The sequence below is a fragment of the Gymnoscopelus microlampas genome, assembly GCF_963454915.1.
Source record: "Gymnoscopelus microlampas genome assembly, chromosome: 2".
Taxonomy (NCBI): domain Eukaryota; kingdom Metazoa; phylum Chordata; class Actinopteri; order Myctophiformes; family Myctophidae; genus Gymnoscopelus; species Gymnoscopelus microlampas.
In genome coordinates, this window is record NC_139939.1 from 49,796,074 (window position 1) to 49,939,135 (window position 143,062).

General features: G+C 40.9%; 10 protein-coding genes across 18 annotated transcripts in view; 4 read left to right on the forward strand and 6 right to left on the reverse strand.

The window, feature by feature from the left end:
* LOC311033541 (SWI/SNF-related matrix-associated actin-dependent regulator of chromatin subfamily E member 1-like) overlaps positions 1–7,672 on the reverse strand; it is a 20,175-nt gene extending 12,503 nt beyond the window's left edge. The window contains exons 1-7 of one of the 5 annotated variants that reach the window (XR_014599497.1): positions 7,480–7,672; positions 5,553–5,598; positions 4,927–4,976; positions 4,575–4,679; positions 3,157–3,237; positions 2,682–2,813; positions 2,293–2,464 (exon numbers count right to left, since the gene is read on the reverse strand). Coding sequence is in view for 3 of the 5 variants with exons in the window: in XM_084041103.1 (XP_083897229.1) it covers positions 2,293–2,464; positions 2,682–2,813; positions 3,157–3,237; positions 4,575–4,679; positions 4,927–4,976; positions 5,553–5,559 (547 nt within the window). In the remaining 2 variants the exon portion in view is untranslated. Of the gene's footprint in view, positions 1–2,292; positions 2,465–2,681; positions 2,814–3,156; positions 3,238–4,574; positions 4,680–4,926; positions 4,977–5,552; positions 5,837–7,479 lie in introns of those variants that run through there. The other 4 variants (XR_014599498.1, XM_084041105.1, XM_084041103.1 and 1 more) reach the window with 4 other exon arrangements.
* Positions 7,673–10,473: 2,801 nt separating this feature from the next.
* LOC311053346 (insulin-like growth factor-binding protein 4) lies at positions 10,474–32,524 on the reverse strand. The gene is made up of 4 exons (XM_084068821.1): positions 31,599–32,524; positions 17,312–17,466; positions 16,721–16,846; positions 10,474–15,679 (listed from the first exon to the last, which is right to left on the reverse strand). The coding sequence occupies exons 1-4, from the start codon at positions 31,954–31,956 to the stop codon at positions 15,542–15,544; spliced, it is 777 nt and encodes a 258-aa protein (XP_083924947.1). The 5' UTR covers positions 31,957–32,524; the 3' UTR covers positions 10,474–15,541.
* Positions 32,525–35,860: 3,336 nt separating this feature from the next.
* On the forward strand, positions 35,861–47,454 carry LOC311059348 (zinc finger protein Aiolos-like). Its single transcript, XM_084077207.1, has 8 exons — positions 35,861–35,999; positions 36,763–36,826; positions 36,947–37,138; positions 41,352–41,807; positions 42,375–42,542; positions 43,402–43,518; positions 44,404–44,514; positions 46,487–47,454. Exons 2-8 carry the CDS (start codon positions 36,778–36,780, stop codon positions 47,089–47,091), a joined length of 1,698 nt encoding a protein of 565 aa, XP_083933333.1. The 5' UTR covers positions 35,861–35,999; positions 36,763–36,777; the 3' UTR covers positions 47,092–47,454.
* A 4,709-nt stretch (positions 47,455–52,163) lies between these two features.
* LOC311063281 (protein AF-17-like) lies at positions 52,164–75,723 on the forward strand. Of its 4 annotated transcripts, none has more exons than XM_084082650.1 (20): positions 52,164–52,558; positions 54,191–54,270; positions 54,488–54,542; positions 55,144–55,253; positions 57,730–57,833; positions 58,703–58,796; positions 58,998–59,105; positions 59,395–59,505; positions 60,294–60,441; positions 61,094–61,927; positions 62,938–63,137; positions 64,409–64,526; positions 65,021–65,087; positions 66,116–66,264; positions 68,328–68,522; positions 69,038–69,108; positions 69,518–69,891; positions 70,611–70,704; positions 71,508–71,720; positions 71,835–75,723. In XM_084082650.1, the coding sequence occupies exons 1-20, from the start codon at positions 52,450–52,452 to the stop codon at positions 71,868–71,870; spliced, it is 3,270 nt and encodes a 1,089-aa protein (XP_083938776.1). In that variant the 5' UTR covers positions 52,164–52,449; the 3' UTR covers positions 71,871–75,723. The 4 variants fall into 4 exon arrangements, with proteins under 4 accessions (XP_083938776.1, XP_083938778.1, XP_083938777.1 ...); XM_084082652.1 differs by having other exon boundaries at positions 59,419–59,505; XM_084082651.1 differs by having other exon boundaries at positions 59,001–59,105.
* A 4,941-nt stretch (positions 75,724–80,664) lies between these two features.
* LOC311036731 (polycomb group RING finger protein 2-like) lies at positions 80,665–88,027 on the reverse strand. 2 transcript variants are annotated; one of them, XM_084045639.1, is made up of 9 exons: positions 87,924–88,027; positions 84,920–85,047; positions 84,640–84,736; positions 84,497–84,552; positions 84,211–84,340; positions 83,785–83,824; positions 83,566–83,664; positions 83,133–83,213; positions 80,665–81,982 (listed from the first exon to the last, which is right to left on the reverse strand). In XM_084045639.1, the coding sequence occupies exons 2-9, from the start codon at positions 85,035–85,037 to the stop codon at positions 81,602–81,604; spliced, it is 1,002 nt and encodes a 333-aa protein (XP_083901765.1). In that variant the 5' UTR covers positions 85,038–85,047; positions 87,924–88,027; the 3' UTR covers positions 80,665–81,601. The 2 variants fall into 2 exon arrangements, with proteins under 2 accessions (XP_083901765.1, XP_083901764.1); XM_084045638.1 differs by lacking the exon at positions 87,924–88,027 and adding an exon at positions 86,068–86,184.
* On the forward strand, positions 87,837–102,917 carry LOC311036723 (phosphatidylinositol 5-phosphate 4-kinase type-2 beta-like). The gene is made up of 10 exons (XM_084045627.1): positions 87,837–88,493; positions 92,785–92,882; positions 93,541–93,637; positions 94,003–94,155; positions 96,200–96,346; positions 97,522–97,560; positions 97,756–97,869; positions 98,106–98,367; positions 101,075–101,178; positions 101,782–102,917. The coding sequence occupies exons 1-10, from the start codon at positions 88,350–88,352 to the stop codon at positions 101,860–101,862; spliced, it is 1,239 nt and encodes a 412-aa protein (XP_083901753.1). The 5' UTR covers positions 87,837–88,349; the 3' UTR covers positions 101,863–102,917.
* A 756-nt stretch (positions 102,918–103,673) lies between these two features.
* On the reverse strand, positions 103,674–107,638 carry psmb3 (proteasome 20S subunit beta 3). The gene is made up of 6 exons (XM_084083761.1): positions 107,501–107,638; positions 105,783–105,967; positions 105,572–105,679; positions 105,249–105,426; positions 103,908–104,002; positions 103,674–103,816 (listed from the first exon to the last, which is right to left on the reverse strand). The coding sequence occupies exons 1-6, from the start codon at positions 107,501–107,503 to the stop codon at positions 103,768–103,770; spliced, it is 618 nt and encodes a 205-aa protein (XP_083939887.1). The 5' UTR covers positions 107,504–107,638; the 3' UTR covers positions 103,674–103,767.
* Positions 107,639–109,107: 1,469 nt separating this feature from the next.
* On the reverse strand, positions 109,108–115,640 carry cwc25 (CWC25 spliceosome associated protein homolog). The gene is made up of 9 exons (XM_084081474.1): positions 115,458–115,640; positions 113,433–113,605; positions 112,772–113,008; positions 112,595–112,664; positions 112,173–112,324; positions 111,328–111,400; positions 110,500–110,708; positions 109,730–109,903; positions 109,108–109,549 (listed from the first exon to the last, which is right to left on the reverse strand). Exons 1-9 carry the CDS (start codon positions 115,473–115,475, stop codon positions 109,435–109,437), a joined length of 1,221 nt encoding a protein of 406 aa, XP_083937600.1. The 5' UTR covers positions 115,476–115,640; the 3' UTR covers positions 109,108–109,434.
* A 2,093-nt stretch (positions 115,641–117,733) lies between these two features.
* sp6 (Sp6 transcription factor) lies at positions 117,734–125,873 on the reverse strand. The gene is made up of 2 exons (XM_084081133.1): positions 125,628–125,873; positions 117,734–120,841 (listed from the first exon to the last, which is right to left on the reverse strand). The coding sequence occupies exon 2, from the start codon at positions 120,715–120,717 to the stop codon at positions 119,806–119,808; it is 912 nt and encodes a 303-aa protein (XP_083937259.1). The 5' UTR covers positions 120,718–120,841; positions 125,628–125,873; the 3' UTR covers positions 117,734–119,805.
* A 10,651-nt stretch (positions 125,874–136,524) lies between these two features.
* The window catches only part of scrn2 (secernin 2), a 7,167-nt gene continuing 629 nt past the window's right edge, over positions 136,525–143,062 (forward strand). Inside the window, exons 1-8 of the mRNA XM_084081216.1 lie at positions 136,525–136,571; positions 137,390–137,552; positions 138,738–138,919; positions 139,944–140,143; positions 140,750–140,965; positions 141,220–141,385; positions 142,016–142,196; positions 142,633–142,789. Of these exons, the coding sequence (XP_083937342.1) occupies positions 137,391–137,552; positions 138,738–138,919; positions 139,944–140,143; positions 140,750–140,965; positions 141,220–141,385; positions 142,016–142,196; positions 142,633–142,785 (1,260 nt within the window). The 5' untranslated portion in view covers positions 136,525–136,571; position 137,390 and the 3' untranslated portion in view covers positions 142,786–142,789. The remainder of the gene's footprint in view (positions 136,572–137,389; positions 137,553–138,737; positions 138,920–139,943; positions 140,144–140,749; positions 140,966–141,219; positions 141,386–142,015; positions 142,197–142,632; positions 142,790–143,062) is intronic.

The window sequence follows — 143,062 nt, forward strand, 5'->3', positions numbered from 1 at the left end:
TGGCCGAGACTATGTTTTCGCCCCTGTCCGTCCGTCCGTCCGTTCGCCGTCTGTGTACTGCTAATCTCCGGCACTGTTAGACTGATCTGCATGAAACTGTGCATGCACACTCCCTGGAGGCCAGAGCAGAACCTCCGCTCCACATTTTTCACATCGGCCTGTTATAGCGCCACCAGGAGGCCAATTTTTGCAAAACAATTTTCTTTATATTACTCCTACACATTTTGTCCAAACATCACGCAAATCGGTACACATTATCTCTATAGTCATGTGATCAAGAAGGATCTGTCAGGTCTTTTCATATTCCATCCTGATTGCCTAAGATTGGCTTCCAAAGTTTGCAGGAGTGGCCTGTTTTGAACAAAATGCCTCAAATCATCAATACAGCGTCAGATTGCCGTGCAACTTTGCACATACGTCCCCACTAGGCCAAGGAAGAAAGGCTACCCTACATTTTTTTAAATCGGCCTCATGGTGGCGCTATAACAGGCTGATTCACATTTTGGCCTGTAACTGAACCAATCGGCATGAAACTTTGCACGCACACTATAGAAGCCAAGAAAAAACCTCTGCCCCACATCTTTCATATCGACCTGTTATACCACCACCAAGAGGCCGAACCATTTTTATATATTTGTATATATTTTTTTGTCCAAACAATCTTGCCATTTCTGGCGACAGACACAGTGGACAACATGTGTGTTATCTCTCTCCATTAATTTATTTCATTATTTAATTTAATAATTAAAGGACGTTTCACGTTTGTACCTCCGGTCCATGGTACACTGCTGACGGATTGTGGAAATAAAACAATATAATGAGTGTTCAGCTAGTTAGAAACTATTGAAGGTGCTGCAAAAACTGCCAAACTGAACGTCGTGCAAGGTACTGCCGAAATTTCTTTGCTCTGCAATGACATAATTTTGTTCTTATTGACCTGCCGAAGTCGAAAAAAGTTCAATTTCGTTTAGAGTATGCTGTAGCCTTAAGACTCTGCTGTGTATATTTTTCTCTGTGGGTTGACCAATAGATCTCAAATTGCACTCGGGCATGGACCATTGGCCTCTGCAGGGAGTTAGAAAGCCAATTCGTCACTTTTTCCCAAATGTAAGCTGTTTATTAGCATTTCTGTGAACCTCTCACTTAATAAAGAACTTGCTGTGGGTGGATGGGGAAGGAATCATGGGAGCAGTGCCAGGCTTAATTTATCAGCAGGTGTTTCCAATTGTCTAATTGTACTCTCCTCTTTGTAGTACATGCTGTACCTGGGCTGTACTCAACAACACCAGAGACTGCCAGCGGAAAGAGAGCTGGCTAAACACTGTAAGGGCATTGATGTAAACACATAGCAAGCAGCAGACCCAACAAGGCTGGTCTACACGTAGCCTATATAAACTTGCACCAATATGTGAGTGGTCAATCAAACACAGCTTTCATTTCAAAACTGTGTCATCAGTGTCCGCAACAACACCACAGTTACACTCAGCGTGTTACAGTGACATAACAATGGGGACTTTCATACAGTTGCACATGCATTTTTGTCTTTAGTTCAGTGGGTTGTTATATTGATCTGATACGGATTGAAGCTTATTTTTCATTTATCCAAATTTAAATGGATAGTTCACCCAAACAATGCCTTTTTTTCCTATCGATTAGTCACCCCATTGAGACTTTGTTTTTAGTTTTCGTCGCATTCCTAAGAAAAAAAATAGACTCTTTGCGTCTCCTACCGGAACCGCTGCCGGTCATCAAATTATTGGCTTAGGAATGCAACAAAAACAAAAAAATATCCATGAATTCAAGTCTCCATGGGGTGACTAATGGATAGCAAAAAAGTCATTTTGGGGGTGAACTATCCCTTTAAGAGGTTTATAAGCAAATCCTGTGGCAAACAGGATCTGTAGTGCCGGTTGTGATGCCAAGTCTCAAGTCTGCACATAGTTTGGCGGCACGCAGTTTGGGCATGGATTAGTGATGATGACTGAAGGACAGATGGGCAGATTTGCACAAAACTTGCTGAAAATGATAAGTATGCTACCTTGAGAGTTTGAAAGGTCAATCATACAGAATGGATGGGTGGATTTCATTAAACTTGGTGGGAATGATCAGTAGGCTGCCCTGGAGAGATGCTTACATTTGGGATCGTAAAGGTCAAAAGACGAGGTCACAATCAAAGGCATGGGAAAATTACTCCCTCATATCTAAGGTGGAAATGGCATATCTCAACAGCTGCACAGTGTAGGCAGAGGTGTGCACTCTACTGAGTGCAATAGTTCTAGTTATTATTATTACCATCTGGATCTTCAGCTGGCTGAATACTCATATAAGGCTCGCCCTTGTCAAGCCTGGACTGTCGCTGTCGACTTTCCTCCTCCAGAGCTGCCTCTGCACGGCTCTTTGCATTGACATAGGCCAGGTAGGCAGGGGAGTTGTGATAGGCCTTCATGCTCTCATTATACTCAATCTACAGTGGGAGAGATGACAGGGAAACAGACAGGCAGGGAAAACATAACAGGTGGTCCCTCAGTGCTATTCAACTACGACAAGATAAGGAAAGAGGTTTACTCAGGTTGTTAGTAAAGGAAGAAATGATGACTGGAGGGACCCACACATCTACTGATCATCACCCATCAGCAGTCCCCGACCCGTCAGTACTCAGTACCATTTGTAAAACAACCAACCTTCTCTGCTTCGTAGTCATTCAAATAATCCTGTTTCTCCTCATCAGTGAGGTCCCTCCACATGCCACCGATTATCTTCCCAATTTCCCAAAGCTTCAGTTCGGGATTGGAGGCTTTTACTTGATCCCAAACCTGGTGATGAGAACCAGACATTGATGTGGGCTTGGATGGTTGGAGGGGCTATAAATGGTTATCTCTTTGCAGAGAGGTCACAAACCAGAGGAGGCCATGTGGTTTAAGCTCCATCTCCAAGCTGATAAAAACCACACTATCTGTGATGTGTCCTAGCTTAGTACCTTGTTCTGGCTTGCCTGAATTTCTGGTTTCATACCTACCTTTAATAACTATTACCAGGGCCTGATGCATAATTCATGGCTCATCTACTGTGTGATGATTAATTATCTAAAAGACTGTGGATGTGTGTCTTGTAAAGCACAGCATGGTGCAAAACAATAGCAATTACATTTACACTTACCTTTCTACTATATCTCATATATGGCATCAATGGCTTATCAGGAGGCTTGGGTGGCTTTGGAATATTAATTCCAGAGGAATTCTGGAGAGGAAACAAAGTCATATTAGGACATACACATTATGTGTGTTGAGTCAGGTTTCTATACTATTTGTACATTATGCTAACCTGGGAAGTAGCCTATAAAAACAACATGCATGCACATGGTTGAGTAATTAGACATGATGCCTTCAACAAAGAGGCTTTGAGTCTAATAAAGGGTGCAGTAAAGCAAATCAGTTAAATTAATTTGACTTAATTAAAGACAGTTTGAAGCCAACCAAGAGCCAGGAATCCTGCAGTGTATGACAGAGTAGCACTGTGCTGAAAGAAAATAATACAGAAATCTGACTTAACTGAGATTTGCCCAATGCAAGACATAATGCCATTGTCAGATATGGACCAACCACAGCTTGCATGCAGCGAATGAATTACTCCTTTGCGGTCAAAGCCATGCCGAGCAGTGGGTCTGTGATGCCATGGCAACGCTGATGGCATGGGTTACTTAGCATGGCTGTCAGCAATGCATACTTTAAAGGCAGGCGGTATCTGAATACACACAGATGGACTCTTTAGCCAGTCTGCACCATGATGGAGGTAGCAGAGGGAGTATGGCATGACACACATTTCAGGAAATCTCTGTAATGGAATGAGTAAGGCTAATTGTACTGTCCAGTGTCCACTCTATGGTGCGTGCTCTGTTAACCCATTAAGACTGTGAACGCATCTGTGTGTCATTTTAAGATTTCTTTGGCTATTGTGGGGAAAAATCGTGGGTCTTTGAATGTATATATTTTTAAAGCGAACATTTGTAACTCAAATGTTTGCTTCTGGGGATTCTACAAATGTCTTCTAAATCCTAACAGTTTTTTGAAAAGACTTATGTTGCTATAATATCAGTGGTTCTCAAAAATTATATGTGTTTGGCCATGGGCCCCCATCTCAAATTATTTTGTTCCAGGGACCCCCCAGAAGTTGTAACAGAGTTAAAAGGGTTAAGTAAGAGTGGAAAATGTGCAAATACCACGACTCTCTCCCCTGACAAAAAAGGGTCGGTCTTGTGACTAGGTGTACTGCTACTGATGCTCGTAGAGGTGATGCTACAATGGTTTGCTTTGTCCTAGCAAGTATGATTGTTCAGCACTGTATTAAAGTCACCTGGGTCTCATTTGTTACTTCTTCTTAATGTATTTTAGTTGTTCCTTTTTATTTAGATTGAGAGACAGAAAGTGGAGGGCAAAGAGGGGGAGGACATGCAATGGAAGTCTCCATCTAGAATCAATCAAACCAGGGATGTTGCAATAGTCGGTCGCTGTATTATTTTCTCCAGTTGTTTCTGCCTATAAATTGCAGTCTTTGGTTCTTAAGATTAATATTCATACCGTTACCCGACTGTTGCTGCTTTGGGTCCCTCCCAGTCTGTAGTTGTTGTAGGCCAGATGGCTGTATGGGTTGTACCCCACAAACCCGGGAGTGTTGGGCATTTGCTGATAGAAATAATTGAGACAGAGAAGCAGTGAAAAGCAATGTAAAGAGACTTGCATGCTGGGACTATAAATGTGTCTGGCATGGTGGTGTATTATTCATGTGAATTATATGGGTGTGGCTGAGAAATTATATTGATTTCAATTATTGGCTTCATTTGGCATACACTATTGTGTATATAAACGCACATTATGCAACAACAGTGTTATTTCAAATTACTGAGTAGTAAGTAGTAACAATTATACTTACCGTTGTGGGGGCTGGGGGAGGGGGAGGGGCATATGATGGCCTCTCTCTCTCTGTTATGAATGACAAGGTTGAAATGAAAAATCTGCATTAATCCTATATGAGCATAATAGGTTATTCCCAATCTTTTGGATGAACATGCAACATTTTCAAAGTTTTATTTTTTTTTAACAGTGAACCCAAAATTAGGCTATTTTGATTGAGTTTCTCCTCAATCTATTATTTATGTATTTATTTAGCCAGGTATATTGCACACAATGAGGAATCTGTCTTGGTGAGGTTGGCGCAGTACACTGAAAAGCAACAGTATATAACATACATTTACAAGTTAGTTAACACAGAATAACTAGAATATAAAGATAAGCAGAAGCTATGTGGTATATGACAGAAATCAAGTGTTTTAATTAATGCACATTTGATGGTGTAGTTAGTAGTGTGTGGCATTAGTTCCACTAAGCTATGACAGAGCACATCAGCAGCCATAGGACCACAGTGGAAGCAAGTCCCCAAGACTTTTTTATGTTATCCTTTTTAGCCCAAATGTACATTTCTATCTAATAAAGTATTCAATCAATCAATCAATCAATCAAGTCCAACAAAACGGAATCACATTCTAATAACTTCCTTACTTGACATCTTTGCAGAGAGGAGGTCAGTCTATTCCAGGCATTGGGTCTGTAATAAACACATTGTATTGGTGGACAGCATATAATAAAGTACATGGGAGATTAATGTTCATTCATTAAAAAAAGGACAAAAACACAGGAATGCCAAGCCAACTCGCAGGACCTTGTCGCTCGGCAAAGAAATAACGTATTTTCAGCAGAAAGAAAAAAGTGTCACCGCGACTTCTTTCAGCCGAAATAACGTCTAATTTCTCTTATTTTTTTCCTTCTTTATATCGAGCGACAATGACGTCCTAGTTGTAAACTAGAACCAGGAGACCTGGTACTGCCAGACCCCTTGTGGTTGAAATCTGAATGGCCGGACTTCGCATGACGTGTGTGCAGAGGAAAAGAGGAAAAGAGGGACAGAGGGACAGAAAAGAGGAAAAGAGGGACAGAAAAGAGGGAAAGAGGGACAGACAAAGCCTCATGTAGGCCTCTGGGTCTGGCAATAATAGCTCATATTACTGCAAGTGCAACATACGCAAGACAAGTTTAAACTGGGATGACAAATGAGCCATTTATTGGTATCGTCACAAAACGTTGCGTTGATTATAAGTTAACGTTCTAATGAACCACTTAAAGCCCTGCATAGGTACTGTGGGGCATTGGTTCTCAAAGTGGGGTTCGGTGACCCCCAGGGGTACTTGAGGGGATACCAGGGGGTCCCCAGCTAAATGATTTATAGGAACCAAATTTACCCTTATGAGTCTGTAACTCTGAGAGTGTACACATGGAACCAAATTGTACACTCTCAGAGTTAAATTAACATTGATTTGACAATATGAATTGGGATCCAAGAGATAGAAATGCCAGTAAATGGGGGTCTGTAGCCCTAATGCATGTCAAACTGGGGGGTCCTTAAATTACAATGGTTGAATCACTGCTAGAGTCGTAAAAATCTTCTTTTATGGGGGTCCCTGGCTTATCTTTTCAAATGGGGGTCCGCGGGCTAATAAGTGTCAATTTGGGGGTCCTTGACATGAAAAAGTTTGAGAACCACTGCCGTGGGGAAAGCTTTCGCCGAAAATAGTAGATCGACAAGCTCACAACACAATGTCGCTTTGTGAGTGAGCTTGTCGATCTGCTATTTTCAGCGAAAGCTTTCCCCACAATAACAGAAAACAGAAAATACACTAGTATTGACCCATATGGGGTTTTAAGTGGTTAACATTTTTCATTGCAATAGGGGGGTGAAACTACTAACTTAACAATGATGTTAATGCTAAAGCTGGTTACTGGTTAGTTTAGGGCTGACAGGCAGTGGTTTCTATGCGGTATTAGCCACTGTCCGGTGAACCAGCTGTGGGTACCTGCCTGGTAACTAGCAAGACACAATGCTACAACAAACACACCAAGGATACGACAGTGACGTCGCTAAAAATCGCGGTCTCGCGGTTCCGAGAAGTGAATGAACGAATCTGAAACACTTCCGCATGACGTTGACGTCACCGACGACACCTTGGTTGTGACTTCATTCTACCGACACAATGCTAGTGGTGCTAATAGTAGCAACACTCGTACAGTCATTTGTATATCTCCTGTTTGGTGGCTAACTAGCGAGTAACAATCGAAATGCGCACGCAGCCCGTTTAGACACTGACATGCTGAATGCATTGCCATCGTAATGTGACATGAATCTTTATGTGATCACTGATAATACTGTGATAATAACTGGTCCATCAGCTTAATTTAACAGTAGCTGGTTTTCACTAGCAGGCTGACGTCTAGCAAGCAAACTTAGCTACCACCACAATGACAATAAAAATGGCATCCCTAAGACATCATTAGCATGCAACGTGAAGTCAAATCAACACATCAAGACATGCATGAACAATTCTAAAGCTTGGTTAGGAATACCCATAGCTTCAATGACAGCTAGCAAACTCACCCTAAAAACCCTTTGTCCACACCACAGTAAAGTGTGTGCGTTGTGGCTTTAACAGGGCAGGCTAACCCACCCTAGCTAGCTCAACTAGAGAAACAGTCCCCACAATAAAACGAATGAAATGGGGTCCACTCATAAGATTCCTGTAGAATCTTCTAGAATTGCACCCCCACCCCCCTCTTTCCAGCTGTTCCTGGGCTCACTGCATGACTGCATGCTCTCTGTTACCGTGGCAGCTGCGATTTACACTGCCATCATAACATAAATATTAATGTTCATATTATTATGCTTAATTACATTGTAAGTGATACTTTGAGAGAGAAAAAAGAATGACACTGCAGTCAAATGTTTACAAACATAATTGTTATGATGCATAACCCTCATCATAATTTACAATTGGAAAATTGGCTGTTTATTACTGAGTCACATTGAAGCAGCAACAACACGTCATATGTGTGATATTTAGCTTACAGCTGACCTTTATTCCTAATACTTTGCATAATGAATGACTGCATATTGGGTAACTTGTCATTTGCCAATCAATGTTAATGTGTTATAGCCTATTGTGTTTCTATATTCTCAATGCTATTGCAGTACTACTACTGGACAGAAAATGTTTAATCAGTTAATGTCATCATTGCCCGAGCCGCATTCATTAAGCTTTACAGGCCAGTACCCTGTTGAGAATATCAAGTATTTCAGTTCCAATAACAAGGGTCAGTCAAGGTTGCCCCCTTTACTGCCCCCTTGTTATTAGAACTGAAATACTTTGCATTCTTGTCTACATTGTTTGAGAGCCATACATGTCAACAGTTGTAATGGTGTGATCCCTTATAATAACATTCAAAAGCCTTGAGGACTTAGCCTACACCTGTCCATTCGACCGAAATAGCATTTGTTTTGGATTTGTTAATTGATTGTGTTCCTTGTGTCCCTTTCCTTTATGTTCACCTTGTGCTCTTGTTTGACCTATGCCCTATATATAATATGCAATTAGGCACTGTCCTAATCTAGGGTTGAAATGTGGTGCGGTTCATTTGGTTCTCACACGATAACAGAGATAATGCATTTCTATGAAGTAGACAGACAGGATTCCATACGTGATATATAAATGGGACCTTATTTGGTGGCAAACACCTTTGATGGTGTACATTTGGAGTTGAGGTGGAGGTCACATGCCTCATGGCGCTGGCTTAACACCAACTGGGCCTCCCAGGCACAGCTGTGGGATTCTGGATGCCCAGGGGCAGACGAAGCCAGTGCCATTGAGTCAAGCAAAGGATTCCATGTAAAGCTGTTCTCGTGTCTTCCAATGCAGATTTTCAGGCTCAGTTCTTCTTAAGCCTGCAGAGCTCTCCAAAATAGACTCAGGCAGTGGAAGTAAGCAGCCTTGAAAGTTTACTCTGGTGGTTGACAGTTGATGTATTTTTAGAAACCATCGCAGTAAGATAATTATGATGTATCATTTCCAGAGGTATTCCTTTGGCATGTACAGTATGCCTTGAACATTGTCATGAACTGGTTTGTTTAACCTGTGTTTGACATTTGAAGTGATACATCTTCATTTTGTTTTTCAGATATTAAACCCAGCTAAATGCATGGACAAAAATGTTAAGTGTTCTTTTAAAACAGCAGGGCATTGCAAACTTTAATTTCAAAATGTTAACATGAAGGTTATTTCATAGCAGCATTTACTGGGAAAGATTAACGTGATTGTGACATTAATTCCCTCGTTTGACATGCATGCAGACTTAAAGGGATATTTCACTTTCAAAACATTTTTGGGTCATTTCATCATCTACTCAGGCTTTTGTGAACACCCCAGACAAGTTGCTCGATTCAGTATTTAGATATTTGATATTCATTTTATCAGACACGCCCCCCTCCTATACAAACCCATTGTAACTTCAGACTCCATTTTAACCATGTTAGATTAATCAAAAACACCTGTCCTTGGTTCTGGTGACTTATACTGTCCTCCTAATATGTGAGGGGGGCATGTTTTTTCGATATTTCTTTTCATTTATTTTATTTTATTTTTTTATTGTATTTTATTTTTTTAATTTTCCCAAAAAAGTATTAAAAATACATTTTAAAAGTAATTAAAAAACATGGCCCCCTCACGCATTAGAAGGACAATATCAGTCACCAGAGAACCAAGGACAGGTGTTTCCGATGAATCTAACATGGTTAAAATGGAGTTTGAAGTTACAATAGGTTTGTATAGGAAGGGGGTGTGTCTGATAAAATGATTATCAAATATTTAAATACTGAATTGAGCAACTTAAAAACTGTCCGGGGTGCTCCCAAAAGCCTGAGTAGATTATAAAATGACCCAAACATTTTTTGAAAGTGAAATATCCCTTTAATTGGTTTCATGAAGGCTTAATGTTTTACTTTAGAGTAGAACATTTTAATATCAATTTGACTTAAATAGAGCTTGATAAAGGGCTCTTGTAAAATAAACTTGTGCTATTTGATCGAGGAGATATGGTTCTTTAAAATATCTGAAGTAGCCTTCCAGATACTACCCAAATCAGATACTAAGTGCCTAGAAGTACACAACAAATCTGTGTGATTGGGGGGGGGGGGGGTCTAGGCACTGTCCAGTAGAATCATATAGTTGTCCAACTTGTATTGATAAGGAAGTTGTTTGAAGGAGGTTGATTACGTTTAACGTAAGTTCTCATATGGATCAAAGTTTATTCATATTATAATTTCATAACATGCTGTAATAACATGTACACTCTTTACCAGTTTGAATACTTAGTTTTAAATGCCCCGTATCATGTAATACTCTAAAGTCTATAAGTAAGTAATAAAGTCTAAAGTCTATTGCTGGCATACATGTTTTTGGTTGCTGTATTGAGGTAATTTTGCAAGTAATAATTTGGGTACAAATGATTATTTCTAGCAGTGCTAAAACTATACTACTAACAAGCAGGGAGAGGAATCTGCAACATAAAACAAGACTCTATTTTCTGATGTGTTTTAAATTAATTTATTACAGTGTGTACATTTTTTTTAATCAAGTAAACATTTACAAAGTAACTAAATCATTCCATTAGTTGAAACTCAACTTGTTCAGTGGTCACTTCAATGTTTGAATATCATTGTTTTGTCCGGTTCAGGTGTACAAGATCTTAACCATTTTAAATCCCACGCCATTGTTACACATGCAAAAGTTACTCCGTCTTCTAACATTAAAATTAACAGATAATGTCCAAGGCAAACAGGAATAGTTTATCTCTCATAAAATGCAATTACAGTACAGCACAGCAAAGTCAGAAATCAAGTAACGTACAAGTAGCATAAATATACACAGTTTATGTAACTAGAACACCTGAAGGCTCTGGATCCAATAGGAAAGCCCAAACCATTTACCATCCCTTCTGAAGGTTAACCCTACTACTTTACCAAGAAAGTGTTATTGATTGTAACACGATCAGTTAATTAAATGCAAGACCTCAGGTGGGGTCAGGTAAATTTGACATCTGTAACACATAAGCCACCATAACATTTAAATGAGCATCAGTGCATCCAAATACTTAATCCTATGTTTAGTTTCTTTGGAATTTTTGTAAAGACATTTGGTTCTTGCCACTATAAAGCTGCAGCAGTAATTCAGTAGACTCTCTCCAATTTGTTTAATTTCTTGCATCTCTCTTAAGATTTTGGTGAATAACCTTTGGTTAAATTGTTAGTTACATTGATCAAAAAATTGTTCGTTTGGTGACAGCAGTATTTCCAACATTGGTAAGGTGGACCCTTGGCTTGAATGCTTTGATTAAATGCCTCATATAAGTAGGTGATATATAGGGTAGTAGTGGATGTATATCATGGAATATGACTGTGGAAAGCAATTCCATTCATGTTTGGGCAACTAGCCCAAACAGAATACAAAATGTATTAATCGGTAAATTGTTTAGTGTCAGCATCACTTAATATGATTAAGCACCGTTTAAAGTAATGTTAATAGAATATAAATCTCTTTGCTCAAATGTGGAATTTATTTACATGACGAATAAATATTGTAGCTTCCTCTTTCATTACCAGACCTTATTCCTTATTTTTTCCCTACTTAGACATCTTTAAGGTTTTTGCTAAAGTGAAACATACATGTAGATACAGCACAGAAAGTATATGTCCATGATTACCGTAGAACTAGTTTAGCTATGCTGTCAGGTTAAATTGTAAAAATGTTGGTTGCTTCTGACTTGAATTGAAAAGTAGAGGAGTACCACCGCGCCTCAGCCAAATCAAGGCAGGGTGAGTGCGTCACAGGAGCGGGACAGAACAGTGGAGAAGAAGGAGACAATGGAGTAGCTCGGACATTTGAGCCTCTTTTATAAATGATTAGTAAAGGTGCTAGGATAGGAGTGACTGACGTTTCGATGAGAACTTCATCTTCCTCAGAGTCATGACTCTGAGCTGCTCCAGTGTCTCCTTCTTCTTGGATTGAAAACTGTCAACCCCCCTGGGTTTATGAAAACTATTAAAAATCAAATTTATCCTTTCAAAAATGTGGCAATGAAAATAAATTGCACATTCTTCTCTTATTACCTGTAAAACTTGCTTTGCGAAGAAGATCTATTTTTCTGTTTCATTATACATTTTTATCTAGCATGTCTCCAAGTAACACATTGTTGAGCGCAGCAGGTTGTCTTATTTTCCCACGTTCCATTTAAGGTCATTGTGCTCTGAACTTGAAAAGGTGTGCCCTGCCAAGTACAGCTGCCCAAATACTGCCATGTTAAAAGAGTCTACACAAAAGTTTGACAAATCCTGTTATCTTAAAGACATATTAAATGTTCATTAAAGGGTGTGGCTCCTGAACAGGTACTCTTACCCAATTTCAATTGGCACAACATCCAGGAGTTTGAGGTCAAGTAATCTCATTAGCAATCTTCCAAGACTCTTAGAAAAAAAACACACCAAACCCAAATTAACCTAATACCTAAACTAAGGCATGTGTGACATAATGCCTAAACTCAACGATTTCAATGTTATGTATACGTACTGTAGGTCCATCAGCATCACTCGGCTATGGCTTTCACACAATGCGTCATGGGTATGATACTACCGGTTCAAGAGCCACTACAGTAGGCTACATGTTATTAGGCTACTGTCTACAATTGGAAGAACAACCCTTAACCACTTAAACCCTGTGGTTAGTTGACCGGATTCCCAAGGCCTCTATTCTAGGCCTAATGCTAGTCCCCGTTTTTGCTCTACCTTAAATATCCTCGTCGAAAATAGCCGATCTACAAGCTCAAAAGAGCTTTGAGCTTGTAGATCTGCTATGTTCGCTGAATGTACATCCCAGAATAGGGATGCTGGGTTTTTAAAAGGTCATCTTATTCAAAGTACAATCAGAATATGGAGAGATACAACACAAATGTTAAATGTTTGTGGCCATGGGATGGAATCAATATGATATAACAATAAATGTTGTGAGCCTCTGTCTTGATCATGCGCTCTCTCTCTCTCTCTCTCTCTCTTTTAATCTCCAAGGCATATAAATCTACTAAAACACAATCCACACAAACATTGTTTGTCAATTCAAAGTCTTACTAGCCTACATAGTAGAATCCTCTACTATCCTAGTGTGTTCAATTGGAATCAAGTGGACCTTTAAGGGTCCATTTGGTTAAATTTGTACACTCTGAGAGTTAAAAGAACACTGAGGACTTTAACTATGGATCATGTCTAGAAATGATTCTTCCCAGGTCCTTTTGCCCTCCTCCTTTAATGAACGCCAACTTACAGTAGGTTCTCATTATAGTGATCCACGACACCAATAATAACCATCCCGACTATATTGACCACTTACTTTATTGACAGGAGTCCCCCAGTGGTCTATACTAGGCCCCCTGCTTTTTCCCGCTACACCAAATTTCTTTGCATCAAATAGCCGATCTACAAGCTCACAATGCATCGTGTGTGTTTTAATACACTTCCCAGGACGCGTTGCGACATGTTGTGAGCTTGTAGATCTGCTGTTTTCGTCTAATGTTCACCCCAGAATAGGGACACTCACACTAGGGTTCAAGTGATTAGTCCTGGCTGGAGTCGGTTAGCAACCAAAATGTACCAAAGGAGGATTCCAGGCCATCCATTTTTGAAGATGAATCCAATCTGAACTGCATTCACATGTCAGTGCACCATGTTATACAATCAAATTGCTGTAAGAATATTAACAGTCTTGCTTAGAGAATGTAAAATGTTAGACGAGGAGCTAAAGAGCTTAAAAATAATATAATCAATGATTTGCTACTCAATGGATGATATAAAAACCTGGCAGCTTGGTTTTCCATTGTGATTCAGAAGTGAGGAATTCAAGTCCTCCAAACTACGTTTAATATTAGGTAGCAAGCCAGGAGCTTTATCATTCAAACTTGTTAATCTCTGCTTGCGTGTATTTATGTTTTTTTCCACACATGACTATGCATGTGCATTTTTATTACACTAGTCGGTAAAACAGCTGGGCAGTTAACTACGGTGACACTGCAAAAGATTATGTGATGTGGCTACTTTTTGTTTTGTTGGACACACGTATTTAGGTCATCCTTTTGCTTAACACCGCCACCTTCTGAAAATGTCAATCTTCAGTTCCCATCTAAAACAAAGCTCAAAAGTGCAGAAGCCATTTTCTTCATTTTGTTTTTGGCACAATAAGTATATAGCACCACCAAACTGCACAAATACTGCCAAGCAGTCTGTTGGAGAGTAATCCTGCATGTTGAAGCATATTCATACAAACATGAGAATAGCACTGGCGTCTTAGCACCAGCTGGAGAAACAAGATTATCCTATCAGCAGTATACAGAGTTCTTAGCCCTGCTATGCTGCCAGTCCCTCTGGACCAATAAGCTAAAGAGAGCTCATAGGCAAAGAGAGGGGATGTAGAGGGGGGGTAGGGGGTGGAGGGTGATGAAGCACATCTATTCTGGGCTTTCAGACCTCTCAGAGGTACAGTTTCCCTTTTTCAAAGCAATCTCTTTTCACTCTTGGTTTTCTAAATGTTGTGAAAAAGCTGCAGCTTATCATCAATTTGTAATTCAAAGCAGGGAATTGTTGCTTCCTCCCTCTACCACATTTATTTACTTTTTCATTTTGATCTAATGCTCTCATCCCATCTTTTTGCTGCTGCTTCACTGAACCATGTTCAGGACCAGACCAGGTCAAAGAGTATTTGCAAATACTTTTGATGGGTTGTTTTGGCCTACTTAGGTGACAGATGGCGAGGCTGGGAACTTTGGCCACTTTGCATAGTTAGCTAAGATACTGTAGGTTATTTGAAAGTTAATTTATTACATTGTTATACTTTTCTCTGAATAACATCTTTGATCTCAATCAAGTAGCATGCTACGTGATGTGACATGATATGAATTGTCCTGGTACACTTGTATCCTTCTGCTGCTCCAAGCAGGTTAAAAACGAATTATTTGCAAATACTATTTCAACCACAACTGATGCCAGTGATCTCATTGGATTGAATCGTTTCTTCTTTGTTTGTTTCAAAGATACTACTGAAACAAATTAGACTAGAGTAAACCAAGATCACGTTTAAAACTCTCATCAAAGGATTCTTTTGTCCCACCACCTGTTACTTAAAGCGCATCTGTCTAAAAAGTATCTGTCTATGTTCACATACGGTATTAAAAACAATGCACGAGTGCGCAACAGACCCATACAGATCACATACACACACAGGGAAACAAACAATAGCAAAAGTACACAACTCTACGGTTTCCTTTTTTGTTTAGAAATCTCAAGTACCGTTGGCCTCAGGTGAAGTGAAGCTTTAGGATTAAGTCCTTTCCACACATAGTTATAATAATCAGCACCAGTAGAATTTGGCTGGTCCTGCCCGCACCCCCTCCTCCCCAAAAACACACACACGCACGCACGCACGCACGCACGCACGCACGCACGCACGCACGCACGCACGCACGCACGCACGCACGCACGCACGCACGCACGCACGCACGCACGCACACTCGCACACACACACACACAGACACACTAACCCCGATACAGCCCACCCCACCCCTACTCCTCCTCACTCCCTTAGGGTAGCAGTCATTAACTGGTGGCAGTCCAGATCCCCTCGCAGCTCTAGTGGTCCTGGTAGTCTCATACCCGTCTTCTGGTCTACGCACCAGCACTTTCCCCGTTGCCCATCGCGCGCTGGGTGGCACTGTTGACAAATGGTACAGGGCACACACTGGTTTCAAAGAAGGTTATGACATGGAAGTGATAATAACAGCTATTCGATTTTATGGGAAGTCGTTAAACTGATTGTACAATTATTAACAGGTCAAAGATTGACTTGACCGTCTCATATCGTGGCAGGTTCCTATGTTCCTTTGTTCACCATCGGAGCCATTAGATGCCACCCTTTATTTATACGAAATCTGTCATATTCACTGTGTGTGCTAATATTTGTATTCCACCTCAGGATATGTCTTAAAAAAGTCTGGGTAAGGTAGAAAAAGAAAACGTCTGTACAACCTAAGAACTTCTCTTCTGACATTTCTGTTGTGCCATAAAATGATTCTTGATTGCCCCTTGTGTGCAGGGGTTACAAACGATGCCACCAGAGTTTTACCATAAAGTAATTATAGTTAAACAGTAAACAGATGGGATTTAAGACTACTTCACAACAACGTGCTATCAAGAGCAGACTGGGGTACTTTTAACCCAGACTCTGGAGGACTGGTGCCATTAACAGGGTTCACTTTTTATCACTGACTCTATGTCTGCTCCTTTGATTGCACACATGGCTAACAGAACAGCACACAGCCTTATCTGAGCTTTTATGTGCTCCAATTCTCTTATTCTTATCTACACCATTGCCCAATCCTACAAAAGCAGTATAACAAAAAAAGGTAATCGCATCCAAAAGCTAATAGCAACCATCACTGCAATGAAGTGATTATTGTTCAACAGTTGAAAAGGAACCACTTTACACGCATTCAGTTCAGCTCTTTAGTTTTCAAACTAAATCACTTTTTATGTGCCTTAAGACATTAGGTCTTGGCACAAGTCAGAACTCTCGCACTAGAATCAGCTGCACATTGTGTTTTGACTTATAGAATGATTGCGCAGTTTGCAGGTGACAGGGGTTGGAAGATAAGCATATCCGTATGGGCTAACAATCAGACAGAGGTTAACAGATTAAGTACTAGAAGCAAAACCCTGAGAAATTACCAGTGCTACCTTTAATGAAACCACAAACCTGCTTGGCATGGAAATCTCCATTCTTGTCACAGTTGGGTATTGGGATTGAATATAGATCCTCATGTGTGCGTGTGTTCGATGCCAGCCTGTCCAGTGCTCTCTGAAGCTCGGCACGACATGGAGCCTATGCCGGAAATAATAGATTAAAATCATATCAAAATTAGGTAGGCTATAGATACCTGTGAGGAAACTTCAGTGAGTTAGCCTACTATTATTCCCCCCACATTTCCTTCATTGCACTTTGATATTTATAATATGTAATATTTCCTATATAGTTAATTTAACACATTATAACTTTAATTAGCACATTTTAACATCTGATTGCCTGGATGAAGGAAGTGTTTGCAGACAATCTTGTGTCACCGACAGACTGCATTTTACCTGCTCTGCATCTTACTTATAAATAACACTTATCTGAGAGTTTACTGACTTTAGTTTTTGCATTTTAATTCATGATATTGCTGCTAAAATATGCATAGTTTATAACCTGTTATCAAACATTTACTAGAGGGTTGTGCTTGAAGGGAGAGTCTCTGAAGGTTTTTATTTGGTTTTAAACTGGTAAGAGGTCAAAGGGCATTTTTCTCACCAGCGCAGCCTTTGGGTCTTCCCTGTTGTTCCTCTGATTGGTCTTGGGACCTATGCGGGCCAGGGTTTTCTGTATGCAGCGTTTGTCCTGGGGACTGCACCGGATGTTGCTGTTGTTTGGGTGCTCGGGGATGATCTCGTCCTGCCTGTCCATTGCTTCCAGGTAAAGACAAAAGTCAGCATGAAGTACATAACTTTAAACACAAATGGCGGTAAATATATAGCACTAAAAGTGGTTCTTTGGCTGGTAATCAAAGGGGAATCTCTTTTGGTGCTATTGCAGCACCTATCTTAACATCCTAAAGGAGTAGTTCACCCAAAAATGACTTATTTTCTATCAATTACACACCCAGGAAGCCTTGAATTCATAGAGAATATATTTTTGACACATACCTGAGCCAATAATTTGATGCCCGGGTGTATTTCCGGTAGGAGACTCAAAGAGACTCCTTTGAGTTTCCTACAGGATATATTGTATCTTTCCGCCGGTAATCAAATTATTGGCTTAGGAATGCGACAAAAACAAAACAATCTCCATGAATTCAATGCTTCATGGGGTGTGTAATTGATAGAAAATTTGTCATTTTTTGGGTGAACTACTCCTTTAAGCCCTATATACTTTGTGGTATGGCAAAAAGCAAAAATAGCTGATCTATAAGATATAAGAGGGTTGTGAGCTTGAACAGTTATTTAAGAAATGTTTTTGTTTAAAAAAATCGAAGAATTTTGTAACCCTCCTTCCCCCCCAGCCCCCACGCATATACACACACATGCACACACACGCTCTACACTAAATAGTGTTGCGTGTCGTGTTGGGATACGTTATATAAACTTGTATATCTGCTATTTTTTACCACGTTTGCCAAAAAAAAGGAAACTTTTCTGGATCTGTCTTGAGAGATTAGCTCCAGAATGATGCTATGGGTTTGTGGTTAAAGGTTCACCTTTGTCACATGGTTCTATATAGAACCATTTGCGGTACCTAAACCAAGCTGAAGAGAAACTCGCTCTGAAGTAGTGGTTCTCAAACCTTTTCATGTCAAGGACCCCCAAATGAACATGTATTTGGCCGAGGACCCCCATCTGAAAATACTTTGTGCCAGTGACCCCCATACAAGATTTGTGTTGTTAAGATGTTTCAAAAGGATTCTACATTTGATCAAGATATTTTGAAAATAGCCAATGTACTATATATACGGTTAAAGTGGTTAAAAAGATTTTTATGCTATATTAACACATTTTGCTGGGGACCCCCTGGAACCCCCTTGAGGGCCCCTGGCCTGGGGGTCTTCTGACCCCAATTTGAAAACCACTGCTCTAAATAACCATACAGGGGCTGAACAGGTTCTTTGTATGGCAGCAGTGCTATATAGTACCTCAACCTTCCTAAAGAACCACAGAAGAAACTGCTGGAAGAACCACAATTTATATGTGTGTGTATTTTCAACTGTAATGCAGCGTGATATAGCAGAGTGGCCAGTGGTGGAAAGTAACTAAGTACATTTACTTAAGTACTGTACTTAAGTACAATTTTGAGGTATTTGTACTTTACCCTTGAGTATTTCCAATTTTCAATACTTTTACTTCTACTCCACAACATCTCAGAGGCAAATATTGTACTTTTACTCCAGTACAATTATTTGAAAACTTTAGTTACTAGTTACTTTTCAGATATAAATGATGATATAATGAAACACACATTAACCACTTTAACCCTATTTTATACATAGGCTATTTGAAAATAGCCGATCTACAAGCTCACAACGCGTCGCATCGCGACGCGTTGTAAGCTTGTAGATCTGCTATTTTCAAATATTTAGTACTTTTACTTTTGGTACTTTAAGTACATTTTGATGCCAATACTTTTGTACTTTAACTCAAGTACATTTTTAATTCAGGACTTTTACTTGTAACAGAGTACTTCTACACTGCAGTATTGATACTTTTACTTAAGTAAAACATTTGAGTACTTTTTCCACCACTGAGAGTGGCCCTTACACATACAGTGGCAAGCAACACGTGCCAAGCAAATCAAAACGAGCCCAACACGACCATTTTAGGCCATTAAGCAAAGTCATGAATGGCTTTTTGATTTGATATCGGTGATGACTTGACATCAGATATATGGGGCGAGAGAGCTACTGGGCTACTCCCACTGTCCTTCTGCATAGCCACTGTCATACAGCTGAACATACAGTGGTGGAATGTAGGCTAAAAACGAGGCCAGGTTAACCTCAAGGACATACAGAGTAGCATTCTCACTCTGGGGGGTAAACTGTACCTCGGCTCTTGCCCAGGCCCTTTTCAACTACTGCACCACATCTATCCTACAAGGGCTGGTGCATTTGAAAACGCAGCCCCGCCCCTGCTGCCCTGCCACCCTCGATCCATTGTGGTTTTGTGCCACATTCACCTTTGCATCCCTATAATCCTGCAGTTCTGTGCCCCTGCAGGCAGCCAGCTGCTTCCTGAGGAAACCCCCCCCCCACCCCACCCCCCCACACACACACATACCCACCCACCCACCCACCCCTGCTCTCCCCCATCCCTTCCACAAGAACCTCTCTCTGAGCCAGATGGAGCCTGTTTCAGGGAATTCTGCACTGTCGCCAGTGGGCATGACTGGAGACGTACCTGTGAGTGTGGTGGACAAGGTCGCAAGATGAGCAAGACAAGGGACTGTGTGTGTGTGTGTGTGTGTGTGTGTGTGTGTGTGTGTGTGTGTGTGTGTGTGTGTGTGTGTGTGTGTGTGTGTGTGTGTGTGTGTGTGTGTGTGTGTGTGTGTGTGTGTGTGTGTGTGTGTGTGTGTGTGTGTGTGTGTGTGTGTGTGTGTGTGTGCGCGCACACACTCGTGCATGCATGCACATGTGTTTTTGTGTGTATGTGTTTGAATGGGTGTCTGCGCGTGTGTACGTATCATAGGTCTCTCCCTGCATTTCAACTTTGGCCTTTAACAGTTGGTAACCCCATATTATATGTTTTTACGATTTGTCAGTGACCTATGGCATTTCACGGATTGGCATTCCAATCTAAACCAAACCATTCACAGTGATTAAAACCACAATGGCTTTAGCGTTCTCAAGCTGTTCTTTTTCTCAGATCTCTGCAACAGATCTGAGACCTGGCTCATGTCTCAGGTGACTGCCAGGCCTTGCTGCTATTGGCAATAGCACACTAAAGGTAGTCCAGTATCTTCCTTGATATTCACTCAAGCGGGTCCTTGACCTGTTTTACTGTGAATTAATAGTCGTCCCATGTTCGTGTGTTACAATACTAGATGTGCTGCTCTGTGCTACACATTGGAAGGTGAGGGAGTCTCACTGAACTTCATTGACAAGGTTGTTACTTGGTTTGGCCAAGGGGAAGTGTTTCTTGTCTGTTTGTATTTTTAGTCTTGTTGCCATTAGCCTTGCTCATCAGCACTTTCTCCCACAAGACCCAGCAGGGTTTCAGCTGTTTCCGCAGTCCCAAGCTGTTCTTTCCCCTCTTTTGCCATTTTGCGGTTTTCCGATTCCACGCTCTTTCAGAGTGCCATTTTACACGAGCCTAAGTGATTTAGAAGTGGGTCAGGGGTGCCATGTCCTGTTTGCTACCACTGCTGTTCTCCAGGGAGGAAGCCACCATTTCTCTATGTGGTTTCACCAAGACTGGATCAACAGCTTTCAGCGTAAAACACCAGTCAGGCTTTTTAGCTGATAAGACACTGTGCTGCTGTCACAGGTGGACAGCCAAAGCTACGGTTGAAAAACAAAACAAAACAAAATAAGAAATAACCTAGAAAATGCTCTCAGAGTTAGGAAGAACAAACTGTAATTATTTGGTATTTTAACAAATTATGTTCCAAAAAAAAAGTTGCTTGATTCAGTATTTAGATATTTGATATTCATTTTATCAGACACGCCCCCTTCCTATACAAACCCATTATAACTTCAAACTCCATTTTTAACATGTTAGATTCATCAAAAACACCTGTCATTGGTTCTGGTAACTCATCCTGCCCTCCTAATACGTGAGGGGGCTGTGTTTTTTCGATTACTTTTTACATTTATTTTATTACTTTTTTTTATTGTATTACATTTTTTTCATTTTCCAAAAAAAATATTAAAAATAAATGAAAAAAGCAATTTAAAAAACACGGTCTCCTCACGTATTAGAAGGGCAATATCAGTCACCAGAACCAAGGACCAGAACCAAGGACCATGGTTAAAATGGAGTTACAATGGGTTTGTATAGGAAGGGGGCGTGTCTGATAAAATGAATATCAAATATCTAAATACTGAATCAAGCAACTTCAAAACCGTCCGGGGTGTTCACAAAAGCCCGAGTAGACGATAAAATGACCACATTTTCTTTTTTAAAGTGAAATATTAAAGTGAAAGTCCCAGAAAAACATAAATTCACTCACTATACTTTTATAATAATCTGTCTAAATGAGCAGCCTGCATCAACCAAAAAGTGTGGTCCAAGTAGACAAGCCTTAAATTATTCAGTGGGAAATGGACTGTATTGAATAGTGAGTAATGGTACACACAGGGGAGACAGAAGGAATGACATGCAGCAATGGTCATTATTCAATCCCATAACATAACAAAAGCCTAGTTTGTTACTCCTCAGAGCTACAAGGAGACTCTGGACTGACTGTCCTTCAAAGTCTTTAGGGCGGTCCTTCATATTGGGACAGTGATAGGTTTGTTAGCGGCCGTTCTCACTGCTGTTCTAGGCCAAAAAATACATTTAATTTTGCTGTCCCCCGTCCCCCAGCTCTGTGTTCCCTATATGTTCCCTCATGCTTTAGGCGTCACTTCGCTACTTGGGCAGGTACCTCGCCATTCTAACGCTGAGGGTATCCTTTCACGTACCATGTTGTTAACAACGTAATGCAGACCATGTCGCCTCCATGTGGAAACTAACCATGTGCAATTTCTAAATAGATTATAACTGATTGCCACCATATTGATATGCAACTCATACGGCACTGCAGAGTCCACAGTGCGTCCATCAACCGCTCAGCTAAGGCCTTGCTCGGCTGCTCCTCCCGGAGCTTAAGGCTTCTGTTGGCGCGCCTGCCTTGTTTTCAAAGCCAAAATGTTTTGTGAGTCAACATGGTCCGCAGGGCTGCATTTCTTTGGCATCAACATGGTGAGCATGCAAAAGCTAGAGAGTTGACATGGACCGCAGGTCTATGTTCCTTTTGTGAAATGGTATGCAAAAAAGGCTGTCATTATAGTAACATCGGGAACAGCCTTTTGCATACCATGACACAGAAGGTCTGGAAGTGGCACTGATATGCTGAGGGAACGTAGGACCTAAGCTGACCCCACTGTGGCTATGCCCACAGATCCACGCAACAAATGTTGTTACATTTCATATGATCTATATTAGTTTACCTAAATTCAGCATACAATAAGTGAAATGAGGCGCAATCCTTACATTGGGCTTCTATTCATGTGCTCTTAAACTTGGCAGTGGTACAACGTTTTGCAGCATAACAAAGTTTTACTCTAATTATCAGTTGAAAGTGGCACATTGTCTGTTCATGCGGAAGAGAGGAAAATGTATTCATGTGTATGATAATTAATATTTTTAGACTGATATTGACTTAATGCTGAAGCTTTATGCATTGTAGTTACATTCATAACTTGTCTTGTAGCGTTTATTTGGCATGTAGTCCATTTAAATACACATGCAAACACAGCCTAGTGATGTCATAGGCCCATTGGCTCACACTTTTAAGACCCCTGCTGTAGTTCATTTGATTGGTTCGGGCTAGTCTCATTATAACAGGCAACGCTACTTTTTAGGACAGTTTTGCATGCGATTCATCCAGTCCACTTGCTGGCTGACTGCCAGAAGTAAGTTGAGAAAGAAACTGGCAACAATAAGTATTGTATCACCAACACCAAGATTTAGATGTGAGCTTTCAAATGTGGATGGAAATACATTCATAGGTGCTGAGGGAACATAGGGATGACCTCAAAATATCCACTTGCACACTATAATTGCCGGAAATTTTGCCGAATGCATTCATGCTTCTTGGAGGAAGAGCCCTGACCACTTAAATGGCTCCATGACCATGACCTTACCTGTATAGTGCCAAATTCAAGACAAAATGTCAACTTTGCACACAAGAGTTAAGACATCCCATAATATAAAACAGTGCTACAGGGATCTTTTTGTAGACCAATCGGGAAGATATCACTGATATGGGTTCCCAGTGCAGATTTCCCATGGATTTTTTTCCCAGTGCAGATTTCCCATGGAATTTTTGGATAAATTAAGAAAAATACTACAATGACATAAACAATGACTAAAGCTATTTTGTTTTGTTCAACAAGATAATATACACATATCAACAGTCTTTGCGTGATTTTTGAGGGAATTGTTCTATGTTCAGAAAGCACATAACGGGTGTAGGAGCCAAATGGGGTTTTATATTTGTATGTGTGTGCACTGGATTGGATTATTGACATGCGATAGATGTAGCCACCGCATTGGCACTTTGGTGGGAGTGTCTCTGTGGGTGTGGCCTCCAGCGGTTACAAGTAATGTAGGCTGCACCAGCGCTCCTGTTTTTGGGTATAGAGGGGTGGGTGTATAGAGGCGCGGAGAGATTGCGCCTGATCCCATTGGTTCACCGATCTGTCCGTCAACCCCCGCCCCGTTAACACAACATTACGAGCGACGCCCACTGCACTCTGGTTGGTTGGGGAAACGAAACACTTCCCATACCGGGTACACCGACGCGTTCCTCCAGGCTTTTCTTTTTTTATCAAAACTAAACAATAAAAGCCTGGAGATCGAGGCTACAAGTAATGGTACTCACCTGCTCACCTGAAGCTGGTTTGACAGTGGGGGTAGGATGAGCTGGGAGGGATAAATTCAGTTGACCGCATTTTGGGGAAATGCTCATTGTTTAATTTATTTCTTTGCACAGATGTATGTTATTGGAACTTTTGTAATATTTATTGTGAAATTGAAGAAAAGCATTTTAAACTTGAGCTTTCATTTGGACGTAAGTCCTTTTAGTTTGCGCGTCACATAGGTTTCTATCTCCCAGGCTTAGCCTGCCGGCTGATCAATTTATTGGGGTTTGCCATCAGCCACTACAACGGGTGTAAGGAGCAGCACACCCTCTAGCGGCTGCTAGCAGGGGTTTTAGTCTCATAGTCTTGTTTCCCAGTTTATGATGACTCAATCCAATTAGTGTTACTGCCTCAAACTGTTCCTGTCAGTCAACAAGAGATGCTGTCTGAGTGCTGGACAACAGTGTTTCATGCTCAAGGCTGGAGAATTCTTAGAACCACCAGTGCTGTTGCCAAACAACCGTCCAAGTTTGAGTTTGAGCAATAAAAAAAAGCCCATGAGAACAATTATAACATTGTTACTCTACAGGCTCTGCAGCGACTTCTCTTTCAAGGAGCACATGTGAGCACAAAAGTGAATCATTTATGTGCGCAACACAAGAAAACAGTTTTAAAAATAATTTGAAAAGTGACCATTTAAAAACATAATTAACATAATTAGGAAAACTGTCCCAAAGTGTAATTCGATATATTGATGATGATAATTCAGATGCCTTATCAACCAATAGTCGAAGCTGATTTATGAGCATCATTTACGCCTGATGTCCCCGGCTACAACTGTGGTTGTTGGATTATGTATTTGTGTAGATTTACTGTCAATGTTAATGAATGACATGTCTACTGTTTATATGCTCATACATGATGAGAAGTGAGTCAAGTAGTATGCCTAGCCTACATTACCTGTAGACATCTTCCAGGTGTGGGGTCATCTTCACGTTGAAGTGATCAGTAAGGATGATTGTCACCTGAACATTGTCACCTCCTTCTTAAAAGGAGGTAGATACTTCCAATTCCACACACTGACAAAGGCTGGATTGAGAAATAAAAACTCATGATCTTGTCACTCTGAGTGCGATCCTTCACTTGGCAAACGTTTGTTTTAAGAGGACAACGCATCAGAGGAGTCAGAGCGTGGTGGTAACAAATAGTTCATTCGCAGCACAAGAATGAATTTTAAATCGTTAAAACAAAGAGATTTTGTTAAAAGGTTAAAGCACTATATTCTGAATGTAATCATTGCTGTTATGTGTAGAGTGTTTTGTTCAGTCACAGGGGTCTCCCCGTCTCTCCAGCTCTTTAATAAACAGAACATATATTTTCAGGTGGGTGACAACATTTCAGCCAAGAGAGTCCGCTACCCATTTATTAGCTTCCAATTGTGTCTGCTCATGTCTTTATGTCATCACTTCCAATTTCATTTGTTTGTATCCTGAATCCTGTCTGACTTCTCTATCCTGATTGGCTAGAATGAGTATCCTGACCTGAATATGCATTTTCAGTTTAATATAGAGCTGGAGAGACGGACGGACGGATGGACGACGACGACGGACGGACGGACGGGGGGGGGGTGCGGGGGGGGGGCTCCTGTTACTGAACAAACACTATCTATAGCAATGAGTACATCAGAATATAGAGCTATTTAACACTTATTTTAACCAAATAAAAGCATTTAACCCTACCTTTAAGTAGGGGTATATCTGTGAAAACTTTTTGATCACTTTTTCCCCCCAACATATGTCACCAAATGTGTTGCATTGTAGAGCCCTGCTTTAGAGTTGTGTCATCTTGAGAAGTTGATTTTGAATTGTTTTGAATTATTGAATTATCCTGTATCTGAGATTTACTGTATCTCTACAGTTTTATAACTCATGTACTGTATCTCATTAACAGAGATCAAAAACTGATCTAGTTTCTCTGAGAAAGTGTGGGACAAATCATAAATAAAGGATCCCGTCAGTATGCTGCTGCTGCAATGCTTCCTGTTGGTGTTGATTTTAACGAGATAGATGAACAGTTTACTCCAGAGGAGTAATCTAAGAATTCATACTGAAATGTTTAACTGTGTGTTCAAAATCAAGAAGAACATTACTGCCAACTCCTTGTTAAAAGAGCTTTTGTTGTGGCAGATTTTATTTTTATTTGTCAAGCTTGGGAGAGAAGACAGAACACTCTGTATAATTCTGATATGTAATTGAATGTATTATGTGAATATACTGTAAACATGCTGTAAGCGTCTTATAAACCCATGAGGGTTGGGCACTTTGTGTGCAGGACACGAAAATAAAATTATCTAACTGCAATGTGCCTTGTCATGCCTTCAGATTTGTCAGGCAGAGTTCCATTTCTACAGAATAACCCCAAAAAAACAAAAACAAATGCCTTTGTCTAATTACACCCACGGTCAGTGGAGTGGGTGTGTTGTAATGGCCCCAGTCTGAATGTATGTCTGTCACAGCGATAACTCTCTGTTTTAATCTGATTTGGATCAAACTTTTGCGGGTATATCAGGACGGATACCAGAAGAGTGGGCTCAATGTTACTGAATGTTGAATGTTGCAATGTTTGCTGAATGTTTTTTCGTCAAAATGTGAAATAATAAATAGTACTGTATGTGAAAAAAAGTATTTACAACGTGTGCTGTCTCTAAAATGATCAAGTGTAAAGCTAGGTGTAGCCGGGGGGTTCCTTCCATTCCGACATCTCGCCACTCCGACTAGTTGCGTCCGCGTGCGGTTAGGGTTAGGGTTAGGGTTAGGTATAGGGTTCGTAACGTTAACGTCGGAAAGGCGACATGTCGGAAAGGCGACATGTCGGAAAGGCGAAATGCACCCGGTGTAGCCTATACTCTGTAGTATGGCGGTCGCGTTGTGACACGTTGTGAGCTTATAGATATCTCCTTAGTGCACCATAATATTTTAGATATAAAGTCTGAACATCCAAATGGTCCCTTAAGGTTCCATTTGGTACCTGAGGTGGCCAGTCTTCTGGGGGGGAATGGTGCCAACTCTTCCAGTTATACCGTCAGGAGTGGGACCTGCACTACTGACATTTTTTTTTATTGAGCAAAGGTCAAGGCCACAGATTAAGGTCTAGGTTTTGCCCCATGCTTATACATGGGTCAGTGTGGGGGAGGGGCCATGGGGTGATGCCTGAAGCAGCAAGATACCCAACACCTGTGACTAACGAGCTGATTGGCTGGCTGCCAACAGTCAGCCACTCAGTTTTCTCTGTGTGTTTAGTGAGAGGGGGCCTCACCGCATGTGGTGCAGGTGTGGCATTTCTAGGTAGAAATTAATTAATGTCAGACATCCAGCTTGTGGTTTCACATTAAAAAAATGTACACAACTGTATCCTTAACTTGGTTGCTTAGTTAATAGCTATATTTGCTCACAGATCTTTTAATAAATAATAGCAGATTGAATTGCAGTAATGCTGAGTATTTATCACTTGTTGATGGCCTATACATGTGATGGCTAGCCATGAATACAGAGAATCTTGTCCTACAATAGAGTTTAATTAGGTCAAACTGTTGGGCTGTATAATTAAGATTATTATGAAATTATTTATCATGCTTTAGGGTATTGAATCAGGGTTTTGTGAATCTTATCCTGCCAGTGGATTAATTTACAGTGATTGAGGACTGTTCTGATGGAAATGTATTTGTTCTCCAGCGAATGTGTGACAGCAAATCACTGCTGAATTGTTGTAATAAACAAAATCTTGTTTTGCGTTTACAAAAGGTATGAATGAACATTAATGGACACGGGCCAGATGTTGTCAGTATTGATGTAGATTCAATGTTCCTGGCAGGTTTGAGCAAGGCTGCTTTAATGTGTTCACATGACATAGGCCTATGAAATCAGAGCACTTTGGGATTGTGATTTCACCATCCTCTCCAGATTGGGTATATTTCATGGCCAAGACCACATTAGATTGTTTGTGTATCTCTTCCTCCACAGCTCAAACAACAGAAGGGGGCTGCTCTCCCGTGGAGAAGGGCAATTAGCTAATCATATTTACTCCTGCATAGAAGTCCCAGCTGTATGAATGTGCAACATAACCCATAGCAAGCAAATATACAACATCAGGGGACATCTGCTGAGGGGGATTTGATAGAATTCTCCTTTGGCACCAGAAGGTACTCCTACAGTGCATACATCCTTAATGAGCCCAAATTGGGGCGTTTCCATGCAAAAACATGGACAGTGAAGAATTGAGGTTATCACATTGGCTGTAAAAGGACAATAAGTCAAACTGGGTCGAATTAGGTTGAGGTTCAACTAGCAAAATACTTGACAGCTTCGTTCATTCATTGGCGCCTGTAGGCATTGGGTTGTTTCATATCTGACATCTGTATCTGTTTGTAAATAATACCCATTTCACAGTTAGCTGGAGGCATTTGAATATGACACCAGGGGAGACTTGGCTGGAATGTTGGAACGGATGCCAGCACATGCATAATGATTTATTCTAAGTATTAAGATAGAGAGGGTTTCTAAGAATTGTATATCAAGAAGCACTGAGGAAGTGCCTTGGTCTTGGATGTGAGATGCAGAATAGTGGTTGCCGTTGCTATGGAAATTGAATTTTAGAACAACCTTAGTCCTGATAAATGTTTGAGAACAGTATTCAGGCTACACAGTTTTAAACCAAGGGAAATAATGGGATCCTATAACATGCATATTCTTGTTTTAAATAGCCTTTGCATTAATACTAAGAAATTGTGCTTGAAACCTGATACAATTATCAAACAAGACTTAATACAAACAGTATGACACTGTCCTGCAAGTATTTGCCAGCACACCTAAATTCACTTCAATGGCCTGTCAGCATCTTTTTCTATCACAGGGTGTTCCTTTTTTATGAATCCTATTTCTTTTCTAAAAAACCCTCATCTATTTTTATCTGGCATGTTCACTGTTGCTAGGAGTGGAGCAGTGCGGGACGTGTATTCAAGTGATGCACCCCCTGGTTTAATAATGCATAAGTGCGGCGAATGCACCACAAAGGACTTCTCCTGGTACTTGTGACTACACAGCAAAATCCTCAGTGTTAGTTGAATTCTGAGAGCGTAACATTTTTCATAGTCAGAGTAAAATCAACACCAAGGATTTTGCAGTGTAGAGTTACTGTCCTCAGCCTCTCTCCGATGCCAGGGTTTACATTGAGCATTCTTATACAGGAGGTTCTGAGACACTGCCGAGGAGTATTGATGTACATTGAGATTTATTGAGCAGAGCCTCCCTGCTTTGTTATGACAAACTCCAGGGGTGAGAAGGAGTGGGGATTAAAACAGAACTTGGCACACAGATTCCAGAAGACTGAAAACAAAAACTTCTAAACTTTCCAAAATGTTCCGTGTGTCGCTGCCCCACCCCGGAGAGAATGGAACAGATAACCCAGTTCTGTCTCGGCAGATCGGACTACAGAACATCAAAGCCATTCGGTAAACAATGTTTAGGAAAAACATTCTCAAAGATTAAGCAGTGTGGTTGGACGGAGCCGGGCCAAGCTGAGACTGCCCTCCTTTTTATCATGCTCTAAACAGCTTTCCTCTTCTTTCTGATTCCGTTTAGTCACGCTATGTGCCGGCCTAACCTATGTTGGCCCCGCACAGGGAGCAGAAGGCTCTCATTTCGGCTCTGGCAGCTAGAGTGCCGATGAGCTCATCTTTGTAGAAGAGCTGGACACGGTGGGCGATGTGCTTGAAGGCTTGAGAGGGGAGAGAGGTGGGGAGGGAGGGTTGGGGGGGGGGGGCTCAGAGAGGGCCGGGGGAAACAGATGCAGCAATAGAGAATTGCTGGGAGTTTAATGTTTGGTTAAGTTCAAAAGTTTTCTGTTCTGGCAGTAACAGATAGCCTGTTGCCACCAGTGATAACCCTCTGGGAAGCAAGGCTTTGAAAAAAAGCAGCTCTGGGCCAATTAGCAGGCGATCTGGAACAAATGAGAGAAATGCATTGTTCGCAGCACGCTTTTAACGACCACCTCCCCGAAACTCGCATGCCATAATGGAAATTAGATTCAGACAACTGCACTGATCCCAAAAAGGACAATTCACCCGCCGTGACAACCCGCGCTAGTCTTTGTAGAGACGAGGGAGAAAAATGGGAGAGAGCGTTCCATCAGTAACATGGGGACAAGACAACATCCTCAAGCAGGCACAGGAAAGAAGAAGGTACGATAAGATATGCAGCATTAGGCGCTTTCCAGGGTTAAAGTGGAAACAGACGTGTAGCTGAAGGAAGTATACTACTAAGGAGGGGGGGGGGGGGGCATACAACAGGAGTCAGGTGTCTGCCAACAAGAGCATGATAAAGACATCACTTGTAGAAAAGGAGTTAAACATCTGCAGCAAACAGGAGGAGGAGGAGGAGAAGGAGTAAGAGAGTGGAACGTAGGTGGAGGAAGAGGACTAGAGACATCCGTGGAAGTGGATTACTGATTGCAGAGAGCTCTAATAGCCCCAGACTGGCCACACTCCATTACAGAGTCATTTCATGCAGCAGACAGGCAGCTTTTATTACCTACTCTCATTACACACACACTGCCCAACATTGCACTCTTCTCCGCACCACACCGCGGATGTCCGTATGTCTGCGGGCATGCTCTCCACATGTGCCTGTGTGCAGGACCACAGATCGACATGCAGACGCACAGTGCATAGACACATGCGAGCACATACTACACGTTCTCTTTACACGATGCAGAATCGTGAGTGAATGTGTGCCCATGCAGCCATCACCGCGGGTCCTCTGTGCTCCTCTCTGGAGATCGGCTATGTGTGAACAGCGGGGGCCAATTCACAGCAAGTGGCCGTGAGACAGCAGTGGAACTGTACTGTATGTGCTCTCACGGGAGCAGCGAGGAGCTGGCGTATGTGTGCTCCTGTTCAGGGCTTAGCCGAGATTAGGGTAAACAAGCAGCACCCCCACCCTGACCCAGCCTGGCTCAGGTAAGACCCAGGGGAGCAGAAAGAGAGAACATTCTGCTCTGCTCAGCCACAGGCCCAAAAGAGAGAGAGAGAGAGAGAGAGAGAGAGAGAGAGAGATGGAGACACACGCCCGGTGATGGAGAAACCACATCAACAGTGACTAGCTGCCTCTACATGATCCACACCGCTACCATTACTCTAATATCCCAATGTTCAAAATAATGTTTGATCATACTGTAGATCATCACTGTTGGAGATGTCAAGGTGTACTGTATCTTGCTCACTGCCCTCGCATGCAACGACACCATTCTAAATGATTTGGGTATTTTATAGTTCAAGTGGTCATTTCAGCACTGTGAAGTGACCCATGATATGGCAGTATCATCGCACCCCATCCTATTCAAAGCACAGACTTTTCCCTATACCCCCCCCCCCCTCCCGAGTCCCCACACACACAAACAACCACCAGTAACACCACCAGATGCATTTCTCACCTGAGTTCTCCTCCACCTCCCTTTCGTCGGTGCACACCCCCTGGCCGTGCATCAGTGAGTGTAAGGGCCTCTCTACCCCACGTGGCGGGTAACAGCGGAGCCCTGTGCCACAGCGAGGGGAGTAGACGCCACAGTGTGACCCCTTAGGCAGGGCGCAGGTAGGGCAGCATCCACACCCTGGCTCGCGCACCGTCTCCAGACAGCCATCCGGCAGACGGCAGTTGGCCAGCCGCTCGTCAGAGCACATGGGGCAACGGATAGCCTCTTCTGTCAGGCACAGCGTCACCAGAGACAGGGCGCCGAAAGCCCACAGGCCCAGGCAGAACTGTGCTGCTGCCATGCCACCTTCACGCACCATGGCAGCCCCCTACACCTGCACACGAATGTATGCCCGATGATGTGCTCCCTCGTTTTTTTTATGCACGTCTATTGTGTCAGGTTTTTGTCTTTTTTTTGTCTTTTTTTGTAGAATAAGGGGGGGGATTCGGTGGAAGGCTTTGTCCGTAAGGGTCTTTGATCTTGCCAGCTGGTTAGTGTTTCAAATGCAGGGATACAATGCCTCTGCTGTATTGGCTGTCCGTTCCTCAGATTCAATTTCACAGAGGCAGAGATGCAAGCCTACTCCTGTTCTGCTTGGCTGGCAAAAAATAGTGTTTTTTAACTAGTTTTCAATATGTTACAAAGAACACTTGCAGTAAGGATATCCACTAGTGCATTCAGGTGAGTCGCCTCTCTTCAAGTTCAAATCATCCAGATCCCGGGAACCTGACCCCTTCCTTTGAAACAGAAGAAGCTTGTTGTGCCAGTGTTCAGATGCAAGCAGGTCATCAAACAACAGTCTTTTGCAGTAATAGCAGCAGTTTCCTCTTTTGCTGGTGTGCAATGCAATGGACTCACTCCTAAGAATGGCTCTACACGAGTGGCTCTCCTTGGACTTTATACTGGCTCATGGACACGCCTCCTTCTACAGTGAGAGAGAAGCTGAAAGGCACAGCGAAGAAATGCCAGGGTAGAGCTCTCACTCTGTCTATGTCTCTCTCTCTCTCTCACTCACTCTCTCTGTCTTTCTCTCTCTCTCTCTGACTCTCTCGCTTCCACACACACTGAAGCTTACATACAAACACAATCATGAGTGCACAGAGAAGAAAGAAAGCTGAATCACCTTCTCACTTGTTTGTGCACACCACAGATAAACACACGTAAGGCCAGGCACAAACTCACACGCACGCACGCACGCATGCACACGTGCACACAACACCACACACATACGTACACACATACACACACACACACACGCACGCACGCACGCACGCACGCACGCACACACGCACACACGCATGCACACACACACGCAGGCAAGCAGGCAGGCAGGCGGGCGCACAGGCGCACAGGCAGGCCAGGCAGGCACGCACACGCACACACACACACACACACACACACACACACACACACACACACACACACACACACACACACACACACACACACACACACATACATTTTGTTTCCTGAAGTATTACACATGAATTACTTAATTTCCCTGAAAATAGACAAACACGTCACATTGAGACACACAAGAGTTTGTAGATCTGCTATTTTCAAAATAATTTTGGAAGCAAAGATTTTGCCTATAATGACATGTTGAAAAAAGGGATGCCAGGGTGGTTTATGTAGCCAGGTGTGCAAGTCTTCTCTTCATTATAGATTAGTTCTATATGATATGATTGTAGCCTCATTAGTTTGCAACATTTTGTAACTTTCATACCAAATTGCAATGCAAAACCATCATTATTATTATTATAAATAGTAGTAGTAGTAGTATATCATTCTCTGCCAGTCTTTCTGGCATTCTGATGTGTTCAACATATTTGGTGAAAAATGACGACTATGCGAGTACAAACATTCTTTTAAACTGCACAGCTAGAGATGAAACGAGAACTAATTTCCTGTCCTGCTTTTAATCTCTCCTTGGTAAAACATTTGGATTCGTACAAAAAGGGATTAAGAAAAAAAACATACCCTCATGCTGTTTGTTCCCTTTTAATCCTTTCCACAGTCCCATTCACTTTCACCACACACAATAGTGCACACACCTTCAGAGCTGAAGCATTGTGCAAATAACAAAAGCGACAGCAAAGCTCATGCCTTCTAGCTCCCTCAACAACATGTGTTGCCTCAGAGTGTGTGTGTGTGGGTGTGTGTGTGTGTGTGTGTGTGTGGGGGGGAGGGGGCACAAAGTCTAAGGGGGGTACATTGTCTAAGGGGGGCACACTGTCTAGGGGGCACACAGTCTGAGGGGGTACACTCACTAGGGGGGACACTGTGACGACTACTAAACAACCATCATACCTCCCTCTTCATATCTTCCACCCCCCCTCTCTCTCCCTCTCCCTCTCTCTCTCTCTCTCTCTCTCTCTCTCTCTCTCTCTCTCTCTCTCTCTCTCTCACCACCACCAACTTGGTTGGCAGCTATAAAAGGTAAATGGACAGTAACCCCTGCTCCACGTTGCTGCCCTGCCCCCACACATCTTAAAAAAAGCCTCCACCCCTCTCTCCCACAGTGGGCACAATGGATGACTTTTAACAGCACTGTGATCTTCTAACACGTTTGTGTGTCTCCGATCGCCAGTGAGTCTGTCTGGTAAATGACCACATTTTATCCTTGCTTGTTCAAATGTGTGTGGATTCATGACGTTCAGAGCGCTTGTATTCGCTCTCTTACGGTGGTTGACTCCCATTTACCATGGAAACACAGCATGTATTGTAATTCCTTTGTGAGCATTCTTTCTCTTGGCCTTTTTCGTGGGACTGGTGGCTGGTTGCCATAGGCGGGACATGGGCAGTGGTTGCTGGTTGCCATAGGCGGGACATGGGCAAAAGCCAAGCCCTTGCGAGGCCGTGTACCACTCAGGTGGGTGCTACAGTATGTTTCCTTGGTAACGTGGTGCCAAGATTCTTGCCATCTTGATAAGTGATCAGAAATGAGTCGTGATTAATATGCACAGCAGTCCATCTGCAGCTGCTACTTGTACTAAATTGTCACAGGTTGAGGATTTAGATTGTGTGTGTGTGTGCGTGTGAGTGTGAGTGTGCGTGTGCGTGTGCGTGTGCGTGTGCGTGTGTGTGTGCGTGTGCGTGTGTGTGTGTGTGTGTGTGTGTGCGTGTACATACACGCATATATGGACATTGGACAAGAACCCAGAGGCCAGCCGTGGTCTTCATCTCATCTGACAGGTGCTGGAACGAAACCACATACATAATTAGGCTATTATACCCCACTTTAATGACAAAATCACAGAAAATGCAGGAGAATCAGAGCTTCATTAGCAGTGGCTGTAATGGCAAACAGACAATAGTTTATGAATACTGCCTCTATCTTCGATAACAGGTTTAAGTTGATTGTGTTTACGGGCAGTTTATCAGCTGATTTGTTTGCAGAGAAACAACCACCCAGTTTAAGAAAGGAAAAAAAGACAGTAGCACTATTTTGACACAAGATGGAGCAATAGTACTTGAAATCGAAGCAAGGCAGGGGCTATATGCCAAACCTATGTCATCAATTAGCATACTTAATGGATATTTAATACAGTTTGATTGTCCAGATGTAAGAAGTAAACTGATATAAATATATTTTGGGCCAAATGTCACACTCTGAACACAAAGGATCTAAACGGTTGGTATTTCAAGTTTCCAACCGAATGTAAATATAGGTTATTTTCAGTGGTGTAAAGTAACTAAGAACATTTACTCAAGTACTGTACTGTACAATTTTGAGGTATTTTACTGGAGTATTTCCCATTTTCAGTACTTGTACTTCTACTCCACTACATGTCAGAGCCAAATATTGTACTTTTAGTCCTCTACAATTATTTGAAAACTTTAGTTACTAGTTACTTTGTAAAGCACGTACATTAACCATTTCAGCCATGGCTATTTGAAAATAGCTGGTCTAGCTCACAACCTGTTGCTTTGGAATGTGTTGTGAGCTTGTAGATCTGCTATTTTCAAAGGATTTTTACACATTTGGAAACATGTGAAATGGGATATTGTGCATAAAGAATACTTTCACTTTTAGTTCTGAAGTATATTTTGACGCCAATACTTTTGTGCTTTTACTCAAGTAAATTCTGAATTCTGAAAGTATTTCTACATTGCGGTATTGATACTTTTACTTGAGTAAAACATGTGAGTACTTTTTCCACCGCTGGTTATTTTTGCCCCACCTTTGCTCAAAACGGGCGGCTGTTCCTTTAAGGGGTGATGTTTGACGTTAGAGCTTGGCTCGTTCCATTCCACGAGGTGGTCCAGTGTGGAGACGGGATCCTCACAGCGGGAGAGAAGGGCAGCTTTAAATAAGGAAAACTACATTACAGCTGTTCCATAGGTGCCAATCAAGAGCAGGTGAGATGATTTGGGCTGATTTGAGATGTCTTAATTTATAAAAGTTCCCCCTAATTAGGCTACTAAATGAAGTAGCCTATTTTAAACAGACATTTTCAATTGACTGACATTAACTCTGTCATACAGTTAGTTAGTCTAATTTACAACTCAATTATTCAACTTACAATGGTTCCTTTTTGATATTTTAGTTGAAACCGTGATATATAGACGGTAGTTCCGTTTTAAGATGGTATTTTGTTATTCTTCACCCGTCGTTGGAAAAAGTTGGTCCAGGTTATGGAACCTGCTGCTGACGCGCAACGTTCTTGTCATTTGCTTGGCTGTTAGGCTGCATCCTTTGCAGGAAATGCAAGTGGAGTGAGCATTTATTTCCAACGCAACGAGCAACCAACCAGTCATGTAATTTAATAAAATAAAATACAAAATAACATAACATATCATAACATAACATAAATAACATAAATAAAATAAATAAAATAAATAAAATAAATAAAATAAATAAAATAAATAAAATAAATGAAATAAAATAAAGTATCCAGTGTGTGAAAGCAACAAGTGCTGTCTACTTGAGTTAAAATACTTTATTCTAGTGCTCAAACAATAAAATGAAATAATTTAGTTATTGCCATAAGGTTGGTGACAGGTAAATACTAGTGTCAATCCATTATATCAAAGCACAGGGTTGGTGCTCAATATTCTAATAAGGTTATAAGATTACATTTTTCAAATTTGTAATTGTGATTATTTTACATTTTTTATCCAGACTTTTCCTTTTAAAATGGAGGCTGAGAACAATCCTGAATTGAGTTCCTTGGAGGGAGATATGGGTAAGTACTTGATTATCATATCATATATTATAGACTTAGGCCTAATGTGTTATGCCTTATTTATAATCCATTGTAAGATGGTGTCCCTTGTTTTACGACTAAATCAGGCTTTACTTTTAGATGTTAGCAGCAGTACACCAGATGTCAAGACAGAGCAGCAGGAAAGCAAAGACAAGGAAGACAAGGAGGACAAGGAGGACAAGGAAGACAAGGAGGACAAGGAGGTCCCAATAAGAAACTCATCCAGTCCCGAATCTGCCGATGGAATGACGTGTTCTGAAGGTGATGCCGATGGAATGACGTGTTCTGAAGGTGATGCACAGACATAATGCAGACATAGCCTATGCCAGTGGTTCTCAAACTCCATATTAACATGGATGTAGACATCCATTTGAGGAAAAAAAAATTGCCAGGGACCCTCATACAAGATTTGTGTTCTTAAAATATTTTAGAAAATATATTCAAAGTATAATTTATTTTTCAAGATTTTTAGAAATTAGCAAATAACTGATGTGTGATGATGCTATATTAGCTAATTTTGCTGGGGACCCGTTGGAACCCCTTCAAGGACCCCTGGGGGGTCCCCAAACCCCACATTGAGAACCACTTGCCTACAACTCTTTGCATATCAATCACACCGTCAGATCAGATCAGACTCAGTGTTAAGCCTGGGTTGTCCAGGACAAGACCGTGTGCCCAAAAATAGCCAATGTGCTGTGCGATGTTAGCTTGTAGATCTACAAGCCTATTTTCACGTTGCAGTGAAATATTACAGTGGTCTGAATTACACCCCTTAGAGTTTGAACATTTACCTAAACGGACCTGTAATTTAAATTAACACTGAGGAATGGAGGATCATTAACTCATGTGTAACCAAGCATAATGCACAGTATACACACACAAGTGTCCGCATGTGGGCAATCATTCATTCAATCACATTGATATTTTAATGTAATTTCTTGAAATCATATTTGGATGTTGCTAGGCTTACTCGCTATTTTTGGTGAGCATTATCCATATTGCCAGAAGAAGAAACTTTTACATTTTGTTGCCATCTTAATTCGGGAAGTTAGATGGTCAGTTATGAGTGGGGACAAATATTTTTTGACTTCTGGCCCTTGGTTCTTCATTAGTCAGTCACAAGCCTGCTAGTGTTCAAGTTTACTCTTCTACTTATTTTAGAAACCCCTCTGTCCCCCTCATCGAATGCATGTGCTGACATCCTGCTCTTCAGCTGAGGTGCAGCCTGTGGTTCGGTGGTCTTTAACACTTGAAACCCAGCATCCATATTCCGGCGTCGAACATTCACCAGAAATAGTAAAACAACAACCTCACAATGCGTTGCAATGCGACGTGTTGTGAGTTTGTAGGTTGTCTATTTTTGGCAAAGAGATTTGGTGTAGATGGGGGGGTAAAAAAGAGGTTCAAGTACATAGCCAACTCAGGTCCAGTTTACTAAGAGGGTTAAGTGGTTAAACACAGAGGCCCCTCAGTCTATACGAGAGCTCTGAGAGTGCAAAGTTTCCAGTAGCAACTGTGAGCGTGTTCCACAGAGTACAAGGCATTGCAGCTCATCACCACACCACAGTGTGGTTTCTGGATGGAGCTCAGCACATCCAGTGGCTGGTTGACATGCTACAAAAGTCAAGATAGAGATACAGGCATACGACTGGGTGGGATGTCAAGGAAGGTCACAGCAGAGCAAAGGTTGAGTTTGCATGAGTTACAATATGATGTACCGCTGGTTGATTCTCAACCCATAAAGGATAATTCCTTTTAACAGGTCGTTCATGAAAGTCCTTGCGGTCTTGTTTCCAATGAGAACCTGTGAGCAATTAGGGGTTAAGAGTCTTACTCAGGGACAAATTTAATTTCATCGACACATATGCTGGCCTAGCCGGAATCGAACCTGGGGCAACCAGGGCCTCTGGCTCCCTAGGCGGGCTCACCAGGATGCCCCGCTTGATATGCATTAGACCACCCTCCCCCCATTTGATATGATTTCTGTCTCTGAGACCCCCAGTCTACTCTGTAAAATATGTTGTTTTAATTTAAAGGTAGGGTAAGTGATATTTTTTGGTTAAAACAAAAAGTATTTTGTTAAAAGGTTGAAATACTATATTCGGATAGTAATCATTGCTATAGAGTATTTTGTCAGTAGCAGGTGTCTCCCTGTCTCTCCAGCTCTTTAATAAACAGAAAATACATTTTTCGGTAGGTGTCAAAATCTCAGCCAATCAGGAAGAAGTACCCATTTTTAAGCTTAATTTATATAGTGTTCCAGTTCCAATTTTGTCTGCTCATTTCTTAGTGTCATCACTTCCAATTTCACTTGTTTAATCTGTATCCTGATTGAGTTCTCTGTCCTGGTTGGATAAAATTGGAAATGAAACTGAAACTGAAACGAAATTGCATTTTCTGTTTAATAAAGAGGTGGAGAGACAAGGAGACTCCTAATACTGAACAAACACTCTATAGCAATGAGTACTATCAGAATATAGAGCTATTTAACACTTATTTTAACCAAAGCAAATCACTTTCCCTACCTTTAACTCTGAGAGTGGACAAATGGAACCAAATGGACCTGAAAATGGGGCTTTTTGTGTAATCCTTTCAGCATAGCCTTGACTTTACTTCCTGTACTGTCAATAATTGTGTTAATTGTCAATCAGTCAGTCAATCAAATCAATCAATCAATCAATCAATCAATCAAACAAACACATTTTTTGACATTACTCCTACAGATTTTATCCAAACGTCATGCAAATTGGTACACAGTATCTCTATAGTCATGTGATCAACCCGGAGCTGTCCGATTTCCCATATTCCATCCTGATTGGCTAAGGTTGGCTTCCAAAGTTTGCAGGATTGGTCCGTTTTGAACAAAATGCCTCAAATCATGAACGCAGCTTGCAATTTCCGTGAATTTCACACGCACATTCCCACTAGGCAGAGGAAGAAATACCACCCATTTCACATTGGCCTGTTATAGCGCCACCAGCAGGTCTAATTTAGCAAAACACATTTTTGGAACAAAATGCCTCAAATCATGAATGTGGTGTCCGATTGCCGTGAAAGGCCTAAGAAGAACTGTCACCCTTTTCACATTGGCCTATTAGCGCCACCAGGAGGCCACAATAACCTGTACCTGACCTGGTGGAGACCTTTTTCTAGTTTTACATGTGTTGACAAATGTTGGGCACGTAAATATTTTATTTGAGGTTTGGTACTACTGTAAATGTTTTATGAAGAATAAGGCATTCTAATGACAAATACGCAAGCTTTGGTCCCATAAGTCATGCCTCCGAGCAGATGTGAGAAATAGCGGCTCTCCCGCAAAATTGACCCACAGAAATAGATTGATGAATCAGATACGTTACATAGGAATTTTCATAAATGCCAGTACCATGACAAAATATGGGCATAAACAGCTTAGTGAAACGGGCCCATAATGTCTTTCCCATAAATTGAAATGCAGATCACTGTAGCCACTGCTCTGACACTAGCCAGTTGAGCAGTGTTTGGGACTGAAGCTTCTGCCATCTGTGCCCCAATAATGAACCATCTTTCTGTCACTTAGATCTTTGTCTTTTGCCATCTTAATTCAAAATCAGGTCAACTGAATCTGCTCAGCGGTTTTATTCATGCCAGAGCATTATAGGATGTTAATTACTTAATAGTAAATACAATCCAACAGTATGACATCATATAGATTCCTTATGTTCCTGGCACTCAGTGAGTTTTATGTTTTCTTTGATTTGTCACCCACCTGTGGAAACAGAACTGTCTGTGTTGTGTTGTGCTTTCTATGTCTGGAATGTAATCCCACCATGTCTGGCAGGGTATTTATGAGTAATATATTTTAGGATGGCCAAGGGTGATTTGGAATATAAAACAAGAAGGTGCATAATTTATCATTATAAGATATAATTCAATTTAGACTAGTGTGGATACGGTTTTCGCCACAGTCAATATAAAAGATTGAGATTCAGTATTACTGTGGGGGGGACAAGGAATAGGCATCGTCTTTTTGCGACATCTTCTCTTGCCCTGGTTCTAGTATCTGCACATAGAGGAAATGCCCTTATCTGAGGGATACATCTTCTAAATCTCTCTGACACTATAGTGTTGGCCCAAATTAACCCAGCAACACTGTGGAGATGTATCAGCGTCAATAGAAAACGCTCTCGGGCCATTAATACAAATGTAGAAGTGGAGAGGTGTCAGTGTTTCTTATTCTGGTTGGTGGAGCAGCCCGTGGAGCCTTTAAGTGGAGGCTTTAGTCACCTCCTTATTTGGAAGTGAGCACAACCACAGACCCTTTGAGCACAACCACAGACCCTTGGACATCTTGCTGTAGTTTCTCTTTCTGCTTATTGTTCATTTACTACTTCATTTGACAATTAATTCATCGGATTACAGTGCATATGTGCAGTTACTTTAAAATCCTAGTTGGACATAAAAGTTAAGTATTGCAGTTCTAACATTGACACTCCTTTATCTGCCTTTGTCTCCCGCACAATAGACATGCCTCCAAAGAAATGTGAGCCAGAGACGGTGGAAGAGAACGGGCAGCAACACATGGATGAAGGACGACAAGAGAGCAACCCAAAAGAAGAAGGGGACGAAGGGGACGAAGCTAGTGAGGAAGGGCTAGAGGAGGGATTTGCTGAAGACAGGCCACATGAGAACAATGAAGATGATGAGGAGGAGGAGGGGGATGAGATAGATATGGAAGGGGATGAAGAGGGAGATGCCTTAAATGAACCCCAGGACTTGTCCCTGGTGGATGCGCGCTTTGAGAGCGCAAACCTGCCGGAAGCCAACGCAGCAGCAGCAGAAGAGGTAGAAGCCGCAACCTACATGCCTGGTGGGGCAATGGCCCCCCGCAGCCAAACAATAGGCAAGTTCAACTGTGACATCTGCGGCCTGTCCTGCGTCAGCATCAATGTACTGCTGGTGCACAAGCGCAGCCACACTGGTAAGCACAGGAACACCAACCCGAGCACCTGACCTCAAATACAGCCGTTACGCAATCAACATACTGTATTGTTGTTTGGTGGAGCAGATAAGATTTCTTCAGGTTTCTTTTGAGTGGGTCAAGATGCTTCATTGCTGACTAATACTGTGCCTACGTTTAAGAAATGAATGAATCTGCATCATACTTGACGCACATGTAATAACATAATAACCAGCACCACAACCCAGAATTCTGGCGCATTTACGTATGTTAGTTAGGCAATATCCTCGATTATGTGTAACTCCATAGTGGCTATATGACATGGTGTTTTTTTATATAATACTGTACATGCAGGTTACAGAATATTTTTTTATAAATGTTAATTCTTTAATGAAAAAGCTTATAAAACCCACAATTATCTTTACTTATTGTTCTATTTTTGTATTGTTAGCCTTATTAACTAGGTTTCATAATGATAAAATGGTACTAGAAGATCTTCCAAAATGTCTAAACCCAGTCAAGAAAAAAGAAAATATAGTCTCGATGATGTTTCCATTGGGTCTCATTCTCGTGTTTTGTCTCACCCAGGTGAGAGGCCTTTCCACTGCACCCAGTGTGGGGCCTCCTTTACCCAAAAGGGAAACCTGCTTCGCCACATCAAACTACACTCCGGGGAGAAGCCCTTCAAATGCCCCATGTGCAGCTATGCCTGTCGCAGACGCGATGCCCTGAGTGGGCACCTGCGTACCCACTCTGGTGCTGTACCATCCCAACACCTGCACTCACTCACTCACACACTGTACTGTTCATATGCACCTGGGAATGTATCTACATGTTTGTTTGTTTGTTTGTTTGTTTGGCTTTTAGTGCCTCATGGATGGTTTGCTAAAGCACACAGTAAAGTCCTCAGTGGTAATGTATCTATTTGTTACTCAGAGAGTGTCCATTCCAACAGGTCCATTTGGTTACATTTGTACACTGTCAGAGTTAAAGGGTGTATAAATGACGTGTCTCTGTTAAGTGTTAACTAACTCTATATACTGATAGCAATAGAGTTGTTCGTTCAGTAACAGGGGTCTCCCCATCTCTCCAGCTCTTTAGTAAACAGAACATTTTATTTCAAGGTTGGGATACCAATTTCATCCAATCACATCCAATCAGGAGAGAGAACTAGAAAAAGAGGTCCTCTTTCCCCTCATTAATCAGATTCAATTTTATATTGTTCCAGTTCCAATTTGGTCTGCTAATTTTTTTGTTTCATCGCTTTCAATTCCTTGTTGCCCTGTATCGTTCTGTTCTTTCTCCTGAATGGAATAAAGATCATTTAAATTAACACTGAGGATTTGACTGTGTAGCTGGTGCAGTTAGGCAACCTTCTGTCGAAAGCCCTCTTCCCTGTTACAGCTTCTCCTCCTGCAGACTTTCTGTTTGCTCTCATGTAACAACAGTCATCCCCTTATTCTTGCTCCACATCTGAAATGACTTTCTGGTATATCTCTGCTGGAAATGTACTGTACAGTATGTGCTACATATAGGTTTCCAGTAGTTAAGTAGGTGTCGGTGTTAAGTGGATGTTTTTATATGTGATTTTGCTTAACTGAAATTCTACTTGCAGTAGAGAAGCCGTACAAGTGCAACCACTGCGGTCGCAGCTACAAGCAGCGCAGCTCCCTGGAAGAACACAGAGAGAGATGCCATGTGTATATTCAGAACAAAGGCCATGCTGTGAAAGGTGAGTAGCTTTCACACATGACCTGTTAATATAAACAAATATTTTCAAATCAGACACAAATACACGTGTAATTATAGATAATTACACGTACATGCTACGCCTACTCTCTCACACGCGCACACACACACACACACACACACACACACACACACACACACACACACACACACACACACACACACACACACACACACACACACACACACACACACACACACACACACAACCACACACAAATGAGTGCCAGTGAAAATACTGTAAATGCATCACAACTAAGTCCTTCCTGCTTTTAACATCAAATAAATGTATAGAGTGTTATAGTGTTTATAGAAGTTAGAAATTCATTAAAGCTAAATAGGTTGTGGCTGCTGTGGTTTGGAGCTGTTGCACTAGGGGTGATTTGTCATGTCTGTACCAGCAGAGGGGAAGTCAGAGATGTAGGACAAATATTTTAGCTCTCGTCTTTAGACGCTAGCATGGGCCTCTGCCATCACTCCATCCACCCCACCCCCCCAGAATGTCAGTAGGACTGTTTTGTGGTCTTCAAATGTCGCAAGTTTACGACATAGGTGGTTAGAATAGCATCTTCATCCGGCAGTATGTTGTACTGATGAAGTGAGGGAAAAAGAAAAGAAAAAACAGGAAATGAAGTCACACGAACTTCATATCTCCAAGTTAATATCTTGTTCCTCACAACATGAGCTCGATTTATGCAGCTTATTTATTTTTCCGAGAACCACATTTCTCAACTTACATAATACATAAGAAAGTGGACAGTTGTAGCTTAGTGCACGGCTGCACGCTCCCTTTCCTCACACACAGTACCGAGTTGTGAAAAGGCATTAATTTCCCTCTCTCTTGCTGTGGTTGGTCTCAATCACACAGAGGAAAGCCACACATCAAGGACTCAGATGGGCACTGAGCGTGCTTTACTACTCGACAGGCTGGCAAGCAATGTGGCTAAAAGGAAGAGCACAATGCCACAGAAATTCACTGGTAAGAGCCACTTAAAGCTAATTCACACTCACCAAAAAGTATTTTTCACACGCAATGTTTAGTAGAGGCATCACCTTCAAGAGAGTCTAAAAAGCAGGAATGAGTTATACTGTAATTTTGAGGAGTATAGTATTGCTTTAGATCGCTTTACATACGATGACAAATTCTTTGCATTGATGTTTTTGTTTTTTATCTCATTGGTTACATGCTTACATTATAAGCTTTATTCTATTCCATGCTGTGCAGCTGCTTGCTTTGTTTAGACACACGACTTATCAAATGAATGCTTTTAGGAAAGAGAGTACTTCAAATATTTTGTCGGCGCTATTTGTCTGTCTCTTATGTCTGCTTATTTGTCTTTGTCAGCCTCCCCTTGTTTTTTTGCTGAACAGGAATTCAGGCTGAGCACTGGCCTCATATTCTGCACCGCACCATAGGGTGATAGTCCACTGACCTATATTCACTGCGTGAAATATATGATAGGTGGGTATATTAAACCATGCATGACATTTATTTTAATGAAATGGGGTAATAAAGATGTATTCTCATATTGTCAGCTACTGTTCACACAACTATATACGCATATGCATTTTTGAATGCCCATCCTTAATAGACAAACTCAGTTTCAGTAAATGGCTGACTTGGCACAAGAATTTACGAACCGTATGGGCGTACCAACCGTTCCCAATACTCGGCTCATATTTTTTCTGGTTAGGCAAACCCCAACATTCGCGTTTGGTTTCGGAAAATCAAGCCTCGTGCTGCTCGTAAACATGGGTGTATGGGCAAAAGGAATCCTGTTCATCTCTCTATCAGCTCGACAAATGAAGTGAGATCTTTCAATATGACAACCACAGGAGGAAAAGAGAAGTAATGTCTGTGACCGCGGAGAGAGAGAAAAACAGGCGCTTACGCGAGAAACGTGAGCAGGTGTCTCTGCCGTCTCTCCTTGTGCTGTGCAGCTGCAGTAGAGGGCTTCTTCTACTTCCTCTCCACACTTTGTCCTCTCATGTCTCTTCTTCGCTTTAGCAGGAAGCTTTAACTGCTGGGTCAGGACATGCTACAATGCTACAGTACCCACAATATTTTTGTCTGCGCAAAACCCGCCTGAGTGTGAAATCCTGAGTGTTAATTTAACTTAGATTGTACAAATCTAACCAAATGGTCTGTTATGTTTGTACACTCTCAGAGTTACACATGGATACGTTAACACTGAGGATACAGATGTGTCGAGATTTTTTCATGGCTTCTGTCTCATGTATCTATCTTGTTAGTTCAGTGATTGCCCTTTTTGTCAGCTTGGAGGTCATGTACATCTTAATCATCCCTGTTTGAGATCAAGGCAGGACTCCTACACAGCAAAACTCTGAACGGGTCTGTTTTTACACGTTCACAGTTCAATGAGCCTGGGAGTGCAAACACTGCACATAGCAACATATCTTGTTCTACATCAATTTAAAATGTAGGCATTTAGCAGACGCTCTTTATCCAGAGCGACTTACAGTAAGCAAGGTAAACACATACATAGAATGCAGAGAGACAGTGTAGTGCTTCAGTAATCTAGGATCATAGGTAAACCAAGAACCTAGCATCAGTCTAAACAATATAATATACTTTTTCAACCAAAAACGTATTTATCTCTTCTGGGCAGCCAATTCATAATTTCCTCAAAATTCCTCATGACCATATACCCAATTGCACATCCATTTCTAAGTCCATTAATCTCGAGAACAAACGGACAGGATCGATTACAATACCATGCCAGGCAGGGTAATTCAAAATCTGTATTTTACTGCAAGAGCCACTGGAAAGTACATCTGGACAGTGCATCTCAGCATTAGAAGGGGTTGCGTGCTCTCTTTGGCATTTACTGTATATGGCTGTGTTGTTGAAGTATGCTGGTGTAAGCGTGTGGTCGGCATGATGCCTTCTCTCGCTCAGTGTCCTATTTCTCTCCGTGTGGCTGATCCAGGGGACAGTGGTGCCTGTCTGGACCTGAGCTTCAAAAGGGAGCTGATCCACCACACTGATATCAGGGACCCTCCCCTCGACCAAAACCCCATCCTCACGGGCTCAGACGCTGACCCTGCTCACCCTGCTCCCTCACATAGGGTTTACCCCACCCTGGCGCTCACCAATGGCCACAAGCTGGGCCCGTCGCCTCCAGGCCTCCCTCACGCTCATCCTCCACCGCAGGGACAACCCAGCCTGGACCCGCTCCACAGTGATGGCTCCCAGCTCTCCCAGCCTCTCGTATACGGCCTAGGGCACTTGCTGGGAGGGGGCAATCCCCACAACGGTATCCCCCACCCCCATACACAGGCGCTGCCCATGTCACCTCTGGAGGCTCTGCGGGTGGTGCGGACCGATGGGGAAGCAGGCGTGGTGCCCGGGGCAGTGTTCCCCTGTGGTCATTGCAGGGTAATCTTCCTGGACTACGTCATGTTCACCATCCATATGGGTTGCCATGGCTTCCGGGACCCGCTGGAGTGCAACGTGTGTGGTCACCGCAGTCGAGATCGCTACGAGTTCTCCTCACACATAGCCCGTGGAGAACACCGCCTTGATGTAAAGTAGCACCTGTACACACAGCAAAATCTTCAGCGTTTAAGAGCTCGTTTATAGGTAGGGTAAGTGATTTTCTTTGGTTAAAATGAGTGTTAAATAGCTCTATATTCTGATAGTACTCAATGCTATAGAGCGTTTGTTCAGTAACAGGAGTCTTTCCAACTCTTTGTTAAACAAACAGAAAATGCATTTTCAGGTCGGCATACCAATTTGATCCAATCAGGGTAGAGAACTCAGTCGGGATACAGATTAAACAAGTGAAATTGGAAGTGATGACAAAAAGAAATGAGCTGACAATATTGGAACTGGAACACTACTAAAAAATGAAGCTGATGAATGCGTACTCTCTCCTGATTGGCTGAAATGTCACCTATCTGAAAAAAATAAACCTTTTTGTTTTAAACAAAATATATCACTTACCCTACCTTTAAAGTGTTTACACTGAGTTCATTTAACACTAAAGATTTTGCTGTACAGACACATTATGTTCATACTGTATATACTACACAAACACATAAATATGTTGTTGACACACTCACCAGTCCATGTGCAGTGCACCATGCAGGCACACATGCACTTGTGTAAACATGCACGCAGGGTCACCCCTTTCATTCATTATCAGGTAGTGGCCACTAGAACAATAAATTAAGTAGCAAGAAGTAGCAGTTGTGTATGTTCTGTGTGACAGAGAGAGAGAGAGAGAGATGAGGTGATTTATTAATATTTCGATCTGGAGATTCTGTCTCTGTCAGGTAGCATCACAACACAATTAAATACATAAAAGACAATACAATGAGCTCAGTTAATCACATTAAGTACACAGGAGATACACAACACAATTACAACACAGAGGTATGTGTGCGTGTGTGTGTGTGTAATATGGAGGATGTATTGTGTTGGGTCTTGTACAGCTCATCTGAAATGTGTTGTGTACTGTAATTGTCATTATTCTTCCTTTTAATACATACATAAAGTACCACATTTTACTGTCGTGTATGACCATATCTGCTGTTTATGTTTGTCTGAAAGTAATTCCACAAAGTACAGGCAAAGTTAGATACAAAGTGTCTGCACGCTACATTTTCCTGTTACAAGTACAAGTGTTAAAAATAAATGTGAGAAAAAAAGGCAACGTGTCTTCATTGCATGTGGACTACCTTGCAACACTTAGGCTACACAGAAAGATGTGTCAATTCAAGACTCCATGTGTCTCCTGTGGTTTGAGAGTAGTACATTTCAGTTTCAATGGACTTTACTTGACACCACGCAATGTCTATCACCCCTGAATTTGATGGTATTTTAGAGAGAGATGGTTATGAATAGTCATGTTGGCCCTACATAATGAAAGTCAACATACGGTATTCTTAAAAACGGTGTTAGAAAGTTGTGATGATCAGTTAGAATGCTACTAATTTGTACCATGGGAAGACAAGCAGTTAATACGGTTGATTCAAACCAAAATACATACTTGACTATTTCTGATTTCGCTACCTTTAGGCAGCTGTAATGTAGCCTTTGATGGAGCTGCTTTAAGGAGCTTCTTTAGTGCTTTTGGCGAGTCCATATACATCTTAGTAGCTGGGACATGGTATCAAAATTATTTATCAGCTGAATGTGTTTTTCATGGAAATGTCTCCTGTTTTCATCATGGTGTTTAGACAACACTGTTCTAGCACCGAATAGCCTCCCTCTAGTGGGAGAAAAAGGGCACTGCTCGAGTGTTCCCCGCCAACTAGTTAATTATTATCATTGTACAATAATCTATGCGCATCTATTTAACCAGTCAGGTTAAAACATGGCATAACATCTTTCCGAAAATGTTTTGTTATATGTGTATATAACTTACTCCCCAATGTACTAGTTGGGGAGAGGCTGCTAAGGCCTTAATGATTAGTGTGGTACCAGTGCTTCAACGTGTCAGTGACTGTGCCCATAACTCAACCACATCTCAGATGAGGGACACTGTCACACCTCGCTGCCTTGAGACGAGAACTGGGTGTGAGCTTCATCCAGCTGCCAGCACTTTATCTGCCTTCTTAATCAGCAACAGTTCCCTTTTCTCTGGTTAGCCTTGGGGGGAAGTGACGCTCATGAAGCAAACTGTCCTGTCCTCAAACCTTAGTTCAGATTAAAGAGAACAGGAGCCGAGCGCCCTGTTGCTTCTCTTTTTCATATGACAAGTGATTAATTTCAGGAAGTTTTGCTCTGGATGTGACCAGCATAAATTTCCTAATTGTTTCTTCCTCTTCTTCTTCTACTTAGTATTCTTATTAGTTTTCACATTCACTTAATAAGGCTGAAGTTTTTGTGCTAGGCCTACATGGTGATTCTCAACCATGGCTCTATAGTGTGTTGACAGTTGACCACACAATCCACCGTCCCAGGTTTTATTCTGGTTGGAGTGTTGCATGTCCTTCATCCTCTCAGTCCCTCAGTTGTCTTTCTACTGCCCTGTCTAGATTAAGCAATAAGGCTGTCTAAAGAAACGTGTGAATGGAAATATGACTTTCTCATATTTCTCTTTCGATTAATCATATTCCAATCAATGATGAAGTCTATTGTAAAAAGCTGTGCCCAATGTCCTTCTGAAGTCTCATAAACAGGCACGCAATTTACGCAGAAGTCAAGTGACAATGGAGTCCAGATGAAATTGGATGGTTTGCTGACATCTGGTGACAGAAAATTCAACTCAACAGCCAAATCATATTAAAATCAGATTCAACCCACGCAAGGCTTTGAAGGAAACAATAATGGATCAAAGATGCTTATATAATGATCACACAGCCACAGTAGGACAAAAAAAAATCCCAAGTATTAGCAGATATACTTTTGTATACTGTTGTTCTTTATTGACGTGCTTCTTATTGTTATTTCTTACCTTTGTATTGCTGTATACATTCATTACTCAACTTTATTGTAACCAATATCTATCTATCTATAATCACATTACAGATTGATATGAAAACAAGAACGGTCGCCCCAAAATATGCTCGGCCCGGGTCAAATCTGCCGACCTCGAAATGGTCGGACCCAGGTATGTCTGGCCACCAAAGTCCACTCGCCCCAATCAAATACGGCGAGCTCGGAGAGGTCGGACCCGCAAATCAGGCGACCTCGGAACAGTCAGACCCACCAGGTATTTCTGACCACGTTTGACGTCTCGGGGGTACCCGAGACTATTGGGGGGGATTTACGATTCTGTCAGTAACTCTCTGACGTAACTCAAATGACATAACTCAAATGCCGCTGAGTCGGCTGAAGCGGACTTCTCCAGGTTCGGCATGGCGACTCGCTCGCCTGAGCTCGCTCGGCAGTGTCGTGGCTCAAGGCAGCTTCAGACGGCGCGCCTCCGTTGTTGTAACTGTTTTTTGCCTAACTACTTAATATTTGGAGCTGTAGTCTGTTCTCCACAAGCGGGGCGAGCGTTACGTGCCGGCGGGGTGAGTGGTCCGCCGCTGGGGGAGAATGTTCCGCTCAAATGGGGGCGAGTGTGTTTTGGGGCGAGCGTTCCGATTACCATTGATAGAGCCTAATTTAAAGGAGCACTTCGCCCATTTCAACTTTATCTGCCTCACTCATGTTCATTGTAGATGATACAATTTCCGTCTCGTCTACTCACTCAGAAACCTAGCTACCAATGACACAGATGGGGATTCCAGGCTAGAATAGAAACCACAGCCTTTCTTTTACTGGAAAGACAGCCCACTGAATTGGAAGCCACATTCTTGCATTAAAAAAAGTTTGAAATTTTGTTTGAAATGACCAAACCTACCTATGGCCTACCAATGAGCAATGACTGGTATAGGCAGTTTTCTGAACTTTCCACAACTCAGCTCTGAAACGACTGTCACTAGCGAGTTGTGAGTTAGTACAGAAATGGTGCCATCTTAATAAGACTTAATTATATGAAAACAAGGTTGAAAATGTGTGAAGTAGCTTTAATGACAATCACTTGGCTGTTGGTATAGAATATTAATATACATATATATCACCCTACTAGTGGGCCCACTTGTAGCTTACAAACTTATTACAGAGGGAGAAGTAGATCCAAATGCACAAGAGACCTGCTTGTATGTATCCATCGAGAGATTAGGTGCATATAAATGAAAGTCAACCATATTATGCAGCCTAATGAACAACAGCCACCATGCTGCCTGCTACCATGGAAGGGTATGATGATGACCATATGACACTGGCGGGCTGAAATGATCTGATTCCCATCCAGGCAGCCTAAAGGTGGCGCAATTTAGCTACATTTCATCAGATTGCAGGCAGCGGAGCACTGTAGTTAATTAAGCCCACGTTCTACAAAACAGTAGTCTAGTCTACCAAACAAACACACTTCGGCTAATGAAAAATATCCAGTTTGTATTATTTTTGCAATATCCATCTCTTTTCATGAACGACATCCAAGCGGACTTGGACAAACTTTGAATAATAACATTTGGTTTTATTCCCATCGCAGCGTCTCTTGATCCATTTCACTTCGGCAGTAGTAGAGAGGCAGACGGTAATTGGAAGACTCGCCCCTAAACACGCTCACCCCCATTTGTTTTTTTCGCGGACCGCTCGCCCCCAGAAGTTATTCATGTATTCTTGTATTTGTTTACTGAGGGGATACGGTTAGAAATACATAGGGTTAGGCATATTTATTACTGAGGTTAAGTTTAAGTTTAACAAGGTTAGGTTTTGGCACCGTTTTAATGAGATTACGTTTAGGAATAAGGTTAGTTTTAGGCATAATTTTACTGAGTTTACGTTTTGATTGAATACTTTATTAGCAGTTTGCAAAAAAAGCACAGGAAAGTAGCTACAGTTATGTCTGCTATTTAAACCCCAAAAAGCCTGTGGCTTTACGTCCTTTGTAGCCTACTCAATTCATCGAAAGACATTTAGGAATAAGGTTAGGTTTGGGCATATATAGTTTACTGAGGTAACGTTTAGGAATACCAGAGGTGGCAACCGTTATTCCGAGATTGCCGGATTTGCCCGGGGGTGAGCGTGTTTTGGGGCGAGCGTTTTGGTACTCACCAGACATGAGCATGCGCACTGCATCGGTTCTATGGGGACGGGACGGGAGGAGGAGGAGGACATCACGGAAAACTAGCCGTATCAGAACAGAACACAACAGAACAGAACAGAACAGAACCCCACGCCGAGATTCATTTTTTTTGGTGGTGGGGGGGAGAGACGGGACTCGCCGTGCTTGTCGCTGCACAGACACCACGCAACCACCAACGACAACAAAAACGACGACCATGTTTGCTGCTGCGACGTTGTTAAGGCCGGCGGGGACTACTTGACGCGTCTACGTCGTCCGTCGCGCGGGGGGCTGAGTTAATAATAATAATATCATATGGGAGCAGCATGCGGGAAATGGTTGGCGGTTGCTGCGTGTGTTCTGACGAGCGCGGCTGGGCGGAGAACCCGCTCGTGTACTGTGACGGACACGGCTGCAGCGTCGCGGTGCACCAAGGTAAACGATACATATACTGGCTGTTGTAATAATGTTGTTACAATGTAACTAACGACCCCGCGCTGATCTATCTGATCTCTGGTGGTGTGTGTGTGTGTGTGTAGCCTCTGCTAGAGCACTGTTTCCCAAACACTGGGTCGGGACCCATTTGTGGGTCGCGGACACATTTTTTTATGGGTCACGACTGAGTAAATATCCCGTTATTTTTTTGTTTCCTACATTTTGTTTTTCATTGTTATTTCAAAGCACCTTCAAGAAAAAAATCACAAATAATTTCATGAATAAATACAAATAAAATCAAAGAAATTCCATAAATTCAAGCTAGTGGCGGCTATCTTTACTAGCTTTGGTCTGGGGAAACGAACGACACATTTATCTTTTGGGTCTCGAGCTAAAAGGTTTGGGAACCAGTGTGCTAGAGAGGGGATGTGGTGTGTGTGTGTGTGTGTGTGTGTGTGTGTGTGTGTGTGTGTGTGTGTGTGTGTGTGTGTGTGTGTGTGTGTGTGTGTGTGTGGTGCATGCGCTTCCCTGCCTACGTGCGTGTTGGCGTGTGTCTGTAGTGTTTATGTGTGTGTGGGAGGGGGAGTGGTGGAGAGAATGACACCGATCAAGCCTTCAAAGCCGCGAATTATTCATGCTCCCGACGTGGTACTACTACACGGCGTCGCTTGCCGACATGGACCGATCTACAAGCGAACATCGCACGTTGATGTTCGTTTGTAGATCAGTTCTTTGTCGGCGAGCGACGCCGTGTTAGCACCGCGTTAGTACCACGTTAGTAAAGTACATCAATCAACGTCGGAAGCATGATGACGCTCCGGTGGTACTACGGCGTCGCTCGCCGACAAGGACTGTCTGATCTACAAACGAACAACGCGTGGTAGATCATTCCTTGTCGGCGAGCGACGCCGCTGCGCAATGAAGTATATTAATCAAGCCTTGTTGTGGCGCCGACAACTGAGGTTCTGCTATTCTGTATCATGGGCTTTTCTGTACAAAGTTTAGTTATAGGCTCGCTCGGACCGTTAGCATCTGGCGAGGGCCTCTTCTCATTTTCTAACAGTTAGCTACAGCGTGTCCACATGCTTTCACTGCTGTATTATTACTACTAAGGGAGTTATTACCTTATTTATGTGTCATATTTAATTTCTCTCCCATTTTTTAAATAGGTTTTGTTTCAAAAATGAAAAAAGAGCGTCTGGAATGATTATCAAGCCACTCTTAGATTGTAGTCTATCTACCGGTTTGACTCTCTGATCCCAGTTCCTGTTATTTTCTGGAGACCAGATGTTTCATTATTATAAATGTTTTAAAACCAAAATACAGCATTCATTGTCTTCTCCAAATAATCTTTGAATAAATGTATAATTAGGCTCTGGATCATTACATTGAAGGCACCTGTAAAGCTGACACTGTTCTTTTAAAAAAAATATTTTTTGATGATAAATAAATAAATAAAAAACACACAAAATATTATACTGTGTGTGTGTGTGTGTGTGTGTGTGTGTGTGTGTGTGTGTGTGTGTGTGTGTGTGTGTGTGTGTGTGTGTGCGCGCGCGCGTGCGCACATGTGTGTGTGTGTGTGTGTGTGTGTGTGTGTGTGTGCGTGTGTGTGTGTGTGTTATCTCACAGCATGCTATGGCATAGTCCAGGTGCCCACTGGGCCATGGTTCTGTCGAAAGTGTGAGTCACAGGAAAGAGCAGCACGAGTTGTGAGTATGATCTCTAATATGCACCACACCACAGCATGTATGTGAGAGACATGCCATAGTTATTGCCTTTTCTACATCAGTAGGTCTACTACATCAATAGTTTATTGAAGCTCATAGAGAGCTGTGCATTCTCCTCGAATATACATTCATGTACAAATATACTGTATGTTCATGTATATGCATGTTTTGCCAATAAAAACTTCAATCCCCCCCCCAGAGGTGTGAACTTTGCCCCCACAAAGATGGTGCCCTCAAGAGGACAGACAGTGGAGGTAAATATCTGGACGTTGCTCCATCTCATTCCCAAGTTCCAAGTTTTACAACATATGGAGGTGACCTGGTCTGTCCATGAAATTGACTAACCAACCATGTGAAGTTAGGTTCAAGCTCCGTTACGGATTTCACTTATGAAAGGGATATTTCACTTTCAAACATATTTGGGGTAATTTTAACGTCTACTCAGGCTTTTGTGAGCACCCCAGACAGTTTTTAAGTTGCTTGATTCAGTATTTAAATATTTGATATTCATTTTATCAGACACGCCCCCTTCCTATACAAACCCATTGAAAACACCCGTTTTTGGTTCTGATCACTCACTCATACTGCCCTCCTAATGCGTGTTTTTTCAATGACTTTTTTCATTAATATTTTATGATTGTTTTGGGAAGAAAATAAACAATAAAGAAATAAAATAAAACCGTAATCGATAAAAGCATGGCCCCCTTGACGTATTAGGAGGGCAGTATGACATGTTTGAAAGTGAAATGTCCATTGAAGTCCACAACGGTTATAAAGGCAAGATGTCAGTCAAAGGGAGTGTATTGTGCCGTAATTGCATGCTTCGACCCTAACCAACTCCTGTCTTGCTGTCAGGCTGGGCGCATGTTGTGTGTGCACTCTACATCCCTGAGGTGCAGTTTGCCAACGTTCTCACCATGGAGCCCATCGTCCTGCAGTATGTCCCACATGAGAGATACATCAAGGTACTGACTGTGGCTCAAAGCATCAATACCTGCAGTGTTCTTTGACCTGTGGAGATGAATCACTTTGAATTATGTGTAGCCATACAAAGGGGCACAATGTCAGTGTCATTAGTCTCGGGTAAAAGAAAGAGGCAAGGCATCTGCAGTGCAGTCTAGGTAATGTACTTCATATTACATTACCAGTTCCTGTTTGTGTATTATGTGCTGCTAACAATAGTGAACCATTTATCTTCAAATGAGCTTCAGGCCATTGTAGCTTACTGATAACTTTGTGATGATAGGGTGGTATGTTTCCAGCATTGTTAGGGTTAGGGTTGGCTACTTTTTACTCTGCATAGCACTTGTCTCACACGTTTAATATATATATTTTCAATATTTAAGTTTAATTGTATAATGGAAGAGAATGGGAGTCAGATCGGGCTGAAACCTTGCCCAAATATGTAATCATACAACATAGATATGTCTTAGATGATGACTGATGTCACAGACTTACCACATGATCAGCCGCGTCGTTAAGTCTTATTTAGTGACAATGGCTATTTTTGAATGATGCCAATACAAATGTAGGTCAATATATGCCCATCTAGAAAGACATTGCTTCTTCATTGGAGTGAAGAGCCAGTCGCTGTGGTTGTGTTTGTACGCGTACATGTGTGTATGGCTGGATGCAATGCATATATACAGTATATGTACAGCACGTGTGCATGAGAGTGAGTGTATACATTCACATAAACGTATGCATGCAAGAGTCTGGCTGACTCCATGTGGGCCCGGTCTCATATTACTGCACTGTAAAATCCTCAGTGTTGATTTAACTCTGCGATCATAAAAATGGACCCGTAACACAGAGGATATTTGGTGTGTGTCAGCTACAGTAAATTGCATGCAGCTTTGCAATGTCAGAGCCATTCATCCAGACGCGCCGCCTGCATTCCTACACAGCGTTTCAATGGACAGTGAAAACTTGAGAAGCACACTTTCTTTTATGTACCCGGATAGATGTTTCTGTGGCCTCTCATTACATCGTTGACATCTTGGTGGGGGGGTAGGGGGGGGAAGACGAAGGAATGGTGGAGAAAGAGAGAGTGGGTGTTGAAGGAGGAAGGTAAAGAGCCCGCTGTTCCTTTGTCCAGCACCTGTTGCTAGGCCTCTTCTGCACCCCCACCCCCCTCTTCAGGAGAGGCAGAGGGAGTACAAAAAGTACAAAAACTGTATATGTGTGTATGCGGGCGTGCGTGTGTGCTTGTGTGCATCCATGCGTACACATTATTTGTGTTTATATTTTTTGCCGCATGTTTTTCGTAATTCCACCTTCTTTTTCTTTTATGCATTCGTTGTCTGAGTGGCACGACCATTAGTGTGTGTGTGTGTGTGTGTGTGTGTGTGTGTGTGTGTGTGTGTGTGTGTGTGTGTGTGTGTGTGTGTGTGTGCACGTGCGTGCGTGCGTGCAAGTGGATTGTTTCACAAATTGTCCAAGATGGAGTTGGGCCTCATGACAAACACACCTTTCCCTGACTTCTACAGTCGTCATTGTCAATTTAATCTAATCTAATGCTGCACCACCTTGACTTGACTGCACCACCTGGAGTCTAGACTGTTTACACACCACACACACACACACACGCGCGCACGCGCACACGCACACGCACACGCACACACACACACACACACACACACACACACACACACACACACACACACACACACACACACCATTATTAACCATTAATTAGCTGTACAGGTATTTGTCTCTGTTACTTTGGAGCAGAAACAAAGCGACAGCTTGCAGGGTTTCGCTCATATTGACACAAGGGAAGGTGCAAGGATCTCACAAAGAGTGCAGAGGGACACCAAACGCTGTACCACATGTACAGCTTTCACACCTAGGGCTGCCTCGATCATGACATTTTAGTTGACGATTAATTGTCGTACAAATGATTGCGATTAACGATTGAATCGTGTTTTTTGGCATTGAACATGGGAACATATAAATCAAAATTACATTTCTCTTTGCCTTTTAGGCTTTGTGAGCAAAAATAGCACAGTGCAGATATGACAAATAACTTAAATATACACAGAAATGACTGACAATGACCGGTACCAATAATCAAAACAGACATCATTTCAAAACGTTTCAAAAATAGCGAAAATTGCTGATCTACAAGCTCACTATGCGAAGCGTTGTGAGGTTATAGATCGGCTATGTTTCAACAGATTAATTTATACCAAAGAATGTAAACGATTCTGACGATAATGCAAAAATAACTGTTATTATGTCAAATAATTGCAATCACGCAATTACTGTATGTAATAATTGTGACATGCCTACACACACCAACAAAACTCTTCACTGACATCATGAGGTCAGTGAAGGGTTTTGTTGGTGTGTGCATGTCTGAATCATCATTCTCAACATAGCATCTGATGTTTTAATGTCTTCTTTTCCTCTATTCTTCATTCTCTCCATCTTGACTAGACGTGTTATATCTGTGAGGACCACGGCCGAGAGAGTAAAGCTGCCTGCGGAGCCTGCATGACCTGCAACAGACAGGGCTGCAGACAGGCCTTTCATGTCACCTGGTATGCATTTAGTTTTGTGTGTGTGTGTGTGTGTGTGTGTGTGTGTGTGTGTGTGTGTGTGTGTGTGTGTGTGTGTGTGTGTGTGTGTGTGTGTGTGTGTGTGTGTGTGTGTGTGTGTGTGTGTGTGTGTGGTGTCGCACATTGTTAAGTTTTGCTGTTGCAAGTCTAAATATTTCCCTGAAAATGTGCCCTATCTCTCACCACCACTGTCTGCATTTAAGGGAATCTGTTAGCATTTCTTCCTCCCTATTGTTTTGCACTGTATACACTGCACATCTGCTTTGTTCCTAGATTACATGTAGACAATGTCAAATTCCTTTCACAATGCAAAACAGACCTCCTCCAAATCAGACCTGGAAGATCAGATAGCAGCGAGATCCAAATCTGATTTGTGTGTGTAGAGCTGTCACCTAATCCACGTTGGCATGATCAATGGCAAACGCGCTCAGATTACCAAGGATGCATCCAAGCGTCTACTGAAACTGTGGTCTGTGTTTTTGTGTGCAGACAGAACAGACATGGGTGGAGAGACTCTTTGTGTCCACGCGCATATGTGTGTGTGTGTGTGTGTGTTGTGTGTGTGTGTGTTGTGTACGTGTGTGTGTGTGTGTGTGTGTGTGTGTGTGTGTGTGTGTGTGTGTCGCATACGTGTACTAGGTGTGTGTGTGCGTGTGTGCATGTGTGCGTGTGTGCATGTGTGTGCATGTGTGTGTGTGCGTGTGCGTGTGCGTGTGCGTGTGCGTGCGTGTGTGTGTGTGTGTGTGTGTGTGTGTGTGTGTGTGTGTGTGTGCGTGCGTGCGTGCGTGCGTGCGTGCGTGCGTGCGTGTGTGTGTGAGAGAGAGGTTTTTCACTTTTCTGGCCCTGTGCAGTGCTCAAATGGCTGGGTTGCTGTGCGAGGAAGAAGGTCCTGAAGCTGACAATGTTAAATACTGCGGCTACTGCAAGCACCATTACAGCAAGATGGTAGGTTGTAATACACACAGAGAGACTCAATGAATAAGTAATCATGTTTTACATACCAAAATGTTTCAAATGATAAAACGATACCTTTGGTAATTTCTTTCTTAACCTTCAGTTAGTGAGTCAATGAAATGTTGCAAGCTGTTTTCCCTGTTCTGTAGCAGTTCATGTTCCTGGTCTCCATGCTGTCTTCTGTTTCTTCAGCAGAAGAAGTTGCGCTCCAGCGAGAATACAGCCGGCACTTTTGGACACCCCCGGGGTCGCTCCAGCTCTCCCTCGCAAGACAAACATCACCATCATAGACCGAGAAAGGTGTGTGCGTGTGTGTGTGTGTGTGTGTGTGTGTGTGTGTGTGTGTGTGTGTGTGTGTGTGTGTGTGTGTGTGTGTGTGTGTGTGTGTGTGTGTGTGTGTGTGTGTGTGTGTGTGTGTGTGTGTGTGTGTGTGTGTGTGTGTGTGTGTGTGTGTGTGTGTGTGTGTGAGAGAGAGAGAGAGAGAGAGAGAGAGATGCTGCAGAGAGAATGATACATTCAAGCCATCTGTATGCCTCTCTAAGTTTGGTACGATGAACCTGTGTTTGTTCTCTCTATGTCCTTACAACAGTCCCTTGCACTGACACCTTTTCAGAGTCATAAGGACAAGTTGCGGCAAAAGGAGCGTCATAAGAAGTCATCCGATAGCCTGGGCCCCTCGTTGACCAGCAGCATAGACAAGGTAGAAACCGCTAACCCAGAGGAACAGAGAGAGAATGCAGTACGAAAGAGAATGATTGGTGGCCTGCCAGCCCCATTTTGCTAGACCTGAAATAAATCGATAAAGAATACTTATTCCATCTATTATTATATTAGTAAGTAAGTAAATAGGTCAGATAGGTTTATTGACGGTATCAGCAGAGAGCTATCTACATTTCAATTAGGGCTGTCACAATTACAGATTTAAGTTGACAATTAATTGTCACACTAATAATTGCTTTGTTGCTTGTTTTTGGCATCAAACATTGGAACATATAAATAAAAACTTTTAGGCTTCCTAATATAAACTTATTTGACAAATAACTTAAATATAAAAATAAATGACTGACATATTTAGTAATTTTATACTTTTGAAAAAACATTTAAAAATAGCAGAAATAGCAGATCTGCAAGCTTACAACGCGTCACTGATGCGTTGTAAGCTTGTAAATTTGCTATTTCTGCTTTTTAATTTTTGGACGATTATGCAAAATAACTGCGATTATCTCAAATAATTGCGGTTAGACAATTATGTAATAATTGTGACAGGCCTAATTTCAATGCCCTAGACCCCTGGGAGATGGATTGCTGAGGTGGTGCGTAACACCTACCATCAGCTCCCAGTACTTACCGCACAACTTGCTAAACCGTACAACTCATATGTTGAGTTGCCGGTGCCCGGGATCAAACTCATGACCTTGTGGCCCAAAGGCTCTACTGACTGAGCTATGTCGTTTCTCTCTTTCCTATGCCCTGTTTGTGTCGATGCAGTTGCCCACCAGTCACCATAGCAGCAAGGACAGTGAGGGAAAGCCTAAGAAGCTGAGTTCTCATGGCCTAGGTCATCGAAGCAAGAAAACAGGAAGCACTGGCAAGAGCTGCACCTCCTCCTCATGCTCCTCTAGCCCATTCAACACAGGTAACCTTATGGAGAACAAAATGAGGCCAGAATAGCATCTTGGGGCACTGCATGAGCTAACTTGTCCCATGGAGCTTGTTAGACCTGTGTATTAATTAACATTTTCATGTCATTTTCAAGACAGCCACTTAAAGGGATATTTCACATGTTTGGGGTCATTTTAACGTCTACTCAGGCTTCTTTGAACACCCCAGACAGCTTTTAAGTTGCTTGATTCAGTATTTAGATATTTGATATTAATTTTAACAGACACGCCCCTTTCCCATACAAACCCATGCGTGAAGAGATCGTGTTTTTTTCAATTACGTTTTGATTACTAATAAAATAAAATAAAACAATATCAGTCACCAGAACCAGGGATGGGCTTTCAATTAATCTAACATGATTAAAATTGAGTTTGAAGTTACAATGGGTTTGTATATGAAGGGGGTGTGTCTGTTAAAATGAATATCAAATATCTAAATACTGAATCAAGCAACTTAAATACTTTGTGGGGGTGTTCACAAAAGCCCAAGTAGATGTTAAAATGACCGCTAACATGTTTGAAAGTGAAATAACCCTTTAACACTTTTTGAACAGTGGTGAGTTTTTGACCGGGAGTTAAGCTGTCTATGTTTATTTTTCGGGATTAACGTCCATGTTGTTTTGCTAGGGGTCGGCTCCCTGTCTTCAACGCAGGACTTCCACCAGTTCTCATCGTCTTCCCGCCTAGAACGTGACCACGACCGAGGGGGCGAGGACCACAGCGGCGAGGAGCAGCGCAAGGAGCGTCACAGGAGAGTGGCGGTTCAGGAGGACGAAGAGCGGGACGAAAAGGAAGAGGAAAAACACGAGGAAGAGTTGGAGCACGAGGAAGAGGAGGAGGAAGAGGACAGTAAATATCACAACAAGCCCCCGGCATTGACCCCCGCCGATGGCCCCCACGTAGCATCGCAGGGTCACGACAGGTCAGAGAGCAACGCCAGCCCCTTTGAGACCAAGGTCACCATCTCCACCTTTGGGTCCATCATGCGCATCACCTCCTCCTCGGGGCTGGGTGGCAGCAGCAGCAAGGTCCGTAAGATCTCTTCGTCGGGGGACTACAAACCCTCCAAGTCCCTCTGCAAGCCCTCGCACCTGATCACGCCTCCCATCCTGGAGGAGCCCGACCCGGAGGAGGACGGCAAAGCCACGCCGCCGCCGCCGTTGCCCCGGGAGAGGAGGCACCGCGGCAACAAGAAGAGTCGGCACGGTCCGGGCCGCCCCCGCGGGAGCAAAAATCGAGAAAGGCGGGAAGAGAACCATCATCACCACCATCATCACACAGCGGCGCCTCCTCCTCTGCCTCCAGCCTTAACCTCCTCCATCTATCCCAGCGCCTCCTCCATTCCACACCCTGCGTTCCCCTCCTCCACCCTGCCTCCGACAGCCACCTCCACCTCCTCCTTTACTTCCTCCTCTGCCGGCAGTTTCTCTACAGGCCGCGGTAACTCCCTGCTCGGCTCCGGTGAGTCTAACCGTGGGTGTGTGGTCGCCCTCTAGCTTCCTGTGTGCTCATGTACTGCTCGAAAAAAAACGTATTGCACACGGAAAACAAATTGTATCAGTATACAGTCTGTAACTGTCTGGTTGGCTTTGGTGTTTATTTGCAGTTTGGTTGAAGATTTGGTGAACCTTTCCATTACCCATGGCAAGTTAAACAGGAAAGCCTATATCAGTAGTACTACATGTTCCATTTAAATTAAGATCTTAGAGGAGAAGTAGGCTATCTGACATTGTTTGTACATTTTATTTTCCATTGTCAAGTTGACAATGGATTAGCACAATTAAACCAACCAGTTAACCAAAGTGCCGTACCGAATGTGAGTTAAAAGAACAGAAAATATATCCGAAAATATAAAATATAACACAGAACAGAACATTTAAAAATAGCCGATCTACAAGTTCACAGTGTGTCACATTGCAACGTGTTGTGAGCTTGTAGAAATAGGGATTAATGTCGTTAACTATTAAATAACTATTTTTCATTGTCTTCAAATGTCCCTTTACAAGGTGTAATGTGTTTACTTAATAATGTAAAGCAGTGGTTTTGTTGTAGAAATGTCCTATACAAATAAACATGCCTTGCCTTGACTTAATATGCTTCAACCGGGCTTACTTGGACTGCAAGAAGCATCTGTAACATTGTTTAACTCTATCCTATATTGAAAGTTAAAGATAGTTTCCTAGCTAGCAGTTTACTGCACACAAGTACATTGATGGTAGATTTCCTGCCCTAGATGGTGACTGATTCTCCGACCTGTGTGTCTATTTACACGCTTCTGCTGCATGCTGCTTATATCTTTGTAAACATGACAGTTCTCTCTCTCTCTCTCTCTCTCTCTCTCTCTCTCTCTCTCTCTCTCTCTCTCTCTCTCTCTCTCTCTCTCTCTCTCTCTCTCTCTCTCTCTCTCTCTCTGCTGAGGCTGCTCTCTCTCTCTCTCTCTCTCTCTCTCTCTCTCTCTCTCTCTCTCTCAGGCATCTACTCCAGTCTCAAGGACCCTCTCACATTAGGAGGGGGTGTGTGCAGCACCCCTTTGTCACTAGGCGGAGGAGTGTGTAGCACTTCGTTGTCCCTAGGTGGTGGTGTGTGTAGTACCGCTCTGTCCTCAGGACTTCTTCCATGTCACGTCTCCACGCTCTCTCTTCCTTCAGTCAACTCTCTCTCAAATACACAGGTACTCCAGAAGTACAGAAAATAAATAACCTCCATTCTACAACATGCAACTGTATCTATTCAGGAGAAATAAAGTGTCCTAGTTGCCTTTGCTTGATATTAGTATAATGATATTCCAATTCCACATGAAGGTGCATTGTGTGGTATTTGTAGCTAAGGATGGCAATGTCATTCCATTGGTTGGTTTGGTGGTCTGTCCAACACTTTATTCCCTAACAACATATCTCGAAAACTACATGGCACGGAATGTTTTGATCACCTTTATGCTCCCCAGAGGATGAACTCTGAGTGACCTTGCCTGTGTCGCAGGCCAGAATGTTAAATTTGCACTCAAGATAATATCTACTAGGTAGGATGAAACATTCAGATTTTCGGCTCCAGACCATTAGTGAGCGAGGAGCTCCAAGGATGGCAATTATATTGGTCTGAATTACTCACGACTTTGTTCTGATTGGGTGTAACGAGCAACAAAGTTTATAGGAGCTGCTAGCAGCAGGGCTTTTGGACTCTCATCATGATTGCCGCAAGGCCTGAAAATAGCCTAGTATGTGCTGTACGAAGGTTTTATTGAGGCAATGCAACTTGTGAATATGTACACGCGCTGAACATCCATGTTATTTCCCCCCCTCCTCTCTAAAGCATGTTGTCAAAATCCTGCTCCCCTGTCTGGAGCTCCTTAGAGATGTGATGAAACATCTTGACACCTCCCTTGCTCTTTAAAATCGGCTCGCCACCTCTCACACCCATGCTTTCCTCTACTGTGTAATGATGGATATTCCAGTGCAAGATTTCTTCTAAATATTTCAGCTGAATGAATATTCATGCAAAAAAAAAAAAAAAAGTACATTCACAGCACCTTCCTCTGCCTCCAGCCTCTCTGTAGTTACTAGTTTCATTGCTAGATATTTAAACAATCTATCTCTTCACTTGGCATGATGACAAACCTGAAATAGCCTACTGGAAGTACCTACGTTTGTCTCGCTTTGGTCTGCTGTAGTCTGTCTGAGTTTTTAATATACTGTCCACAACTCTACATATCACACAATGCAGCTTTAATGTTATAACTGTGTTAGTAAATGGCTCTTGATGGATAACAAATGAAACAGTAGTGAATAATGAATTTGGACTAGATAGAGGACTGTAGGTCTAGCTAGCTGTCACATATTTTGAAATGGTGGAAGTCTGAGTTGGAAAAAAAAAACTTTTCTTGAAGCTATATTCCAGCTAACTGAAGTTTCCCTGCCAATTATATTCTGTTGTCTTGTCTCATAGGTCCACCCTGGTTCCAGTTCTTCCTACAGCCTAACTTCCACTCAGCCTTTTGGCAGTTGTCTCTCCACAGCCCCTACACTGCCACCACTACTGAGCCAAGCCCAGACCTCACTGCCAGGTATGAGGTTCATTAAAAAAAAAATCATTTTTTTTAACCACTTAAGCCCTATATGCTTATTCATATGACAAATCTTGTAGATCTGGTATTTTGTTTTTGAAAACAAAAGAAGGAAAAAAAATAAAGATTTTGACTAGGTTAACATACTTTTTTTGTTTTAACTAAATTGTTAAATTGTGATATTATAAAACATAATATCAACCACATCAGATGACATTTCCCAAAAGGAAATGCATGTGTTTAATTCAGTCGAAGCAGAAATAGGGATAAAACATATCCCCACTGGCCATAAAAATGAATGACCAAGAGGGGGCTATGAAAAGCAGAGGCATGGAGAACCCCATCCCCCAGCAAATCGAACCCTGGGTACCCTGAGAGACACATACTGTAGCATTTGCTTCAGGTTACTTGCACACGTTCTTTGTTACAATTCAACACAGGCACACTTAAGACCACATGTACTGTAACACCACAACCTCTCTCTCCCTTCCTAGAATCTGACCTCGATGACTGTCGCTTCCCGTGTCAGGGAAACTCGCCGAGAGAGAGCCTATCATCACAGTAAGCTTCATTCTTTACCCTTTCATTTGGCAATTACAGCATTTCTTTACATTTCTGAGGTGATGTTTAGATAACGCTCTTATCAAAGGTACTACCACATTGGTTTGTGCAGGGATTTCACTTTTCCAGCCAAATAGATTGAAATGATCTATATAAAATGTAGTTAAATCTCTGAAGAGAACTGAAGAGAAACCAACAATCTTCTCTTCAGAGAAAACATTTGTACTAGTGTAAAATGCAGGTGTGAATATTTGATCTTGGCATTCAGGCTTTACTACACACACTGCTCCTTGAGGAGAGACATTTTAGACCCCACAGGGGAAAGCTGGGGAGGTGGTTGGAGCAAAGAATCACATTCCAACAGCGGCGATGTTGTGGGACAGCAAGAGGAGCAACAGAGCAATAGACCTGTGGTTCTCAACCTTTTCAGGCCGCGACCCCCCAAAAGAATCATATTTGAACTGGGGACCCCCCACCCTGACAAGCACTTGGAATTGTAGGAGTTGAGACATCACATTTAGTTTGACTCGGTTCCACAGATAAATATTGTGGAAAACATGGCTGATCTAAAAAATATTGCCGATCTACAAGCTCACAACGCCTCACAACGCGAGGCGTTGTGAGCTTGTAGATCGGAATTTTTTAAATACTCTTTCTAATATTATTTGACATAATTTGTTTGACCGGTTCTTATAGTCTTTTTTTATGTATTAAAAAGGTCTTAAAAGTCCTTAAATTGTCACTTCACTGTCATCTAGGTACCCCCCCAAAATCGAACCACAGGTTGAGAACCACTGCAATAGACCACAAAATTGGTCAGCTGCTAGTGACCCGAGTGTGTCTGCCTGAACTCACTCGCAGGCTACACAGCATTCGTTTCTGTCAAAACTAGTAGATTACAAAAACATTCAAGAGCCAAAATTAACAGTATTTTTAAAGTTTGTGACTGAGGGTAGTGTTTTTCCCACTCTGGGTGTAGACAAGTCCAACCCACTGACCCTTTCTTCTTCCCTGCTCTGGCCTTCCAGGTCTCCCATGAGCTGTCTTCCTCTGCTGTTCGACCCGAGGGATGGGGGGGGTCCAGGGGTTCGGGCCCGTCCAGAGAACATCCCCCCAGCCAGCTCCCATATTGAGCTCCTGTTAGAGAAACACGGAAACGGAGAGATGGGCGTCAATAGTGAGTGTGAAAATTAAGCGTGTCTGCAGAATCCATTCGGGCCTGTCTGTCATTCTGGGGAAATTTGCAGTTGTTCTCCTTTTGGGTTTTGTGGGGGCGGGGGGGGGTGGGGGGCAATGTCTGGGCCATGAGTACATAACAGACAGCTTCTCTCTCTGCTGTGGCTGGGTCTATCATTATGCTGTTTGCTGTGGTGTGTTTTTCTCCACCTGCTTTGGTTTAAGTCTACTCTTTGTGACACTGAATGCAGTGCTTGGAGCTATTCAGACATATATGCATATATTCCAGGACACTGTTGTGAACAAAAAAAACAGCCCCAATGAGAGACAGCACACTGAGGACAGTGTTTCAAAGCAACCATGGCATAATGTAAACCATGACAATAGTGCTTCTCCGTTTGATTATATTTATTCACTGTGTATCGTTTCCTTTTCCTCTTAAGCCAAATCACTTAGTTCCACTTTTGTTGACTCACTTCATCTGTATGAATAGTACCGTCAACGTCAACTCTTACTGGCCTTCTCCACTTCACCTCCTCTGGAAAAGAGAGAAGAGAGAGAGAGAGAGAGATTCTGGTTTTAAATAGGAGCTGTCCCCTCCAGCTACTGGGGAACACGTCTCACCTAGCTTCTTGATGTCAGGCGTGTCTCACTGACAGCTCCATAAAGAATCCATTTGAAAAACATGTCAGAATACATTATGTGGTTCAGCTGTAATTGCATTATTATAAAATGACACGCTTTGTAGGTTGTAGGACCTAAATCGAATGAACAATCAAGTCCATCAACAATTCATTGGCGGTAGACTCAATAGATTACGTTTTATTTAATCTTATTTCTGTTTTCTATTGAAAAAGAAAGACGTGTGTTCAGGTGTTAAGATGAAGTAATGACTGGACTTTCATAGGTTACAGTGGTATGTTTAAATGTATAAAGATCATATGTGTAGGATTTTCTGTAGATGATGGATTGTGAAGTGAATTATGCTAAACATCCGCACTGCATTCTATAGCCCCTGCTAACTCTCTGTTATATTGCAAATCTCCTGCTTTTGATGTGTAACTTTTCATTCCATCCAAATACTAGGGGACAGAAGTCCCGAGCTGAGCGTGCTCTTCTGTCAATAGTTTCAGAGAAGGATAGAGGGGTGCACAGTGAACAGTCTATAGAAACAGTCCGCACCCACAAGGTGAATTTTTTTTTCATTTTATTATTTACCGCAGCTGCAGTCTCTGACAAACAGACGTGTTTCAGCTACTCAGGCCTTCATCAGCGTTTAACTTTTCATCCACCAGAAGGAATTGGAGCTACTGTATGTTGAAAAGACTAGGATAAAGATACCAAGGATTCGTCAGTGATGTCACTGTCATGCGAGAGTGAGCTCGAGCATAGATGTACGTCGTATGCCATATGCTCAAGGCTGGTTATAAAGATACGAAGGATTCGTCGACGATGTCACTGTCATGCGACAGAATTGTTCTAGCCTCGGAATCCCAGCCTTTTTTTTTGTTTCAAAAGAAAAACGTCTGGGCGAACGGTGCAGGAACGATGGTCTTAGGACCTTGTTAACTCCTAACCAACCAGAGTGCAGAGGGGCGTCGCTCTAAATTTGGTGACGTCAGCCTGCTCCGTGCACAGACCGGGAGGGGAGGGGAGGCGGGGACATAGATTGGTGAAGCAATCGGAGGACGCGCCTTGCTCCAGGCGCCTGTGTTTGGATCCGCCCTTCGAGACCATGGATTCCTCTCGTTCTCTCAGTCTAGAATTGTTCAGACTCAACGTTGGCTGCGCAAATTTGTACAATCCATAAATTAAGAAAATGTATCTCAACAATAACATCATTTAGACCAAAAATAAACATGTAATGATATTTACTGTATTATATTATCAATATTTACAGAAATGAATGCAATCCAATGGCTTCCTCAAAAATAAAAACAAAACATGGTATGCTTGGAGAAACGTCAGCAGTAATGTCAAGTAATTCATACAGTAAGTCATAGTAGACAATGGATTAAACGTGCCAAATCTACCGTTAAATCTTTCTCTCTGTCTCGTGTCTAGTTGTGGACATGCTCCAGTCTCTGCACTCACTGCAGCAGGAGAACCAACGGCTCCAGGACCAGATCCTCAGCCTGACGGCAAAAAAGGAACGTCTGCAGCTGCTCAATGTGGAGATGGCTGTACCCTTCCCTCCACAAGCCCTTTGCGCCCAGGGCTCCATGCACACCCAGATCAGCTTCCTCTCCTCCACCCTAGGTCATATTCTACACCTCATTAGCATTTCAAGACATACATGAAAGCAGAACCACCTTCACTGAAGGATTCCAGGGAGTAATTAATTTGTTTTAGTAGAGAGAGTAGAGAATTACAAGGCATGTTAAATTCAAATGAGTTAGTATTGTGATAAAAGATACTGGCATGGGCTGGAAATTGCAACCCACAGATAGTGGTGCCTTTTTTGGGGCGGCAGTGGCTCAGGAGGTAGAGTGGCCGTCTGGGAGGCATACGTTTCCCGGTTCGATCCCTGGCCTCTCCTGGCTGCGGTCGAAGTGTCCTTGAACAAGATACTGAATCCCCTTACTGCTCACCAATGTAGGTTGGTGCATTGCATGGTTACCTCCGCCACCTGCCTGTAATCTGTAACGCGTGTAACAGTGTTCTTTCTACTCTTGCAGTGAAATCTTCAAGAGACACAAAATAATATGTCATGTGACAGAATACTGCAACCCCAGATGGTAACGGGTCCCTGTGTTTTCGCCTCTTTTCTTTAGACCCTCTAAACAAGAGTCCCCTATCCAAAAGCTGCTACCTGAATGACGCCTCCTTTGTAACCTCATCTGAGGTAAGATTGCATGCATCCCTTAATTATTGATAATTATTATTACAATTATTATTATTATTATATTAATTATACATTATTATGTATTATTATTATATACACATATATACACTTGTGTATGTATGTATATATATATATATATATATATATATATATATATATATATATATATATATATATATATATATATATACTGTATATATATATTGTTTTTAAATTATATTGCTTGTTGTAATGTAATGTAATTCTATTTTAAAAGTGGTCTGTACAAATAAACAATAACTATTATTATATATTATTATTCCATTATTATTATAGCATACATACAGGTATAAAACTATTCAAACCCTGCCAATACTAATACTTATCTAAATAGAATACAACTAATACTTGGTTCTTTCGTTGTGTATAGGAGCTCCACTCTGGTAGTCCGTCCCGTAGCAGCTCCTCTCTCTCCTTCCAGAGCACCCCGCCGCCGCAGCAGAGCCCCGCCTCTTTTGGCCAGCCCCTGCTGAATGGATTGGGTCGTGGTTTCAGCGACGGCCTGGGAACCCTCAGCCAGGCGGGCGGCTCCGCCCTGCCAGTGATGGGCGGGCTCATGATGGCCTCCCTGACAGGAAGTCCTCAGCTGAGCATGAACGGCGTGCTGGGAAGTCTGAACGGAGTGATCCAGTCGCCCGTACAGAACGCCTCCCAGCCTGCGCTGCCCGCGCTCCGGCCCCAGCCTCCACCTCTCAACCCCCAGGCGTTGGCGCAGGGTCTTCAGCTACCTAAGAGCGTGAGCCCGTATGTGCGCTAGCAGTCTTATTCCATTAAGATGTCAACGTTTTAATAGTAATGGCATTGATTGATTTTTTTTTTTCACAGAAAAACCTTCACACAAGGTTTATTTATGGTAGTAGCTTTTTTCCCCACAGAACGCATTGGAACGATATAATTCAGATGTGATGAATATCAAATCAAAATTATTTCAAACAGATCTGCTATATGTAGATCTGCTATTTTCACTATTTTTGTACGCCACCATTGTACAACAAAGTATAATACAGGGTTGTGTATTTAATCAGACTAATAGTTTTTGTCGATCATAAACAATCTATTACAATTTCTAGAGGTGATTCGTTGATATATAAGAAAATATATATTATTATATAAAAAACCTTGCTTCTAGATCTTTTGGTTAAAAGTCGGTTATTGGTTCTAAATATTGGTTTTGATGTACAGTATTTTCGGTTAATTGCCCAGCCGTAGTATAGGGTGAGGTTTCATAGTGGTTTTAGATCATCTGTACGATGAGACTCTCCAGTACAAAGCATTGATTCATTTGAACAGCTGATGCCTAGTCACACAGTTTAATAACAGTATGTTGTGTGCTTTGGCATTATGTCTGCCAGGTGACCGCTTTTATTGGAACCCTGTGTTTAGTGGGATGGTGGTGGTGTTGTTTCTGTCTGATCATTGTCTGGTGTGTGCGTGTTAATAAGGGTGTTCCCCTCTCCTGCCAGGTCCTCTCTGCTATCAGAACAACAGAAGCAGCTCCTTCTCCAGCAGCAACAACAACAGCTCCAGCAGTTCCTCACCTCACAGAACTTCACTCCTGTAATTAAATATTATACTGTGTTAACCCATTTAGACCAGGAAAAGAATCTGTGTCATTTTTAGATTTCTTTGGCTATTCAAAAAAATAGCAGATGTACAAGCTCATGAGCTTGTAAATGTGCTATTTTTTTCTTTTTTTTTAATCATGAAAATGTGTACAAATCTTTTAATATATATTTTTTTAAAGCGAACATTTGTAAATATAAAAAAATGTAAATATTTTGTTCCAGGGACCTCCAGAAGCAAAGATTTGAGTTACTTTAAAAATATATATATATTTATTCAAAGATTTGCACACATTTTCACGATTTAAAAAAAAAAAAAAAAGCTCATAGCGTGGCACTCGGTGCCGCACTATGAGCTTGTATATCTACTATTTTTGAATAGCCCAAAGAAATCTAAAAATGACAGAGAAGTGTCCCCGTATTGAATGGGTTAAGATCACTTCTTTTCACTTCTTTAAATGCCTCCTAGGTTTTTCTTGTTTCTTTTTCTTTCTCTTTTTAGGGCATTTTTGCCATTGGTGCGTTGGCTTGAATTAATTGTTTGAACTACACAGTTAATGGTGTACGTCGATAATGTGATGAGGGAGGGTGTTAAATTAACACCAGACTTAACCAGCCAAAGATTTGACTGTGACTGGTAAACTTACTAGCCCCCTATCCTATCCTATATTATCCCTATCACCTGACCTACATTTCCACAATAATAACCATATGTAGCTGGCCAATGGATAAAACCTTTAACGGTCTGACTGCTTTATTTGTTGTTGTGTTAAGCGTCTGTATTTTCCCTTCTATCAGGAGCAGCAGGTGGTTGTATACCAGATGCTACAGCAACAGAGACAAAGGGAGCTACAGCGCCTCACGCTGGCCGGAGCACTCACCTCCACCCCAACCTCACCCTTAATAGCCCAGTCACCCAACCTGCTGTCCTCAGCAACAGCATCACCCCTGCATGGTGGCCAAGGAAACCCCCTCTTTGGCCTGCAGGAGACTGCACTTCACAAGCCTGGCGTGAGTCATTTTGAAAAATGTTAATATTACTGCGCCAAATCCCGGGGGGGGGGGGGGCGGGAAAAAGAGCAGTTTGAATTTTTGAAGAGAAAAGGTTTGTATTTTTGCTTTCAGGCTGCAGGAGAAAAGGGTGGAGACAAAAACGGCTAACATATCTTGCTTGAAGTGGCTAACATCAGGAACACAGTCATTGAACGTCATTGGAACGAAGCTGCCCTATCAAGAACTGAGGTCAACATTAATCTTATATCTAAGACTTTTGAATTGTCTTTCTCTCTGTCATCTCTCTCTCTCTCTTACACCCTCTTTTATGAATGTATATTGGAACAGACTTAAATGTGTAGCTGTTTTTCATGTCTGGGAATTCTTTATATCAGAGATTCTTCTCATAGGATTTTTTTTTCTTTTGTGTAGGCAGCTTTCAGAGAACATTATTACAGTGGTCTCTAATTAAATTGCACTAATTTGTTAACCCGACCAATGGGGCTGCTTGTGTTGGCAGGGCCAGAGCTTTTTGCTTATCCCTGAACATAATATGCAGGATTCTGGAGTGAGTCCTGTTTGAACTCTGGTAAAATTAAGGTCTGTGTTTCTTTTGTGTCTTTTTTTTAAGTACTCGATCACTGACCCATTTTTTATTTGCCCCTTGGTTGAACAAATATTTCCGTCCAATGTTTTTCCTCTCTGACGACAATTATAATCACAGACTTCTTCCGCCTCTTGAAACCTCAGTTGTCTTCCTTAATATTTTGTATTTGTTTCATTTTCCTCCGTCCCTAATTTAATTAAAACCTTCAATATGTCGCAGCCTCATATTAGCACCCATGTGTTATGTAAATATTAATGATGATGTCACCATTTGTGACATATGTCTGTCAGTCATATATTATGGGTCATTACATCAGTTTGCTCTTGGTTTTTGTTCTCCCTTATTGACACATATTGACAAATAATGGAAAACAAAAGACCCCAAAGAATATTCTAAACGTAATAACTCATTTAAAGGTGGCACAGAACTCAAAAATGGTCCTATTGCTCCATTAGAGACTGGCATAAGCAGTTTAAAGTTGATTATCACCTTTAATCTGCTTTATTATTCAACATCCATCCCCTCTGAGAATTTATAGAGAATTTTATATCCTACCTGTTGCTACCGAGATTAAGCAGACTAAACCAAACATTTGGAAGTAAGACATTAATTGTATTTCCTAAGCCAATGTGCACTTTGCATATTAGTAGCTATCAGAGCAAATTAGCCATCAACACAGTACCTTATATGGATTATTGGTACTTAATGGGCCACTAGGGACTGACAAGTTTTTGGTCTGAGTATTTTGCACTCTATCGTGAAGTGTTCTTTTTTTTTCGTATTCTTTTTTTTATGTTCCTCTCATACATAAACTTTCTTTTCTTTCCTGGCAACTAGTTCTTTTAGCAATACTGGATAGTTAATGCCTTAATGACGCTAGATATACAGACAATATCAAGAGCCCAAAGGCTTATTCTCTTGTTTTCTTACTTTGATAGTGTTTTATACGCGGTATATGGAGGACTTAGTTAAGTGAAAGCACTCTTCCTAAATCCATTTATACTTTTGATAGGTAATAATGATAATTTCAACAGTTGCAACATGTGATTAACTGTAGTGATAACTAAAGTGTCAAATTATTTTGTATTGTAATCCTGTCTTAAGATGCATTGTGTTTTGTTTATTTGTGCTTTTTAAAAGCTGAGAAACAATGTTTTATTGAACCTCAAACAGTAAGGCCTACTTAAAGGTGTTGTCATATGAGACATTCTTAGCATACATTTCAACTTGCCTGAGACAGCAGTAATATTATTATTATTATTATTATTATATTATTATTATTATTATTAAATTGCTGTCAATATAATGTATTAAATACTGAAGCTCAGTTGTGGTAAGATAGTAGAATGCCAATGTGATTACTGTGCACCATGTTGGCCTTTACTGCAGGGCTATTAAAGCCCAGTTCAGTACATACAAGCCAACTCATGAACTCTGATAAGCTTCTCTTTCCTTCTAATGCGCATCCACTTTACAATGTGATCCTTTTATTAAGCTCGTCGGCTAAGAAATGCCACTCGCAATGTCCTATGGCTTTCACAATAGGGAATTATTTTGTCATTTTTTTTCTCCTTTGTTCCTTTAGCACTCAAATACTTTTGACATTTCTGTTTGCGATCTCTAACGTGATCTCCCATACATGTGATATCTGAGGACTAGATTGTTCTATTTCGTAGTTACTGTAGGTGTCATTAAGGACATTCAAGGAACTTAGTTGGTGAAAAATACTGTAGCAATGACTGAAGGAGAATGTTTATTATGTTGACAACCCATAAGCCTGAATACTGACGAGACCTCTACTTGGAGGTCTGTAATTGACCAAGTATGTCCTTATGAGTTGTTGCACAAGGGAGGCAAAATCTAGACCAGTGGTTCTCAACCTTTTCTGGATCAGGGCCCACTTGAAAATCTTGAATGCATTCACGGCCCACCGATCTGACCACTTAACACGGCAGCCGATGATATAGGCTGCCATGTTTAAGTGGTCAGATGGGCGTTTTTCAGAGCATGCTTATTTTAATTATCAATCAATTGATTGTGTTCCGACTTGTATCAATGGAGCTAATGTAGTATATTTTAAGTTTTTATTGGTATCACTATGAAAACACGTTTTTTAGGGTTTAAAGAAAAAACAAAATACATTATTCATGTTTGATATTAACGTTATATTATATTAATGTTATATTACGATTAAAATCTTAGTGTTTTGCCAATTAGTTGGGGGCCCACTTGTAATACCCTTGCGGCCCACCAGTGGGCCTGGCCCACAGGTTGAGAATCACTGATGTAGACAAAAACATATCCAAGAGATTGATTGAAAGTACTTTGAAGGATTTTGAAGGGGGTTCTTTCTCCTGTTGCACTGGGGCATTTTGGCCCAATTGTAAATCTCTTTTTTTTTAGTACCTTTTCAATTTTGTTTTGAGTAAAAGTTGTATACTTCAATATGTTTGTGTAAAGACACATTTTTAAGCTTTGAAGTTTGGGTAACCAAGATAATCCATGTTATGAATGTCGTACTGTGTATCTTCTTTTATGTATTTACAACATGTTTAAGCACCTGGCTCTGAATGACGTGTGATGGAGAACGAGTTACGGGATATGAATTGCATGAAATGCAGTGAAGTCTCAATCTGTTGCTAAATACCAAGTAATGACTATGCATAGATTTAAAATGCATTGTTCCCTGAAATAAATTAAATTAAATTAAATGACCTCTGAATTTTAAAATATGACATAGGCATTGTCATTGTACAGTGTAATTTGAGAGAATTGATCTAGAGGAATTTGACATTATTAAGATGGAATGCCCTGTAAAGTATTTTGATATTTTTGTGTGTAAAATTAAAAGGACAGATTAAGGAAAACCAAACTTTTTTGTCAATAAATGTATTTTACCGAGTTATTTTACATTTTCGCTTGGATTTTGAATTACTGAAAACCTAATGATCCTGAAGTAGCCTACACGAAGAGGAACAAGCGAATTAATCAAGCTCAAGAGTTCAAGTTCAAGGTTTCAATGTTCCTTTGTCCCTTGGGGAAATTTGTCTTGGGCATATTAAATACTTAAGAGATGTATTACTGGTTAATCATCTGCTTATCTGATATAAAACAACTGAAGCACAGTAGCCTAGTGGACTCGACTGAATATGCCCAGTGGTGAACAGTAACCACTGTTCACCAGTGGTTACTGGTGGGGGGGTGTTTTGTTTTGGCAAGCACACAACTTTCACTTGCTACATTCCAAATAGAAATGTTGTGCTTTTGACTATACACTGCATTTCTAGGAAGGGACTTTTGGGACCCAAAGTTACAAAAGTAGGCTATTATGCCCTATTTCTGAAAATGTATTTTATTCTATTTATCTATTATTTTTGTAAATGTTATACATTTAATTACATCAATGCACTGATATTAAAAAGAAAATGTACTTTGTAATTTGTACTTTTGAATACTTGAGTAGACTGTCAGTGGTGTAAAGTAACTAAGTACATTAACTCAAGTACTGTACAATTTTCAGTACTTTTACTTCTACTCCACTACATCTCAGAGGCAAATATTTTATTCTTACTCCACTGCAATTATTTGAAAACTTCACTTTGTAGATTTTGATTACAAAACATACATTAACCACTTCAGCCCTATTTAAACTTTGTCTATTTGGAAAGCTTGTGTCGTGAGCTTGTGGATCTGCTATTTTCAAAAGATTTTTAATACATTTTAGACATTATGATAACTTGTGAAACGGGACATTCTGCATAATGAGTAATTTTACTTGTGGTACTTTAAGTACATTTTGAGGCCAATACTTTTGTACTTTTACTCAAGTACATTTTTATTACCCGGACCTTTACTTGTAACAGAGTATTTCTCCATTGCAGTATTGATACTTTTACTTAAGTAAAACATTTGAGTACTTTTTCCACCACTGTAGAGTGTTGATGACTCATAGGCTACTTAAGTCCACCACTATTGCCATGCATTCAAAGGAGGGAGGGAACTCACGCGGCACTCCCACGGGCGTAATGTTTACATAGTTTATCATCAGACATCAATCATACATTTTACTTTTGCTAAGTGCGTTAAACTAAAGGTATTATTTATTACCGAGATTAAGCCAACGCCGTTTACTTTTCTCGCGAGGAAAAATAGTCGGGCATTTTCCCACCTCCCTTGACATTGCGGAGAGCTTGTTGTGAGACTTCAAAGAACACTTTCTGTTTTAAAAACAGACAACAGAATGAATGTAAGGATACTTGCGGTTAAAGGATGCCTGGACACTATCAGGTCACTTCACCTCATGCCTGCTGTTTCTACCATGGTAAGCGAGCACAAGACGCTTCACGCTTGGTTACTTTTGTATCAATGTCGCACGTTGCGACATTTCCGCCTTTAGGCTACTACTGTAGCAGTTTAATATGGTTTGATCCAAGAGGTCGAGGTGTGTCGACGCACGTAGACATTGTGCCATTTGTAGATCGGCTATTTCAGCGAAGTAGAAATCAGACTTAATAGTTCTGAGCGTGGGGGTTCTTATAGGCTCTATGGGGAGGGGGGCGGGGGTCCTTGCGGGGGTTCCACGGGGTCAGCCCGGGTCACCACTGCTCCCCAGGAAAATGTGTTCATTAGTTTAACCGAATACAAGAACGCTCGCCCCAAAACACGCTCGCCCCGGGTATACTCCGGTGACCTCGGAACGGTCGCCACCAGGTGTTCCTAAACGTTACCTCAGTACAACAACTATTCCAAACCCTAACCTTATTCCTAAACTTAACCTCAGTAAAACTATGCCTAAACCGTACACTTATTCATAAGCTTATCCTCAATAAAACTAATACAAGAATACAAGAACCGCTGCCTGGGGGCAAGCCAGGCAAGCGGTCCGCGAAAAAAAATGGGGACGAGTGTGTTTTGGGGCGAGCGTTCCATTTAAAAAAAAAATCGTGACATTTCTGTATAGGCTAAAGAAAATGTGGAATAGCCTACACAAAGAAATCTTGTACATTCAAATGTTTGAGAATCACGGCTCTTTAACCCATTAAGACCTGGAACGCATCTATGTCACTTTAGATGTCTTTGGCTATTTTTGAAAAATCTTGAAAAATCTTTATTTTTTCCCCAAAACGGTTAGGATTTAGATTTTTTTGCCTCAGGTCTTAATAAAGAAACTTGTCTTTCAGAGTCAACGCTGCCTTCAGTCCACCTCCACCCTGCCTGTTGTTGCGGGCAAGATGCCATATCGGGTGAAAGTGTCAGCTGGAAAAAAATACGCATGGTGTGCGTGTGGACACAGTCAAAAACAGGTTGGCTTTAAACTTGTATTATCAATGAATTCATTATTATGAATTTAGTCAAAGCGGTGAGCTTGATGATGGACTGTGAATATTATGTGGATAGGGGTTAATATGTTTAAATCCAGGGGTCTTCAACCTTTTCAGGCCAAGGACCCCCTAGCTGAGAGAGAGATGAAGCAGGGACCCCCTCTATTGTATAAAATCGTGTTTCAGATACATTTTTGCTGCTCTTTTTTCCCTCTACACCTATAACTTCTTTGCCAAAAATAGCCGATCTACAAGCTCACAACACCTTGCTGAGCTTGTAGATCTGCTATTTTTGGCTAAAGTTCTCCTCAGGAAAGGGATGCTAGGGTTCAAGTGGTTAATGTAAAAAGAAAAAATCATATCACACAAATATTTGGCGACCCCCCTGTAGTAACTCTGAGGACCCCCTAGGGGTCCCGGGCCCCCTGTTGAAGACCCCTGGTTTAAATAGCATGCAAGCTCTTTGAGTAGCCTACTATTGATATGAATACATAAATAAACGTACATATCTATATCTTATACATTATTTTTCTATGTTCTTTCTGTCTCAGCCCTTCTGTGACGGTGCCCACAGAACTAAAGCACCTAGTATCGCTCCTCTGCGCTTCACCCCTGATAAGGACATGGCTGTCATGCTGTGCGCATGTAAACAAACACACAACGCACCTTACTGTGATGGCACACATTTTAAAGTCATTTTCCGCGGGTTAGTTAATTCCGCGAAAAAGCTGTTTGGAAGATAACTAAAGACTTTATATAGATGTCTTATAATAACCTGTGTACAAACCACTAATAAATTCATTTAATAATAACTATTGTGTTCAATGTCTGAGACCATTGTTTCTTTATAATATATTATACACTGTATCCTAACATTCCTGGTGGAACCACGTAAATGAGATTGACTGTTTTTTTAGGCATATATTGAACCTTTGATCATCAGTGGTGTAAAGTAGGCTACATGCACTCAAGTACTGTACTTAAGTACAATTTTTCGGTATTATTTTTACTTCACTGGAGTATTTACAATTTTCTGTACTTTTACTTCTACTCCATTACTGCAATTATTTGAAAAATCTAAAGATTTTTATACATTTGAAAACTTGAACTTGTGAAATGGGACATTCCGCATAATGACTAGGCCTACTTTTACTTTGGGTGCTTTAAGTACATTTTGACACTTGATTGATTGATGTACTTTATTTAGTAAGACATGAGAACAGCAGTACATGGAAGTACAAATTCGCAATACAAGGTTTACTAAACTGGAAGACTCATTAAGCACTGAGCTTGTTTAAGATGAGATCCCCATGCACACAAATCATGATGAAACTTGACACCACTGCCTTTGATAATTATGCAAATTCGGATGCCATGAATGGCGCGCCACGCACACGTGTGTGACGCCACTCCCCCGGAAGTGACCACATATAACTTATAACTCTGACTTAAAATCACTTGCTGCTTGTGATTATATGTTTTGATACGGTGGCGCCACCGGTATAACCGACAAACAGATATTGACTTGTATCGCTTTATTAGCCTATTGCTGACCTTTTCGTGTGGAATGGTGTAGAGCAGTAGATTCGTGTGTGAAAGACAGATAAACAACATGAGCTCAATGACAATGACAGTGTCAACAACGATGCGCCCGTGGATCATTTCAACCTTGAGACTGTCTGTGACAACTTCAAAAGTAAGCAGTATAAACGTCTCATACATTCATTACATTTGTATCCAGTACTGCTAGAATCGTAGATAGCCTTAGGCTATTCTTTGCTATTTGTGTTGATGCCTAGATTGGAATATAGTAGCCTAACCTATATATCATAATATGTATCTACAGATCCAATACTCCACCCGACCCCCAGAAGAGCCCGTAATTGCCTCCAAAACTCCATTCAAGGTGGAACTTATTGCTGGGAAGCGTTACTCGTGGTGTACCTGCGGTCATAGCAAGAAACAGGTGCCGTGTTAAACATTATGTAATAATCAGGAGAGACTTGTAATGCAAATATCTAAAATACTTCTCATATTTTATGAACCCACCTTTTTCCCCCTATAGCCTTTCTGTGATGGTGCCCACAAGACCAAAGCCCCAAGCTTCTTCCCCTTGCGATTTGTCCCTGAGAAAGACATGACAGTATGGTTGTGTGGCTGCAAGTACACTAATAATCCACCTTATTGCGACGGCACACACAAGCAAGACTTCATCAAACTTGCCCCAAAACGAGAACAAACTCTTGAAGACCCTTGACAGAGCACAAAGCATTATTAGAAGCTAATGCCAAACTTAGCCTCAGCTTAAATCACTGTTTGTAAACGTCATGGTTGCACCAACATTGCATCATACAGTTTACATTTATTAAATAATTTCAAGATTAAGTTACATTTTCATCATCTATGCACGCCAAGATGCTCAATGCTTAATTTATAATTTAAAGGTGCTCAAGTGTGTCACTAGGCTAGCCCTTTTAAAGTTTTTAAATATGGATATACTGTAAGTAGTAAGATATACTGTAAGTAGGCTAAATGCTGTTTACAATAATCTGTCAACTAGGTTTATGTTGCCCAGTTTATGTTTTAAGCTCACTCTTGAAATTATGTATTTAACCTTACAGCTGTGAAACACATATTTTTGTACAAATTCAGCCATATGGAGGGAAGATGGCTAGACATCTGTGGTTTTCTACTGTGTTCATTGTAGGTATGATGAATTAGATAGTATATTTTTGTATGTTAAATGTTCCTTCATTCTTTACATGTGCTCTATTTATTACCTTAAATATGTGGGTGGAAAATTAACACCAGCTAAATACTTGTCTTTTTGATGACACCAATATATCCACCCACTTTAAATGGCCAGCCAGCATTTTAGTATGATTAGACCAACATACAGAATTTTATGGATTTACAAGCAACAGCCTTTTGTGACTTGTTGACAAAAAGTCCTCCTCTTGCTGATACTTGCTGAGTATTAGAGTGAACATATGTATTTGGCACAATTTTAAAAAATCAGAACAGGACACTTGGGTCAAAACCTAGTAAGTAAACATTTTATTGACCTAAAACATGCACATATGGCTGATAAACATAACGTATCATTGTATGTTCAAAAGAAACAAAAGGAATGTTGAAATGTATGGTAATATAAAAGATGTGATGAAATATCAAATCCCTTTTGAGTTTTTGTCTGCCATAAGAACAGGTACATGGTCTCTCTTTGACAAACCTCGGTTTTTCAACTTGGTAGTGCTTGGGGTTGTGTCTACAGTATTTTATTTTAACAGACAACCCCCATTCCCATTGTAAAGCACACTTGTTTGGCTTGGATTGGATTTTATGGTCTAAAATTGAGAAAGTGCATCAACATTTTATGCAAGCTATCCTTGACAAAGCATGGTGCCTACAGTACCAGATGAACGGTTGCTTATACTGAACACTTATACAGTAGTTATAACATGACTGTCAAAAGGCATGACGATAGGTTTAGACCTTTTTACATCCAACTTATGCTGTGAATTGCACTGCAATGCAGTTGAGCATTTTGTCCAAAGTCATACCTAAGCCAACTCAGTGTTGATGAACTATGGGAAAGAAACAGAACTACTGCATATACAATACAAAACAATTACAATATCTTGTATAAAAGATAGTTTATACATATGTATGCACACATGCTCACATTTGATACATACTGTACATTTTGTATGTGTGCATTGTTCTAGTCTAACACACATAACCACACGCTCACGCACGCACACACACGCACACACACACACACATACAAGCGTCTATTTGGCTGCACATTTCAGTCTTTTCGCTGAAATAATGAAAACAGATAATCTCCATCCCATTTCTCCAGGAAGAAGTTTCCGCCTGGTTTATTCTTTTTTTGTTCTGGTTGAGAGGTGACTTGGAAGTAGGGAGCAATTTAAAACAATGTCCTCCCAGTTGCTCTTCATGCAGGTTTAGGTCGGAGGAGGTAAACCACTTTTATCACCTCCCCTCGCCTCCTCTTTGCCACCTGCGGAGCTGGTGCCGTTGACAGTCACCTTCCGGGCATTGCTGCCCGATTTAGAGGACAGAGAATGTCGCTGAGTGTTGTTGGACACTGTGGTACCATTTGAGCTTTGGAGGGCAGGAGTGAGGCTGTGAGATGCAGGGCTGGGCAGCGACGAGGCCCTGGAAGCTTGAGCAACGGCAGGACTGTGGACTTTGTCGCTGTGTGTGTCACTCTCTGAGGTGGGGCTGGTGTTGACACCATCGGAGTGGCCCTGGACAGCAGACAAGGACACCCTCCTGCGCTTTCGGGTGGGTTTGACCAAGTACTGCAAGGGGATAGGTCCAGTCTGCAAGGAGGTACAGAGATCATAAGTGCTGGCTCTTATGTAGTAGCTTAGTTCACTTGCATCAAAATAGCATTTGATCGTTTACAATTTACATTTTACTTCTAATTTATTTTACATTTTACTTCTAATTTGTTTTAACGTCGCTATTGTTTTGCTTTCATATTGAAACAAGGCACTTTCTTACCATATAACCCATTCCCTTCACTAAACAAAAATGGTGCTAAATAGGAAAGGAAGTTGTTATGTATCACCTTTGTCAAATGGTGTTATGTAGAGCCATTAGAGGAGACTAAACTGGGTTCCGAATAGATGTGCGTTGTTAAGCTGAAGTTCCCGCATATTCTAAGTACTGCTATAAAAGCTTCAAGCAGCTGCTTCGACTCTATTCTTATATATTCCTTTTTCGTTTTATTTGGCTGAAGTGAACCGAATGGCCTAGAGTCGAAGTCGGCTAAAAAGATGGCAAGAACGACAACGAACCTACAGAGGTGCCTAAACTAAGATGAAGAACAGGGTGAGTTGGAGCCAACATACAATTTGTTTATTTAGTTTCATTTTATTTAAATGCATCATGCCTAGGTTGTGGCCTTGGTAATAATGACATCATGTTAATCACAGTGGGAGCCAGGTGTGCAATGGGGGAAGGCCACACCGTTTTTGACCGTGTTTATGTTGCCGTGCAGGTCAGCATTCAATGTTTTTTTGTTTAATGAGTTTTCATGTATCTTTATGGGTTTGAATGCTGGAAAGAACATCTTTGTTAAATAGTATTGGACTACATGGATTGACATATCCAAAAAGAAGCAAGCGCTCTGGACATTGAATTAATCATGCACACATCCCAGTTGCCGCTCGCAGTAGTAGCTACAGGTAAACTCATTAAAGGTTCTTTGTATAGCGGTGCTATATAGAACCTCAAACATAGCAAAGAACCCTGAATAAACAATGTTTTTGTGTGTGTACCTGTTTAATCAAATGGGCTACTAACACTGGTTACTCAAGCCTAACAGCCAAAAAGCAATGTTCATGCTTTGACAATTTTCAACCTAACCTGACTTCTGATAAGACCAGAAGATCCACTGATACTTGACCAAACAAGTGTAATAAAAAACAGATTGTATTTAAGGTTGCGTAAATGTATGACACTCACTCGTCTCCACTCGTAGAAGTAGGCAATATCCATGAGTGTGTAATAGTCCTTCAAGGGCTCATCCCCATACAACACCTCTACCTGTATAACAGAGGAAAGACAAGTTATGAGACCACAAAATAACATCAATCTGTCAGCTTGTCACATTGGTTAGATTTCTTTCTAATGTTGCAGTCAAACTAAATAACTACATTATTACATTCACATTACACACTACGGATGGGAATTAGCTTCTAGCTCAATCCGTGCACGTTTACACGAGATCATGTTCAATTGATTAAATTCTTGTACCGTATGTATTGAATGTTCATTACCATGCACTGTCCCGTAAATAAATAAATAAAGTAAATGTATTCATGAATTTAAAAATCAAGAGTGTATATATATATAGAAGAATATTGTGAGAAGCTGTTGTGAGAAGCTGTTGCATTACCCGATAACTGCTGGGAATGTCCATCTTGCTTCGAAGAAATTTTGCTAAGTGCATGACAGACATAGCTGCCGGGCACTGCAGGAAACGCTTGCCATTGGCCTGAAAAAAAGAGAGAAAATTGTGGTAAATCGACGAACATACGGCAACACCATAAAAACAACATGAGTGTCTGTGCCAATTCTGTGTCTGTTCAAGTATTGCTTCAGTAAACTTTCCTACCTTGTCTCCATCCACATCTGAATGCTGTCTATCATTATTTCTGTGGGTATATAGAAAAAAGAGGTTATGAAAAAATTGTTTCAATACACACACACACACACACACCAGACAATTTCTGTGAAACATTCTACCATAGCTTTTTCAACTAATCATTTTCTCAGGCAAATCTTGGGAACATACATCCACACTGCTTACAAGTTTATTTTTAATGTATCTAAAAAATTCACAATTTGAATAAACAAAGCATAATTAAAGGACAAACTTAAAGCCATGATTTTCTCTCGTCTCTAATAGTGTTCTTTTGAGTATGTGCGTTTGCCTCAGAATTACTTTTTCTTTAGTTAATTTTGTATAAAAAAAAAATCATAAATTGATCATTAGAAATACAATTGAGTATTGTTATTTTAGTTGTATTGAAGTACTGACTTGTTCCTCTCATAGAACTGTATAGAGAGGCTGATGATTTCATCCTCTGCGATGTTAAAGGTCTCAACAACTTCTCCTGGCTCCAAAACTCGGTTCTCTGCATAAAAGTCCCGCCTCCGTTTCATCTCATCTAAGTTCAACACAGACAAAAACAAGATTTCTAGGCTTTCTTACCATTGTGAACGCAGCACATCAACAGGAATAAACAAAGGACAAAACAAATGTTTCTTCTACTCGTTTTGCTTCACAATTTTGCTCCCTCTTCCCTTGGCAAATGTGGCCTCACCTTTGAATAAACCAGGAACAAGCTTGTACACAATATCTTGTAGAGTTTTATCCGCTCTGGAAAAAAAGTAAATCAGTTATTGAAGAGAATGTTGTTTGTTTGTATTTAAAAGTGCAACCTCATGCAAACTTTGCTTGATTTACCTGATGCTGAGCTGTGGACACGTCTTGTGTACCTGGACATCACATCGAGGACAGAACTTGTTCGTCTCCAGAAAGGCAACAATACATGTCTTACAAACTGTACAGAGCAGGCAGGGAGAGAGGAGAATGAGATTCCAGAACAGAGCTCTGTGCTGAAAAAGTCTGGATCCGTTTGCTTACCGACAAATGTTTATGCATAATATACCAATGCCATTACGGTACATAATATACATTTGCATCCATTATATTGAATGTGTTCATATATTTAAATGAAACTTACATGAGTGCAGGCACTCTACAATGGTTGTAGCATCAATGAAGTAACCAGCACACAGTGGGCATGTGAGATTTGGATTAAGATCTGTGATTTTAATACGGTTGGGTTGCATTTTATCCATCTGGAAATATCTGCAGAAGAAGCAAATTAGTAATTACTCATTAGGTACCATAGGTCTGCTGTATATGACATAAAATGTCTTTTAACTATGTCTGTCTCAACTATTGTTTATTTCCTTGTCGTAGTTGACTGTTTCCTTCTCAATGCCTGCATCAAAAAATAATCTGTCGTTTCGTTTTCTGCTGTAGATTTGCCAACAAACAGTGCAGTGGTTCTCAACCAGTGGTCCAGGCCTTGAGGAGTTTCCAGGTGGTACCCAGCTAAATAATGGAGAGTTGGTAACCAAATGGACCCTTATTACTCTTGAGAGTGTAAAATGAAACCCTTACGGGTCCATTTGGTTTCATTTTACGCTCTCAAGAGTTAAATTATTGTTCAACATCTGCATGACTTAATTGAAGAATTGTTATTTTGATCAACGTTTGCCTGTTATCTCTCCTATGGTACCACATCAATACAGCATGGAATTGTGGACAAAATCGTATCCAACGATAACAAAACATTCTCATTATTGGGTCTGAGAGGCAAAATCTCATCAAACGGTGGTCCGCGGCTCAAATGCCGAATAAATAATGGACCTTGACATGAAAAGGGTTGAAAAAACACTCAAATAGTGTGTTGAGAATTACACCAGCGTATCAAATGCAGGGTCTACTACTCTGCACAGGACCCTACTATTCAATTGCCCCTGTGTGGCCTCATCTCGTCCATCAGTTCTGTTACTCAACCAGCGGTCCAACAAAAAGAGCATTTGAATTTCGGGCAGTGCGTTCCCGTGTAAATAATCGGGGGTCAGAGGAAAAATATGTTTAAAGACAAGGGCTTTATTACTAGAGAGAGGTAAAGCACACAAAAAAATCACACTGGTACACAAAGCAGCCATCTTAAATCCACTGACAGTGTTGTATCAGAGAGAGAGAGAGACACGAACAAGAGAGAGTCAAAATGTGACACCGTGCACTTTTGTGTGTGTTTCAGCAAACCCGTGCATCGCGTTGAATAAAGATCGATCGCCGGTGCTTCGTTCTTACCTGATGTGACATAAAAGTTCCACGTTCCTCCAGGACGAGGATCCAGGTGAATTATTTGGACTTGGTTTGGTTAGAATTTGCAGCAGCGCCAGAAAATGGCTTTTTTTTTTCAGTACCAGGCAGAGGACCGCCCATTTTGGATCACGTGATATTATTTTGTCGCCTTGTGTTCAAGGGGGGGCATCCAGGGTAGTGTTGCCATGTCCGCTTATTATAAGCGACTTTGGGCTTGTTTTTCTGTAGTTCCTTGAAAATAGTAGTTGCGTTTTTTTGGGGGCTTGTTTCTAAAGTGCAGTTGCTTATTTGGGCTTGTTTCCTAATGGTTGTTTAAACCAGTGGTTCACTACATTTTCATGTCAAGGACCCCCCAAATTAATATGTATTTGTAGACCCAAACCTTCTGAAAATATTTTGTGCCAGAGAGACCCCCATACAAGATTTTGTGGATTTGAAAATATTTTGTGCCAGAGAAACCCCCATACAAGATTTTGTGGATTTGAAAATATTCCTAAATATTACCAATTTGTCTTTGAAAATAGCATATCTACTAGATCAGCTATTTTCAAATAGCCAATGTATAGGGTTAGAGTGCTCATGTCAGGCCCATAGTCGCTTCTTTTGGGCTGATTTTCATAGACCTATTTTCTTATTTCTCTCACATAACCTGGCAACGTTACATACAGGGTTTTCACTACCATGCTACATTTTACATCCATCATTATTATATTATTGTTAAATTTAGCCCATAGCTTAATTTTTCTTGCGACAATTATATAATTAGAAAAATATATTTCTCATCTGGTCATTCATATTGGCGTTATATTCCTACCACGCCCCCTTTTTGCCTGAGATTCTATTCTGCATTTGAGAGGAACAATTTTGTTTTATTTTCCATTTCATTTTTTAAAAAGACAATAACAACAACAACAATAATAATGAGAAGAAGAATACTTGTATTATTAATCATTATTCATATTAATAATATGAAATACAAATTAGACCAATTCATACAGCAGAACATCTTTCATTATCTCTACATCAAACCTGTGTTGAATTATTCATGTTCAATAAAGGTCTATCTGTTAACAGTCTGATAATATTACAGTATTAAACACAAATTGTGATTTTGCATGCATTTTCACTTTGCATAAAAATGCTTCACTGCTCCACATTTAAAAAATATATACATTTTGCAAGAAAAAATATGGAAAGTATTAAGTACTGTTTGATAGCCAGGCCCAACGCATTAAATTCATAAATGTATTCATCTCGCGTAGACCAGTGTTGCCATATTTTTGTGAGAGAAATAAGAAACCAGGTCTAGGAAAACAGGCCCAAAAGAAGCAACTAGGCCACATGAGCACTTTAAACCTATGCATCGGCTATTTGAAAAAAGACGATCTACAAGCTCCGATGCGACGCGTTGTGAGCTTGTAGATCTGCTATTTTCAATAAATGTGGAATATTTTGAATATGTTTGAAACATTCAAACAACACAAATGCTCCCTGGCACAAAACATTTATGAAAATATTTGAAAACCACTGGTCCAAAAAATAAATACATTTGGAAGCAAGCCTAAATAAGCAAGTACACGTTAGAAACAAGCCCAAACTACCAATATTTACAAGCAACTTTACAGAAGAACAAGCCCAAAGTCGCTTATAATAAGCCGACATGGCAACGCTGGCGTAGACCTGGGAGCTTTTGAGTCCTTGTAGTTCTACGCTCCAGCCCGTTGGGGGCGCAATCCCACTGCGAAGTGCGATCAGAGACGGCCATCTTGAGGAGGAGAGACCCCCAAAAGCTGGTGGTGGTGACAACAATCTCAGAGCAGTATCATAATGGGATTACTCACCTCAAAATAAAACAACCTCCAACCGCTTCGGGTGGCAGACGAGAAGAACGACAGGACAGCAGAAGGTTACGGGGGTCGTGTGAGTCCCGGCACCGGGTAGGAAGGTGTCCTGATGGCCGTCCAGCTCGCTCTGTGTGCCCGCTGATCTAAACCCAACCACACCGTGGCCTGGTGCTGCTCCCAACCCGGGGAGGAAGGAAGGGTGGTGACGGCGCACAATGAGCTGCAACACCGCTGATTTACCACCGAACATATCATACGATTCAGAGACAACCGCGAGTTGGGACGAGCTTATAATAACATGATGCACTTATAAGATTTTAACGCTCTTAACTTAAAAAAAAAAACACATTTAACAGTGTTGTTCAGTTGTAAAGGAGGCTTCACACAGTGTTTAAATTCCCAGCCCCACACACACACACAGACATGGCATCCAACTGTACCAGCGCTGCGCCGGTGAGCGCCAGCAAAACCAAGACGAAAAAGAAACATTTTATCGGACAGAAAGTGAAGTTGTTCCGCGCCAGCGAGCCCATTCTCAGCGTCTTAATGTGGGGTGTCAACCATACGGTAAATATGTCACGATTTTTGTTTACCTTCCCTTCTACCTCAGCCAGCTTAAGTTCACTTAAACCCCTGACTGTGTGCTGTTTTGATTTTAGATTGGCTGGGCTGGATTAGCCAGCTGCTGTGCCATCTATCAAAGCAACTGGGTGACTGACATGCTGCCATCAGTCAGTCAGTCATGTAACTTAGCGACTACTGTAGTTTATGGCAGTGGTTCTCAACCTGTGGGTCGGTACCCCCAGGGGTGGTCACCACATGATTTTTTTGGGGAGTGGGGTGTCCAGATCAGATGACAGTGAGGTGACAATTGAAGGACTTCTAAGACCTTTTTTAATACGGTCAAAAAATAATAATATATATATATAATTACTGCAACAATCAACCATACTATAAAAACTGGCCAAATTGTCAAATAACATTGGAATCATTTGTGAAAATAGCCGATCTACAAGCTCATTTATGAGCTTGTGGATCTGCTATTTTCCCCAATATTTATCTGTGGAACCGAGTCAAACAAAATGGGGGGACCCCACCCTGTTAAATGTGATTATTTTGGGGGGGCCACGGCCTGAAAAGGCTGAGAACCACTGGTTTATGGGGTGATGATGGCTGTTTGCCAGGTACTTGGTGGCTGCTTTGACCGATATGTGCTGACAGAGCTCAGCTAGCCCGCCTGCGAGCAGCATCTTGGTCGCAACCATGGCTAGTATGTTGGCCCACATCCATCCAGCCCATGCATGGATGGGATGTGGATCTATTCTGTCTGTGCAGCTCTTATTGTAGCTGTGATAACGGTCTCAATTCTGCAAGTTATTTATTTGTACCTTTTTAGCGAACTGACTATTGATTGTAGGGGTTGAAACTAAAGCCAGTCGTACATTTCAGTCAGTGAATATTAATACGGAGCTTAGTCGTGATCTGCACTGCTCCCTTTCTCATGCGTCTGATCAGGCAGGCAGGCAGGGAGGGAGGGAGGGAAGGAGGGAGGGGTGTGACAGGTAGAGCTGCAAGTTATAACACTGGAGAACCACATTTCACCTGGGGGGGGGGCAGATGACAGTAAATGACAATTTAAGGTGATACCTAAAAATAAAAATAAAAACAAGAATTGAAAAAGACCAAAAACTGGTCAGACATTGGCCAAATTGACAAATAATATAAGAAAGAGGCGTTGCGAGCTTGTATTGTATATCGGCTATTTTCACAATATTTATCTGTGTGGAACCGAGTCAAACAAGATATACTGATTACGAGTATATCAGAGTGGGGGGTCCCCAGTTCAAATATGATTATTTTGGGGGTTTGCGGCCTGAAAAGGTTGAGAACCACACTGAGTTATAGTGTGAGAGACCACTGGAGTCGTCGTCAGTCGTCACTGACTTCACCCAAATAAAGGCGGCCCATGCTTTTGATCCAATGCAGCATCCTTGCAGGAAAGGCAAGCCACCTCTAAAAAAATAAATAAATAGAACAAATCACTGGAAAAACCAAGCGACTGACTGATGCTTTGCTCAGTGCATGCACCATCTGTGATTCAGCTCCATGCACACCACCAGCCTATAAATAGAGGCTAGAGCAGAAACAAAACATATCACATTTGTTTTTAGCAGAGTTCTGTCTATGAGCTTATGGAAAGAGGGATGATGTCAACAGTGGTCAGTTGGTCATCCTTTAATTAGAAATTTAGTCATTTGTCAATGGACACACCCCCTTAAGTTGTCCAATTGAAACAGCTTCTCTTGTGTGATATGCCTTCCCAGGCCACTTTTTGATACATGAAATATATTGTTCATACATAAGTTTCTTCAAGGACGTGATCACCTCCTTCTAGATCCTCCTAGAGGTTCTTGTTCATTGACTTGCTGATGAAGGTAATATTGACCATGAGACTGACTTCTAGTGTTCAGTGTCTGGGGCAACCGAGCCGTAGTGGGTAGAGCGAGGCCGTCTGGTAATGAGAAGGTCACCGGTTCTCCTCCCGGCAGTTTATTATGTGTCGGAAATGTCTCTGAGCAAGACACTTAATCCCTAACTGCTCCCCTCCCAGCGCTCATCATAACCATCTGAGTAGCCATCAGCTGGGTGAAGCTGAAATGGAACCCCCCCCCCCCCCGTGGGACTAACAAAGGTCTCTCTTTCACTGCCAAAATAACAGGTCAAGAAGCTGACCTCTGGCCACAGTGATTGATGGGTTCCAAACATTTCTTAACACTTTAACAATTGTACCACTCAAGTATGATCATTTTGACCAGGGAAAAAAATGTGTGGTATAGTAGAGAAACATGCCAACCACCGACACATTTTACCAGCATTTGGCAGGTGGTATGATACTAATATCTCATTCCACAAATTCATTTCTGAACATTGCCTTTTATGTAAGTGAGCACTGTATCAAGCTTATGAGCTGATGATTGGAAGCGGTATTGTATAAACCACAAACAACACCCGACATTCAGCAATAAGCCTATTAGTTTCATAAGCACTGGTAAGGGAATTGACACTTGCTGTGTCGATAAAATATATGTACACCTACTTGTTGAAAAATTATAGTTATTGTAGCTTCAAGCTTGCATTGAGAAGTTGGAACAGAGCAGTGGGCATGTGGGTAGATAGAGCCACTGATTAGAGGTGTGGGTGGTAATCTGATCCAAGACAGATCAGACAGACTTCTTCTCATCAAAGCTCTCTCTCTTCTTTTAGTGATAAGATGTATGCATTTTAATGATGCCCTAGTTGTGATACTGGAGCAGTTCACATCCATCATCATGTCTTAATGGTTGTGAGCTGACTTCGTCAGTGTACATGTATGTTTGTGTCACATGCAGTACACCCCATGTGTGACACTGTTGGGAGATTAGGTGATCTGATTTTGTTTCACAAATATCGGCCTCTTCAAATCTAAATATGGCTTGATTGGCTTCCAAGTTCAGAGAATTTGAGCTTCTGTGCCAGTTAGTCTATTAATTGGCTCTCAGTCAAATTCTGTTTATAAATCCAGATGTGGGTAGGATGACAAATTGACAATGTGACATACATTGTCAATTTGTTTTAGCCATGTTAGAAAGATACTATGTATTGTAATGTTTCATATGAGGTCATATTTCATTCAGCAAGTTGTTACTTCTTAATCACACAAGTGGGGTACATTAACAGTTGCACCAATGCCAGTAGCATTATTCGTTTCATGCAGTTTAATTTTGGAAGCCTTTAGAACCCATCCATCCTTATTTGTTTGCTCTGTGGCTGTAATTTCACACTCAAGGCCAGTGATAAGGTGTGACATTGACTGTGTGGTATGATTGGTCACTTTACATGGTACCTTGAACATGTTCTACTTCAGAGTAATTTAGTGTAAAGCTATCTTCGATACAACAAATATTTTAAATATAATATAATTCAACAGATTTTTGTGCTGTGTTTGCTGAACTTTATTTGTATAGCACCTTTCATGACATGAAATGCAGCACAAAGTGCTTTACAGAGCAAGAATACAATTACAGTTAGAACCAATTTAACAATAAAGCAAACAACAATAAAATAAAATAAAAAGTTTTTATTAAAAGTAATTACAATTACAGACTCACAACTGTCTCCTGGGCAGCCGTGCATATACTTTTTAGTTTTTTGCATTGACTTGCTCCATATTATATTATTTTTTGGATGTTTAAAGCCATAATAAAGGTTCTATTAACTTATAACATTTTTCTACGAAATTGCTTGCTTAGGTAGGCCAGTCGCAATTATTACATAATCGTAGTTATTTGAGATCGCAATACCTTTGCACATAATCATAATCATAATCGTTTGTTGAAAAATGTTCATACATTTCCAAGCATTCATTTAACTGCGGAAATACGTGTGAGCATGCTTGTAGAATGGCTATAGACCAATTATTTGTTTACTAACATTGAGACTGGATGTACAGGTGATTGTTTCACGCAATCAATTCCCACCCTGTTGTTCCGGGGTGCGCTGGTTTCAGCACACCCCAACCCCCTCATGTGTGTTGGCTAGTGAGGCGCGTCCTAGCGAGACCTGACAGAATGTGTTTCATTGCGCACATACTGGTTGCGCGCATACTGGTTCTTATCAGTGTGACGTCGTCTGTTAAGGGGTCTATTTCCACTATTTTTATTAATTTATTTTATGTGTTATTGACAAAACAACTGTGCAATTTGTGCAAAAAATAGTGGCTATCGTTTTGATTTATTTCTTCGTCCTGGCTCTCTTAATGTGTAAGGGTTTTTGTCTTGATTCTATTCTGATCAATCTTTCTGATGTCATTCTCCCTCAGATCAATGAGTTAAGTAACGTGCCTGTACCAGTAATGCTGATGCCAGATGACTTTAAAGCCTACAGTAAGATCAAAGTGGACAACCATCTATTTAACAAGTACGTACATGAGTTGTCTCTAGTCTGTTAGCTTCTTCTCCCATGCATTAAACCCCATTGGAACCAAGATGCAGGCAAAATAAATGGTTGTAGAAATAGCCTTTTACAGCACATTAGATGCTGTATTCAAGCCCCAAGATGTTATCCATTGAGGTGGCCTGTATCTGTACAGTGTGTCAGCCTAGAAATGTTGCTGTGTAATGTTCAGCTTGTATTCATGCTGAGGTTGTTGTCAAAGCATCCACTGAGCAGTTAACTGAGCAGCTTTGCAATGCAAATAATCCTCATGGCAAAGCACCTGTTAGTATAGCAGAAGTGTTCAGTCTCCCTATGCAGTTACTCCTGAGTGAAGTAAAGAAGACAGCAAAATCACAAGATCAGATATTTAATGTTGATGTTTCAATCAATATCCACACTTTGGGGGCTTTATTTTCTGTTGTTTATTCAGTTCAACTGATTGCTGTCTCTAGCTCATAATTAAAATCTTAAAAGCAGATTTTAATCTACGTAATGCTTAAATTATATTTGGCTACGTAGTAGTTTAATGGCTGACCCTTTTGAGTCCCTTTTTGTAATAGCCCAAGCTTTAAAAAGTACTATGTTTTCATTCTTCAAAACTAGTTTTGGCTGTATTGTGTCACCATGTCGCCCCACTCAGAGAAAATCTGCCCAGCCGCTTTAAGTTCAAAGAGTACTGTCCTATGGTGTTCCGAAACCTCAGGGAGAGGTTCTGCATTGACGATCAGGACTATCAGGTGAGAGATGTGTCTCTAAGTCAATATCGTTTTGTAATCTCTTTTTGAAAATGAGACGGGAGACTTTTAGGGTTACTGGATGATAAGACCTAGTATAACACAACACACAAGCATTGAAAAAAAGAAAAACAATATAAGTTGAAGGACGCTGTTGTGGGAAACAGTTGTCTGAAACATTAGCAGATTGAAGATATTTTATTCTGCATGCCATGCTTCCTGATTTTGTTTTTGCTTTCCATGGTTCCCTGTTGAGAGGGAATAATAGGCTACGTGCAAAGTAATGTGATTACTGCATTCATAACCAACTATAGTAAAATGTCCATTCTCTGATGTCTGTCTCCTATTGCTCTCTGATTTGGGGTCAGAACTCTCTGACGAGGAGTGCCCCGGTGAACAGCGACTCCCAGGGTCGATTTGGCAACCGCATCCTCTCCAGTTACGATCATCGATTCGTCGTCAAGACGGTATCCAGCGAAGACATAGCTGAGATGCACAACATCCTCAAGAAATACCACCAGGTATACGTCCTATCAGGACAACTCAAATATTGATAAAGTAGAGCTGTGTTTTCACTACAGTGCCAGAATTACTAGGAAGCTTGCCGTGAAATTTCAAACACCAAAACTTCCACCACACAAGATCAGTGCCCGTTTTCACATGAGACGAATTTTAAAAAATCCACCAAACTTCCTGCACTTTGGCTATGTGAAAACAGGGTATTTGGCTTGCTGCTTCATGTGTGAGCAGAGACTTAACAACATTAACCTCAGCATCCCTATTTTGGGCACGTCATTATAGGCAACATTTTCAAACATTTTCCACTCCCCCCAAACACCGGTGCATCCTCCACAGACGTGCTGTCAGACAGATACAGATATTTCTGTTTTTTTGGTTCTCATAATTGTTCTCTGATTGAATTGGCACTCGGCACTGCACACCCCCACACAGCGCAATACCAAACTAACTGGGATTTGAGTACGCTATTGAAATGCAGCATACTTGACATTAGGGTGTGTTAAAGCCTCACTATGTAAAAACAATTAATGAATAAAATGTAATTTTGTAGTTTTTAATTTTTGAGTATATTAACACATTGCCTGCCTAAGACGTATATATACGTCATTTAGAAATCAGCTGTTGCCTGCCAATGACGTATATATACGTCTTTGGAAAAAAGTGAAAAAAAAAAATTTTTTTTCAAAAAAAAAATTTTTTTTTTTTTTTTGCATTTTTTTATAATTTCAACCCTTGTCGAATTATGAACAGATTAGGAGCTAAAAATGTTCGAAGATTTGCTGCTCCATTCACTTCAATGTTAAAATTCAAACGGACAAACAATTCACTTTGTTTTTTGGTTTAAAACTACTGCTTTTGAGCTATATTGAAACATCAACCAAACATGTCAACGAGGTCAAAATGACCTCGTTGACATTTGTGAAACCACACCTGAATCTCATCTGTGATTAGAAACCATCTGGGGATCAATCATACTGGAGGAAAAAAATCTGTGGCTACGCGAACAGGTACCAAAAACATGGCAAAACCCTGGCAGGCAACAGCTAAAAATCTGAAAAAACTCTGGCAGGCAATGTGTTAATACGATATAACTTATACAATTGGCGTGATTGTATTTTGTCTCCCTGCTCTTCTATTGAGATATTTGATCATGTCAAAGGTCAAGTCTCACCTAGACACAGGATCTGACAAGAACTTTGGCCTGATAGTCCATATTCACTTTATCCCCCAAGCAAGCAGGCAGGCTCTATTAGTTCAATGGTCAACATTTCAGCACTTAAGCAGGAAACCAGGTTCAAATCCAGGGTAGAAGAGGAAAGTTACATAGTGCTGCTTTAATAATGATGGGTTCACCTGTAAATGTGACCTACCAATCAGACAAAGTGAGGTCGTTTCTGAACTTGTGTTGCTCATGACAATGACATGCACGTACGTATACACGTCTGTACACATGCACTGAAATGTGTATTGTCAGTTTCTGAGTTTGATAACCTTATCAAAGTAGGTGATAATGATCACACGCCTGAATGACTTTTCACCAGGTTTCATGACGTTCAGTTTTACCACACATTAAAACAAAAAAATTTAAAACATTTTAACAAAAAATTCCACTCCATTGATCCATGGCAGGTGTTTTTCTCTCACATTTCTAAAGCCTTTTCAACTGCAATGAAAAAATAAATCTTTGCCTGCGAGTGTCGCTGGTGAGGGATTTTGCCTGTCAATCATCGCCTCTGCTCCGCCCCCCCCAAAGGAAAGGATAGGGGAGGGAAGGGGCGAGGAGGAGAGTGGGCGGGATTAATCGACAGTGACCTCACTGTCGAAGGGCCAAGCTCGGATTACTTTTCAGCCTAATTATTCAGTAAACCCCAGACCACAGAAAATCCACTGAATGTTCAAAGTTCAGATTTTTTGGGTGTAATTGAGGTCATAAAACCCCCCAAAAAACATAAAAAATAAAAAGTGAAAATGAATGTCATAGAACCTTTAACAATTCCTCACTCTTGATTCCTGACTCTCTTGCTCTCTGCAATGTATCCATTTCAGTTCATTGTGGAATGTCACGGCAGCACACTGCTCCCTCAGTTTCTGGGCATGTACAGGCTAACAGTGGATGGTGTGGAGACCTACATGGTAGTGACACGGAATGTATTCAGCCATCGCCTCACTGTACATCGCAAGTATGACCTGAAGGTAGGAACATATACTTCAATGTGTTACAGATTGCTGTGTGTGCATCACTTCAAATAATATAGTAAAAAAAACATGTCAACGTTGGAGCAACTTTCATTATTCTTTAGAGAATCTGTCTGGCAATATCATCAGTGGAGTCATAACTAAATATTTGCTTACTGAAATGCATTTAGATATCTAAATATGAATAATGAGCTCATATTGTGTGTTTTATTTAGAACAAACACTTGGGACCTCTTTATCTAGGTTGTAGTTTGATAGAACAGGAGAGGGATATTTCACATTAATCAGACTTGCACAGAGTAACAGAGAAACAATATAGTGTTTTCTGAAGAGGGAGTAACTCTACTGGTAACAAAACTGTCAGGGAGGGGAGGGGGCGGGGGTGACCATGACCATGAAGGGGAAAATGCTTGTCATCTCGTAGGTGGAAGAGCTACTCGGTGGCCGTTCAGTTCAACTGATTGCTGTCTCTAGCTCTGTTCACAAACAAGATACAATAGGAATAAGGAGGGGGGGAAATAATAATAAGTGTGTTGGCACTCTGAACTGAGTTATTCCTGTACAAATTGCTCAAACCAATATTGCACAATTTCATGTAAAAGGTATCTGTAGTGTACACATGGTTATGCCTCATTGCAAATTTTGTTTTGATATGATGATGTTGCTATTGCTGCAATAGTCATTCTTCATGAGGCTTTTTCTTATGTTATATCATCTTAGCTTTATTATTGTTATGTTGATGTTGCACAGTATTTTGCAGACCTCACCACACTTGCATTTCGCTGCTTGTGCCTGCATGAGTAGTGACAAAGAAACCTTCTAGCTTAAAACTAGAAGGAATGTGAGCACAAACTCCAGAGTGTTGGCCGTCATTCCTTACATTTCATGGGATTTCAAAAACGGTTCAACTCCAAAAAGCTGATAACTGTTCCTGTGCTAAAGCTTAGTCTGGTTTCTAAAGCCCTGACAGTAACACTAAACATGCCACACTCACTGCACACTTCTTGACTGTTTTACAAACCTTTTATAGCAAATGTTTGTGCCTGCAAAGTATTCTCTGGAGACAGCCCATTTTCTAATATTGGCATGCTGTCTACGAGACCAAGAGACCCTAGCAATGCTTTTGATTTATATTAATTTGTATCCAATCTGTCTGTTTTTCTGGCATTTAGGGTTCTACAGTCTCAAGGGAAGCCAGCGACAAAGAAAAGGTGTGTTTCACTTCTATGTGATGAAAACTGTTCTTGAATGGACTATAGCAAATAGTTATAAATAATCCCGCCATTGTATGGCCTTGAATCAATGCTGTTAGTTGTTTAGCTACACCTGACTAAGAATGACTGCACTTTATAAAACAATGCCTCAATTTTTTCCTGCAAGATGGTCTTAATGTCCCTTGTCTTTAGGCCAAGGAGCTGCCCACCTTCAAAGATAACGACTTTCTGAATGAGGGACATAAACTGCAGATAGGAGATGACAACAGGAAGTACTTCTTGGAGAAGCTAAAGCGTGATGTAGAGGTGAGAAACTGCAAGATGAGTACATTTTAATCTATTTAGCATAATTTATGACTTCGTCATCCAGTGAACCAGTGAAATGTTATTGTAGAAGTCGGTAGAATTGGCTTGTTACCTGACTGTTGGGTTTCATGCATCTACCAGAGACAACAAAAATATAACAGCATTTGGCAAGTAGCTTGTGTATGTTTACCAAAATGTAATGTTATTGTTTGTGTGTGTGTGTTTGTGTATGTCAGTTCCTGGCCACCCTGAAGATTATGGACTACAGTATGCTGGTGGGCATCCATGATGTGGACAGGGCAGAGCAGGAGGAGATGGATGTAGAAGGTGTAGGAGATGAGGATGAATACGAGAACGACGGAATGGGTGGAGGAGCACTGACTGGCTCCTTTGGCACCCCACCCGACAGCCCCGGAAACCCCCTCAACTTTGGTGGATTCTTCGGCCCAGGAGAGTTTGACCCTTCTGTGGATGTCTACGCAATCAAGAGCTATGATAGTGAGTTTCTTCTTCCCAACGCTCTGACCTCCAACGTGCTGTGGCTATGTCAGCTTTTACGCATTTTCTTTGTAGGCGACACTCTTATCCAGTGTAATAAAGATGTTGTGCGTATCCCTAAATGATCAGCAAATACTAGGAAGATAAATATGTAGTTGTAGTTGTCAAATCATTATTTTTTTATGATTGGGGCGTCCGTCCGTGTTTTTGTCTCGGCCAGGCCGAAAGGCATTGCAAGAGAGTATGTTTTACCCCCTGTCCGTCCGTCCGTCCGTCCGTGTGTCCTGTCTGTGTGTCCGTCCGTGTGTCCTGTCCGTGTGTTAGCAGTGGCCCGGTCGCTCCGAAACTGTGCACACACACTCCCTGGATGCCAATTCAGAACCTCTGCCCCAAATTTTTCACATGGGCCTGTTATAGCGCCACCAGGAGGCCGATTTGTGCAAAACCCAATTTTTCATATTACTTCTACAGATGTTATCCAAACGTCATGCAAATCGGTACACAGTATCTCTACAGTCATGTGATCAACATGGATCTGTCCGATTTCACATATTCCATCCTCATTGGCTAAGGTTGGCTTCCAAAGTTTGCAGGATTGGTCCGTTTTAACAAAAAGCCTCAAACTATGCACGCAGCTTGCGATTTCCGTGAAATTTCACACGCACATTCCCACTAGGCTGAGGAAGAAATGCCACCCTTTTCACATTGGCCTGTTATAGTGCCACCAGCAGGTCTAATTTAGCAAAACACTTTTCTTTTTCATGAATACAGTGTCAGATTGCCTTGAAAGGCCTAAGAATAAATGGCACGGTTGGCACCCTTTTCACATTGGCCTATTATAGCGCCACCAGGAGGCCAGAATAACGTACCTGACCTGGCTAGACCTGTGCTCCGAGGAGCACTTTTTCTTGTTTTCTTTTTTTCGCGCAGCACTCCAAACTACGGAGGCCGCTCTAACTGTACTGTAGGCAATTGGATTATTATGGATAAGTACTTGTACTGTACTCCAAACAATTTCAGTGTACCATGGATATGTAGACAGTCAATGACTGTCTACATATCCATGGTAACGGCAAGCCCTCCTCTTCCATCACGCTCTCACGTGCAACTTTTGCAAGTGCTGTATTGTATTGGCACTTGACTCGTCGGCAGGGTTAACAACTTCACTAAATCACTCCCTCGCCGAACTTTTATTCCTTAAATTGTCCGTAAAATGTAGTCTCCCACTCTCACTTAAGCTGCCTTTGCGCCCACTGCATAGAATCAGAATCAGAATCAGGTTTATTGTCACATCACAGGTTTACAAGGTAAAAAAGTGGGTGAAATTCGTTTTTGTACATCATTCCCATCGCAACGTTAAATTCCGTAGAAAGAAGAGTGGGGAGAGAGAAGAAGAAGAAGAGGGGTAGGGGGCAAGTGGGAAGGAGATCGAACAAGAGAACAATAGAAGGCCAAAAACAATTTATCTACATATTTACAAAGTACCTGAGATAAGAAACAAACTAAGGTGCCTGAGCATAGCAGCAATGTATGTATACTGTGCATGATATACTTATAGACGCTAAGGTGCTTAGAGAGAAAAGAGCGCAATAAAAAAACAAAAAAAAGTTTGTGCGTTATACATGGGATTAAGGTGCAGAAGGTCAGTTTGTTTGGAGTACTGTTCTCTGCCCGCAACACCTTTTGCATGGCGGTGCATAAATTGTGAGTCGGTCATAAGAGCATGAAGCACCCTGAAGTACCACTACTTCCTATAATATATATATATATATATATATATATATAATAATATTAGAGCCAATAGAGCAGGCGTACTAGCGTTTCAGACGATAGATGCATGCGCAGTAACGTTTTAAATGCAAAAGTATTTGCAATCTCAAGATTTGACCACCACGCGACGGCGGCCTTCACTGTTCTACCGTGGTTCTGGGGGCTTGGTCTATAAGTTCCACTGTTGTTGTTTGTAAGGACCCCAGGTGCTGGCACGTGTAGGTGGCTAATTCGTTCCTGATGGAAAAATTACTTCACATTAAAATACTTCAAACACGCACACAAATTTCACACTTTTTAAAAGCTTTAATATAGATCTATATTAGGCCTATAGATAGATGGCATTAATATTTTCCACATTATTTCTTCTATCCTAACCCGCTATTAATGAATATTTTACTTTGTATGACCCAAATCCACGCAATCCGCGCATCTCTAACATACACACATCACAAACATGTAGTAGTCTGTATAGGCACTCGGGTGTCACAGTGGTAAAGTCACTGCACACCACCACGGAGGTTGTGGGTTCGAATTCACCGTGGTGCATCCGGCTTTGTAGAGCGTCTACACTAACACAATTGGCCCGTGTTCGGGGGAGGGAAGCCAGGCGGGGAGGGTGATATCGGTCACTGCACGTACTCCTACGGGCCGGGGCGGCACCTGTCAGAGGGGAGTGTTGGGCGGGAGGAGTAGGACGAAGGCTCTACGTCTTCCTGGTGGGGGCTCCTCACTGGCAGGTGAGTCAGTAGAGATGCAGTGACAATACAGAAATCTATGTGGGGAGAAATCAATTGGCATAATTGGCATAATGACTGAATTGGGGAGAAAAAGGGTCTACTCTAAATTAAAAAAATAATAAATAATACTGTATATAAGATGTAATTTATTTGCATTTCTGATTAATTTCCTTACTGTATCTTACTCCTTGCGGTAGGTGCTGTGAAGAAAGAGGTATTCTTCATGGCTATAATTGACATCCTCACGCACTATGATGCTAAGAAAAAAGCTGCACATGCTGCCAAAACTGTGAAACACGGGGTAAGTAAGCATGAACACCATATCCTGATTTTAACAGGCATTTGTTACATACTCTACGTCATCAGTTCTCAAACATTTTTTGGCTTCTGTACCCCCTTTCCCTGATTTCTGAATCCAAGCACCCCCTTTTACCGACTATGAAACTTTGCTTTGAAAACTGCAAGAGAAAGCCATAGCTAGCATATGATACTGAACGAATAATAGCCCACCTTCTTGAATAAATAGTAGCCCACCTTCTTGATTAATATTACTCATATTTCTTACAAATGAGAAATGGAGTGAGTTGCAATTATTGCCTCCAATGAGGCAACTGTGGCCATAACATTTTTCATTGCTTTATTCAATAAGTTGTGCCAGTCAAGATTTTGATTTAATTTGGTGTAACACTTTACAGATAAGCAGGTTTGTCAACGTTTTATCAATAAGCATAACTCTCCACTTTCTCTCATTTACCTCCACGTACCCCCATTTGAAAAACACTGCTGTACATACTACACAGAGTAGAAATCACGCCTTGCATTGTCATTTGACATAATTCATTAGATTTGTTTTGGTATTTGTTAAATCTAAATGTTTTTTTTCCATGACTTTTCTCCTCCACAGGCGGGGGCTGAAATCTCAACAGTGAACCCAGAGCAGTACTCCAAAAGATTCTTAGAGTTCATATCCAATATCTTATCATAGAATCATCTCTCCCAGTCCAGCCAGTCTCATCCTGTCATAAACCTATCAAATCCCCCCACATGCTCTCCCCCCGCCCCCACACTTTGGCATAGCCTAGCCCTAACCCCTACTGGTGTATTGTCTCATTGCAAGGCCAACAGACTGACAGGAAGGATGCACAGAGCTGAGGCCGATACATTTTCCCAGAGAGAGGGGGCGCTGGACTCTTATCCTGAAAAAGCAATGCGTCCCTGGTTCTCCTGTAACTAACCCAGCACCAACCTCCCTGGTCCCAGTGTCAGTGTTCTACAAGGAAAACTATGTGATACCTAAAATTTGGAATGATACCTGAGAAGAACCCCTGTCCCATTTTTCTGCCTTCCTTCCTTGCCACCTTGTACTCCTCACGCCAGCACGGGAACTGTCTCACTAATGCCTTGAACGAGTGTCAGCTTCAGCAGTAAGTCGTTAGTACCGTCTGTTCAGTTTCCATTCATGTTATTATTTTATTAGGCACATATACACACACACACACACACACACAGAAATACATTGGACAGATCGCATGACAACTCGACAATAGCCAGCAGGCATCCTCTTCAACTAAGGACAATTACAGCTGTTAACTATTTGGAATGACGACAGGGGATAAACAAATCAATATATAATGGTTCATAAGTAAAAGAATGCAGTATCAAAAATGCATGGCTGAAATGTACATGAATCCACCCGTAAAGTTGAAACATCAGACCACTGAATTTAGCATCTCAGTGTTATTACTTTAAAAAAAAAAGCATAGGTGTTTGAATGTTATGTTGCCATATTGTTTTGAAATATTTTTGAAACTTTAACCGTGAGCTTGGTGGAGGTTGGTTTAAGAAAAAGAAAAAACATAAAAAGGGGAATTCTACAGCAAATACTTGTTTTATTACCATAAGAATCATTTTTATATCTTGTTTACATTAATGTAGCAATTTTGTGTTTGTATACAGTATTGTTTTGTTACCAACAGACATTAGAAAGAAAAAAAAGTTACTTGAAATGATTCATTGCATATTAAAGGGAGTTTTATCTTGTTTTTGCTGTGGGGCAATTTTCTTCTAACGTGATTTATCAGTTTAGTACCACATAATTCTTTCCTAGACTGTTGAAATAAGTAGCTAATGTAATTTGCACTCGATTTCATTTTGCAATATGTAGTCTAGCCCATAATGTTTCACCTTCATTGTATAATATCCACTTGTTACAATTGAGCTAGCCCTGGAGACCTCTACGACGTTGGAAATGGTTTGACTCAAGTTACCGTTTGGGTCTTGGAGTGAACCTATATTTTTCCACTAGCAGATTTTCCAGTAAGTGCCATTCCTCTGAATGTCACTGTTTAAAATCAAATTTTGAAGCAATTACCTTGTATAAATACATATGTTTTGAATTTCTGTCCTGTTCATGGTGAACTAAACAAGCATGCCAACAATTACATTTAGATAAGAATGTCATCACATTATCACCACCACAGTTGCGCAGTTATGGTCAACGGTAAGTTTAGAGTGAAACAGTTTCTAACAGACATTATGTGCTGCACATCATATAGCTCTCATTCATAGACAGAAACGCACATCCTCTGTCTTTGGTGCAGAGCCAAACTGCAAAACAGCAGAATCATGAAACAAGAAGGCGGCTCACAACTCGCTTTAAAATGTTCCAACTTTATTCACAGCAGCAACAGAACGTCTGTTACTGTGAATCAAGTTGGAGCATTTTTAAAAATGAGTTGTTTAAGCTCTCATAATCCAGTTTCCCAAATATTATTTTCAATAAAAAGACAAGCAGGGTAACTGTTTGACCGTAGTCATTTATTGAACAATTGACAAAAAACAAACAAAATATTTGTATACAAAATGTGTATTTAGGGGATGAAGAGGGTCTTTAGTCCATTCTGGCCTTGAGGGTACGTGTGGTAATCTTGTCTTTCTCACTGCCAGGGACATAAAAGTAGTCAAACATTACAATGTATAAAAATGGCAAGGTTTATTTTCAAATGTATAGTGTTTTGTATCACTACTTACATCACATGTACAACCACTCCCATTCCCGACACGGCATCCCTGTCCACTGCATTCAGCATTGCCTGGGAGATCGTCTCAAACAGGTCTTCCGGTTCCTGCAAGTGTTGGATACAAATAATCAGTCATCAAACTTTAAAAGGAAATGTATTTTTTCTTTTTCATGGGTCTTGTTTTTTTCCCCACAGTATCTGACATCATGCTTCAGTTACTTTAACATTTGGCTTCATTGTAGAGATTTTGAACTGTGGGGGGGACACCACTAGACAGCTTTACAACTATGCCTACTGGGGCCATAGAGCATGAGCCTCAGACAGGTTGAAATACTCCAACATCCACGGAATAGTCTTGAATAATTAGCCAGTGTACTAGGATTAGATGATAGCTTAAGTAAAGGGGAGTCACAGACATGCCACTATAAACTAAACATAGATGGCAAATGTCATAGGTCACTCCTGCAAGTTGAGCCAATTAGTACCTGTAACTGCAATGGACCATTATCTTCAGGGAATAACTTTACCATTTATTTTACCTTACAAATACATGCTTTAAATACATTTCTTAAACTGGAGTTGTTTAAAGGCTGTCTGAGGCTCATGTTCCGTGACTCCGCAGTCGTGTCAAAGATCTCTACACACCGAGTAAAATATAACTTTAGAATATACGACACAGGGCAAAAGTGGTCCACCAAGTTTAAATGTTTGCTGTATGACCCACATACCTTTGTTTATGGTTAAATTTGTAAATAGGCAATGTGAAACACAACCAAAAAACAAATCATCGAATATGTCAATAATTACTTTTTTTTTTTACAGTATTACAGATTATTTCCTCACATGTTGCCAAACGTTAACAAGATTGCTTTCTATTCAGATCACAGCACACCTATAACAAAGTGCCCCATATTATTTAGATTGTTGGTTCTCAAAGTGGGGTCCGGGGACCCCCAGGGGTACTTCAGGGGGTTCCAGGGGGTCCCCAGCTAAATGATGGACAGGAACCAAATGGACCCTTATGGGTCTGTAACTCAGAGAGTGTACAAATGGAACCAAATGGACCCTAACGGGTCCATTTGGTTCCATTTGTACACTCTCAGAGTTAAATTGACATTGGTTTTACAATGTGAATTGGGGTCCCAGAGGTATAAATGCCACTAGATGGGGGTCCGTAGCCTAATGCATGTCAAACTGGGGGGTCCTTGAAATGAAAATGGTTGAGAATCACTGCTAGAGAGCCGTAAAAACCTTCTCTTATTGGGGTCCGCGGGGTAATAAGTGTCAATTAGGGGGTCCTTGACATGAAAAAGTTTGAGAACCACTGATTTAGATGACAAACAGATCTTACCATGTCTGGTTCCCACAGCGATTCACACATGCCATACATCTGCTCGGAGCAAGTGCCGCTCACAACAAAGTCTTCCGTCACCATGGGACAGCCGATCAAATCCAGGGAGCAGATGAATGGTTCAAAGGTCTTGGGATCCAGTCCAGCAATCACAGGTTCGATATAGTATGGGCCAAACCTAACAAAAAGGACCAGAAATGAATTGTGTGTATTATTTAGACATGTTGTTTGTATACATCTGCCCAGTCAGGCAATGCAGATCTATGCAAGACTGGAAACGGCACAAAATTCCACATTTTACCTGCAGTAAACTGTAAACTCACCTCTTTTCATATAACAGGTTGGACACCATGCTCATGAAGGTCTTGGGCTTGATTTGGCGACCCTCCTTCAGTTCGTAGAGATTCAGTCTGAATTTAAGTCTCTGGGAACTAAACAACAGAAATCCAGTCAATTATCCCCAAAGCATGTATCTCTACACTTTATGGTATTTGAAAAACGTGGGCGGCTGGGCCCGGGCTTGGATATACTCACACTGTCTGTACGTCAGTGGCCAGTCCGGCCAGGCCGATGTACAGCCTGTCTCCCATGGGGAAGATCTTCTGGAAATCCGTGGTGACCATTTGAGCCTGAATGCCAAATCTACGATCCGATGCTACCGCCACACACTGCTTCCCTCGCATGGCCATGACGGCCCCACCATTATAGGACATGATAGACTGTGGGACAAGGGACATTGTTTAACATCTCATTTACAGACTATGACAAAACAAGGAATCACAGTCAGAGGCAAAGGTGAGATATTATCCTCTGCAGTTGAGTGGACAGGAAAGACTTTAGTTTGACAGTACATTGAAAGTTTCCCCATGTCAGCAAGTACTTAGTGTTGACTTTTAAAGGGGGTGTAAGTGATATCTGTTGATAACAAGGGTTGAATAGCCCAAGCTGTACATTCCCATAGGAATCATTGCCATAGAGTGTTCAATAACACAGGTCTCTCCAGCTCATTAGAAAACAGAAAATACATTTTCCAGGATACCACGAAAGTTAATTAAACAAAATTGAGCAGACAAGATTGGAAAACCATAACAATGAAAGCTAATAAATGGGTACTCCCTCCTGACTGGATGAAACTGGTGACCCACTAAAATGTTTTTTCTTCTTTAAATTAAACAGCTGGTGAGGCGTAGCCTGGTAAACCCTCCCTCCAGAAATATCATTTCAAATCAAATGGAAATGAGATTTCTGGAGGGAGGGTTTACCAGGCGAGGCGGGGAGACTCTTGTTATTTAACAAACTCTGGAATGATTATCATCAGAATATAGAGCAGTAACATTTACCAAAAACATTTGCTTTTAAACAACAAAATATCACTTATAGCACCTCTAACTTCTCATAACGTTTAGAAAATAGCTTCACAAAGAGAAAGCAAAAACAAACAATTGCAGTTGCTTGAGAATTAGCATGATTTAGCAAAACTTTTTCTGACAGTAACAGTGGTGCTTAACCTGTGGGTCGGGGCCCCAAGGGGGATCCCCACATGATTTTTAGGGGGTCCCCAGATGACAGTGAAGTGACAATTTATAAAGGACTTTTATGATACCCCCAAAAAAGGAAAGATGACCATTACTGCATCAAAAGTACACACTTGTGTACTTCAAACTATACTATAAAACTGGCCAAATTGTCAAATAATATAAGAAAGAGGCAGAAACTGTGAAAATAGCCGATCTACAAGTTCAGAACGCCTGGCGGTGTGGAACCAAGTCAAACAGGTGCTTGTCAGGGTGGGGGGTATGATTGATTAAATATTCTTATTTCGGGGGGTCACGGCCTGAAAAGGTTGAGAACCACTGTAGTAACAGACCATTACTGATAATATAATACTTAAAATACTCATTTGCACACACGTGAAATGTCGAGCAGCTAATACCGGTTGGACAGCTAACTAACTAGCAGCATCACATTTCGCCCTTTGTTTTGTGATTACTACAGTGCAGGACTTCTTAAAAACACAATTCCTCATCCATAATGTCACAATACGACAGATAAACAGGCAAGTCTGTGTTCAATTAAATATCAATAACTGTAAATTAAGTCAAGTATGATGATAATGCAGGGGTAACGTTAGCTTAGCGAGCTAAGTTAGCTTAGCCGAACATTAGCAACAACAGTATGCCCCAAAAAGCTATTTGCAGTTGAATTATCACTAGAACGGGTTAAAACTAATTTATTGTACACGTTCTTCTTACCATGATGAACACGTCGAGGTATGTATCAGCCCAATTAGGAAAACGTGTTAATTATCTGAACGCTATGAATGACTTCTTCCACAGTGACTACACGATTTAGAAACATACAGACATAATCAGGCTAACTTCCGGTTGATCCTACAACGTCACCATCTGCTGAACCATGATTGGCTGGATGTCCATAGGTTGGTTGAAGCCAACATGACAACGTGATACACGAGTGTCACATTATGACAGTCATGGATGATCTTCAAAATAGTGTTAGCACGTTCCCCCTTTTTGGTCCATACATCTACATAAACGTTCATATTTCAAATATAAAGTGCTTACCCCATGGCCACGGGTGTTACAATTGTGTACGGCCCCTCAGAAGTACACGTAGTCTCTGTATTGTTCAATAAAAAGCATTTTAATCTCCATTTTCTCCGTATTTTTGCTAAATTATGTGCTTTTAACGGCACGACCCTATCGGTTGGAAGGTGTATTGCACTCTGATCCATTATAAGTCTATGAGAAATTGGCCACCGATCGGATTAAAATGCTTTTTATATTGAACAATACGGAACATATGGGTACTTCTGAGGAGTCGTACATAATTGTAACATCTGTGGCCATGGGGTCAACACTTTATATTAGAAATCTGAACGTCTATGTAGATGTACAGACCAAAAAGGGAGACAGTGCAAACACTATTTTGAAGTTCATACACAACGTCTTGTGATCCATGGCTAGGTTGAAGTGTGTTAAAATGAAATCGAAAATGAATGTACAGGTAATAATGATCTGTAGTATTCTCAAGTGTACTCCAGTCATGGATGCTATTAGTTCATATCAATGTAAATAAATCCAATTATGACAAGAACAGTGTACTAGCCTCCTATTTAATAAAGTAAATACAATAAATTATGATAAGACCAGTCTACTAGCCTCCTATTTAATAAATAAAACAGAGGCTGTTTTATATTAGAATTCGATTTTTCACATCTGTATATGTAGATACTTTTCACAAAACGGTGTTGATTTTTCCTCATCACTTTTGGCTCATTGTAGAGCGGATGGGAGGGGTTGTCCAGGATAGCGCCCAGCTTCAGCCTCATCCTCTCCCGAGTGGGGGCTAGTGAGTGATGACAGTGTTTTAATGACCGGACCGGAGTACAGTTGTCTACGTCCAACCTTTATACCCTTGCTGTCGGGCAGAAACCTTGTATCTCTACATTTCAACTTTTTGTTTATTTTCCCCTGAATGCCCTACTTCATCATACAAGAGTGTCGCACAAAAGTATTGAAAATAGCCGATCTACAAGCTCACCGTTTTGGACATACAAGGTTTCCATCCGACAGCAACGATATTCAAGCTAGCTGAAGTCAAAACTAAAGGAGTGTATTCCACTGCATAATAAATTGCAAAAAAGCACAAGACTATGCTGCTTCTGCCCCAACCTAGAAGTCAGACAGTGTAGACACTTAATCAGCACAAAGTAAACCTAGACCTCAGGGGATAAGAGAGTAAACGTCTACTATTATTTGACAATGAGTGTTTGAACTGTACTAGACTCCTGAGAAAATAATATTCAAAACAGAAAATCAGTGGAGTTAAGAGATTGTGATGATGTCCTCTGATCTTTTATTACATTTCAGAATCAAAAGAGTACAGTACACTTTATCATACTCGTACAAAAAAAAACATATCTGAAATAAAAGAAGAAAAGATCTAAAATTTTGAAAATAACTCTGAACAAGGAAGCTGTGACCAGAGATTTGTTAAGATCTCTGCCTCTAGAATGACACGTATCCCTGCTTAAAAATCAAGAATGATCCCTGCCAAGTCTTTGTTTCTATACAATAAAGTTAAAATGCAAAGAAGAGTGGATTGTGTAATCTCACTCCACCTTTATTTTCAGTTCATACACTACAATGTATAACAATTTCTGCCTTCATCTCCTCATGAAGTTCTTCTCCAGAGAAGCTGGGGTCCTCTGTATGGAGTGGATATTCCTCTTCACCCTGTCCTCCAAGGAAGAGCTGGAAGCACTCTCCAACTTCATGTTGCTGCAAGAACGAAAGATCATATCAGCCAACAGTGAAACTAAGCACGTATGAGGGAAGTGATCAAGACAAAGGCAGGTAAGTCGACCTTGCACAAGAAATGAATGTAAGTTGCATGTCCAAAAAGTTGATATTTTAAACAGAATGCAAAAAAAAAAAAAAAAAGTATAATTGAAAACTTACTGGATGAAGCCACTGCCAACATGACGATCATGTTTGACATCTCGTTCTCGCTCCTTCTCCTGTTCATCTTGTCTCTTGTATCTTCTAACATTATCTTCCCTCTCCTCCTCTCTATCCTTGGCAAAGCCCATCATCTGCTGCCTCTTGCGCTCCTGTTCCTCAGCGGATAGATGTCTACAATAGACAGAGGTTAAGGTTAAACATGATGCTATAGACTCAGTGTGGCTGCTCCAAATAATCCTAAAGTACAGGGGGTTAAACAATTGTGTCACTTGTGGCCAGTCTGGCCACAGCAACTAGTAGTACAAAATTAATTAGTGACTTATGTTTCCAACAAGTTAGATCTTTATTATGATTATATAATTGGTTACGAATATTGATATAATAACCATACATGATACAATAATATCATAACATTTGATTTTCTATCAAATGCTATTTCTGCTGGTTGAGTAAACTGGTGATGTCTTATAGATTAAATACATTCATTTGTGGTGATACTGTTTCTTTCTATATAATAACCATTATACCATGGGTATGAAGTCTTAACGCTTTGTACAATTATTATATCACTCTGCTGGTAAGAAAAAAAAAACATTGAGCTACAGTGGATAAAGCAGTGCATGTCTCCAGGAAAGAACGCAGCAAAAGCGCAGACTGAAAAATCTCAGCTTTGCATCAGGCCAACCAAAGCTGTGATACACAGCTAAGGGCCAGCTGTATGTGAGTCATTGCTTAATTTTATTTATTGGAGAACCGTGGGCTCTTACTGGGATCTATGGTTGTTCTGTCTGTGGTAACGCTCCTTCTGTGGACTTGGCGCTCTCTTTTGGACCTTCCTGTCGGATCTATGCAAGGAGTGGTCTTCTCTGCCATTCCTCTGTGGTGAGCGAGAACGGCTCCGCTCCTCCTGGCGCCCTGAGCGACTGGAAGGAGCCGAGGACTGATATTGAGGTCTTCCAGCATGGAACTGTGGAACCTGAAGAAACAGAAACCCCAACTTAACCCTTTAAGACCTGAGGCGATTCTTTAAAAAAATCTAAATCCTAACAGTTGTTTGAAAAAAAATCAAAAACATTTTTTTTTCAAAAATAGCAGATCTACAAGCTCATAGCGCGAAAGTGACACAGATGCGTTCCAGGTCTGCTTCTCTGGCCAATATTCACATCACCATGACCAAGTCATGAACATTCGAATTGAATTCAGAACTTTCTCCAGGGACACATTTTGGCGAGACTTTTCAATTCAATCAGTGCTTTCAACTGCATTAAAATAAAGATATTGTAACTTTGACTAAAAGTAAAGGTCATATCAAGTTTACTGTGTTGGATTGCCTATCTCAAGCACATGTCAAGGCACTGCAATTGATTTTCATACCGTACTTAAATGAATGGAAACCAGTGGCTTCCTGGAAAGTAGGCAAAATGCATTTGAAAATCTAACAAAAACCATGGTAAACGATGGTATACTTTGGAAAATTGCCAGCAGTAATGTACGGTATACATGGCCTGTAGTCAATGGGATAAACATGCAATAACACTGGTATGGTTTGCCTTTAAGACATCAGTACTCTTATCAGAGATGTGCTTCCTACTGACCAGTAGCCCATAACCAGGATGGTGACGTGAATGAGGTTTTGTATCTGCTGAAGAATCCTCTTTTGAATGTGACCTGAAAGTAAATAATGAATCCAAATTTAGATAATACAGCATGTTTACATGAAGCAAACACAACAGTGTGTCATTTCAATATGTGTTAGAAAAAAATGTAATCCATCCATTCAATTTAATATAATGAAATATAATACAAATGAAATATAATAAAATCATCCATCCCAATCATGTTTGTATAATGTGAATTGGAAGGTTATTAGACAGTGTCTACTGATATAGTTATATAATACACCGTAAGCATGACTTTAATCCTTACATTTGATGGTTTCAACTTTACTTTCAAATAATATTTATCTAAACGGACAATTGGGGCCTGGTGGCTCAGCCACTTAGTGCACTGATCATATGCTCGCTGAGAGTAGCAGGAACCCGAGTTTTAATCCAACTCCCGCCATGTCTCGCAAGTCTGTCTCCCTACACTCTCCTGTCTTAAAAGAAAAATGGCCCAAAAAGAAATCCAAAAAATAAACCTAAACACAACACCAGGCATTTTTGGGGGGACGCGCCTGTTGTTAACCACTTACAGCCCTTGCCTTGGCACTTACGTTACATAAAGAATTGCTAAAATAGCCCATCTACAAGCTCACAACACAGCTACAGCTTGTAGATCTGTTATTTTTGCTTAGACTTTTTTGAAAATATTTGCCTAGAATTAAAATGAAAATAGGGATGCCAGGCTGAAAGTGTGAAACTTAGCATGTAATACATGTACTGTATAAAATATGTTTTCAGTAAATAGTAATAATCTGGTGTCATGCTGCACAGTGCACCTGTGTTTTGTCTCCTCCTCTGTGTCCGAGCTTGAACTGGTGCTCCTTCTCTTATGCTTCTTCTCCTTTCTCCTTTCCTTTTCCACCTTCTTCTCCTTCTTGTCCTTCTTTCTCTTCTTTTTCTTATCTTTCTTTTCAAGGTTGTGGCGAAGCTGAAAAAAGAGCACATGGACACATGAGTCAGAAAATATTATTGTTGTATTAAATGCACAGACAAATTATAAAAGAGATATTGATTTAAGCTTAGTTATACTTGGTTTGATCTACAAGCTCACATTTCGCACTGCTACACATTGACTTAAGGCTACAGAACACTTCAACAGGGCCTCTGAAAACTATACTACAATTTAATATGGATACGACTTCTACAATGTAACTGTAATGTAATATAAGAAAACACAAACTTTGCATTATTATCTCACCATTTCTTTGATCTTCTTCATCTTCACTGGGTTGGTGAGGACTTCTCTCTTTTTTTCTTCCTCTCGTTTCCTTTAAAACAACGTTACAGGTCATTTCAATCACTTAGGTACAGACAAGAATATTTAAAAAAAAGAAGTTTAGCAATACCAATGATTAATACCAAAGAGGGTGCCAACCTGATTTCAAACAGAGGGTCTTCCCTAATCTTAGCAGCCAGGTCAAGGTTAGAGGCAGGAGTAGAGGGGTTGAAGATGGACCCAGGCAGGAGGCCCGTTTGGGTGGAAGGACCACTCTCAGTTTCCTCATATTGGTCAGTGATCTGCTTGTCAATGGGACGCCCCAGCAGATATTCATCCCGGGACACCTGACCACCTGGGCCCTGGTACATCCAGTCCAAGCGGTCATCTTTCTTCCTATATCACCCAATAAAAGCCACACATTAGAACCTAACCATCGCACTTCTGAAATAAACTTGATTTGCCTTAATGTTCTGCCAGCAAAAAAAAAAGAGACAAATATCACATTGTGAGAAATAGGCTTGTGATCCTTTAGGATTTGAACGATTCCGGTTCCTTAATGATTCCTATAGGGGTTCCAAATGGCCGCTTACAGGTCTGTAACCCTGAGAGTGTACAAATGGAACCAAATGGACCCACATTTGTACACTCTCAGAGTTATGATGGTCCTTGAAATGATAGCAAGATTGAGAACCACCGGTATTGTCATTGTATAGCAGACGTGAAGGCCAGCTCTGACAGTGTGATAAGACCCGGTTCCAACAATGTTGGATCCAGTTCCTGCCGTTCCGGATCCCAACCCTAGAGGGAAACCACTAACTTGAGAGCGCCCGTTTCCTGTGCAAATTTGGTTATTTCTTCTCGCGCTCGTTCTTCTTTGAGCTCCTTCTGCAGCTCCTCAATCTTCTTCCGTTCTGCCTCGTGTTTCTGTTCAGCCTTCCACACCCGCTCGATGTTTTTCATAGTCTGGGGGTGCCAGCTCTTCTTCAGGTTCTAGTGGACAATAAAATGATAATAATTCATAGTCTGGGGGTGCCAGCTCTTCTTCAAGTTCTAGTAGACAATAACATAATAGTCATTCACTTACCGTGTGATGATGTGATTTTTAGAAAACACTTCATCCAAAAAAAAGAATTAGTCATAATAAACTAACATTTTAGACTTCATTTCAGACTGTATGCCTGTGTACATATTTATTTGGGTTAATTTGATGATAGTTTTAAATTCATAATTAATGCGTAGTTTTTCATCAAATCTTTATTCCTCTAGTGGCTGTATTCACACATGGTATTAAAAGACAACTATGACTGAGAGAATCAAACCAAAACAAATAATTTGTGATTGTGAATTAAATTGATTTACATTAAATTTAGTGTAAATCAGAATCAGTGATTGGGGTAAAGAATTAGTGATTTACCCCATTGGGGTAAAGGACCCCAATGGATACATGCCATAGGCTTTCTTGGGTTTTAAATCCTCTTAGCTAGTAAATTTTGATCATTATTACAAAACATACATTAATCACTTCAGCCCTATGTACATTTGGGCCACTTGAAAATAGCAGATCTACAAGCTCACAATGTTGTAGATCTGCTATTTTCGAAAGATTTGTATACATTTGAAAACATGTGAAATGGGACATTCTGCATAATGAGTAGACTACTTTCTAATGTTGGTACATTAAGTACATGTTTGATACCAATACTTTTGTACTTTTACTCAAGTAGCCTACATATTGTGTTCAAGGACTTTTACTTGTAACAGTCCCAAGTATTTATACATGATACTTTTACTACTTAATCCTCTTCGTTCCCTGTGGAACATAAGGCTGATTAATACTTTTACTTAACCCTTTAAGACCTGGAACTGTGTCATGTTTAGATTTTAGCTAAAAAAGCATTATTTTACACTTTGGGCTATTCAAAAATAGCAGATATACAAGCTCAGAGCTTGTAGATCTGCTATTTTTTTTTTAAATTGTGAAAATGTGTGCAAATCTTTGAATATATATAAATATATATTCAAAGATTTGCACACATTTTCACGATGTAAAAATATAATATTTTTACAGCGAACATTTTTTACTCAAATCTTTCCTTCTGGGGGGTCCCTGGAATAACATATTTTGATGGGGGTCCGCGGCCAAATACATATGATTTTGGGGGTCCTTGACATGAAAAAGATTGAGCACCACTGATATAGAAACATATTTTTTTCAGAAAACTGTTGAGATTTAGGAGACATGTAGAATCGGCTTCAGGTCAAATGTAATCTCTCAAGAACAGATTCCGACCTGCGGTGGAATCTGTCGGAGCGGTTCGTCCTAACCAGTGCGCATTGGCTAAAAGTGGGCGTGCCTTCAGATCAGGAAGTGGGCCGCGCTTTACCCAATCAAATGTAGTGGGCGGGATTCACGTGTCCATCCACCATGATCCACCCTCCCCCCCTCGAAACTAGCCGAAACTAATTTAACAATAGCGTCCTCGGAGCGGACAAAACCACGGAAAGATATTCACATTTTAAATTATTCTTTCATCATAGAAACAAGTGGGCTTATAACCAAAACCATCCATGTTCTCTGGGAGAAGTGGTGTTAGTGTTCCGTGTAGAAATATTGTTAGTGGGAATGAAAACATGGTCGCACCAACCGGAAGTGATGCGCTATAGGCAGACATGAAACCGGTGTTTCCCTGCGCTCTAGTCTAACATTATACTCCTGCCAGACTCCACAGAATATCAGAAAAGCAGAGGTCGCTGTTTTTCATTTTCTGTGGGGTCTGGCTACGCGAGACTAGGTCAAATGTGAGTACTTTTCCCACCACCTGATGGTAGCTCATATACTTACGAGGTCACCGCCTCCCATGTTGGCGATTTGATGGTCGATCCGTCCAACAGAAACTAGATATAAACTGCTCTTCTACAGGCTCGTCGTTAAACCCTTAACAACGTCACCGTAATTAATAGTGTAAATGTAGTTAGAGAGAATCTACATTAAAGAGCGAAACGAAATACGACCGTCCGTGGTTGTTTACTTCCTGTAGAATGGATTCACTTCCCGGAAGGGGAGGGTCTTCTTGTTGCTAGGAGACGTGCGGGTTCTGAAAGTGGGGTCCGGGGACCGCCAAGGGTCCTTGAGGCGGTTCCAGGAGGTCCCCAGCAAAATGTGTTAATACTGTTGTGTTATTTTTTTTTGCAAAACGAAACAATAAAAGCCTGGAGATCGAGGCTAATACTGTTGATGCAGTCAGTGTATGCAAAATCAGAAGCGTTGTGAGTCTCGTGGGACACAAAATATTATATGATACAATAATTTCAAATAATATCACAATTTATGAAATAGGGACCATGTGCTTAATTCATAATGTATTTTTGCGGTCCTGGGGAGACAAATGTATCTTTTGGATCCTGAGCTGAAAAGTTTGGGAAACACTGATTAATTAGTTACTGTAGGCTATTTGGCAACATTAGTTTCAAATTGGTGCATACACTCAAAGTTGTAACGATGGTGATTAATTAATGTAGCTGGATAATGATGATGATGATTTTGATGATTTCTTGTATGTTATTGTATGTCTTTAAATGTCATGATGAATTGAATACAGGACCACAACCGAAACAAGAACTTAGGACTTTTTATGTTATCCTTGTAGCATAATTGTATAATTGTACTGCTATTTTCTTTTGAACAAAAACAAACTGTTAATAAAGTAATCAATCAACCAATTAAACATAATAATAATAATAATAATAATAATAATAATTAATAATGATGATAATAGGCTAATGATAATAATTCTCCTGAGGTATGCCTACCTCATTTGCCTGTTCTGCCGATTTTTTCTATTTTTATTTGCCAAAATAAAAGAAGTAAAATGATCTAATTTGCAGTGAGATTTAGTCACTGTCATAGCAGCCTCCTTTAGTAATTTTCCTACTCAGGCGTCAAACCTGCAGAAGCCCTGTAGATGGTGGCATAGTCATTCTGGAAGATATCACTCCCAGTAATAACACAGAAATGTTCACCTTTCAATTAAAGGGATCTCATTACTTATTGGCAATTTATAGGCCTTCCAAGAGCATGGGTGGACCTAAACCAGTGGTTCTGGAATGTTTTCATGTCAAGGATGCCCAAATTAATATGTATTTGGCTGTGGGCCCCTATCTGAAAATATGTGTGCCAGGGACCCCCATATTAGATTTGTGTTGTTAAAGTTTTATCTTTTTTTTTAAAGATTTTTTTTTAAATGGCAGATAATAACCTCAGATTATCTTAACTCAACGTGTTCTGAGCTTGTAGATCTGCTATTTTCAAATACCCTAATACAGTAGGTTTAAAGTGATTAAACAGATTTTGATGCTTTATATCAACTCATTTTGCTGGGGACCCCCTGGAAACCCCTCAAGGACCCCTGGGGATCCCCAAACCCCACTTTGAGAACCACTGACCTATCATATACCGTAATACAGTATTGGGCAGCCTCCATGGGGTAGCCTACATGAGGTACTAGCCAGTTGGATCCAATTGTGAACAAGGATCTTTTACAAACATGTCTAAACAATGTTACACACATGTAGGCTACCCCAAAACAATTATGTATAACCTTTTTCTTCTTCACTGAGGCCTCGTGTGACAAGGAGAGGGGGTGTACTATATACTGCCGATCAGTGGTGTAAAGTAACGAAGTACATTTACTCAAGTACTGTACTTAAGTAGAATTTTTAGGTATTTTTTACTTTACTGGAGTGCTTCCAACAATTTTCAATAGTTTTACTTCTACTCCACTTCTACTCTACTCCACTACTCAAGGACAAATACTGTACTTTTACTCCATTATAAATATTTGTAGAAACTTTGTAGATTTGATATTTTCAAAGGATATTTATAAATGTGAAAACTTGTGAAATGGGGCTTTCTGCATAATGAGTACTTTTACTTTTGGTACTTTAAGTATATTTTGATGGCAATACTTATGCACTTTTACTGAAGTACATTTGTAATACTGTGAATACTTCTTCCATCACTGCTGCCAATGTTTGTGTTTGACTTGTAAACTGAAAATCTAAGTGTTAAGATGTTGGTGTTGATGATTATATAAATAAAGATTTGAAACATAGTCACAGAATGTTGCTGTTTATTTCACAAAGAACATTTAGATTAAATGCAAGCAACTAAATAGTGGTATTTAAATTATATAATGTTTTAAAAATATTTTATTATAGTCTCTACAACTAAAACATTATACTACAGCAATTGTGGAAAAACTGTTTTCAATCTAGTCCATTTGACCAACAAAAGAGAAAACCGTTTTATGTCTATTTATAATAATTATGTCAAGACATTATTATAGTCAATAGACAATAATTGACTAATACATAAGAATTCTCTCATTGCTTAAATTCTATACATAAATACAAAAAATGTAAATTCCCCAATTTATCTGATAGAAATCTCAACCTAACATCTGTGATGATCTACGTACATCCTAATAGTGTTGTATTGTTTACTACAGAACTAACTGTACATACCCATTTGCTTATTGGTGAAAATGTTTATCTATCCATATAGCAAGCAAACCACATAAATGCAGTTAGGTGGTGCATCATGCATTAATTGGAATCAGGTTGTGCTCACATGAATCTTTGACTCGTAAAGTGGTGCTTGGGAGTATATATATTATACTCTGTCGTACCACAAAGTATAAATCGACTTCACAACGCTTAGGGTTTTAAGACTCCCTGGGTATATCCATGCTTACAAATGTATGCATTGTTGGTACTGCAAGGCACTTTGGAAAAATGCATCCACCAAATGGCATATATTATATGATGTCATATGTTTTCTTTTATTTAGACTGCAAACATAAATGCACATTTATTTTGCTTACATGTTGATTCTCCACAAAAGGAGGCAACTGTGCTTCAACATAGTATTTTGTTGAGGTGATGAATATCATTTCACGGTGTGTAGAACATCGAAGAGCACAATTGCCAATTAACAAAACAGCTTTTCATAAAAGTTGCTGAGAGATGAGGCCCTTCAAATCCTTTGATGATTTTAACTTTCATTTGATCTGACAGGCAAACGGATATAAACATATCCAGTAGATGGAATTTAGGTAGCGGTCCCTAAATTATCACGCCATAAACATCTTCTTGTAGAACCATGACAATTTGGGAACCCATTCGGGGGAAAAAAAGAAAAGAAAAGGGGGCACCACCTCCTTTTTGTCATAGTCCACTTTCTCCTGGGTGCTTCTGTGTTTATTCCTAGTAACAATAACACTACAGCAGTGGTGCTGATCTTGAGAGATTAGAGCCATGATAATGCAGTCAGAATTAATATTGTTTCAGTCATGATTGCATAAATACACATTATATTTTAGTTAAAAAGCGGAGTCTTAGTCCAACATATATTCATATATGTGCATTGACAGCACACTGCAATAGCAAACCAGGTTCACTTCACCATTTTGCAGCAATGTACTAACGCCAATTTGTGTGCTATTTTGTGCCAATGACACAAATTGACTGATTTCTTTGAATTAGAATCTTGAGTTTCCAGTGTCTTGTGTGTACAGTAGGCTACTCATAAAGACAAGAGATGTTAAAACAGTGAACAAATAGAGAAATTGCCCCTGTCTTATTTCTCCATTCATGCTGTATTTGAAGAAAAAAAAATCACTGACAAGGAAAATGGCTGTTTGAGATAGAATTCTCTCCAAAATAACAGATTTTGTTACTTGGCTACATTGTAAACATGATAACAAGCCACCTTCAGTTTAAGTCTTTCCAAATGTCTTTGGTTAGTCTTCACTAGCAGCAAGCGTTTAGCTCGGGCTTGGTTGCTCCACTTTCCAATCGGACATGATGAACACTGAAGGCCTTTGTCTTCAGATGTGTGTGTAGTTCTGAACAATATATTTGATAGCATTCTTTCATCTGTGCTACTACATTTAGAGAATTGCAGAGTCCTTACTTAAGACCTAATCTGTATTCTGTCTAAGCTTATTGCTCTATGTGCTGTCACAGATGCACAGGAAAATAGAAAGAAGCTGTCTGTTCAGTCCAGAATTTATTAAGTAATATTCAAACTTTGTTCTATGGCCTATCTTAAAACTATGACACCCCTACAACTAATAGAGAAGGCTCATAGTCAACTGCTAGCTGAAAAGTCTCTTCTTAAAGTAATGCAATTAAGTGGACTGCCCTGATACACTCGAGACTGAAGGGTCAGTCTCGCATTTCAGCTTAAGCGGTGGCTCTGTGGCATCCGTTGGAGATACATGGGAGGCTGAATGAGGAGGCGTGGGTGTATCGAAGCCCTTCTCCATCCTTCCCTCACCATTCACTCTGTCTTCCCCGTGTCCTGGTGGGGATTCGTGTGTGCGCATGTGCTTGGCCAGGTGGTCATTGCGCATGAATACACGGGGACATAGAGCACAACTGAACTTTTTGGCACCGGTGTGTGTCTGTAGGTGGCGCTGCAGCTCATCAGAGCGAGTGAATCGCTTCCCACAGAAGAGCCAGTTGCAGACAAACGGCCGATCTCCACTGTGCCAGCGCAGATGAGCCTTCAAGTGGGAGGTCTTGGCATAGGCTTTGCCACATCCAGGAATATGGCAGTTATGCATGTGCTTCCTCCTACTGTCGTCAGTGCTCTGACCTAGCTGCTCAGCGTGAACGCAGTTAGGGCAGCGGCACACAGCCTGGCCGGATCCCCTGGAGGAGGAACGACGTTGAGGTTTTGGTCGAGCGGAGGCGGCACTTTCCTGAGGTTCTTCCAGGGAATATGACTCTTGCTGTAGCATTTCAGGACCCATTGGCTCCATCTTGAAGCCATCTTGTGGGAAGAGGTGAGAAGAGTGTGAACCCGGGGCCAGTTGAGCTGGGGGGAGGTTACATAGCTGGCTCTCAGAGCCATAAGGTCCTAAGGAAGGCTGCAGTCCCATGGAGCTGCCTGAGGGTAACCCAACACCCTGCCCTGATTGGAGGTCCATCCAGCTCCCTGGCCCAGTGTGGAGGTCCCACCAGGAAGGGATGTTCATGTCTTCTGAACTGCCACCACCGGGTGCTGTTCGTAACCAGGGCTCATATGGGTGGGCCATGAGGGTAGCTGTTGCAGGTGTGAGATTGATGATGATGATATTGAGGACTGCAGATTGAAAACGTTGGCTGTGGTTTACACGGTTAAGTTGTGAAGATGGTCTAATAGTTGCACAGGGAAAATATCTGAAAAGAAGCAGAAAACAAAGAATAGACAAATTGTTATTTCTTCTACCAGATCCACCATTCAGCTGCCTTTCTGACCTGCTTGCAGTTTAAGAAACACAGCAAGATCTTTCAACCACATGCAACAATTTTGAAGATTAGAGAGCTTGAGGTCACACCCGCCCAACCCCCCACCACCATCAACCTGGCTGAAGAACTGATAATGTAAACCTACACAAGTCTAAAATGTTCAAACATCAGAGCCCAAATCCGCTACATTTAAATAACCACCCCGAACACACCTCCCTCATTTCCATGGATACCGCAGTTCTCACGGTGCGTGGCCGTGGAGACAGGGGAGTGTGTGTGTGTGTGTGTGGGGGGGGGGGGGTAGACGTGTCCAGGCAGAAACCTGCCACATGCATCCGCTGCCAGGTACTTCCCATGGAGGACAGTCAAAGAGAAGTGCAAAGAAAACAACATTGTCAGTCTTCTGCAGAGGCAGAGGCGGAGTGCGATAAATACTAGAGAGTTGGGGGAGGGAGACGAGCGAAGGGGGAGTGTTGACAGACGAACGGTTCGGTAAAGGAAGGGTATCCAGGGAGGTATGGCTGCAGGCCAAAGTCTATTTGTACGTCTCTGAGGTTTGTGGAGATGAAGCCTGGCAGACAGTGGAACCTGTTTTTTTATGAATCACACATGATTTACAACAACACCCCTCTGGGCAAGCTACAAAAAAAAGAGCCTCATAAAATGCCCCGCCTCTTACACACTGGCGGCAGAAAGCATCAACAGTTGCAGACTGACGGCATTCAGGAGCCTGAGAACAGAAGTCCAACAATAACAAGAGAACAATTACTATATCTATGTAATTATGGGCACACGCTCCAAAACAGCATCCTTTCCATGATACGCCGTTAACTGCAACACAATGGCCCTGAACGATATCTGTCAGCTACACATCCTGCACAAGGGCCTGGCTTGGAATTTCCAATGGCATTCAAGATGTGGAGAGAAATTTACGACACGAAGCCCAACCTACAGGAGACTTGTGCTTGGCTCAAAATATTTCCTGGCCCTAAACAATCTGTTGACTTTTAAACAACCCCCCCCCCCACCCCCCTCATCCTATCCCATCCTCATAAAAATCTGCAATTATCTTTACTGCAGGAAACGGGTTACTATCCTGAATCTTCAGACGTTTGTATCTGCTTTTGAGATCATATCTGAGGGAACTGTGTATGGTCACCCAGACACGAGAGATCAAGCTTTAATGGTGGACATACACCTGGCCTCTTATCTAGAACCAGGCCAGCAAAGCCAGGATGAGCTCAGCCCCTAACTGCTTCAACGTGAATGTACAGGCAAAGACGTGGTGTCACCGAGTTTGACGTTCAACGATCTCCTCTGCAGATCCCAATTTGTTGAGTCAGTACATAAGGTCAGCAGAATTGTGGGTAATGCATCACACTCGCCTTTCAAGGGTTTACTTAAACCCACTCCATGAGTACTTGAGTAGCCTTCTAGTCATAATGAAATCGTAAAGCAATTAGTTTGGAATTCCTTAATGAAAGGTCTGGTGTTAAAGGTCAAGCTGATTTATTTCATGTCGCCCTGGAGTCAGAGCTACAGCTCTGTAATTTTTTGGGAATGTAAGTTTAGACGCACAGTGGATCTGTCCCTCTCTTTTGCTCCCCTGCACTCTCTGACATAACCATAAACACACAAAGAGAGCGACATCCTCCTCCATTCACAAATAGTGCTGGTAGCCAGAGTTCCTTGGGGAAACAGCTGGCGTGTGGGCCCCAGGGGACGGCAGACAGAGTGGAGGAGGATGGTACAGGGCGACGACAGCGCTCTGGTCATAAAACTTGCTCAACCAAGACCCAGCACAGTCCCTGGTTTACAAGTCTGCCATCAGGAAGAGACATGTTGGGGAAGGGGGAGACTGTTCCCCTATAGATGATTGTTTGACTCTATAGTGAAGTAGATAACTGTCTAAGTGATGAACAGGAGAGATACAGTATACAAGCACAGTGTACCTGTCCAAACAAAACATACTCCTGTTGTTGCTACTAAACAAGTATAAATAGCTTTATTCAGTCTACCTTATATTGCAGGAACATAGGAAAACCATAGCGGCATAACATACATTTTGATTTGCATTTGTTTCCAGAATATGGGTTCTGAAAATATGTCCAATATACTAAACAATATACAGTACAAAATACAATTACTATATTAACAATGTCTATATGTTTGGATGTTCCAAACAGCATTTACACATAAATGCAACATGTTCACTCATGTTTTTCTTTTCATTAAAGATCCTTGTTTGCATTAAATTCTTTTGGCCTGAGTGTGCAGCTAGCTACTACCACAAACGTTTGTGGATCATGCTGTCTTTGATCCCTCTACATTTGTTTTTTTATCTCCTTAGGGTACAGGATGGATTTAACATCAGGAAAATTCAGATAGCTTAATGTAATTTGTCGGTGACAGTCAAAGCCCACCTGATACTCAAAACAGGCTACAACAAACACTAAACAGGATGGATTTAACATCAGGACAATTCAGATAGCTTAATGTAATTTGCCGGTCACAGTCAAAGCCCACCTGATACTCAAAACAGGCTGATACAAAAACTAAATGTAAGATCCTCAGTGTTAAAAGGACATGTATGGGTACCATTTGTGTCCTTTTAATGCTCTTAGAGTTATGTATATTTTACCCAAACTTGGACCGCATATTCCTTACACGGTAGAATGATGCATTGATGCTCTATCTATATTGAGTCTCTGAAACAATTACTGTAATCTGCAGCATCTTAGAATTTGGAAAATGCTGTGGCCAAATGTGACTGCAGTATGTCATAAATAGCTCAAACATACTATAGAGCTTAAGATGCATTGCTTTTATAATTAGATACCTTTCATGCAGTGATTGCAGTTATAGTTTAAATATAGCTGATAGTTGCAGTATATGTTTATCACTGATGTTGTGAAATTGATGTTTATTAATGCATAACAAATATTCTCTGGTATAACCTTATTTTTAACTCTATGGGTATAACCAACTGCAATTTACAGCATAGTTCCTCAGTAGCTTTTAGGTTTATTTTCCCCTCCTTACTTATGTTAGTGGAGAGAGACACATAAATCTCACCTTGAAGTATGAGACAGAGACGATTTGGAGAACCACAGCCACTAACCACTTACACCTTGTGATTTTTAGCTTTTGTCTGTGTCAACTTTTTCTGACTGCATATTCAAGGTCAATGCACAAATCCTAAGCTGACCATGTTTTCTCTCTCTCCAAACTTAATACCCAACAGCTACACAGTGAGTGTTTAGATATTGTCTGTATTTTAAATATTAATATTACTACATAAAACGTGTTAAAGTGTTTATTTTGTTATTTTTTACTTTCTTCTTTGTCACATGGTGCAACATAGAACCGTTAAAGGAGCCTACACTGATCTGAAGCAGTAGAATGATATTATAAAGAACCATACAGGGGCTGGACAGGTTCTTAATCGTATATGACAGCGGTGCTACATAGCACCTCAACCACCCCAAGGAAGAACCACTGAATAACCACTATTATTTTATATGTACAATTAGACGCTAAGGGAAATGATTGATGACATAGACATAACCCCTATAAATCTTACTGGAACCTTAATTTGTTATATAATGTTCAGCCTCCAACACTGATAACATATAGCCTTCTTGTTATTATTTTGATTCACAAAATGACAATGTGTGTATAGGCTAATGATAATGGCAAAAAAAAAAGAAGTTAAACAAGGATAATATTAAAATAGTATTATGGCATCAGAGTTTGAAATTTGACAGCAGAGCAGATTTGTTGTCATTATCATGATAAATATTAGGCTAGTGCAATTAATTTCCCCATGTAGCAGCCTAATGGTAATAATACCTTGTTAATGTAGCCTACTTAAAATCGAATAAGCCTAAAAATAAAATAATAGGGAGTAGACGACTTAGCTTCAAAATGACCTTCCTGACCCAGAGACCATATTGATCTTGCATGACTTCAGTAACAAACCTGTCTACTCCCATTTACACATTCTATGACAGAAGCCAAACATGCTTTATTCATGTGATCATCAGCCAAATGTGATGACATTATTAAGGATATCAAGGTGTAAATGCAATATACGAAAAGCAAAATATTGAAATTAACTGATAACGGGCCGAATAAAATCAATAAATAAAATTCTGTCAGCCAAAGTTGTAACTCTGCTTTTCACTTGGTGCTATAAATCAGGCTATTAACCTGTCCAGTGACAACCACCATAGGGTCTCCTCTTCCGTCGCTCCTGTGGTTTTTAATTCTGTTATCTAGGCCAGTGGTTCTCATCCAGTGGTCCGGGGACCAGGTTCCAGGTGGTCCCCAGCTAAATGATGGAAGAGTTGGTAACCAAATGGACCCTTATAGATCTTTAACTCTTGAGAGCGTAAAATGAAAGGGTCCATTCGGTTTCATGTTACGCTCTCAAGAGTTAAATTATTGTTAAACATCTGCATAGAAGAATTGTTATTTTGACAAAATCTTATCCAACGATAACAAAATATTCTTAAGTCTTGGGTCTGAGAGGCTAAATCTCATCAAACGGTGGTCCGCGGCTCAAATGCCGAATAAATAATGGACTTTGATACGAAAAAGGTTGAAACCACTGATCTATTAGTCTCTGTGTACAACACGACAACCTAATCAATATGGCATATAAATCATAAAACATTATTATAGGCTATATACACATTCAATGTTATACTGTTACCTGTTCTCCTGGCTGCTAGTCCAACTGCGCGCTATTATCTTTTAAGGAATAAACGTAACGTTAACTCGCTTGGGGAAAAAAACAAGTGTCTCAGTTCAGTTCTACTGCTTATTATTCCCGTCATTAAAAGATCATTTAAAAAAATAAAATCCTATGACTGTCATGAAATAAAATCCTCATTTCATGTCGCTTGCTTGCTCCATCTCTCCAACGGTCCAGGTAAAGCGATAAGGTTTTCCTGCACAGGTAAAGTCAACAGTGACAGAGTTTATGATAGGCTATGTATGTATCCTGACTTCCTCAGAGCTCCACCCTCATGGTGTCTCTGAGGAGGAGGTGAGGAGCTCACACAGCAATCAATCAGTGGGGGGGAAAAGTACTCAAATGTTTTACTTAAGTAAAAGTAACAATACTGCAATGTAATGTATTGAATCAAATGGCCGAAATGTATATTGGGCTGAAGTGGTTATATTTTCTAATAATAATTAAAATCAACTAGTTAATTAACTAGTAACTAAAGTTTTCAAATGATTGTAGTGGAGTAAAAGTACAATATTTGCCTCTGAGATGTAGTGTAGTAGAAGTAAAAGTACTGACAATTGGAAATACTCCAGTAAAGTAAAAAATCCTCAAAAATGTACTTAAGGACAGTAGCCTACCTGAGTAAAGGTAGCTTACTTTTTAGTTACTTTACACCACAGCAATGGGGGAATGAATGATCCAAACAGCATTTCTTTAAATCATTTCCGACATTGGGCTCACATCAACTGCTTTATGTCATCATCATCAATTATCATCAGCATCATCATCGTCGTCATCATCACCATATCCTAATAAAATAACAATAATTATAAATTGGCCTACTGTAAACAGTAGAATATGGGCACACGTTGAAAGTTAAACAAATTCCTAAACTTTACTTTGTTCTGTGTATGTCTGCAAATTGCATGAGACAGAAGCCTTACTTTAACACAGGTGAGCCAGTGCTGGTTTTGGTTGCATACTTGTGGTGCAGGATAGTGCATGTGTAGCAGTATAGCGGCTCGGAGACTCTGCCTGATGACCAAAAGCCCTAACATCTTTCCCAGCCAAGGGGGAATTCTCCTTTACAGTGGTTAAGATGTTGGCTTGTCTATAGAAACAGTCCGCACTCACAAGGTGATTTATTCATTTACCACAGCAGCAGTTTGTGTGAAAAATCACCTTGTGTCTGTTTCTATAGACTGTTCACTGAGAGTCTGCACCCCTCTATCCTTCTCTGAAACTATTGACAGTAGAGCACACTCAGCTCAGGACTTCTGTCCCCTAGTATTTGGATAAGATGTTGGCTTTCCACGCGGGGTCCTGGGTTCGATTCCCGCCATGACACATGCGCATTCTAAATGTTGATGATGATTTATTCTGGGACAGGTAGTGGTCAAAGGTTAGTGAAACAGAGTTGAGAATACTTGAAATCCTTCAACTGCCATAGCCCCATCACAGGATGTTTGCCCTATAGGCCAAATAATGAGTAGCCTACATTAAACTATAGTATAGCACAATATACAGAAGGAAACTTACATTTACCTGTCCTTCAAAGTTTTTTCAACTTCCACCCCTGTGCCTTGTGTATTAGTGCTCACGGCCCGTGCTACTGTGGTGTGTCCTCAGATTTTTTTGCATTGGTGTTTACAGTCAGTAAAGCAAATTAAAACATATCAAACTCTCTGTTGTGGTGAGATGCGTATAGGCTACTGCATATCTGCCTGTGGTATATATGAGGAAATACATTCCTGACTGCCCTACACAACACAAAACGTTTTTTTTTTCTTCAGTGGTTCTTTGGGGTGGTTGAGATACCTTAGAGTGTACAAATGGAATGGTTCTATTTGTACACTCTCAGAGTTGCAGATCTTTAAGGTTCCATGTGGAACCCCCACAAGGAACCCTGAGGGTCCCTCCCTGGACCCCACTTTGAGAGCCACTGCTATATAGGACTAATATAGCACCAAAAGAGGTTCCCCTGTGACTAAAAGCCAAATAACCACGATTAGTATGAAATAGCCTATGGCAACCAAAGTGTAAAAAAGTATATAAAATCTATCAAATGTGGAACTTTTCCCATCTTCTAAAGGTGCATTACAGCACACAGTACAATCCTCAGTGTTCATTTCACCTTGAGAGTATAAAAATGTATCAAAATGGGCCCCTTTTACACAAGACTGCACACACAATATAAGGCTATACACATACAAACATATATGCACACAGTATAAATGTACATACACATAGAGATACTGTACACTGTAAATAAATATGAATACACACACATAATGTTCTGTGCAGTGCACACATACGTGTATGTAAGACCAATGTACGTACTTTGTTATCTGTGGTGTAAAGTAACTAAGTACATTTACTAAAGTAGTGTACTTAAGTACAATTTTGAGGATTTTTTACTTTACTGGAGTATTTAAAATGTTCTATACTTTTACTTCTACTCCACTACATCTCAGAGACAAATATTGTACTTTTACTCCACTATAATTATTTGAAAACTTTAGTCACTAGTTACTTTGTAGATTTTGTTTATTATTACAAAACATACAGTATCCACTTCAGCCCTATGTAAACTTTGGCTATTTGAAAATAACCGATCTACAAGCTCACAACGTGCCGCATCGCGACACGTTGTGAGCTTGTAGATCTGCTATTTTCAAAAGATCTGTTTATACATTTAAGACATATGATAACTTGTGAAATGGGACATTCTGCACAACGAGTACTTTTACTTTTGGTACTTTAAGTACATTTTGATGCCAATACATTTTGAATACCTGACTTTTACTTGTAACAGGTATTTCTACATTGCAGTATTGATACTTTTACAATTTTAACACTTTTTCCACCACTGTTTGTTATTCTCTTTCTTACTGTTGCTGATATTCTGCATTATTTCTTTGTCATAGTTTATTATCGCTACAACAATGTTTAGGAACCAAAACCAAAGAACTTTATACTTATGTAGGCTACTTTGTAACAACACAAATCTTGAAACTTGAATATGTCAGGAGTTGACTGAATATTTACATTTACATCACACATTTAATAGTTTATCTGTCTGATCATTTGAGGCTTTTTATTTTTTTCCCCCTTTGCTGAGTTAATTCCTTTCCTGTCACGGCACGTTGGTGGAGCAACTTCAAATCAACTGACAAAAACAGACCACAGACAGACCGGCGGGAAGTGGGTTTCTCCCATCTCCTCCTTATTCCCTGGAGAAGCACGGTAAAAATGTTGAGCTTGGACTGATGGAGATATATAGAAAATGTCCCTCATCAGATTGGCGCAATTGTGACTCAGCATGTTTGGTGACACTATTATCTTTGAGATCTGTGTACTGTAGGCCTACACATGTTTTGTTGTTCTTACCTTTAAACTGTTTATATGATGTTCTGTATAGTAGCGTATATCTGTCTGTCATTTATTGTCTTATGAATTGAGTACGTGAGGACCCCTATTGAATCAAGCCAAAAGGCTTCTTTGGGTTTTTCCTACTTTTTAGTTGACCTTGTATTTTGAACTGTACTTCCATGTACTATTTCTCTCTGCAAACTTCTAAATTAAGTATTCAATCAATCAATCAATCAATCAATCAATCAATCAACCAATCAATCAATCAATCAGATGTGAATAAAAGATCAGATTAGAAATACACCTCATGTAGGCTAGTCCTGTAAAGTCCCGCCACGTGGTGGAGGTAACAGATACAATTAATTTCGATATCCCCACTTAACGAGCAATGTTGAAAAAAAGTCAAGTAAAGCGTTATTAGCTCTGCTGAATCCACAACGTGTACATTTTCTTCTTTAAAGAAAAAAATTGGAATGACTGAAATACATCAGGTCCATTTGGGGTTTGATCTGCTGTTCTCTTCCCAGTATAATTTACATGTACACATGAGGAGATCAAGCAGCTGAATTGAAGACCACACACAAAGCCTAAATGGTGTTTACCAATGCCTTTAAATAGTCATGCATATTTCTCATGGATATAGTGCTACGCAATCTGAAAGAGACTATTTAATAACGTTTAATTACAGTGCAATTAAATGTGGGGCTTACAAATTCTCCTAATGTTTTTAGCCTGTTTAGATGGTGTGTTTGACAACTCTTTTCCCCCATGTCAGTGGTTGTGTTCCTCTTATAGCCTATATGTGTTTAAGTTAAGTGTATGTCTAACTCTAAATTGTTTACTTGTGTTTGTGGTTAACAAAATGCTGACAAAATATGACTACAGTTTTAGTGATAACACTGAAATGTGTGAATGTGAATAGCTATGTGGGTTTCTTTGAGGTGAACCGTCTTCTCATCTCATCCAACCTGCAGAACAGCCTATAGGTCTGACACTCAAATCCTTTAAATCTTTGCCAAGGCCTGTCATACAGAGCTGTTTAACCTAAATTACTTTCACTGTCAGCTAATATAAATACGTTTAAACACTGGTGCTAATGTGACCATGTTTGAAGTGAGAATAGAAAGAGAATATGTTTGTATTTAATTCCAGATACTGTCTGTGCGCATAGACCGCCACACATTGTTGCTCTTTATTGGTATAGCTCATTCATTTGTAATTGTAAATATGATACGAAAACAGGAATTAAGGGTCTGCAATCTGCATTCATGAAATACATACATTATGGGGAAGGATTCCTCTTTTGATATCCAGTCATTATTGGTCAACCCACCTTTTCTAAGCGGAAGTGTTTATCTTGAAGAGTAATTATAAATATGAGTCATGGCCAGATACTATATAAATTATTGTGATTTTTGAAAAAGGTTGCAATGTGCGTCATTTAGAAGTCTACAGCTTATGACTCACTGTGCATAAATGTCGGCAGATTATAATTTAGAATCTTTTTTTTTAAAGACAAATTCTTTGTGCTGTAAGTACACGTACATGCTAACTCACGGTGGCTCTGGTACTGCTTCTCTAGCCTATTGTTGGTCTGATTTGCTCTTATCCCACGGGAACCAGTGGTGTCCCAGACAAATCCCACTGCCAACACGCCTGCCTCCAGAGAGGTAGGCCAGCTAAAGCCTCACTTCCCCTCAGGAGGCATGGGGAAAAAAATCTAAACAAAGTAAATAGTAAGCACCCAGTAGTCGACTTCCTTATCCTTGTTGATTATTCAAAATCCCAGAGGAGGGGCCGGCCCACAGTCGTCTTATGAGTCACTTTTTTTTCTCATACAGGCACTCACTCACCACAGTGCCCCCCCACCCCTCCTCCTCCTCTCCTTCTGCCTCCCCTTTCAACTTCAAACCCAGTCATTTCTGCAAGCTGCACTTTGATTGTACCAAACACCTGTATTTTCGGGGAGAGACTTCCTTGCGAGCCCCCGCCTCCCATCTTTGATTGTTAAACAGCAGTGGCGCCGTCATTACTGTCTGTGCGACTGATGCAGCCCAACTTCCCCTCCCACCATCCACCTTCTTCCTTTAAACCAGAACTTTAATCACTCAGAGAAAATCCAGATGCAAATTTTATTTTCTCTCATTTTATTTTTTTAGTGCTCCGTTCTGTTTTGTTTTGTAAGATTTGGGAGTTGAAGGGCATGGTTGCAGAATACATTCTGTATGTCTTGTGAAAGCTCTAAAAGTCAGAGCTGTAAAACTTTACATTCCTTTATAGTTTTAGCTGTTGAGTCAGACAAGCACTAAAGGGCCGTTCGAAACTCTGAGATCAGCCATCATGCAGAAATGTTCCCCGACTTGTTGTTGGCTGTGTGAATATTTAAGTGAGACGGGCCTAAGCCTCATAGCAGACTTACAGACAGCCCCCTTGACACATGTACACAGCACACAAACACAGGCATTTTGTCCCCAGATCACCAGTAATACCTCAGGAAGACAGACAGGCAGACAGACACACACACACACACACACACACACACACACACACACACACACACACACACACACACACACACACACACACACACACACACACACACACACACACACACACACACACACACACACACACACACACACACACACACACACACACACACACACACACACACACACACACACACACACCTCTGCGGCAGTAATACCATGCTTTATTAGGCGGCCTCTTCTGCCATCCTGTCTTTCCCCCAGATTAATATCCTCTGGGCTCTCCACCAGCTGTTTCCGTGCCTTAACACCCCTCATCTTCCTCCAGCCAGCCTACTGCTTCACATGGCTGGCTCAAAGACTGGGCCTCAGTGCCACAACGTCTGCCTGTCTCTGCCTGGGAAGGCTAAAGCAGACCATCTACAGCTTAACTGTGCGCGTGTAGGTGTGTGTGTGTGTGTGTGTGTGTGTGTGTGTGTGTGTGTGTGTGTGTGTGTGTGTGTGTGTGTGTGTGTGTGTGTGTGTGTGTGTGTGTGTGTGTGTGTGTGTGTGTGTGTGTGTGTGTGTGTGTGTTGACCCCATTCACACTTGCTTGAATGCTACCAATTTACTGGTATATCTTATTTTGACGTCATGTGTGAACTTGCACCAATTTTACCAATATCATGTCACCCTACATTGTAAAAATGCCTGTATTGTTTTTACACTGTATAGTGTGAACGCAGACTTGCTGAGCGTTCTGTACCGGTAGCGGCAGGACAGTGCATCATGACAGTGCTTACATAAGATATGTTAGTTCTATGAACAAACTGTCGCTCTAGCAACAAAACATCTAATCAAACGTTATTTAGAGAGTGCATTTTAAACAACCATGGTTGACCAAAGTGCTGTACAAAGTATGAAGTGCGCACACATGCTCACACAACATACACATATCAAATTTAATAAATAAGATAAACTCAAATGTGATTGAAAGCCAGGGAAAATAAGTAAGTCTTAAGTAAAGATTAAAACATCTTAATGGACCGCATGGGCAGATCTGATAGATAGGGGCGGGCTATTCCAGAGCCTGGGGACAGCGGCCGCAAGGGCACGGACCACGGTCACTCCTGCTTTTCTGACCGGTTCTGAGCACGACCAGCAGCAGTTTGTCAGCAGACCTCAGAGCTCTGCCTGGGGTGTAACGGTGCAGGAGTTCCGAAATATAGGAACCAACCCATTTAGAGATTCAAAAACAAATAATAGAAGCTTAAAATCTATTCTAAAACTGTCAGGGAGTCAATGAAGTGAGGCCGAGACAAGAGTGATGTGGTCATGTCTTTATGTGCCAGTAAAAAAAAGGCGAGCAGCTGCATTTTGAACCATTTGCAGACACCTGAGGTAGGACTGATCAGTGCTAGTGGATAGAGAGTTGCAGTAGTCGAGTCTGCACAAAATGAAAGTATGGATGGCTTTGATCATTACTGTTTTGGCGCGAAATAGGCCTTAACTTTGGCGATGAGTCTTAGTTGGAAAAAGCTAATTCAAGGCGCTGAGTATTATTTCAGTTTTGCTTTCATTGAGGAACATTTTGAAATGTTTTATCAAACCAGGTTTTTACATCATTCTAAGCTGTCATGTAACGGCTTAAATGAGTACTTAAAATGGACTTTGAGAGGTAGGTAAACGTACATATGGACAGCATACCAGAGAAAAGAGATATGGTTGGAGAAAATCTACCCTACCTTGATACCAGGCCAAATGATTGATAATATGTTGTGAAAAGGTTAATTCTCCACTGCTAATTATTTTATTTTTGTTTGGCTAGATTGTCAACGGTGGTACAATGTTTTGGTTATTAAACAATAATAATAATAATTTATTTAGTTTTACTTGATTCAATCATTTCCGAACTACTGCACAATGTAACTCTAGGTGAAGTGTTTATTTTGAAGGTGACTTGATATGAATTGTTTATCTTTAAAATCTGTTCTAGCTTCACTCTGTGCTTGTTCCTCCGTCTGCCGACGTATGTGCAAGGTGTTACTTGGGTGTGACTGTCTTTGGCTCAGGTGGGTGTTTACTCCTCCTGGTGTGTTTAAGTGTTTGTGTCTTTGGGCAGACAGGATGTGCGGCTGTTTTCAGCACGCTCCAGGAGATGAAAGGCCGGAGGAGGGGGTGTGGAAGTAGCCAAGTGCTGTTCAGGTAACAGACTGTCTACTCAGAAATGTTTTAAAGAATCCAAGCATGTTGTCCTCAGCATTCCAAGTGTGTACTGCAGGGTGCCATAAGGAAACACCACTCACCACCATGCCACTTTGATATTCTTTCCTCCAAACACCTCAACACACCCTGCAAAGCTGGGCATATTGCTACCACTTATATGTCCAGGTGCTCGGCGGAATCTTGAAACATGGCCAAAAAGTCAAAAGTAGGATCTGTGATTCTATAATTGTCCATTGTCTGTGTTGTAAAACGTTGTCATGTTACTGTCAGTTGTGTTGAATTAGACGGATATGACATCTGTCTTTGGAACAGGCTCAAATATATTGCAGAAGAATAAAACACTGCAAGCTTAGACTTTATGGTGACTGACATACCAAGACTGCAATGCTGTTGGGCAGGTTTACTGTTTTTTTGTTTTTGTTTTTTATTTATAACCACATCCTTCACAAAACACAGGCAGAGGTGAAGACAACATAGACTTTATAGTGTTGATGTTTGGATTCATGTGTCCTTGAGACTGAGCTCTTTGGTTTCATTATAAGGTAGAAGGAAAGGTTACACTTTGTTGAGACCATAAAGATCTTTTGTCTGGAGATACAGTGTAAATATTCATGAAAAATAATAAAAACCTGACTTGTTTGTCTACTTATAGCCTACCTTCCACACTAGTATGAGAACACTAGTTACGGGTGGCATCAAAATATACTTACAGCACCAAAGTAGAAGTACCAATCAGAATGGCCTATTTCACAATAAAAAAAAGTTTCATAATTTGTCAACATTTTTTCAAAGATATTACATCTGAGCTTGTAGATGTAGATTTTAATTCTTTGAATAGACAAAAGTATAAAATAGGTCCTAATTGGTGAATGTATGTTTCTAATAATAATTTCAATCTACATAGTAACTTGTAAATAAAATTTTCAAATAATTGTAGAGAGTAAAAAAATAGCCTACAATATTTGCCTCTGAGATGTCCGTGGAGTTGAGGAATATGGTATCAAAAAACTTAAATACTCAAGTAAAGAAGTAGCCTGAAGTGTAATTGAGTAAATGTACTTTTAGTTAATCTCCACCACTGCAAACAATATACTCACATACCCACTTATATATACCCACAATGTTGCTATCTAAATGTTGGTTTAGCAATTCTGTCCTACTGTCTACACATCTTTCACAGGTACATGTGTTCTTATGGTGTTAAGTAATATAAAGTATACATGATGTGAACATGCACGGTACATCATTATGAGAATTTTATCCTTCAACTTCTTGTTTATGCCCCAAAATGGCTGGATATACAGGTTTTGCAGCAATTTGTAGCAATTGTAGAAATATTAGACCTTGATTGTCGAATGTTTAAGCATGTTGTAATCTCATACTTTCCTTTACTTAAAAGCATTTTACAAATAAAAAAACACATTTTGGACAAATGAAAAGAGACAATTTTACATTGAGGTGCCCAGATGTCCCTAGTGCCCACCTGTTACCATTCTTATACAGGTCTGCCTGCGTTAAACCATGTGTTCTAGGTATTTACTGTACATCTTTACCAGGTCTGTTCTACTCTCTGGGACTGGGTTTAAACAACCATGTGTTCTGTGTATTTACTGTACATCTTTGGGACTGGGTTGTTAAACCATGTGTTCTTCTGTGTATTTACTGTACATCTTTACACAGGTCTGTTCTCTGGGACTGGGTTGTTAATCACAGTGTTGTATAAGGTAACATTTACTCACGTACTAAGTACAATTTTGAGGTGTTTTTACTTTACTGGAGTATTTCCAATTTTCAGTACTTTTACTTCTACTCCACTACATCTCAGAGGCAAATATTGTAGGCCTACTTTTACTCCACTGCAATTATTTGAAAACTTTAGTTTCTAGTTACTTTGTAGATTTGGATTATTATTTCAAAACATACATTACCCACTTCATTTCAGCCCTTTGAAAATAGCCGATCTATGCCAGCTCACAATGCAAGGCATTGTGAGCTTGTAGATCTGCTATTTTCAAAAGATTTGTATACATTTTGTACATTTGAAAACTTGTGAAATGGGACATTCTGCATAATGACTACTTTCTACTTTTGGTACTACAAAAAAAGTGCCAATTTAAGTTTGCCAGTGCAGTTCCAAGTACATTTTGATGCCAAATGCTTTCCGGACTTTTACATACGTAACAGAGTAATTCTACTTTGCAGTATTGATACTTTTACTAAAGTGAGAAATGTGAGTACTCCACCACTGTTAAACCATGTGTTCTATTTCCAGACAGTGATTTGCACTGGGCAGACGAGACGAGACCTTTAAGTACAGACCAGTGGAGTGGATCACAGACAGTGGGTCACGTGATACAGTAACGCTTCAACCAGCGTTGCCATGTCCGCTTATTATAAGCGACTTTGGGCTTCTTTTTCTGTAAGGTTGCTCGTACTGTAAATCATTGGTAGTTGCGCTGTTGTGGCCGGGTTTTAGGGCTTGTTTCTAATGTGTAGTTGCTTATTTGGGCTTGTTTCCTAATGTTGTTTAAACCACTGATTATCAAACATTTTCATTCCAAAGACGGACCCCCAAATGAATATGTATTTGTCCACGGACCACCATCTAAGTATTGTATTGTGTGTGACCCCTGTACCAGATTGATGTTGTTAAAATGTTCAAAGAATATTCAATTTTTTTTTGTTTTTGAAAATATCAGATCTACAAGCTCACAACGCGTCGCACCGGTCGCTGCTTTTGGGCTTATTTTTCTTCGACCTGGTTGCTTGTTTCTCTCGCAAAACCTGGCAACACTAGCTTCGAACCTGCCTTCTCCCAGCTGGCTGTCTGTCCGGTCCGGTGTTGCGAATTGAAAAGGTAACATTTTCTCCACCAGGATTATAACCTAGTTGTAGTTGTGTCACAGTAGTTGTCACACACTAGTAGCCCTATCGCCCACTAACTCCTATAGAGCCAAACATCCCATGCATTGACAATAAAATGACACGCGTGCTTTCTATCGTTCTCCAAAAAGGAAACAGACAGATCAGACAGTGTCTCCCCGACTGTTAGGCCTGAATTCATAATAAATACACATTGATTGAAACACGTCGTAGAAGGAATGGCAGCAATTATTTCACAATTTGCCTACATTCCTTCCTCAAATGAACAGAAAACAATATCGCAGTTTGCTGACAAGACTGTCTTGATATGACAGCGACGTGTCGGGTCGGATTTGTGAAGATTACAGTCAATAAAGTGCTCTGCACAAGACTGCCTCCTTAATCCCTGTGTGAAAGGGATGGGCAGTGCACCCTGCACCGGTCCAATCCGACTTTCTCCCCAAAAAATGGGTGAAGATTTGAGGAATTAATGGAGATGATGATTCATTCTGATATGTCTAACCAACAAACCTGGATGCTGGGTGTTATTAAAGAGTGATTTTTAGATGCAAACCCACACTTAACAAATATATCAGAACAATAAATAATATTGCCATCATGTCAATTTATTTATTTGTGTCTATATGCTTGCTTGATTTGGCCCATATCATTAAAAATCACATGTACCACTTTAATCTGATAGCCTACAGAGTTGGTTGAGTATCCTATGTGGCTGTTATATTGTTTATTTTTAATCAAAATTTGAATTGATACATTTTCTATTCTGGAATTCTGTTTTGTTCAATTCTCTAGGATGGCAGAGCCCCCCCTGTCATGTGACTGTTTCGTGTCCCTGCCCCCTGGCTCTCGTGATGATCATGTCATCTTTGGGAAGAACTCGGACCGTCCCAGGGATGAGGTTCAGGAGGTGGTGTACCTGCCTGCTGCCTCTCACCCGGCAGGCTCCTTGGTGGAGGTAGGCAGGCTTACACCCTAAAGCTGGCTATTTAGCTATCAATCTTTGCAACACAGTTGCTAATCTATGCCTGTAAAGTGACAATTTTATCTAGTATCTATATGGTAAATGTGAAAATTGTAAATCACAAGTCATTCATCAAATTGTCTTCTGTTGCACTTATCCCATTGGTCCATAATTGAAGGAATAAAACTAAGACAGAGCAGTATTTGCTAATAATTTGTTCAGTGGTATACTACTGATGGCACTCTGAATTGAGTATGTTTTAATAGACAGCTTATTCGACTCTGTTTTTACCAACACAAATTATTATAAGTGTCATAATTTTACACTGAGATAGTTAATAGAGATGGATTAAGCTAACCAGGACGTCTGATTGTTGTGTCAATTACCTTAAAAAATGTGGGTCATTTTGTCGTCTACTCAGGCTTTTGTCAGCCCCCCAGACAGTTTTTAAGTTGCTTGATTCAGTATTTAGATATTTAATATTAATTTTATCAGACACGCCCCCTTCCTATACAAACCCATTGTAACTTCAAACTCAAACTCAAACATTTTAACCATGATAGATTCATCGAAAACACTCGTCCTTGGTTCTGGTGACTCATACTGCCCTCCTAATACGTGAGGGGGCCGTGGTTTTTCAATTACTTTTTAAATGTATTTAATTCTTTCTTCAATTATTAAAAATAAATGAAAAAAGTAATTGAAAAAACACGGTCTCTTCTCGTATTAGAAGGACAATATCAGTCACCAGAACCAAGGACGGGCGTTTTCGATGAATCTATCATGTTTAAAATGGAGTTTGAAGTTACAATGGGTTTGTATCGGAAGGGGGCGTGTCTGATAAAATGAATATCAAATATCTAAATACTGAATCAAGCAACTTAAAAACGGTCCGGGGTGCTCCCAAAAGCCTGAGTAGACTATAAAATTACCCAATCTTTTGGGGAAAGTGAAATATCCGTTTAACTTCAGCAATCAAATCAAATATGAGACATTGAAAAGCCTGTTTTGTACAATCTTGTCAACTAATACACATTGCATTCTACTAGGTATATCCACATTTAGGTATAAAATATTGTATAGCACTAAAGATTATTCTGTAAATTATAAAGTGCTTTTTGACATCATTAATTTTGCGGCTACAAATCTTTCTCTTTTTCTCTCTCAATCTCTCTGTAGTGTACATACATTCAGATCCCTCAGGTAGAGCACACCCATGCTGTGGTCCTCAGTAGGCCGTCCTGGTTATGGGGTGCTGAGATGGGTGCCAATGATCATGGGGTCTGCATTGGGAATGAGGCTGTGTGGACTCGTGAGCCTGTCACGCCTGGGGAGGCTCTATTGGGCATGGACTTAGTCCGGTAAGTATTGAACAGTGGTGGAAAAAGTACTCTTTTTTTTTTTACTTAAGTAGAAGTATGAATACTGCAATGTAGGAAAAAAAAAAGTAAAATAAAGAAAAAGTAAAAGTCTGGTATTTAAAATTGACTTGAGTAAAAGTACAAAAGTATTGGCATCAAAATATACTACCAAAAGTAAAAGTACTCGTTATGCAGAATGTCCCGTTTCACAAGTTATCCATCCATGTACTCATAATGTTCTCATAATAAAGTACATCAATCAATCAATCAATCAATCAATCATATGTCTAACATGTATTAAAAAATCTTTTGAAAATAGCCAAAGTTTAAATGGGGCTGAAGTGGAGTAAAAGTGCAACATTTGTCTCTGAGATGTAGTGGAGTAGAAGTAAAAGTATTGAAAATTGGAAATACCCCAGTTAAGTAAAAGTACCTCAAAATACTACTTAAGTACAGTCCTTGAGTACATGTACTTTGTTACTTTCCACCACTGGTATTAAAGCACGCCAAACTTTAAAGGTCCTCATGAATCCTACTGTGAAACCTAATCTATTCTCTATTGTTCCCAAAAATGTATACAATCCATTGGCGAGTGGGAGCAGGTATTTGCTCTATTGTATTTGATTGACGCTAGTAAAACAAAATGACACAATGTTTTACTCTCGGCCCTTCTGCAGAGGGTTCTGTTTAGATAATCATACTAATTATTCTCAGTCAATGAAATGAGTCAGACAACAACATTGATATCCCTGGATGATTTCCAAGTTATAAATCACTGTCATTCATCACTGTCATTCATTCATAGAAACATTTCCTAGAGATCAAGTGCATATGAAGCACAAGTAATTTTTATAAAGAACCCCTTGATTAAAGGAACATGGGAAAATGTAACTACTTTTAATATGTAGAAGTCACAATCCTTCCTCATAAAACATCCCGAGGAAAGTGCAGTGTTAAACATGACAGCGTTTTGGCACCAGCGTTTTCCTGTTCAATACAAACCAGCATGGCTCTTAATTGGCAGCTTGGGGCTGGAGCGTGGAGACAGTGCATGGGCGGCGGTGACAGTGATCACTGGCCTCCTGGAGCAGCATGGCCAAGGAGGACCATGCAGAGAGGACCCTGAACCATTCAGCTACCACAACACATATCTCCTGGTGGACCGCAGTGAGGCCTGGGTTCTGGAAACGGCCGGCAGGCTCTGGGTGGCACAGAAAGTCACAGGTGAATTTTGTGTTAAAGCTGCAATGCACTAACCTGACTCCGCCAGATGGGGCGGTATTGAGTTCACAGGAAGTAGGCTGTGAAACAAGTGTGTGAAGCAAGCTTCTTCCATCTGGCAGAGTCAGGTTAGCGATCCACAACTTTAATGTTCTACTCAGGATTCAAAACTGGGTCTTCCGCATGAGAGACCAAAGATCTACCTCTCTGTCAATAAATAATCCTCACTTGGTGAGGGGAGATATTGCACAATAAGCTTTAGGTAGTACTAGCTGTCAACCGATAGATAGATAGATAGATAAGATAGATAGATAGATAGATAGATAGATAGATAGATAGATACTTAGATCCTTTAAATATAAATGTTGTCAAAGTGCACTAACAGTATGTTACAGTATTAAAAGTGGTATTAACAGCAGAATTGAATTGGACATGTGGCTTTGGATAAATTAGTTCTTCCCTACAGTGTGTGAACTGTAGATGACGTGTAAGAAACTGAGGCTTAGGCCTCCATATCCATTCTAGTACTTGAAGTATTGAGTCTTGGATAGAAAGGTTGATTTCATGTGGGATTTCTACACATAGAATTTAACTACTTGTTTCTCTCAGAGGGTGTGAAAAACATCTCCAACCAACTGACCATCGGCACTGAGATCACAGCAGAGCACCCGGAGCTGCGGTCCGTGGCCCAGGCCCAGGGCTGGTGGGACGGAGCGGGACAGTTCAACTTTTCTCAGGTATTCAGCCCAGAGAACCCCCCCGCAAGAATGGAACTGGCCAAGCAGCGATACAGCGGCGGCACAGAGCTTCTCCAAAAACACGATGGTGAGGGGAAGACACAGGACAGGAACGCAATACAGCAACACCTCACAGGATGTTTGCAACAGGGAATGCTTATGCCCATTGCCCAATAACTGTGAATATATCATTCTGAAAAATGTGTATACCAGTATCCGTCCTTCACACAAATTCAGCACGAAAAGATAGAAAATCTGTTATTTTCTGCGAATGACACAGCCATACGACAAAGTAAAAGTTAGGCCTTTACCCTGCCTTATCTATTTTCACTCCTTGGACAGGCTCAGTGACAGCAGAAGTAATGATGTCCATTCTGAGGGACAAGCCCAGTGGCATTTGCATGGATTCAGAAGGTTTCTGCACCACTGGCAGCATGGTGTCCATACTGCCCAGGGACCCCAGCCTGCCCTGCATCCACTTCCTCACTGCAACCCCAAACCCTTCCAGGTTTGTCACTGGCCCAGTCACTAAGTATACACCTCCTCTTTCTTAGTCTGCTGTATCTAAGCCTGTCCTATAAGGACTACAAGGTCCTGATGTCCAAGGACTTTTAGAATTTTCTAATTTTAGAATTAGAAAGTCCATTTTAAACTTTCAAGTTTGAAATTGCATCTTGGCCTAAAGTACATGGAGTGCCAACTCCATGTACTTTAGGTCAAGGTGCTGTAAAGATTCTCGTCTTTCATCTCTATGTCTCTCCCTACTTTGTCCGTCCTTGGACAGAACCTTGTTTTTTTTGTTGCTATTGAGTTAAAACCTTATTATGTCCAAAAATGTTACTTTTCATTAAATAGAACCTGTGTTCTAATGGACCAATTCATTCTAAAGGTGCCGATTTTGAAAATCTTTCTTGTGTCGCTTTGCGATGCATTATGAGCTTGTAGGTTGGCAAATTTTGCTACTCTTCTTGCGTGAAGTTTAAAATAGGGCATTAATTTATGAAAGAAACAAAAAGGTAGAATGTGGAGATACAAGGTTTTTAGGTTTCTGCCCGACAACAACGTTTTTTTTTGTAATGTCTGTGTTCATGCCTGTATGTCGTCGTGGTTACCTTGCTGTCCCCTTGTGTTTCTCTAGGTCTATATTCAAGCCTTTTGTCTTCACTGAGTGTATGAGCCCAGTTTCGAGGGTTGTCTCCCCGCAGTATGGACCTGACGACCCAGTCAGGATGCAGCCTCGCTTCCAGAGCAAGGTGGAGCGCCGACATGACCTGTACAAGGCCCACCAGGTGGCACATAACACTATGAAGACCAACCCAGTGAGTACTATTGGAAGACTTGCACAGTAAGGCTGTTTAACTCTGAAGAGTAGGTAGATAGATACCTTTATTATCCCGCGGGGGAAAATCAGTCGCCCAGAGGTGGAACTTAAAGGACGACTTCACCCATTTTCAGCATATCTTCATATAATTGGTCCTCACGAATGCTCATGATAAAATGGTACAATTCTTTTCTACTCGGTCTGTGTGTCATAGGAGGGCTGTAGACACTTCAGAAACTCGACATAGGGTTCAAATGAGATTTCGAATTTCGAAGGGTTACGATTATTTTTTTATTAATACGAGAACAATGGCTTTTATTATAGCGTGCTAACTTTCCTGTAAGGAACTTTCCTGTCTTAATGTGTGGCATGATCTTTGTTTCTCTGCTTTCTCTCTCTCTCTCTGTCTCTCTCACCCACTCTCTTTCTTTCAGGAAGAGGGTTTAGCTGTCTATGAAATCCTAAGAGACCTGGAGGTCCAGTGTCTGAGTGACATTTCAGCCATGCTGAACGGAGAGATATCAGGGGATGAACTGGGCGACTTGTTCTTCGACTGTGTGGACGCAGAGATTAAGTTTTACCAGTGAGAAGGTAAAAGTCTGCATCCATTCTCTTTGTGTGTACCTTTGTGCACGTATGCACATGTACTGTATGTGTGTGTGCGTGTGTGTGCGTGTGCGTGTGCGTGTGCGTGTGCGTGTGCGTGCACATTTCTGCCAGTCTGTATGTGTCTCATATGGTATTCATGAGGATGTGTTCATTAATGTTGATGCCTTCTCGTTCGTTAATTTGTTTAAAAAGTTTGAAATATGTTGAAAACGTTTGCTTATACTGATATGCCCAAAATAACAGAAACACCAGATT

What these genes read in the sequence shown, in the direction of transcription:
- LOC311053346 (XM_084068821.1), bottom strand. Translation starts at nt 31,956, where the DNA reads ATGGTGCGTGAAGGTGGCATGGCAGCAGCACAGTTCTGCCTGGGCCTG. An exon ending in AAGACCCAAAGGCTGCGCTG is followed by an intron (nt 16,847 to 17,311) that starts GTGAGAAAAATG and finishes TTTCCGGCATAG; the next exon opens with GCTCCATGTCGTGCCGAGCT. An exon ending in GAGATTTCCATGCCAAGCAG is followed by an intron (nt 15,680 to 16,720) that starts GTTTGTGGTTTC and finishes ATTTGTCAACAG; the next exon opens with TGCCACCCAGCGCGCGATGG.
- LOC311059348 (XM_084077207.1), top strand. Translation starts at nt 36,778, where the DNA reads ATGGAGGCTGAGAACAATCCTGAATTGAGTTCCTTGGAGGGAGATATG. An exon ending in TTCCTTGGAGGGAGATATGG is followed by an intron (nt 36,827 to 36,946) that starts GTAAGTACTTGA and finishes CTTTACTTTTAG; the next exon opens with ATGTTAGCAGCAGTACACCA. An exon ending in AATGCCACAGAAATTCACTG is followed by an intron (nt 44,515 to 46,486) that starts GTAAGAGCCACT and finishes TGGCTGATCCAG; the next exon opens with GGGACAGTGGTGCCTGTCTG.
- LOC311063281 (XM_084082650.1), top strand. Translation starts at nt 52,450, where the DNA reads ATGCGGGAAATGGTTGGCGGTTGCTGCGTGTGTTCTGACGAGCGCGGC. An exon ending in CACATGAGAGATACATCAAG is followed by an intron (nt 55,254 to 57,729) that starts GTACTGACTGTG and finishes CATCTTGACTAG; the next exon opens with ACGTGTTATATCTGTGAGGA. An exon ending in CTTCCTCTCCTCCACCCTAG is followed by an intron (nt 68,523 to 69,037) that starts GTCATATTCTAC and finishes TCTTTTCTTTAG; the next exon opens with ACCCTCTAAACAAGAGTCCC.
- LOC311036731 (XM_084045639.1), bottom strand. Translation starts at nt 85,037, where the DNA reads ATGGATAAAATGCAACCCAACCGTATTAAAATCACAGATCTTAATCCA. An exon ending in TGTAGAGTGCCTGCACTCAT is followed by an intron (nt 84,737 to 84,919) that starts GTAAGTTTCATT and finishes TGCTCTGTACAG; the next exon opens with TTTGTAAGACATGTATTGTT. An exon ending in TGTTCCTGGTTTATTCAAAG is followed by an intron (nt 84,341 to 84,496) that starts GTGAGGCCACAT and finishes TGTTGAACTTAG; the next exon opens with ATGAGATGAAACGGAGGCGG.
- LOC311036723 (XM_084045627.1), top strand. Translation starts at nt 88,350, where the DNA reads ATGGCATCCAACTGTACCAGCGCTGCGCCGGTGAGCGCCAGCAAAACC. An exon ending in TGTGGGGTGTCAACCATACG is followed by an intron (nt 88,494 to 92,784) that starts GTAAATATGTCA and finishes ATTCTCCCTCAG; the next exon opens with ATCAATGAGTTAAGTAACGT. An exon ending in AAGCCAGCGACAAAGAAAAG is followed by an intron (nt 97,561 to 97,755) that starts GTGTGTTTCACT and finishes CCTTGTCTTTAG; the next exon opens with GCCAAGGAGCTGCCCACCTT.
- psmb3 (XM_084083761.1), bottom strand. An exon ending in GCCACTGACGTACAGACAGT is followed by an intron (nt 105,680 to 105,782) that starts GTGAGTATATCC and finishes TCTGTTGTTTAG; the next exon opens with TTCCCAGAGACTTAAATTCA. An exon ending in AACCTGTTATATGAAAAGAG is followed by an intron (nt 105,427 to 105,571) that starts GTGAGTTTACAG and finishes CCTTTTTGTTAG; the next exon opens with GTTTGGCCCATACTATATCG.
- cwc25 (XM_084081474.1), bottom strand. An exon ending in CAGAACAACCATAGATCCCA is followed by an intron (nt 109,904 to 110,499) that starts GTAAGAGCCCAC and finishes TGTCTATTGTAG; the next exon opens with ACATCTATCCGCTGAGGAAC. An exon ending in GTTGGCAGTGGCTTCATCCA is followed by an intron (nt 109,550 to 109,729) that starts GTAAGTTTTCAA and finishes TCGTTCTTGCAG; the next exon opens with CAACATGAAGTTGGAGAGTG.
- sp6 (XM_084081133.1), bottom strand. Translation starts at nt 120,717, where the DNA reads ATGGCCCACCCATATGAGCCCTGGTTACGAACAGCACCCGGTGGTGGC.